This window comes from Aphis gossypii, chromosome 3, assembly GCF_020184175.1.
Source record: "Aphis gossypii isolate Hap1 chromosome 3, ASM2018417v2, whole genome shotgun sequence".
In the NCBI taxonomy this organism is placed as follows: domain Eukaryota; kingdom Metazoa; phylum Arthropoda; class Insecta; order Hemiptera; family Aphididae; genus Aphis; species Aphis gossypii.
The window spans coordinates 8,844,868-8,950,769 of NC_065532.1; the positions used below are offsets into that span (position 1 = coordinate 8,844,868).

The 105,902-nt window shown below is 31.3% G+C and overlaps 6 protein-coding genes across 12 annotated transcripts; all 6 read left to right on the forward strand.

The window, feature by feature from the left end:
* Positions 1-4,676: 4,676 nt before the first annotated feature.
* LOC126551258 (solute carrier family 49 member 4-like) lies at positions 4,677-13,943 on the forward strand. Of its 3 annotated transcripts, none has more exons than XM_050204152.1 (13): positions 4,677-4,789; positions 6,419-6,523; positions 7,598-7,751; positions 7,891-7,978; positions 9,552-9,664; positions 9,781-9,915; positions 9,994-10,150; positions 10,221-10,329; positions 10,397-10,574; positions 10,663-10,857; positions 11,092-12,236; positions 12,354-12,537; positions 13,732-13,943. In XM_050204152.1, the coding sequence occupies exons 1-11, from the start codon at positions 4,736-4,738 to the stop codon at positions 11,235-11,237; spliced, it is 1,434 nt and encodes a 477-aa protein (XP_050060109.1). In that variant the 5' UTR covers positions 4,677-4,735; the 3' UTR covers positions 11,238-12,236; positions 12,354-12,537; positions 13,732-13,943. The 3 variants fall into 3 exon arrangements, with proteins under 3 accessions (XP_050060109.1, XP_050060107.1, XP_050060106.1); XM_050204150.1 differs by lacking the exon at positions 13,732-13,943 and adding an exon at positions 12,611-12,894; XM_050204149.1 differs by lacking the exon at positions 13,732-13,943 and having other exon boundaries at positions 12,354-12,894.
* A 2,712-nt stretch (positions 13,944-16,655) lies between these two features.
* On the forward strand, positions 16,656-23,445 carry LOC114123124 (uncharacterized). 2 transcript variants are annotated; one of them, XM_050204154.1, is made up of 4 exons: positions 16,656-16,838; positions 16,911-17,015; positions 22,450-22,548; positions 23,221-23,445. In XM_050204154.1, the coding sequence occupies exons 1-4, from the start codon at positions 16,808-16,810 to the stop codon at positions 23,355-23,357; spliced, it is 372 nt and encodes a 123-aa protein (XP_050060111.1). In that variant the 5' UTR covers positions 16,656-16,807; the 3' UTR covers positions 23,358-23,445. The 2 variants fall into 2 exon arrangements, with proteins under 2 accessions (XP_050060111.1, XP_050060110.1); XM_050204153.1 differs by lacking the exons at positions 16,656-16,838; positions 16,911-17,015 and adding an exon at positions 21,072-21,332.
* A 7,814-nt stretch (positions 23,446-31,259) lies between these two features.
* On the forward strand, positions 31,260-36,220 carry LOC126550930 (uncharacterized). Of its 3 annotated transcripts, none has more exons than XM_050203519.1 (8): positions 31,260-31,527; positions 31,727-31,775; positions 31,842-31,942; positions 32,426-32,503; positions 33,423-33,564; positions 34,651-34,823; positions 35,421-35,753; positions 36,059-36,220. In XM_050203519.1, the coding sequence occupies exons 1-8, from the start codon at positions 31,444-31,446 to the stop codon at positions 36,134-36,136; spliced, it is 1,038 nt and encodes a 345-aa protein (XP_050059476.1). In that variant the 5' UTR covers positions 31,260-31,443; the 3' UTR covers positions 36,137-36,220. The 3 variants fall into 3 exon arrangements, with proteins under 3 accessions (XP_050059476.1, XP_050059475.1, XP_050059477.1); XM_050203518.1 differs by having other exon boundaries at positions 31,279-31,527; positions 33,423-33,558; positions 34,645-34,823; positions 36,059-36,212; XM_050203520.1 differs by having other exon boundaries at positions 31,435-31,527; positions 31,711-31,775; positions 33,423-33,558; positions 34,645-34,823; positions 36,059-36,210.
* A 9,996-nt stretch (positions 36,221-46,216) lies between these two features.
* LOC126551167 (protein gooseberry-like) lies at positions 46,217-60,542 on the forward strand. Of its 2 annotated transcripts, none has more exons than XM_050203954.1 (7): positions 46,217-46,516; positions 46,869-47,182; positions 49,373-49,484; positions 53,772-53,943; positions 55,603-55,853; positions 57,432-57,705; positions 59,802-60,542. In XM_050203954.1, exons 1-7 carry the CDS (start codon positions 46,462-46,464, stop codon positions 59,935-59,937), a joined length of 1,314 nt encoding a protein of 437 aa, XP_050059911.1. In that variant the 5' UTR covers positions 46,217-46,461; the 3' UTR covers positions 59,938-60,542. The 2 variants fall into 2 exon arrangements, with proteins under 2 accessions (XP_050059911.1, XP_050059912.1); XM_050203955.1 differs by having other exon boundaries at positions 49,376-49,484.
* A 30,821-nt stretch (positions 60,543-91,363) lies between these two features.
* Positions 91,364-92,164, forward strand: LOC126550977 (uncharacterized). Its single transcript, XM_050203732.1, has one exon. It carries the CDS (start codon positions 91,364-91,366, stop codon positions 92,162-92,164), a length of 801 nt encoding a protein of 266 aa, XP_050059689.1.
* A 2,393-nt stretch (positions 92,165-94,557) lies between these two features.
* LOC126550978 (uncharacterized) lies at positions 94,558-95,217 on the forward strand. Its single transcript, XM_050203733.1, has one exon. It carries the CDS (start codon positions 94,558-94,560, stop codon positions 95,215-95,217), a length of 660 nt encoding a protein of 219 aa, XP_050059690.1.
* Positions 95,218-105,902: the final 10,685 nt, after the last annotated feature.

Below are 105,902 nucleotides of genomic sequence, written 5' to 3' on the forward strand. Positions count from 1 at the left end.
TCGAGGTCCGTATCCGGACCGCGGTCCGCCAGTTGGTGACCCCTGAAATACATGTTTCTCCAAAAAGGTTTGGAAAATATTGCCGAGAGTATAATATAGTATAGTATATTCAATGTTTCAATATTTATAAGTAAAAGTGTGTGTATAAAAATATATTTATTTATGATACTTATATATTCAATTACGTCATATTCAACAATAAACTTAATTCATACATTTTATAAACATGTCTATCGTATCTCTCGTATTTCCGTAAATTCCCAAAATTGAACATTTAAAAACACCGTAGGGCATTGACCATAGCAGCCTTATTGCGTCATTATTTGTACATTCAATTTGTCAACTATAACAAACGATATTATTACGCGATAAAAGCTGACGAATTTATATTATTCTGTTATTCGATCGATATCTTGATCGAAGGTCGTATTTCAAAATATGTTGTTGTTCTTGGTGAAGTTATGCTGTGTAATCTTGGTTTTGATTTCAAAATATGTCGTATTTAATATATTTTACTATAGGTACTAGGTAGAAACAATATTGTAAGTAAAACGATTTCACGATTAAAAATATTGATATTATGGTATTTTATTCTTTTACACAAAAAATATGATGTATTATTATTATTATTATTTATAATTTTATACTTATACAGTGTGATGAGTTTGTCTTTTTGAGTACCTACAGTTTTTATTTCTTGCATCTTACATTACCTTTTTACTTTGGTACGTATAATATTTTAATACTTCGGATAATATGATTTTTTTTACAGTTAAATTTTCTAAACGATAATCAAAAATAAAGGATTTTCATAATCTTCAGGATGTATATTTTATGGTTTTATCGTAGATATCACTCACGAGTACGCGACGACAAATTAGATAAGAATATTATAACACAACTGTTCGCAGTAATATCTCGATAGGCAACACAAATTACTCTCGACACCGTGTTCTGCGGTGGTTATTTTCTGTTTCAAATTGAACCTACTATGAACATAATACATAATTAGGGCTTGGATTTTAAAGCACATGCTTCTTTTTTATATATGAGATAGAGATATAATTTTTATACATAAATTCGTTTCACGTCATTCTGATTCCAAATAAACCAATTTTTTTTTTGCTTTTTTTCAATTACTCTAGTTGTGGATTTTTTATATGTTTATTATTATGCTATTGAAATAAAAATAAATAAATAAATAATTAACAATAAATGGAAAACCCAGAATGCGAATATTAAATATTAATATTGGATTGTTTATTAAATGTTTTAAACGTATAGCATGCAGTACTTCGGTCAGTATGCTTATTACCTAACCTCTGGTATGAAGTATGCACCGATCATTTCAGTGGATTCGTTTTCTAATTTCTATGTATAAAAGTATTCTGCCGGATAAAATATTTTGTCCGAGTCAGTTTTAAATTTTAATACTGCGAATCAAGGGAAATACAATAAAATGGTAAATAATTCTTTTTTTAAATTTAAATTAATTTTTCAAAATTGTTTATTATTTTTATAACTAGTCCATGTTGATTTTTGGTCTGGCTTTTTTTTTTGTTTTTTTTTTTTAATAGATATTATACTTCTTTAATCTTTTTTGCATTTGTAAAACAATAGTGTGATTTTTTGTTACTTATTATGTTTTAAAATCCAAGCCCTATGTATAATATAATATTAGATATGATAATAAGTTATAATAAACTGATAGTATCTCTATGTATTTCGCGTGGAGGGAGAAAAACTATTTTAGTCATATCTCCTCTCTCAAATAAATCCTAAATATTTTGAAAAAAAAAAATACTGAAATTGAATAAAACTCAACCGCCTATAAACACATTTTTTTTGTTCATGTAGTTATAGCTATTTAGACGAGAAGTGATGTAATTATTATTTATACTATATACATAAAACAATAAATAAGACCATTTCTCGGATCGAAATGTATTCACAGCACTTCTTCACATAATTCGAAAACGCCAGTGGCGGATTTTTAAAAAATTTCTGGGGGGTGTCCTGTGTTATATTATATTGTGTTTATGTATGTATACTAGGGATAAAATTCTGTGTATGCATTATAATATTGTATATAATATGTATATATCAGTATCTGGGGGGGGGGGATCCAGACCACTGGAAAACGTAAGTGATCGAGAACATCGTTTAGGTAGTACAACTATGATATTAGAAAGTACCGATATATGTTGTCGGTTACCGGGTTACTGGAGGTAATGACCAGTGTGTGTGAGTGTGTCGAGAGCTCGTTTCGCTTCCAACGTCGTTGGACACCTGTTGGCCGCGATAGCGGTTTATACCGAGAACGTGCGACCGGTCGCGCGTACGTCGTGTGCACTGCTCTATAATTCAATAATATTCGATATTACGTTATCCCGTGCATGTATATGAACTATGAGTGTGTGGAATCGATAAATTGCGGTTTGTAAAATGCGGTCTCGAATTATTCGGTTTTTTTCGATGTTTCTCTCGGTTGTAACCGCTACGGCACGTCGATTTTCTGTACATGGTTCCTTATTGTATATTATAATGTTATATTCAATATCAGTATATATTACGCTATTCAAGTATTATAATATTGTGTGTCGATACTCAGTGTTTTTTACAGAGTGTTACACCAGTCATATGACATGCTCGTTCTTATAGTTTTGTATTCTGTACTGATAAAAATCGTTTATTAGATTTCTGATTTTTAGATTTTTTTTTTGAATTTTATACTTACTCGTGATTTTTATTACACTCTCGTGCCTTATATACGGTGATATTGAATTGAGTCTGTATAGATAAAATCTTATAACTACAGTACTACCTACCGGTGGCAACCTTGAACTTTGCACATCATATTATAGCAGGGGTGACCAGCGAGAAGATAGACTCGTGAGCAGCTACCAAATGTATTAATAAATAGGGAAGAGCCAAAAAAAAGGTCATATTATTATACAATACATAAATTCATATTAATATAATGTTTTGTGAAAATTTTTAATGTTACTATAAGATGCGAGCAACAAAGGTCTATGTGGCGAGCCTCAAGTTTCGATTTAATAAAATGTGGCAAGGCGAAGTTCAACGGTGGACATTTGCAAAAACTCATTGTTTATTAAAACATTATTATTAAAAACAATGAAAGCGAACACACACGTTTTTGGAGATTAAACAGCCAACCTCTGGTGTCCCTTGGGTAACGCTAATAAGCTGAAGGGGCTAAACTCGAATAACCTAACAATACTGGTAGGACTCAACTCCGATAACCCAAAAATATTTGCGGGACTCGATCCAATACTCGGGATTGAATTCAACGTCAGTCCTGGCTGCGGTATACGTCACGTCTTGTGAATGGAAACGTGCCGTTCATTGATCAAAACTATATACAAGGGCTGACGTTATGTGTTATATAGTTTTGAATGTTTTGATCAATGAACGGCACGTTTCCATTCACAAGACGTGACGTTATCGTATACCGCAGCTCCAGTGCCCTCTGCCCTACACAGTATTCGTGTGTGCACTGCGATATGTCATTACAAAACATTATTTATATTGTAACGTTATATTATAATATTATTGCGATGTATATATTATTACGTTCGACGAACGAGCCCGTTCGAAACGACCGTCGTCCATACGTGTGCGGTGGTCGTCCGGCTCGTTTTCCGCCCTCCGGTCAGCCGGGTTTGCGGGTCAGGTTCGTAATCGATTTTTTTTCTTCTCTAGTCGTCATCGTCCGTCACGGTGTAATTACATTATAATAATATTGTATTATCGTTTTATTTTTCATTTTATTTTTTTATGGTTTTTATCCACGACGTCCGGTAAATACGTGTGTAATTCACGTGTGAAACGTACGCGACTGCGGCTAGACCGTAATATAATAATAATAATAATAATAGACAGTCACTCAATATACGATGTACAAACTCGTTATTGATTATTGTGCCCAATATGCACGCGTAACGATATCATAATAATATTTTTTATCGTACTATATCGTTATTGTACATCATCATTCACAAGTGCGTATTATTATTATAATATAGTTGCAGACGCGTGTCAGACTCTAACACTATAATACTGTATACACTAAACAAAAAGGTATAGCAAAATAATGGTATACGTATAATATATCATAATACATAATAGCAATTCGAGATAGATAATCAGTGCTAGAATGCATTTTAAACAAGTGGTTTTGTTTAAAACGCTTTATACTTTGAAACGTTTAAAGCGTCTTATCAATATTTGAAAAAAAATTATGTCGTAATTTTTTCTATGAAATATACATTTTGTTAGAAAATCTCGGTATACACATCCATGCTGTCGTATTATACCGAAAAGTATAATATAAATGTAAAGTAAAATATACTTTTAAAACAGAAAAAAAAGCAATGTATTTATTATTTAAAAATGCCGTCTTTCAGTTCGACTATATCAACGACTCGTACCTAATATACATAGAAAAAATTCAGATAACTCTTATTAATCAATAATTGAATTGTTGAGATTTTTAAAACTCTTCCTGAATTAGTATTCTAAATCGTAGATCAACCAAAAATTGAAATACTTAAACATTATATTTTATAGATAATATTTTGTATTATTTTCTAAATACGCGATTATAGCAACGAGCGTAGTAACAAAGTGTTTCATATTATATTTATGTTTTCAACTGTCTATTCTAGAATTGCAATTATTTCAGAAGAAAAAATTCCACTTAAGAGGAATTATGGTCCAAGCGTTGTATTGGATGAGTGATTTCGATCAGCAGTTTATGATTCCGGTGTGTATATAATATATATATATATATCTACTATAGATCCGTTCGATAAAACAACACAACATTTTACAATAATATGCGATTCGTTGAGTAAATGAAATGCAATAGCTAACATTAATGAAAAATAAACATCTTAAACGCGTTTTGTGTATTGTGAAATTAATATTTCAGGAGAAAATCAATTTATCAAGTATTCGAATTAATTAAAGTATTAAACTGAATTAACTAAACGATGTTTTAATATTTAATTGAAATTTAGTATAAGCTGTAAATACATTTAAATTATAATTTATACATAATTATTTTTAAAATCTTTGTTAAGACCAGTTCCGGATCTAGGGAAGGTGGGATCAAGTGTGTATTCTCGTCACAGGCGCTGTTGGTATAAAAAATCTCGCTGGTTATCCCCAAAAAAAAAATTTCCGATTTTGCCAAATGCCAATACCGTTTTCAGCCTGTTACAAATTAAATAATTCTAAAGTTTAGGAACGTTTACGTAAAAATTTAATAATATAATATTTTTAGTAACCATAATGTATGTATAGACTATAGATACACACTATACAGTAAAATAATAATAACAAGACAAAACATATTATGAAAAATACCAACAATATAACAATACATGTATTTCGAGAAAATATTTTACTCCTATGAAATATTAAATTTAATTATTACCTAAGTGTTATGATAAAATATTATATTTTTTGACTTATTTTGTCGATACATACAATTTTGTCGAATTAAAACACAATAAAACTTAAATTTATAGAATGCATATAATTTAAGAAAATACTAAGTTAATTGTGTAGTATAATAAGAGTATAAAAAATTTGAATATACTATTATATATACCGTACAGTATATTGCATAAACAAGAACTCATAATGAAAATAACTTATATCCACTCCCTCATTTACTAAAATAGTAAAATGTATGATTTGAATGTAAATATGCTTTTGCACAATAAATCTGAGACAAATATTTGATTTCAAGTTTTCTAAAAAAAATGCTGTTGAAAGATGTTTATGCCATAATGGTAATAATTCTAAATTTTACTATGAATGGATGACTACCTCGGAATTTTAGGAACATACACGCCATGTCTTACCTAACCAAAATTATCGACATAAGAATAGTAACTAACTAATTAAACTTACTATAGTTACTTTTAATTATACCTTATCGTTGTCAATACAAAAAATATAAACAAATGTTAAACTTCGATTTTGTACTTAAGTACTACCTAGTATAGTGCCTCGCATCAACAATAAAAAAAATCAATTTAAAATTCAAGTGAGTATTTACACCTTAAGTCTTATTACTTTACCCTTCACACTTCCTTTTAAAATAAACACAGAATTTGATGGTTAATAGTTGGAAAATAGAATAGTTTTTGGTGGTATGGGTGATAATACTCAAAAAAAAAAGTTTTCTTAAGAATGTAAAATTTTTTAAAAAAGCTGCCGATCATGAGTCATGACACAATAGTGTAAGTCGGCGCTTTGTGTAGGTAATTTATGGGCACAGTAATCTTATTTTATGAATTATTGGTTTTTATATTTAATTTTAATTTAATTTTTTATTCATATACATTTTTATTATGTCTAATTTTGATTTTTTTTTCAATAGATAGATGAAGAAGATACAGAGGATGACGACTTCTATGAAAATAGAACGATGTCAAAGTATAGATTTCGAGTCCGATTTATGATGATAATAACAATAATAGTTCAAGTATGAAAACATACGATATAATAAATCGCGCGAAGTCCATAACACGCAGTGATACCGAATTAGCGAATTATCAAATACTATATAATATATATATATTAATTAATATATAAACGATAGGCACATCATTTATAGATTATTATACTGCTTGTTTGCTTATTCGTCAGTGGTGCATTTAAGAATTATTGTTATAGGGAGAAGATGAGTAATTGAATGGTATACATTCAAAAAACATTCTTTGAAATTAAATAAATAAAAATTAATACCATCTTACTATCCTACTATATATGATATCCAATAATACAATAATAAATGTTATAGTACAGTGGTACAGGGGTGGGCACGAATGCCATGGATTTGCCATCCTTGTTATAGTAGGTACAACAATAAATATTTATTTATATTAAAATGATTATTAATTAGAACATCTAACATCAAAATCCTTAATAAACAAATCAATTTGTCTTTATTGTTAGTGGCCATTTCATCAATATTTATGTCTATTGTCCGATAACTGATAAAAAACTAGTCCTTTAAGACTATAAGAACAATAAAAATAATAATTATGTATTAGGTAATAATAAAACATTATAAATTATAATACTGGATAACAAAATTAGAAATTAATATAAGAAAAATTTCATTCATTGAATTTCTGAAGTACGGGTTTAATGTGTTTAACCGTTTTTATGTAGAAAAGCTCCGTTTCTAAGTTGCTGTAGACACAGGTAAAGTTACTAATTTGTTAAACTAAAAAAAAAAAAACGGATGTTTGGAAAAATATCTTGATTGCAGTTTTGTAAGATTTCTGATCAATTTTTTGATAGATTTTCACAGTTTGTAGCGTATTTTAGTTAACCCAAAACATTATTGTGCTCGTCGGTAATAAGACAATATATACACTGCTTAATTTTTAATCTGCTTTGTAGTACAGTTATACAGCTATGTGTTGCTGTGACTCGCATATAGAACTTCGTGATTGAATAAGAATCGCCGCACCTTTATTTAATCATAATATTATACATAAATTCTCTAATAACAGCAAAAACTCGTACGGCTTATTTATCTCAATTTTAGGTACTCTCTCAAAGCATTTGGGGACCTATAATCGAGGAATCAACATATGCATTTCCGAATTGGACAAGCAAATCACTTAATTACTTGTTCGTGTGGAACTGTATAACACCGACTATCTTGACAATAGAAGCCTGTAGGTTAATGAATAAATATGGTACGAAAACGAGTAATATAATAATATTAGTATATTATAAGAGATTATTATCGTCCATCTGGACGATTGTTATTATTATCATGAATAACTACAATATCAACGCAAACAATCTTTTTTATATAATATATTATCATTGCAGGATTGGGATTGAGCTGGTCGGTTTCATGTGTTTTATACATGCTGGGCACGGGAATACGATGCATGCCAGCCGTGGCCTCGAATACGCTGTAAGTGTGTTTCCTGTATTATTTATACTAAAATTTGTTACCGTTTGGGAACGAAAAAATAATATTATAGTGTCTCACGCACGGTCGTGAAATCTTGAGTATATATAGTATTATATATGATTACATAAAATTGCTTTGGCACAGACGCACAGTACACGATATAATATATAATATCTATCGAATAATTGTGCAAGTCTGGGCAAGTCAAATATTTTTTTTAACTAGTCTAGCTAAGTTTAAAACAGAAAAAGAAGTAAGTTAAATTGAAAGTTAAGAGTTGCATCATTTATTTTTCTCGTGCAAAAGTTACTACATAGTTAAATAAAATAAGAGAATAGCTTATAACTTTTAGATACGTTTTATTTCTAAGCTGAATGCTTACAATATAATATAGCGAATTGGCAAACCATAATGAGTAGTGAATATTACAAAATTTACACATTAGTTTTTAAAATAAATAAAAAAAAATTAACTACATAACTCTATATCTCATTATTCGTTAATAGTAATATTTTAAATATAACACATTATAATTTACCAAAACGGAGCATACGTTTCTCAATTCTACGCGCTGCAGCTTATTCTTTATGATTCAAATAATTTCTGTTACACATATTTCGGCAAAAACTAAAATAAGGTAATAGGTATTTTAATATATTAGCTAATACCATTGATAATAATTTACAAAAACTACTCTTTATAATGTATAAAGGATATGTATAAGGGTTACCGACCCGCGGTATGTGTCGACGAGCAGTGAGGGTAGAATGTGTAGATTTTTGAAAGTACGGGTAGACGTGTTGATCTTCGAAGAGTCTTGATAATAAATACATAAGCTGCGATGTCCGAATTGCATGCCACGTTATTGAGGGATTTGTCCAAATTACATGTCCTACATAATTTTATTGATAATGAAATAATTTAACTTAGTTTTCCATTTCCAGAACGAGCTTTTGTTACATTACACTCATTACAGTAAAATATTGGAGAAGACGACACCGTTAATACCAAATATTAAATAGAAAGATTTTAGTTTAGTATAATAAATTGAATCTATTGTACATTAATTGTACATGGTTTATTTTAAATAAATAATTATATAATAATAATATAAAATTTGGTGGAGTTTTTTAAATAATAATATTAAATATATTGGTTAGGTTATGCCGCGTAATTCGGATACAGACTTTTCACTGTTGTGTATTCCTATTCGAGTCGCATACCACTTACACTTCTGCATAGGTCACTGTTGTAAGCACGACGCGTGCCAGAAAACCATCGGTCTGCAGTCAGCTCCGTCTGTTATTTCTTACATTCGATCATAATCGTTACATCACCGTATAAAACCGATTAAAATGTTATTTTATTTTAGGTATGCTAATATTACACCAAAATTAAACAGTAAATTTGCTTATAATATCATTTTTGGACATAACATCATTATAGTTCGTATAGGATCTTACGCGTGCTATAAGTATAAATACACCTCTTTGTAACGTGAATAGCTAAAATCATTACAACCATTCATCACACTATACACACTTAATACAATATCATATTTATGTTACTATAGGTGTTTGCACTTGTCGGCGTTTTTATTTAGCCTAGGATCTTTAATAATGATGCCTCTCATCATAACAATGTCGTTGTTTTGGTTCCCTGAGAACGAGAGGAGATTTACTATCGGTAAGTGATGACACGAATGATCGTTGCGCCCGATCTTTCGAAAAACACATACTATTTAAATCTACATAGACTGAAATATTATACGGTGTTATTGACTAGTCCATTTTCGTTTAAAGGATTAGTTTACGGCTTCAAAATGGCGAGTTCTGCGCTCGCTTACTTTATCTACCCCAACGTGGTATCGATGCCCACAGACATACCAGAGAATGCCCCTCTAATAAGGCATCGTATTATGATAATTTTATATGCATGTAAGGATAACTTAGTTTTACGTCCACACAAAACCCGAGTGTGCAATGACATTGACGCTTTACGATGTGTATTTACAGGTTGTATTGTCAACATTATGACGATTTTATTGTGCTTAGTGTACCACCTGATTCCAAAAAATGATGGTAATAGTTCGACTTTAATCAACGAATCTAAATCGTCAACGGAGTTGTACGAAAATGTGAATTATTTTTCTTCGATTAAAGCGATCTGCGAGTATGTTAATCGTCTCCCGGTGTATTAATATGCGGAGAATCGTTATTTTAATGTATTCTCTGTTTTCTAGAAACCGCAACGCTTTGTACCTAGTGTTGGCATATGCTCTATCAAACACGATGTCGGGTCATTGGGTCCAGTCGATACCGTCGATGTTTCATAAAATAGGACACCAACCCGTAATCTGTTGTTGATTAATATTAATATTTATTTCTTTTGTATGACTAATGATTTTTTTTTCTCTAGATATCCGCCAACCATTGCTATATTTTCATAACCGTAATTGCATTTATTCTGAACTCGGTGTTCTGTAGTTATTTTAAGGACCACAAAAAGAATATCATGCTGGGGTGCTTTTCAATATCAACGTTATCATTTTTTTGGTTAATGATGGTGGTTGGGCTTACAACCTGGCTCTCTCTCAGTATGAACATAGTAGTAGTTACATAAGGATTACCACGATAACGATCGTAATATTATTAATAGTGAATTATTTTTACTTGCGTTTTCAGCTGTTTTGAAATATAGCTGTTGTGTGATAGTGGTAGCGATTTCATTTAACTGGAGTTGCCAGAGTATGTTCTTCAATATGAGCTCCGAATTCGAGTACCCATTGGCCCAACCTTTATTCGCTGGATTCATGACGGTCATAAGCAATTTGTTCCAAAACATAGTTTATTTAGTGTTATATTTTTTTCCTAGTTTCGGTAATAATTATTGATTTTTTCAAACAGTACACTGGAAAAACACTATACATATGATTTTGACCGACCGCGTTTGCGTCGCATTAAAATGTTAATGTATACTTACATGCATTATAATTTTACGTTGGTCATGGAAATATCATTTAGACTATGTATATTTTACTCGTTTTTTCAGTGTTCTTATTACTGTAGAAAATCGTATTGTTTTATTTTGTATAATCTGCTTTTATTTTTCAGACGAATACGGGCTGCACATTAGCGCGTGTGGTTGTGCCACTCTAAGTCTATTCTTCCTTTGTCTTGTGTCGAATATTGACACTAAGAAAAACAATCGGTGTCAGAATTCTAACATAGTTAATAGATATACAGTTAGCTATGACTGATTATTTTTATTAGTGTCAATATCCGACAGCAGACAAAGGAATATTAGTCTTAAAGTAAACGGAGAAAAATATCGCTAAATAAACAGTCTTCTGACAAATTATTTACGACCGCCACGTGTCCCACAAAGAAAGGTTTGGGATATGGGTACATGAATTTGATGCTCATCTTGAAGAACAAATGCTAACAAACTCAGGTAAATGAGAACGCTACCACTACCGGGTATTTCAAAACAGAAGTTAAACATCATCATAAACCAAAATAAGAAAAACTTTGATATGCAAAGGCACTCCAGCATGATTCTCTTTTTGTGGACGGGGCGCGAATCAGGAAACCCAGGACGCCATAGGTCGATTTGGGTATGCTATGTTCTCTTTGGCCCATTTCAAATTTATGGCGTCCTGGGTTTCCTAATACGCGCACAGTTCTGGTCCACAAAGTAACTACACACCAAGTTCACGATAAATGCTATTATGGTCATGAAAAAGTTGTACTGGGTGGCGGATTTTTTGGCGGACTAGTTTATAAAAAATCGACGGTAACCGAGACGCCCATGACCCGACTTCGAGTTTGTTAGAGAAAATGCCAACACGAGGTACAAGATGTAATCGAAGAAAAAAAATCAGCAATTTTGTTTGACTCCATGGACGATTTAGATTCGTTGCGTGATGTCGAATTATGACATTGATTTTTCGAGAACAGAAAGTACATCAAAATCGTCATTCAACTGTTCATATTATAATCGTTAAGCACACATTAAACTAAGTATCCTTACATGCATATAACATATTCATGAAGAGGTTCCTCATTAGAGGGGCTTTCTCAGGTATGGCCGTGGGCTGCGACAACACGTAGAGGCCGGTTATTTAAGTGATCGCAGTTACTCGTATTTTGAAGCCACTAACCGGTAGTCAAAATCCTTTCGTTTTTGTGAAATCACAACGCCGATATAGTTATTATTAAAGATGTCAATAATACGGAGCGGAATACATCGTCGTCAAGTACAGTAAAATTATGTTATAATATTATTATATTTTTTTATATAATATTAAGTTTCCGTATTTTATTAAATGCTCTCTCATAAATCATAATATGAGTTTTTTGTATTAATAATGCAGGTAACACATTTATATCGTACTCGAGATCGCGGTTGACATGCAACTTATGGCCGTGCCAAATGTGTAAAAACTGCAAAAACATAACAGGCTCAATTTCAATACTGCGATGATAATATATTATTATGTTACTCTATGATGCATTGCGAAAATGCCTAAAATGGAGTTAAATAAGCCACACTTTATGGTCTGTAGATAATCTATTATATATTTATTATTTTACACAGTTAATACGGGCAATAATGTTTATGATTTTCTAGTCCAATTTGTCAATCATTTATTAGGTTTATAATGCTGTACCTGAGAGGCAGAAGAATCCAACTCCATTATTGTAACTTTTCAGGAGAGCCAAAAACCGTTTTTCAACTATTTTTATTTTACTTAAATGGCTGGTGTAAATTAAATTTAATGATTATACCTATTAGGTTTGTTTTAAATTATAGGCTATATTATTCTCAATAAGATAAATATTTTTTCTTTAATTTATAACTTACCTATAATTGTTTATTTTGATGATTTAAATTAAATATTTTGGACTTAGACCGCCTCGATTTCTATGTTTATTTTGATTATTTTAAAAATATTTTATTGATAATAAATTTATTATAACATTAAGTGTTGTAAATTGTAATATAAGTAAAAATTATAATATTATATTTAATAATTTAATTTTTTTATGAATTATGGTAATAGTAAAGTTACACTGTATTCCAGTTAAATCTAAAAATCTTTTATTGCCAATTGCAAGACTTACATGTTTACTCCTTCTGTTCATAGTATTTAGTATATTTATATACTTTTTATAATATTATATTCTAAACCTGTGTGTTTATGTTGTGCTTGACATCATAACACTCAAATTAATTAATATGCTGATTTACTAACAAGTAACAACTTTGGTTATCTTTATAAAAAAATAAAACTATGAATAATGTATTAGTATAATAATAATAATAACGTTATCAATAAGGTCTAAGTCACAGAAAATTCTAGCAAGACGAACCAAGTCCAAAAAAACCGTCTTATCAATTGGGGCCAAGTCCTTATAAATATTTTCCAAAATTATCTAAGTCCGAATTGTATGGACTTATGAATCATAATTCATAAATCAAAGTTTGTATAAGGACTTGGTTCGTTTTGTTTTCTCCCGATAGGTCGGTAAATATTAGTAATTCAACTAAAATAAAGAGAGGTAAAACAACGTACATCAAAGTTTCACATAAGAAAAAACAATCTCAATTTTGATATAAATGGTTTTAGATCCTTCTACTTCTAAGGTACAGAATTCAAATTTCAATAGGTAATATATTAGACATTTAACTGTTGCAGATAGATGTTATATGTTCGATACTCAGCGCCTTTTATATTTTTTTTGGAATAGGAGAAATGATTGCTAAACGAAAATTGAATAAGTATGATTTAACTGCTTTGCATTGCAAAAATCATGACTAAACGTTTGAAAAAAAGATTGTAAAATCAATTGTCAAGTTATTTATCAATTATTGGCGTATTGAAGTTAATCGTATTTTACTTGGTAAAAGGTTTTACAACTGGGAGAAAATGATCCTATCAAACAACTGGCTTCACTATGGCACATAGAACATAAAAAAAAACTATCACTGGAAATTATAATTAAGTAAAGTAAACCAAAAACTGTATTTTTTTATTTATTATTGTTATTACAAGTTTCACCTATTTTTCCTATTGTACAAGTTTTACCTAATGTACATACCTATTATTATTATGAGCATGATTTTATGTATAAAATACAATAAAAATTAAAGACTGAAGTTAGGTTAACATTAAAAAAAGGGGGATTACATTTTCTAAAAATCAAGTTAAAATTCATTCTAAAAGAATACAATTTAATATTTTGCCATGTCGTACTTTTATTTTATATTATGTTTTTACCGATCAGATAATTTTACTCGTATGACACGGTTCTCACCTATAATACGGTTTGTCAAATGAAATTATTATTATTGACACACGTAGACACTTCATACTTGCCCCGCACAGCATAGATATAATATCATTTAGATATATTTATTTAATATTTTAATAATAAATAAATATTTAAGAAAATATTTCGATCATTATTAAATGTCGAAATCTCATTGACAATACATTTAAAATATTTAATTTTGATTAAATAACCACTATGTGTACCGCCCGCTCAACAGTACGGGCTACTCGAGGACCACTCGGTGACGTCTGAGAGCGAAATGAATGAATTGAATAATAATAATAGTTTTTGCGGGGCGTGGGTAGGCAATTCAATAGCCGAAGTCTTATAATAATTAATAGGGTAGGCAATATAATGTGCACTACGACAACGAGACAGGAAATGATGAACAAGGGAAATAGGATGTGACAGTTTATTTATGAGGGGGGATCTCTGTGGTCGAATCGATCTAGTGCAACGACCACAGAGTTTACATGACGAGTCAAACATCACAGGGTTTATCTATAAAAAATGTAGATTTTGAAAAAAGTTTGTATAACAGGGGATCGTGTAAATATACAAACTAAAATATTATTAAGTATATCATGGTATTAGCTACATGGCCATATTCATTCATCAATATTTAACAGTGTATAGTCATTAAATTTAGTTTTTTTTTTCATGATTTGCTAATTTTTTTTGTGTTAATCAAAGTTCTTTATTTTATGGGATAATATTTGAAACAAAAAAAATTATCTTCGAATCACCTAACATAGTAAGAGGATCGTACCTTAGATTAGGGAAATATCTCGTTTTCAAGTTACAACAAGCCGTATATTGCGCCGCTCAAACGACACAACATACAATTGTGTTGTTTGAATTGCTGCGTACTGTTGTAGGCGGGGTGGTTAACTTAACATGTTATCAGTTATTATATTTGACGAAGATATAAAGTTTATATTTTGTACTTTGTACAAAAACGTTTCTTAAAATAATTCTATCTTAAACACCGTAATAAAATAAACGGCACTTAAGGAATCCACGTTTTTTGGTATAATATTAAACATGTTAAAAAAATGGGTATTTTTGATGATTTAAAAACTATATGAATCATATAAAGTGCGTACTGCCGGTGGATTATCACAGTCCAAGAATATTCCATAATTGCGTCTGAAGGATGGCGTGTGGACAAATTATGAGCTATTTTGTTTTTAATTGTATACTGATAATAAAATAAATATTTAACTTAATCGAATTATTTAAATCACAATAGGACAAAAAAAGTTGAACGAGCAAAAACCGTTCAACAAATTATGTTATGTTTATAAACATCTGCAAAATTACTTTTTTTGTAGCTATATATTATGACATTTGAAAAATGTTAGAAGTAGCTTTAGAATGACATCAATCGGGCGGGCAAGCACACTCAGAACTTCGTCATTATAATATTATTTTACATTATAATATTGTATCGGACAGTGTTTCCAGTTAAAAATTTGACGAGTTCTGATTTAATTCTTAAAAGTCTCAATTTTTAGGATTAAAATATTAAGATTATTTTTCTTTTAAGGTCGGACCTCAAAATTAATTGAATATATTTTGTAATTATTAAATATTTATATTATGTTATTATATTTAATATAATATTGCATTTCAAGAAAACATTTTTATAATACAATAAATCTTAGTGTTTTCAGTTGAAATTTAACTAGTTCAAGTTCAAGTATATTGTGTTTATATCACATAATCATTATATACACCACAATAAAGACAATTTAAGATATGTATATTGTTTATATTGCACTGAATATTGTTTTTAAATAAACTTAATACAACAATACCGTTTGATATTAACAAACGTAACGTTTAAAAAACTTATAAATGTACAGCTCTAAACATATAGATACTCAGTCTCTAGATAGGTACAATTTACCTTGATTATCAGTCAAGCATAATAATGTATAAAGATAATAAGGAATCATATATTATACTATAGATACAATGTCTAATAGCCAATATTTTGTATACTGATATAATCATTAGTTGACATTATTCCATCTTAAAACCTATACTTCTTATCGATAAATACTAGCATTATATTCGCATTAAAAATATGCTCTCATGTTTTAAACCTGAAATTATAAAAAAAAACTGTTGACACTGATACTTGATATTATTATAATCATATTATTGTTTCAGTGATAAGTGATAATAAATCGTAATAATAAACAGCAACACTCAACAGTTAACACTCGTCGGTAAGCGATAGAATTGTTGACAACAATCCGATTTATATCGAACTATAGAAGAAGCAATACGCATTCAGTTACGGTTTAACGATCGGAATGTTTGGTTTGTCGAGCATTTGATATTTTAATTTTTTCATAACTTAACGATAATGTTTAATTGGTTATGGGCAAGTATTCAAATTTCAAAGCCACCATGTAAAGAAAAATCTAAAAATTGAATTCAATTCAAAAACGACGTTTATGATCCGTCGTTACAAGGAGAAATGTGTAGTAATTCTTCAAATTTCCATGAACGTATAAAAATTTCATTAAATAAAATATATTTTAAATTTAAACGAAATAAAGTTTATCAAAAAATGTTTATAGAATCCTATGTGGACAACGACCGACCCACTGTTTCAAGCTCTATTAATGTTGTTCATCCATTTCATCCTGTACTAGCTAACAACACAAGCTTCATATCTGAGCCTAGTAAGTATCATAGTGAAGACTTATAATTTGTAGTATGACTTATGTTTATGTATATTACAATATATTAACTTTAAAATTTATACAGTTTCAAATTTGATACTATAGATAAAAAACGTTCGTACTTAAATATTCAATGAAGATAGTAGAATAGCACTATTTATTTTATACTGCAATTGTAATTTTTTTTTAGGTACCTTACAACTTACAATATATTTTATAATAAGTTAAAATAACGGTATTGAATTAAATATAATAATTATTTAATAATTTGATTTATAATTTGTATTGTACTATTGTAGTGATTTCGACTATGCCCTGACCAAGAATAAAAAAGTACTTTTTATGCAAAGGAAATAGAGGAAATAATTTTCTCAAATAGGTAACTTTTTTTGTCTTCCCTCAAATAAAAAAACAAAAAGTTCTTATGAAGACGAGTTACAAACATATTTGAATAGTCTATCTAACGATATCAGTATGTTGCTGTATTACTCAGCTGTTATGAAAGTTTTTTTTTGAATACAATGCACCATTGCCCCCAAGTAATCACGTTACTATCGGAATGACAGTTAAACGTTACAACTTTTGTGACGAACTATTTGAAAAACTTGTCTTTCTAAAATAAAATAAAATACCATTAGATATAATGTAGCATTAATTAATTGAAAATATGATAGTCAAATTGTTTGTAATTTGAATAATATTTTTAATTTAAATTAAATGAGAAATCAACATCAATTATTTATTATTTTAACTTTAAAGATAAATACGTATTAATATTAATAATGTTTAATACGTATGTACTTATGGGTGTTGTGAACCAAATAAATACATCAAAAAAAATATATATAAACATACTGTTATTGACAATTATTTTTAAGTTATTATTGTGTAGGTACTATAGCTGTATGTAAGTAATCTTATGAAGTTTTCTTGATTTCAATATTAAATATAAAAATATAAATATTATTAAATATTTCACTCTATTACTTACACATTGTAAAGTAAAATAATCTCTCTATCAATTATTGGTGATGTCTTACGTCGATATATAGTGGAGTATTTGTTACACACCAATTGAGTTGAATTCGTATTTTAATTATTATTATTATCTAATTGTTATTTTGGAATTTTCTAGTATTTTAATATTGTGTTTCTTTTAAAGTCTCCGTTAGTATGATAATTTTTATCTACATATAAAATACACATTTATGATAATTATGAATGATGTGTTATTATTTATCAGAAAAATTCGACATAGTTAATCATGTAAATTTATTTACTGTAAATTTATCAGCTACCTACTTCCTATCTATTTATAACTTATGTAAAGTACGTAACATAATAAAGCAAATTTAACGTTTTTAACCAATTCACAGAACTGTTATTTTTTTGAGGCGGATTAATGAATTTTTTTATTGCTATAATAAGGAACCAGTAAAAAAATTTCTTAAGAATCTAAGCCATTACCAAGTTGAAAGTTCAATTAAAGTTAAGTTGTAAATTTTTATATTTTCTACGTTTAATATATAATATATTGTTTCTAAATAATACAGATATCGAGATATGTTCGCGAAAATAATTATTTTCATCATCTCAAGTCAAAATTATAATGGTAATGTGGCAGGAAAACATTTTTTACAAACCATATAACACAAAAATTTGACAGTAAATAAATATTTGCATAGTATAACATTATAATGGAAATTATTTCTTTCAATCGATGACTAACGACAGCAATAAACAAATTCTATACTAATATTTATAAAGTATAATAATTTCCAAATTACGCACATAAATAGTTGTATTTTGATTTAAAATCATATAATTTACAGGTACCTATAGGATTTTTTTTAAGTTCAATTGATTAAAAAAAGAATTTATGCGTCATATAATATAATTTATGATGTTAAGTAAAAAAATACATTCAGATATGAACGATGGATTTTCACACAGTTATAATTTTGTTAGATTAAAAAAAAATTCCATGCGTCATAATATTATTATGTAACTATATTTTGATACTATACAAAAAATAACTATAATGTATTAATAATATATTTGAAAATTCCAAACGAAAAACATAGTTTTATCAAATATCATATAGCAATGTACTTAAATATTTATATTTAAATTATGATTTCAAATCATACATTTTTAACTGGATGTAACACTAAACATTTAGTGGACAATATTTTCATATTACAATAAGAGGTACTTACCTAAGAAACATACGATAAGATGTGTCTTCAATAACTATCACTAAAATCACTCTAGAAAACGTATATTTGTGAAATTGTATTTTTTTTTTTTGTATGTTTTCGAGTTTTACGCTTATGTGTTTTAACTTTTCTGTTAATAGAAATCAAAAATCATTTTTCACGAATTTATAATGTTGGAAAAATGTTCTAAGTTGATAAATGTCGGAGTAATAACATTCTCAAACTTAGATATTAATATTGTTGTTCGTTTTTAACCGTTGAGGAACATATAAGTATAATTAAAAAAAAAAAACAATTTTTCATATCATACCTATAATTATTAATTACTGCGAAATATATTCGAAATAATAAGGCTAATATACAATATAATATTTCATTTTGGTCATCCATTTCACATTATAGACACTTACCAATCATTTTAGTTTTAAATTTCCGAACTATTTGACCTGATGTTATATTTAAGTGTTTAAAATCTTTATTATTACTATTTTATGCAATAACTGTTATAAATTTAAACATTTTAATATAATTAAAAATACCATTGTTATTTGTCTGTGATAAATATTCTAATTTAAATCTGTTATGCATAGTGCAGACTTACACAATAAGCTCTTCGTCAATAATTTTACCATAGTTATTTTAAGCTTTAATGTTATAATAAATTATTTTTCTATCGTCAAATTTATGAATGTACATATTATCTGCGTTTTCTTATTGTTTTTTTTTACAATATATAGGTATTTTAATTTTCAAGCTAGATATGGGAATTTTTTATTAGTAATACTTCACATTATTCTCGTAACGATAACTTGTTGAAAAACAATAGGTACAAAAATACCAACGCGTGTAAACATAAATAATATTTCACGATTTTAAGTTTGATAATAAGTCGATTTACTCTAATATTAAATCTAATCACATAAAGTTAGTTCTGCTGAATGTAAATGGAAATAGAGGTAATCGTATACGTATCATACGATTAATCTCTGAAGAATACATTATTGTATTATATATTCATATAATAAATATGAAATATTCAAAAGCAATAAACTAAGTATATTTATAATACATTATATTATTGAGTATGTTTGAATGACCACTGTCCATTGTCCACATTAGACTTTTGGAGTGCGTATCGTATGTCTGTGAATAATAAAATCCGTGCATTCGAAAAAAATTCACAGGATAAATCGGCAAGTTATAATTTCATCAAAGCAATACAACGGGTAGACACTTGATATTCATAAATGTGATTCGGATATAAATAACAACGTTATTTATTAACTGTATATAAGTGTACTAAAATACCCTCGAAAAAGTCTTTTGGAAAATGCATTTTACGTGACGTGCGTATAATAATTAATATTACCTATGTTTTTAATAACCCTCGTATTTTCTTTTTTTTTTTTAATAATTTAATAAATTATAATTGTAAATATGTAATTTCATATAATAATACATATAAAATTAAATTATTATCTAATAAAAATTGCTGAACATTTGCAGTTCTTCATAATTATAATAAATTAAAAACAATCACAAATGTAATAAAAATTGTGTAATAATAAAAATATGTATAACAATTTTATATAAATATAATAGGTATAGCTAAAAGATAAAATACGGCAAAATAAATATTAAATTGTAAACTTAAAAAAAAACGGAAGTGGGGGAGGGGTGATGTCCGCCATTCAGCAAAACGATCTTCCGCTTTGCGACTTCCGCCATCAACGACATAAATAACTGTATATTATTATTACCTTTTATCGGAATTCTCGAACAATGATATAACTGTCGTTATAATTATATTATCGTGTCATTTCCATTAACGTCACAGTTCGCAGACGGGACCAATGACGACGAGCTGCAGACCGGGGTGTGTAGATAAATAACTGTCGTCGATCGGAGGTCCGTTCATTTCACACCATGAAGTCCGACGGGTTGGTTCTTCGCGCTTTTTTCGCGTTCGCTTTTCTCTCCGCCGTCCGCCGTGCGACCGGGTCGTCCGACGACACGTGGTCTTTCGCGTCCAACGGCACCGGCAGAGCCATGCAACCGGACAGACGGTGTATTTTACACTCGGACGATATATACAGAGGTAACATTACGGCAGTGTATATTATTAGGGCGATTTAATTAATTTTTTTTTAACTACTACGAGTAAACAGTGTATAATTATTAAGTTTAATGCGATACTTTGCTTGTTTGTAATTCGTGACGATTAAAAACTAACTCGTTTATTTGTCTTGAGAATCGGGTAAAATATTTCTGTTGTTTTTTTAAGATCGATGGCTAAGTAGGAAAATAGCAAATTTAAAAATACATATAGTTCAAAATCACATATTATTATGAATGATTTACAAAATAATAAATAGCAAAAATAGAGGAGGACAGCCAATAATGATGGAATACTATATGAATACTATATATTATTATACTTACCGAATAATAATTAATTATTTATTATTCATATAGGTATACTTTTGATTAGCTAATTTTTAAGAAAATAACCGACAATCTTTTATTAATTAGAGATTTGAAATTAATGTTTTCGGCCGTTTGTCTCTTTATCGAACACTTAAATTCACTACTTGCATTTAAAGGTTTAACAATGCACAATATTCATCATTATTAAAAAATGTATAATTTTAATACATATACTTATATAGTATGTTACAGTTAAAGTGTTGAATTCCGTTATTTTATGAATTAACTAGGTATATAGGTTTATGAATTCCCAAACAAAGGCGAAAAATAGAATATCGTACGGGCGACCAAAATCAATGAACAGTGAACATATTTTGTACAATATGACATATTATATTGACGAAGTGATGCCATATAATGTATAGAACAGCTAGGTAGTTAAAGTATAAATTACATACATTACCTACACGTTTGGTTACTTCATAAATTACCTAGGTATTTCACAAACTATTTCATTCAACGCTTTAATTGTAACACGTCAAATAACATTCTGAGTAATATTTTCGTATATATTTTTTTAGTATAAAAAAATTTGTATACGAAAAAAAAATAGAAACATTTTTTTTTGTGGCTTATCTGGAAAATAAGCTTTTAATAAATTACGATCGATATTATTGTTATTAATATTATCATTTATTATTATTCTAAGGCTCACGGCACAGTGAGGCGTGTGCCTCGTGTAGTTACAAAGACTTACATACCGATAATATTTAATAATATGTTTTCAGTGAGTTACTGCGCGAACAGAAAGTGTCCGAACTGGAAGTGTCTTGACGATTCGGCAATAATACATGGAACGTGTTGCGGATGTCCCAACATTTTTGGAGGTAAATAAAAAATATGATAACGTTTAAAATTCAGGGAAAAATTAACGTCGTGTCCTTAAGTCTTACATTCAAAGTTTTGTATTCTTTCCGATATAATATTATAAATAAAAAACCGACCACCTCACATAAAATCGGATCTCAGGTTTGAAACAATATCGTTTGTCCAGTTTTCAACAAGCCGTATACTGTGCTGTTCAAACGACACAAGATACAACCGCGTTGTTTGAATTGCGGCGTAATGTTGTGTGCCGGGCGGTTAACTATATTTTTTCGATTATTATATAAAATTAAGGGTGATGAAAATATGATGTTTATATTTTGTACAAAAACGTAACTTAAAATAATTTTATCGTTAACACCGTAATAAATAAAAAGGACACTTAAGAAATCTATATTTTTTGGTATAATATTAAAAGACGTATTGAAAAATCGGTATTTTTGATGATTTAAAAACCAGACAAATCATAAAGTGTGTATAGTGTATCTCGGTATCTCGGTATAGAGTCAATTCGCGTAATATTCCAACTCTTATATAAGTTATAACTTATAACATTATTGATTATGAGTAGGTACGAGTCTAAAGTTGTCTATGTAATATAGTTATATACGTAAGCATGAAATATAGTGACGATGATCTGTTTGATAATATTATTATGTATTTTCTATTTTTAGATGATGTACCTGTGCTCTGTTCAAAGGATTTAAAATGCCCACGTTTAATGAAGGACCTGTGCACCGATTTCAATTATATGATTTTATGTTGTTGTTCCACTAATAATAATTATTATAATATCTACAGCAGTAGCTAATTTATGTTTTGTTCCGTCAAATCGAATTGTGTACCAAAATGTAATGAATTCACTGACATTAATAATAAATTATAAAAATATCGTCAAACTTATTGTACAGAACATTATTAAAACCCGGGGTATTTGTTAGTAAACATATTAATTAATGAATGTGTTTACTTCACGATGGACAAAATACTTCGTTGGTTCTGCCGTGATGCGTAACATATAGGTAATGACTTCATAATAGTCAACATATTTTAATGATTTACAATATTACATACTATTATAACTTATTAAAGGTTTAGGTAACTTAAAATACATTTACTGCCGATCAGATTGATAAACGAAAAAACAAATGTCGAATATAATAAATAGGTGATAATATTTTTCTCTGGCGTGGTAGGTACTAGTAACCATAAGTGATTCGTTGAATATTAATTATATCTTATTACTTCTGGGTTTTTTTACTGATTTAGTTTTAATTACATATCGTTTAATAATGCATTAAAAAATACTTTTTTATTTGTATCAATATAAATGCTTATCACATACGTTATTTCCCAATTGTGTAATGACGAATGACTAAAACTAAAATAGTTACCTATACCCGTGTGATTGATTAACTATTTTATTTTGTTATCTAGACAAAGACAATAATGTGTTTTTACTAAATATTTTATAGTGCATTTTATACTATACACCGTGAATCAAACAAACGGAATGTTTTCCTATGACTGACTTGACTTTAATATATTAAATATGAACTGTTAAGGTTCACTTTTTAAAGTCACTCGTCACCGATAAAGTATTTTCATGGGAAAATTTTGATTTCTTTACCATATAGCTGCTATTTTTTTTTTTCTATATATAATTTAATCTTGTTGTATTACATTAAAATCAAAAATTACAGTATGTCACCGACATAATACAACTTATAAAATACTTTAAATATTATAATATCGTAAAAGATTTAAATTGCAATAATATTGCCTATACCCAACCCTTTAAAATGCGATGATGTGACGACCTTTTCACAAGAAATATTTTTATAATGCGAGTCAAAATTCAACGCCTATACATTTATCTAATAATTATAACACATTAATCTTAATTTATTACTACTTACTATATAAGTCAGTTTTTAAATATTAAAATTACGGTGATGTCTTGTTGTATTAAAATGTAATATGCTATAACAGATATTCTGTTTGTGGATCACATCACCCTCGGTGGCCGTCAACTGATTATTTACTATCGAAAATAAAATAATAATAAATCGTCGGTCTAACTCCAAAAATGCCATTTCGGGACTATTTTATTTTCTTATAGATAATAATTTTATGTTTAAAATCATTATTACTCCAATCGGTTACTTGTTTTTGCATGCAATCAGCTGTTAAAGTTCTGAAGGAATTAGTCTAAATCCAGTCTCCTGCAGGTATTAAAAATCTCAACTTCTTTTTAAAATATTCTATTTATTTAAGTTATAAAAAAAAATATGTATATATAATCATGAATAATATACACATAAATATTTTAGGTTTTAATAAAGTTTTTTAAATTAATGAAACGTTTTTTCATCTCTACTGAAAAGTTATCATTTTGGATTTAGAACGATTGCGAGTTATAAGCCGTCGAAAATATATAGTACATGCGTTGCATAACGCAATAATGAAAACAAAATAAGATAGAATCTGAATTGAATTAACAAGAATTTAAGCATGCACCACATTATGTCTATTATGATATACATAAGTAGTTTTCTACCGGGCTGACATGGGCCCAGCTTAGGGGTGACATGACACGAAAAATCAACGAGAAAACGAAAAAAAATTTTAAAATAAATATATTTTTGCGAAAAAAAAACATTATTATATTCATATTAATATCAACGTTTTAAACGTTTTTTTCCGTGTACTGTATTTTTTTTTTATTATTTAATACTAGAATAATTTTTAAAATTTGAATATTAAGCTAAGACTGTAATATGACTTTGATGTTAGGGTGACGCAGTGTTTGGTTCTAGTGGTTATTAAAGGTGACACGAATCAAAAAAGGTCGATAACTATACTGGCATACATCATCGCGTGAACCGGAAAAAATAAGGATTGCCGAGATCGTCAGTGGATCCGTATTCCAATATATCGGTGTATAATATATTATTTTAAAAGTGACTGTAGTACAGTTATATCGAGCACAATAATAACACTACGTACGTCATCGGTACGGTCATTTTCATATCGCTGTCACTATTGTCGTCACTGCTGTTATTCGGTTGTGCTCGGGTCTTGCAGTAAAATATAAGTCGACAATACGGCATTATAGCTTTACGAATCGGTGGCGTCACACTACACAAAATATATATCATTATATATTTGGACAATGTCGCCTACATAATATGTCATTGCATAATATATTATATCAGACGGTGTTTATCCCACGATAATCGGACGGAAATGACGACGAGAAGTCTGCAGCCGGAGTGCTCGCAATAAGTATAATAACTACGGATTAACGCATATAGGATATTGTAATATCGTTATTGCGGTGTATTACAATTATTATTATAATAGCGTACAATAATTAATAATATTATAAACGTGCCAGTGGCGTAGCCAGCGGGTAGTAGGTCCGGGCCTACCCACTTTTCTCCAAAACTGAATGTTTTATGTCATGTTTTTCGTCTGATAAAAATATTCATTGATAATCCTTATTACATCAAAATATTCGGGCCTACCCTAGAAAAAGTGTCTAGTTACGCCACTGAGACACGCCGAGTACGCGATTCTGTGATGTGCTCGTCGCGCTTGGCGCGTGCGCACGACGTCGCTGCGATCGACGATTCAAAACGCGTACCTAGCTCGTGCGGCTTTTGTGTGCGGCTGACAGTGTAGCTGGTAATATTATAATGTATATGATATTATGCATGCTACGACGTGATCCAATCGCATAACAATAACACGACTGCTGTAATGTATAGTACAATACGCCAATATAGTGCTTGTTTGTGTTTTTGAAGAAGAGAATTAATGTTTTTTTTCTATATCGTAGTTATTTCGAGTTGTACACGCATTGCTCGGGGTAGATACGATTAATCGGGGAGGGGCTGAATAATCGGGAGTCTCGATAAGTCGACCGGTACATTGACAGTCGTCGGGTTGTGTGATGAACAAGGTGTTTTCCGTTTTTATTTTATTGAACACGACAAAATATGTGTTGATTACAAATTAATCGTCTTCGACCGTGCAGGTCAAAGCTTTGTTACTGCGTATTTAATAATAGTTTGTGGTATATCACCAAGCTAACTATATATACTCTCGTACGGAAATTTCGTCCTTTTTTTTCTCGTGTCCTTAAACGTGCAGTATACAATATATATATAATATATATAGGTAATTCGACAATGTACGGTTGTTCGAAATCTAATTATTGTTTTGTTTTTTTTTTCAAATATTGTCTCGTAATCGAACGACTGCAAAGAGTGCGTATAATATTTATTTCGAAATTTCTGTAAATTATTTTAATATTGTAATATTACATATTATTATAGTACTGCTGCACGCGCAGTGCACACAATACGATAATGCCGTGCGTAGTCGTATACTGTGACACTGTTTTATTTGTGTCGTCGCTCGTCTATAATATATTATCGTATTACATTATTAGATAGGTATTGTAGAGGCGGCGGCAAAGACGACGATAATTAGCATAAACACAAACGGGCGAAAAGACCGCGCCGCCGACGCGAGACGCGAGCGACCTTCGTTGATTTACACTACAAAGGCTGACGACGCCGCCGCCGTCCTACTTACACAAACGGCAGTGTATAATATAATATTGTGTGTTTGTCGCGTGTACTCTCGCGCGCGGTGTTTGAAAAACAAAAAATAACGACAGGTCGGAGGAAACCGTATAATGTTATACGGCTCGTGCCGTGCTCATGTGTGTGTGTTATATTGTTATAATGACAATGGTAATTTCAAGTTCGGAAAGTTTGACGTTGCCGCCGCCGCCGCGGTATCCTACCCATCGTCATCGTATTAATATAATGTAATATAATATGAGGCACGCGCGTTAATGTTGTGTGTTGGTGTGTAATAGGTATACGGCGATATACCATAGTATACTGTGGTTATGGTACCCGCTGACGATAGGTATACCTGCGATGTTATAAATGTTATAAACACATATTATTATGATATACGTCATACGACGATGTGATGAAACTTCGACTTTCCGCAAAACAAACTCTATATAGCTCGACTGTTAAAATTCTCTTTAAAATAGCCATTATTGATTTTGAAAACGTATTTGAATTCCTTATTCTCTTTTCTAGGTCTGGTATGAAATGGATTTTATTATGTTTTTTTTTTAATAACACTAAATTAAGGTGAATTACAAAAAAAATTTTTACATGAATATAATTCATTTGTTACTATAGTAATTAAACAACAAAAAAAAAATCAAAAATCCATTTCCTACAAAACCTTGAAAAAAGATTAAGGTATTTAAAATTTAAATCTGACTTTTTTTACCGGGTAAATTTTTCTTTCGCTTTTTGCAATTTTCATGCGCGTATGTACGTTACTGATTTCCAAGAATCTTAGCCGTAGCCTATCTTTAATTACATTAAGCGTTAGGGGAATTCACCCACACTAATGATCAGTCACAACACACACAGTTACACTTAGCTCACGAAGGATATCGAATATTGCCTAAATACGACTCCTTAAAAATGGTGACATTTTGGACGGCGCACGAGTAATTCAAATAATTTTAATATCCACTAAGTTATTGTGATGACGACTAATAAAGAAATCACACAGTTTTTTTTCGTTTTCTGAACATAAAATATGTTTTTAGAATAAGTGTTGAAAAATATTTATGATTAAAACAAATGTTCTCACTCAAGTGCGTTGAAATTGCCTAAATCATACCCCTTTAGCTGGTGTATAGTATTAAGACCCTATTCAAGGGCATCGGAGATGAAGAATTTTTTTAATACAAAATTGAAAGCTTGCCACACCATAACAACACTTGTAAAATAGCCAGATTTTAAATCATTAGTTTTATATAGATTATGAAGACTTTTAAATGTGGCATTGGACTCTGATTTAAAATACGTTTTGAACTAATGTAGGTATATTTTTAAAACTTGTAACAAACGTTTGAATAATAAAAAACGGGACACGGCGTGCGCATTGGACACCACACCAGTTGCAGCATGACGGAGTTGGTGTTGTACTAGCGACTAGTAGGAAGTTCCCAAATTAGGCCGGACCATTTAGACATTTTAGTGACAAACACGCTAGTATGTCCTACCTAACCGTAATAATACAATCGCCGTCGAGATAAAAATAGTAACTAGGTAGCTAAAATCTTTTCTTAAATTTATTCATTATACGGTGGTCGATTATTTTGTGTTGAAAACACACCGCAACGGCGTCGGCTCGGATTCTGTTAAGCTCGAACGTTTACGGGTATATACCACCGGTCACCACCGCCGCAGCGAGTATACCCATAATGAACGTTCGTTTATTACAATAATATTATAATATTTCCTTTATACACTCGTCCCCGGACAAAACATATTTTATGAATAAGTATAAATACGGACTTGGGTATACAAATGTCGTTAATTTGACATTACCCGCCGCGGCGCGCGCGCAATCGAATGTAATTACACGTACTACCTATATAATAATATACGTATGTATATTGTATATGTGTAGTACGTACGGCGACGTCGACGTTTTTGAAAAGCGCCAACATTTCTTGAATATTTCCTCTTCACAAATGACCTGCGTGCCACTGTGCCGCGTGAGTAATAATAAGTATAGATACAATGAGTATACCTACGTGAGTAATATATAATATTATATAGGTACCAAGACTGCGGGACATTAAATATTACAATACACGTAATATATACACGATGAGTTGGTATATTATGTAGGTTTACATATTATATAGTATATAGCAGTAATATTATGCATTTTGTCGTGTTAATTTTTGTTTTTTATCTCGTCGTGTTGGCTTTTTCGCTTTAACTCGTGTTTTATAGCGAGATTTAATGTATCGATCACACGCGCGGCGTGTATCAGCGTGATGACGGGTGTGATTTTTATTTGATATAAAATAATTAAGTTTGAAATTCCAAAGAAAACTCAAAATACTATTTGTGTGTAAGTGTAAACGTCGGTCTAATTAAAAGTAGTCTCATTTTGTTTTTCCGTATTCTCTGCTATTCTCGTAAATGAATAATATTGGGGAAAACATCATCGAGTCTAAACATTACATAATATTTTCGCACGAATATTTTAAATTTCAATATTGTTTAGAGTGATATTAATGTTATTGTTCAATATTGTTGTTATAGATCGAATAATATTATAATGTTTGACGGGACAATAACAATGACGATACGTTTCCGAGTATGTGTGGTAGTCTACTGCACGGGGCAGTGTGGTGATTTTTAATTTTTAATATTATTATGACTTGTACCGTGGACGATCGATAATATTGTATTATTTATCATTTTGCAAGGTGATCGAAGTCGTAAGTGTTTTAAGGCGTATGATGTAGGCAAATTTTCTCGACCCGAACGTGGTCACACAATATTATTATAGGAACCACTTATGGTGATTTGGGGAAAAACTTTGGGACGCGTGTTCGAATGATTTATATTCATTAACAGGTTTACAGAAATTAATTTCAATGTTTATTTTTATTTTTCATAAACAGTTTTTTGAGTATTTTAAAATATTATAGTTTTAGTAAATAATAAATATATAATATTACAAGTATCCGTGCTCATTTATTAATAAATAAAACTTGATTTTTGAGGTGTTAATTATTTCATATAGTTGAGAAGTTTATAGCCCTCCAGTCAGTCAATGGTCACTAATTCCTACCGCGTTAACCTAACGACTTTTTGATTAACGGAAGAATATTTCACACATAATATTATAAATTGTATTATTATTTTACCGCCCTATCCGCAGAATTATCAGCATACATCGTGTGCGTTTTACGTACCAAATCCGCGGTCGTTGGCTAAGACGCGCCAACACGATTTGCATCGTACTTTTGAAAAAATGTCCTCCAAACGCGTATTATATTATTATCGTATGGGCGTGTCACGACTGTCGTCATCGCACGAATTCTAATGCGTTGTCTCTTGTCTAGTTGTCTGCAGTAATCGCGGACCCCGTCGTCCTTTCGTATTACTTTTCCCGTACTTTACATATTACAATATATTGTCTGACCGTGCAGACGTATACGGTGGGCGTCCGATGAATCCATCACGATTAAAACGTATTAATAAAACGTACTTAAAGTCTTTTGGCCCTAACCAGTATTTCAGTGTGGGTGTGCTCTTTGCGACTTCGAGTACACCAAGGATAGGTCGTTTGTACGACTGTAAAAGTACCTGACCATGACCGTAGTTAGTTTTTAGCGCACTTTGGTTTTTGCGTTGCCAGTGTAAGGCGAACTGCAAGCTCTACGATTTAATAGTTTATTATGTTTATACATCATTTGGAAATCTATATTTAAATATATAACATTTGTTGGATTTCGGAGTACCTACACTTTTATGGATCAATAAACTGCTATAGGTACCAACCAAAATATATTAAATTATAAATAGATAAAAATACAATCAGTCTCATAAAAAAGATTTTCTTTTTAAGCATTTTTATCCTTAAAAATTAGCTTTCAAGTTTTGACGAATTAGATTACATATTTGATAACTTTTTAGTACAAAATTTCCCTAATACCAATTTAATAACAACTATGTTGTTATCGAATAATATTTGAGGTTATAAAATGTTATAAAATTCATGTTTGTCGGGGAACGACCTCCCTCATTTCTCAATATCCATCGTTGAGTGTGACGCGTCGCTATAGAAGGCAATAGAATTTTCTCTCAAAAACAGCCATCTAACGACTGTTGAGTTATAGTATCTGATTTTATACAATCTGTGGCAATGATTCAATACTACTTATTAGAGTTTTTAGTTTTTTACTACTGACATCTAACTTTCAATATTGAATACAGTTAATAATTAATATTGAAGTCTGAAATAGTAGTATTAAAAATATGCACATTTTTAAGGTTTATGCTATATTAATATCGTTTACAGTATGCCGTGCAAATTATTTGACCAAAGATATTTATTTACACGTATGTTTTAGTGCTATATAATATATTAAAAAAGTTCTTATGTACCTATTAGACAAAATAGTTGTAATAATATTATGCTTCTTAAATTAATACAATTAACTGCAGTTAACTACTGTACATTTTATGTTTTAGTAAGAATCTTAAAATAATACTTAAATAAACAATACTATTTTCTTATCTTAGAAACTGGCATTTTTAGGACTATGGAAATTATCCGGTAAATTGGTTTGATGAAGTTTTAATACTTTGTAAGTTTTTTTGTAATTCGCTAATAAACTATTATAAACAAAATGTACTATTAAATATAATCATAGATGTAACCTTAATAAATGACGGGGATTGTCCGGTTATGGTATCCGTCAAGATGATACAATGCTGTGAACAACTTTTTACGAGTAACGACATGCATTGCAATGTAATAAAATAATTGATTTCTTATAACGTAAACCGGTCAAGTAAAAGTTAAATCGTTAAATTATATTAAATCTAGTTGAAACAAATCATATTAATATTTACAAATAAGGTACATTTAATTAAATAACCAATAGTCTCACCTTGTTGCATATCCACCCATCTATATTAAATACAATTCCTCTCAAGTACGTCATGTAAAAGAGACACAGGATGTGTAATTGCACTTATTTTCAAACTATTCAATAATATCGTAAAAATGCAGAATATATTAATTTTAAGTATTTTAAGATATTAGGTAAAAATAAATATTCATATTATTATATTTCAAAATAATATTTTTTATTTTACTTTTTAAAATTATTTTTTAGAAAGGGTTTTACGTTTTTTTTTATCATTGACTAGTACATAATAAATGTGTTTATTTACTTTTATGACTTTCGTGGTAATGTACAATATTGTTTTAATATTATATTAAAATTAACAGCATTTACATTTTTATGGATCGCAAAAACAGTTGGAAAGAGCCAGAAATGCTAACTTTACACTTATATATCCTAATATTGTAAGTAAACCATATATTTTATGATTTTCAATAAATTTAGAATTAACAATAAAATGTGTGATAGCAATCCTAAAAATTCTTAATCTGTAATCTTAATTTTTTATACTATTCGTTATAGATTTAAATTTAAATACCTATTATTTAAGAAAACGGTCACTTTTAGATAAAATCTTAACATTTTTCGTTAAATTGAACTTGACTCAAAGCAAAAAGTTCCAAGATTATATAAGATTGGTCTCTGATTCCGTCATTCCGATATCGACATTAATTCTAATACAGTGATATAAAATTTAAAATATAATTATAATAATTATATAATGCTATATTAAATTTTTTAGTGGAGATTGATTTACCGGACAACGGTCAAGAAATTGTTAAAACACGTGTACTTTTATTCTGATTCTTTTTTTTTTTTAGCAGTTTCTGCTGTTTTTATATTTTCATTCGAAAGTTTGTCCTTTTAAAGTACATCTATGTAAAACGTTTATCCACCATATTTTTCTATACTGTACATTTCATCAACAGAATATTAAAAGAATATTATTGAGTTTATAATTATATAGATATAATAGTAGATATTTTTAATCGTATTCATAAACAATATTTTATGTTTTGTAGTTGATTTTTCTTGATAGTGTCTATGTCTAGTTGTTTACATTATTTAAAAAATATGCTTTATATGTATTTTTTTGATTTATTTTTATTAAAGCTTGCAAATTATAGTCTATAATAATCTTTAACAGTTGGATGTTAAAACAATAAACTAGGTAGTTTTACAAAACATTTTTAATTTTATTCGTATGTTATTATTTGTCAGATAATTTAGAAAAAACGCGGTCCAAATATAAATAATTTAATTTTAGTTAATTTCCACTATCATTTAATTATTCACAAAAAAATATTATGTTATTTTCTTCAGTACCCGTATAATCGCAAAGGTAAATGTAAAGTAGCCATGACCATAACCAAAAATCAAAGTATAATATCGAAATACAAGCTAATTATACCATTCGACACGACTAAAACATTAGAAGATATTACGGCGTTACGATCAAGTGAGTGTTCAGAATGTATGCATTTTATATTTTACATTTTATTATCCGAATTAATTAAGTATATTTAAATATATTTTCAGTTAAGAGAAATAAGTTTGATGTTAATTATCTAATTTATAATTATGATTTTATGTATACAACATTATATTTTTAATATTAAAAATAATAATACCAAGAAAGTTACTCTTAATTAGTATATTAGATGTCGTCATATTGAGTGTACTCAGTGGCATATTCAATGGATGCACTTATAGCTTAAGGGGTTTCGTGGAGAGCTCAAGTTAAGCATTCTATGAAATTTCAGAAAAATTAAATACCTGTTTTCAGTGTTCTTTGGCCGTTTAAAAAAAAAGACTAAAATACTACATAACCATATGGCATCAGCATAGAAAGTTTATGAATAATCTTAGTTTTAGATTTTACGACGAATTATCAACCTCCTAAAACAAAATTCCGGTTTCAACATTGAGTTTACCTCGTCATTAGAATAAGTCATAGTAATAAATGTTTTGAATTGGAATTGAATGATAAATAATCATTAAAAACGAAAAATTATTCTGAACGGAGTCGGTCTGCTCCTCTTTATTTATATCAGATAATTTGTTGTATATTTATATTGCTATTTATAATTTTATAATAATAATACGATAGATTAAACAAATTATTTCCCAAAACAAAGAAATTGTATATTATATTATAAAGTATTTATTATAATATTATTCTATATTAAATTATCAGCTATTTCTTGTTATGAATTTATAAGTAAATAATTCAAAAACAGAAAACCCCTTCAAAGTTGAAGATATAAAAATATTATTAGTCTCGTTTGATCTAAATGTCTCCACGAAAATGAAAAATAAATTTCAAACACACCATTATTACATTAAAACCAATGCATCTATCGTTCCACTCAGAATCTAAGACTATGAAACTTTAACTATTTGCTATTAAGTATTAGCTGTTTTTTTTTTTAAATAAATCGACTATACTCAGTATAATGATAATCTACTTACTACTTAGCACTGCCGTACCTTATACATTATTTAACATATTATTATGTATATAACAAAATTTAAATATTTATAGGTGTAGGTATGTTAAAATTGTGCGAATCCCAAGATGAAGATCCATTAGATTTATGCGCGCCAGTAGATTGTCACATGAAATATCAAGGTTTCAGGAGTTTGTTCGACACTATTAAACGGCAATGCGTATCTATTCCAATATGCGATGGAAAACCAAACAATGGAAATTCATCAAACATAGTAATTGCATAAAATATTATTACTTTTCTCATGGTTATCATGTAAAATAATTTTAAGCACTATTTGATAATTTCTAGAGACTTTCTTCTAAACTAAACTTTTGTACTTATATTAATTAACATTAAAAATAATTATACCCTAAAATAGAATATTTAATAATGTATTATTCTTTTTACAATTGTACTAAGTATTACATGCAATGTTGTGCTTATGACCACTATACCGCAACTAGGTACTGGAGATGAAATAGATCAAGTTAGGGCCACAAAGTCATGTTCGGACCAATCTGTTTGATTTTAAATAAAATATATTATTAATATTTTATTTATTGGCATATTTTCAACTAATCCAACTAATAGAATAAATACCTAGTTTTGACACTGAATACAATATACGTTCAGCTTGTTAATAATATAATTTATCAGAATATATTAAATATATTATGATAAATTACAAAATTTTATTTCATATAATTCTAAAGACTAAGCTTTTGAGGCATTATATATAAAGACCAATCAAGAGTAATAATACATCATGCATTCAAAATATTTATAAAATAAATAATTTATAGTTATTTTGATTTTGGTTTTATTAAAGGTATATGATCCTTATAGCAATAAATGCACAGCTTTAACCGATCAGATATCAAAATCTGACATTGATTGTATACTTAATGAAACAGAAGACAAAAAAATAAAAAAAATAAAAACGAATAATCGGTATCAATCAAATATTCGATGTCACCATGGAAAGATGGACGAGATTAAAAGATCATGTATCTGTGACGATGGTTGGACCAGTATACAGAATTGGAATTTTCCTATTATTTCCACAGTGCCTATTCATATGTGCACTGTTCGAAATATTAAGAGTAAAACTTTTATTGGAAAAATTCTATTTAAGATAAAAAATCTTAAACCTAAAAATATCGTATCCTTTAAACAACCCTTAGTATTAATTAATTTATCCTTAAAATATCAATTTCTATTATTATAGCTAACAATAGTATCAAACAAAATATTTTTTTTTTCAAATAACAAATTTAATAATCTATACATTTTAATGAGTTATTCAAAGACCTTAAAATATATTTAAGTAAAACTTTCTGACTCACGTCTATAACTTTAGATAAAAATATCTCTGAAACTTAAATAAGTAACGTTACACCCAATTAATATTTATTTTAGAAATTATTATTAATTTTTTTTTAAATATTCCTTAATTTTTTTTTTTAGTATCGGGCAATACTCTTATCGATAATATGGTTTTTAATTATTCAAATAATAATAACCTGTTTCGTCTTGAAGTTATAACCATATTATTATATTTAGTTTAAAGAATTTCCTATATAAAACATAATATTCATAAAGCTATTTATAGTTCAAAATTAAAAAATTATATAATATTAATAAACAATCAAACTGTAAATTTAAATGCATATGATTTTTTTCTATTTTGTAGAAAAAAATTAAAATTAAAATCTGTTTGACATCATTGTTATAATTACAGTTACAACGAAAAATGATGTTGCATAATATACTTAAATATTTGGAATTTTGTGCATTATACTGTTTATATTTTCTACTCTTATTCTAATTTCTAATAAGTATATTTAACTTATTAATTATAAAAGTTTTGTAACAATCTGGTGATCTCGATTAGTTGATTACCGTCGGATTCTTTTTCTATGAATGTCGATTGTTGGGCACACTAATAATTTTAATTATTTCAAAGACTATTCTTATTTTCAATAACACTGCATCAGAAAATATGTAGGTACTACAAACTAAAAACAAACGAGTTTTCATGTACCTATTAGAAATTATAATTGATTGAAAAAAAAACATACACAATACTATGCTAAAATAATATAATATTTTGTCATTCAATTAAACAAATAAACAATTACTCTATAATATATAATATCTTATAAATATAATGACATTCAAACGCGCTTTGGCAAACATGCGACACCGCGGATATTCACTTCGCATTTTACGACAGAATAAAATACGAATTTTTCCTGTTCGTTTGTGGCATGTCCGTTCGAAATAATTCGATTGTTACGCATAACGGTTATGTAATTGTATAGCACACATCGTTAGGATTTACACAGTAAAAGGGCAATAAAATACGTTTACATGTAATCGTTAATATTAGAATAAGATTTAGATCGATTCCTATCGTGCATAATATTACAGTGATTTAGATTATAAGTAATAAGTATACAACATACGCGTTGCCCGTAATAGTTAAGGTGGTGTGATGTAACCAATAATAAGTAGGTATAATAATAACCCTCTTCTAAGTGTCGGAAAAATATCGACCAAAGTGTCCCTTTGGTGTTGCTCCATCGGATCGAATAATTGATCGTTGTCGGAGGCGGCGTTCTTTGAAGGAAAAACAAAAACGTAGAGCGTCTCAAAGGGTTCATTCAAATCACCACCCCTATCGTCTCGAGGCGTGTTTAATGTGAAAACAAAACGTGTGTTTAAGACTACAAATGACACGGTGATTGTCGGTCTCGGTGAGATTACGCCGAAAAACGTACCGAATATAATGCGTAGGTACGAGTAGGAATATAAACACACGAATCGAGCGGAGTTCGAGGTTTTGTATATAAACTTAATATAATAATTATTGCGTTTGACGAAACTAACTTTTTAATGTTTAGTTACAGATATTAATGCGTCGTAGCTGCAGGTTTCGTCGTGTGACTTTTGAATTTTCTTCTTCCGAAATCGTGATAACTGTGTTTTGAATACGATCACGTACTGCGACGTATAATTAATACCGAAGGTGTAGGTACTACAATAGTATAATAATTATAGTGCTCGAATTTGTATAAAATTGCAAATTTTTTTTACTGTTGACTTACAATAACTCTGATTTAATATGTCGACATTTTGTAGTGCATAGATTCTATAAAATATAGGTTATTATTTTTGTTTGCATATTTTTTTGTATGCTATTGGGTAATGATTAATAGGTATTCGATTTACCTATACAAATTTCTAAATACTTGCATAAAAGTTACATGTTATATTAAACAATTATAAATACATATCGGGTTGTAATATACTGAGTAAATATTTTACAAATTTCGTGTTCATAAAATATATTAAAATATGTCCGTAGGTACTCTACAATATTTTTTGACGTATACAAATCCGGAACCTATATTGATAACTGAGTAATAAGTATAACTGTTTACGGAGAGGCACGAGCTAAGCTGACAATAACCTGACCCACAAACGAATTTGGTACGTTTTTGGAACCTATATAATATCATTTTGTATATACAATATAAAATACAATAAATACGACGAATTATTTAAATGCCAATAAAGCGCCTACGAATATTCGTATCGTGAACAATTTGTTTTATATATAGGGCAGGTCCATAAAATGTTGTTTATAGTATATTGTTTCTGCATATTAACGTTTTCTTAAAAATAAAAGATTTCATTTTCGCTGTAGGTTAAGTCGTTCGGGCACTATATACGCAGTGCACCTCATCATATTATTGTACGCTGTCGGACTGCAGTGACACATATATTTGATGGTGTGTATAGGTACATATTATTGCAGTTATAATATATTGTCCTAAAGTACTATATGTATATGCATTATAACTATATTGCAGTTATAATATATTGTCCTAAAGTACTATATGTATATGCATACATTATAGCGCTTGTGATGACCTTGCTGCGTGAATGCAATTATCGGTAATGACGAGTGTTTAAGTTATCACCAAAGTGTGCTTGAATATATTATAATGACATTGGTTCAAAACGAAGAAAACCCGCGTATTTATAGGCGGGCATAAATCATGTATTTTATCGATTTCAATATACGCGTATGTGTGTATGTGTGTGTAATGTAATATCGGTGGACGATGTGTGCAAATACGACGTATGAAAACGTAATAAATACGCTACACGGGTACTACAAACACTCTCTCACATACACACGAACGCACGTTAATACAGAGTGTTTCATAAAATAAACAGTAATCGACATAGTTTGTTCTTTTGATTTAGTGAAACTATTCTGAATTTCTAATTTTCAGAAATCGTTTGAAAATAATAATTGAGCGCCTTATGATATTTTCAAATACACAAAACGTGGCGTTGCAAATAATAAATATATTTTAAATTGTACCTATTTATAAGACAAACGATCTGCAATAATAAAATTAAGTGTTATAATGAGGCAATAAGCATAATACTATATGTAAATAGTATATTAATATGTTATATGACTTAGATACACATAAATAAAGCAGCCACTAACGATGACATTTTATAAAAATATTTGACAATATAATAGGACTAACTATAGTTTAGGATAATATTCAGAGTTAAAAAAGATTTAAGTCTATATGTACACAATGTTCTCTTCATCCTGTTAATAGGATTACTAGGAATATTGTGTCAATAGCATTGTTATAGATAATATTTTGTATTGTTTTCTAAATACGCGGTTTAGCAACGAGCGTGGCAACAAAATGTATCATATTTTATTTATGTTTTCAATAATTGTATCAAGAATTCTGAATACTAGCTTTAAGTCCAATAATTATAGTAAAAACTAAAATTCCACGTCTTAGTGAGAAATAATGATTTAGGCTTATGGAATCAGTGATTTTGACCAGCAATTTATCATTTAGGTGTATATATATTATATATACATCTACTATAAATCCGTCCGATAAAACAACACAACATTTTACATTATGCGATTCGTTGAATAAATAAAATGTAATATTATTATTATACTTATACTATAATAACTTGAGAAAAAAATCCCACGAATTGATTTAAATAGTTGTAGGTGAACAATAAAATTAAATGATTTAACTATGTAGTTTGTACCATACACACATTATAGATAGTAGTTACTATAAAATATCATAATCAAATCTATTCATAAGGATTCCCATGAGCAATAATTTATAACTGACGGAAAAAGGAATGGTTTTTTTCTAATTTTGCGGAATAATACATTATTAAAGAAATAAAAGATAAATAAACATGCTTAGAAAATTAATTTTTATAAAGTATACGTTAATAATAATAATTATTATAAATTATCGTTTTCAAAACTAAAACATACATACCTATAAATTATTTATAAATAAATAATTATAATTAAAATTTATTTATTTATAAATTATTCAGTCCAAAGCTCAGATTTCGAGGGACGAGGTCACAGTTTACAGGGAACATGCTTATATTACACACACACCGCAACCATACGTATATTATATTATATAATATCTATTTTAATATTATGTACACGTCATGTATAGGTTTTCATATTATATATTATATTCAGTGAAGTTTTTGATTATTTGCAAAGTAGCTGTTATTGTGAGGACACCTGTCACCAATGCGCGATCGAACAATCCATGTATATATATATATACGACCACACGAACTTCTCACACAAAGTACAATCATATTGTACTTATGGAGGCGTTACTGTATATAATATTATGCCCTCGCACTCCAGCAGGACGAGAGGGTCTCTGGAGAGCGTCCACGTCGAACGTGTTTACATATCATATATAATACTTGAAAACGGAAAAAAAGTGATGAAGTGCTCCCGGGGGTACGATTCGAACACGTTCTTTTTGTTATTTTATATAATGCTGTGTTTTTTTTTCTTTTTTTGAGCAGCGTTTATGTACAATAATATGTGTGTGTGTGTATCATTTATTATTGTACCGCAACAGCAGACCGACCGACGACCGCGGCGCCGGTCAATGGAGCTCGTGACCACTAGGTTTTTTTCTTCTTTTTTTTTTTTTTTTGCTTATCGACGAGAGTACATCGTAATAATAATAATAATAATAGTAATCTGTCGTTTTCATTATTGCAAGACTGCAGGAATGATCGATACAATAATTGTATTCACGCGCCCTAATGTATAAAATACATAAAATCCTTGTATTTTACAACGATGTGAGTACAATGTACATTATTATATTTTATGTTTAATGCTGTTGGATGTGATCAATGATCGTATAAAACCGTAAATCATATTACAATATTATATCTTTTTGCGCACGTCTCCGTCTCGACATATTATTGAAAAAAAACCGCTTAACACCATGAAATATTTTGTGACAGTATTAATTCGCATAGGTAGGTACAAGTTTATGATAGGTATGTATGACTGTCGAAAAAACGGAGCTACTATTCTCGAGTTCGGCGTAAAAAATTGATTTAGCTATCGAATGAATGTTACATTTAACGCATCTAAAGTATGTATCTATATGTTAAGTACTTAATATTTGTAATATGCTTGCAATATTCAGAATATATTATAATACATACAAATACTTTTGAAACATTATAACAATTATGTAAATGAGTTGACGATTTTATGTAACTGTCACATAATCTATAATATATTATATTGCCAAGTGGCCAAGTATATGTAATATTTATATAGGTAAATATAACCTATAACTAGTATAAAAAATATATATTGTTTATAATTATTTATTTAGCGGAGTTTTGTTAGAATGACCTCAAATTTTCTGGGAAGGTCTGAGGGAAGTTTATGAACACGTCTTTGTTTTTAATTTTATGGAATTCCGAATGAAATTATTTTTAGTTACACATATTGGTACAATACAATTTGAATTGTGGTATTACGTGTCTTGTTTCGTTGCAAGTTGAATTGCTATTGCTATATAACGGGTTTAGATATCTTTTGCTGCCAATCTCGTTTTCTTTTATATTAGAATGAGCTAGGTAGTATTCAGCAGAACTGAATAATGTTTCCTTTTTCTCTTCCGTATTGTAAAAATTGTATGCAATTGCAATGTAGGTATAAATAGACGTGATTATGTTAGCAGCATATAAATAGTAATAGCTATAGCCCTATAGGTTTCAAATATCATATACCTATTATGATGTACTATTTAGTATACGAGAATAATAAATTGATCGCTGCAACCTTTGAACTTCTTACTTCCATAATTCCTTAAGCATATAATTTATATTTGAGGCTATAAGACATTTTTTTTTTAATACTATAGGTTAATTAGCAGTTACAGCAGTATAGATGCAATTTTATAGTACTTTTTTATCGATTACATTCTAATTGCAAACTGAAGTCTATATTTTAATTTTCAATAACCGGATACACTAGTAAAAAATACTTTTCTTCGTCCGATCATCAAAATCATAGTAATAATACTTTTCCTAAGCAATAAATTATTTTCAACCATGCTCTAAAATATTGAATATTATTTTTTATTTAATTATTTTTCATATTCATAGTGAAAATTAAAATCTTACTACATTATCACCTATAAAAATAATTTTTTGGTAACCTGCTATTAGTTATCAAAAAGTTTGTCTGTTTTTCCCTGGGTACAATGAAGTTCAAATTTAATGAATTCAGTGCCTGTAGATGGAGAGTTACACTCGACACCTACCTGTTGTGCTATAATAGTTACCTATATATCTGACGGGTTATTTTTTGTAATGCAGTGCATAATTATAAAAATGTATTTAAATAGTTTATGATTTTTATATTTTTTAAGCAACTAAATATCGTACTAGTAATAAGCACATAATCCACCCATTATATCGTATTCATGTATACCTATCTATATGAACAATCATGAAAATTATACAATGTATAATAAATGATTCGACAACAATTAGAAGCTAGTTATAATAAATCTATTTTTATGAATTACAATCACAATTATTATTTATGATAATTTGTTATTTTGTTTATATCATACCGTAAATATATTTACACAAATAAAGGTGTCTTGACAATAATAATTATTACAAATTCATGCAAGTCATTATTAGTTTATAATTTAATTAGATATTTTCATTGAGTGACTTTCAAATGTACGTTTTCATTTAGATGACTATAATTGAATAATTAATGTCTACGCAATGCCATAAATATAAATATTCATTAAAAATCAAAACAAATAAAATAATATTTATCTGCTTGTATACATAGTTATAGATATATTAGAAATATTATTATTATACAATATTAAATTACTTAACCAAAAAAAGAAATTTGTAGAACACTGCAGAATATAATTATATTACCTAGGCGTATCCTTAAATATAGTTATTTACACTTCTGCACATATAAATGTTTAATCTACTGAATTTAATTGATTATTGATTATAAACATGCTATAGTATTTTTAATAAATATTCACAATAATATACGGCAACTATACCTACCTATACCTATATATTATGCATTTACCTAAGTAAATATTTTGTGATGATCGTATTTCAATTATACACCTAATATCATACAAGATTTCAATAACTATTTTTCAAAACGCGTACCTACCTATAATAAATAGATTGTACCTACTTATAGATGTAATCAAAATTTTAGCATAGCCATTTCAGAAAAAAATCTGTTTATGGAAATTATTAATTTTATCTATTAAGTATAGGTACCAATGTATTTTAAACATAAAATAAAATAAATAAATTTATAATAGCTGGTATATACGCCCTGATCTAAATAATATATTACGTACCTATTATTCAAACTGACAGTCAGTGTTGAATCCTGACAACATCTCTGGGGGTGAGAGTCCACTTTGTTATTCACTGGTTAATGGTGTTACAGTCAGTAGATAGTTCCTATACTGGCAATGCGGTATAAAAATATAAAATTGATGTAAATAAACTATATTTTATTGAACACCACTATATAAGTGAGGTAATTGAACGAGTATTGTGAATTTGATAAATAGATAATATATTTTGTTGAAAGTTGTATTTTTCAGGGGATGCGAAAAAAATTTCAGGGCATTCGCCCCCCCCCCCTCTGAAGTATACTTGGATTCAACACTGTTGACAGCAGTGAACACTATTATAATATATGATATTATAACTATGTTGTATTATCTATCTAATAATAGTAGTATAATATATAATATAGAGCATATATAAATAGGTATTTTGATACATTTTTATATTCTATACATAATATATGTATAATATATATTATAGATATGTCTGAATTCGCATAAGGATATTATATTTTAGTAGGTGTATAATATTGTAAATTTTTAATCACTTCGTCATGGGTGTGGTTTAAAGATAATTAATAATTATATTTATCGCGATTCACGGTGATATTATATATATGCCATAATCATGCCCGCTAAATAAGTTAATATGTTATATAGGTAATTGTGTCCGGATCCGTTTAATACTCAAATATAATATGGTTAACCTTAACACAACCATATATATAAAATATTAAATAACACATATATAACAACACGTTTGGGATCTTCATACAGAAGCGAGTAGAGATGCTGGAACGAGTGTAACATAAGTTTTGGCGTTTTGTAAGTTACACAATATATTAATATAGGTATTATTATAATTGCTTGTCCTCTACAGTCTACATGGCTGCACTCCAGTATAAAAATATAATATATTATTGGTGTATCTTATTTAGTTGAACGAAAATAGACATACTGCGAGGGACGCGGCTATTAGGTTCATATTGAAGGATTCTTGAATCATTTGTAATTATAAATGTATAATATATAATTCGTTTTAAGTTACCTCAACGTTCAACTCGACAGACTATATAGCTATTTCGTTTTATGTCTCACAAGGCCACTACATGCCACCACTAATTACTCATTGCAAACGAACCGACACTATGGCGATCATTAATGTCAAACACCAATGCGGACCCTAATTTCACATTCTATAATTATTATGTCTAATTTTTATGTTCTTTCGTTTTTTTTCTCTATTTTTATTGTCACCATTGTGCAATCCTATTGCAGCGTTTCTGAATCTGTGGGCTGCAAGTTAATTTTTAGTAAGTTTTGAGAATTGTATTAATTGTATAAATCTTAAGATATTTATGATATTATTTATTTAGTAGGTATATAAACATAATAATTATTAGTTGTTTCTGCAGTCATCAGGATACAAGTACACACTTCGTATACGTCTCAATATTAAGAATACACATTTTGTAAAATTATAGGTATTTATTACAAACATATATATAAACTTTATTATATGAATAATTAATAAGTTTAGTAAATGCATAATAAACCGACTTTGATTTTTTAGAATTACTTTCTGTAAGTGTAAAATTAATAATCATGTTAAAAAAATCACGCTCAAGTGTTTAAACAGACCTAAGTAAACATGAGTTTTGCCACCCTTTACTATACTTACTAAATAATAAATCGAATATTTTTTTTTATCTATAATACAAAAATGTTAAATGCCGTCTTAGAAAAATGCCACCCTAGGCGTGGGCCCTAACCCCCTTTGCCAAGCCTATTTAACATTTTATTTTTTTAGTCAAACTCGATATCGTATAACCATCATCTCATTATTATATTGTCATTATCTTATCTCGACTACAGCTGTAGTCTATTAAAATACTATACCTACATAACAACACTGCAGATTGGAATATAAAAATATGCTTTAGGATAATAGGTAGAACGTTTATCAAGAGCGACGTAGGTACCTATACATTTATATAATGTTCGTTATAGCGATTATATAATAGGTATATTATGCTTGCGATAACTGACCATGACATATTATAATATCTGTACCGACATAGGTAATATGTATAGGTATAGAAACGTTTGATTTTTAGTTATTATAATAGGTATAAGAATTATACAATACACAAAAACTCATGTTAAATAGCACCCCCCTGTCAACGCTTGCTATTTGACATACAATATTCACCCCTGTAGCAAATCGTAGGTTAGGTTATTGTATTACGATATATATTATTATTTATATATTATATTATATTATAAATTCACATCCGCATAAAATTCAATCGGCAGCGTGACGATCGAACGATATTCTGTTTGTTTTCAGCCGATTGACATATAATATATTAATCAAATTCGTTTAATGCATTATATATATCGATCTCATTATCATTATAACGTAATATACCTAAGCGTATATTTATATATCACATAACGCGAGTCTTGTTCTGTATATACATATAGTTATATAAGATATTGTGTGCATGCATATATCGATATATAATATCTATTATAGACCCTTCCTTTTTTTTTTTTTAATTGTTTATATTCAACGGTGAAGAGACGAAACAATCGCCTGTTTGCATATTACAACAACAACAACAATAATAATAATAATAATAATAATAATAATAAAAATATAACAATTACGAGTACCTTAGGTAGTTTGCACACGGGCGCACGACGAGAGAACTGTGCGCACCGTACACGCCCATCGACGACGCCGTCGACCAATGACAGTCCGTCCGGTTTCCGCGTCACTCGTACCGTGCGGGGCGGGGTCGGCGTACGGGGCCGCCGACGCACCGGCCGAAGGAGCAGTGTCCGACTCACGGGCGGTAGTGTACGTTTTGCGGTCATCGTGCGAGTACCATTTCCGACGTGCTGTGGTGAATTTTTATCGACACGCATACACATCACACACACACACATTTTCAAACATTTTATATTCGATTTCGTTTAATTTTCCACTCGCGTTTATTATTATTCGTTATCGGTTTTCGCCCATATTCGTTCATCGTTCGTTCATTATTCATACGACGCTCAAGACCGGGAAAATCCACGATGTCCGTGTCCACGTTGAACATGACACCCTACTTCACCGGATACCCGTTTCAAGGTAAATAGAAAAACTACAATATTTTTTTACTAGTGCCACGCTCGTTAGGGACACGTCGAAATTATAATATTATATATTATCGTTGCTACGATTTTTACCCCTGTATGGCTGTATTATCTACTTAACTCGATTTAATCACGATCGCGACTATCATCTATGACGAACGTTTCGCTGATTATATAATTATAATATACTATACATAATTTATATTATTATATTATATTATATATGCGCGATAGTATCTGATTATATTCTACATAATATCCATTTTTATATCATAATAATATTACGCGTATGAGTCAATGTTATACGTATCTTAACGACATCGTTTTTTTTTTGGCGCGCGAAACAGGCCAGGGCCGCATGAACCAGCTCGGTGGCGTGTTCATCAACGGTCGGCCTCTTCCCAATCACATCAGGTTGAAGATCGTCGAAATGGCCGCGGCAGGTGTCCGCCCGTGCGTCATATCCAGGCAGCTCAGAGTGTCCCACGGTTGCGTGTCGAAAATCCTTAATCGGTACCAAGAGACCGGAAGCATACGTCCCGGCGTGATTGGCGGCAGCAAGCCTAGAGTGGCCACGCCGGACGTGGAGAGGCGCATCGAAGAGTACAAGAAGGCCAACCCGGCAATGTTCAGCTGGGAGATCCGTGACAAGCTCGTAAAGGTGCGTTTACATTTATATGACTATATAGTATATATATACACACGAAATTATCTATACAAGTATAGGTTTAAGTTCAGTATCCGTAAAACATGCGTATATAATATAGGTTTATACATATGAATAATATATGATATACCTATATTAAATTGAAATTTCATCGTAATTAAATAATAACCTGTACCGGCTGTACCTACCTATATATTAAGTACGTTATCATCCTCGTTCACGCTTAACATTCTTAACGTCTTTTAAGAATACGATTTTGAGAATAAGACGTATAATTTAAGATTTTACAAATTTTAAAATTGTTTCCACAAATGCATTTTTTCTTTTTAAATCTTTATTTAATAATATTATATGTTTGCTTCTCAGCAGAAGCACATATTTTAACTACAGCGATCTCACTATTGCATGTAGGGATTGTGATGGATATGATAGATATTTATACTAGATATTATTTTTCATTATTAAATTGGAGATGTTTATGGTTACAATTACATTTTTTTCTTGATATTTCGATAGGTTTTTGCTAAATTATTGTGTCTTTATAATGTGCGCTTCTGCTGGGACACTCAGCTTTTGTATTGCATTTTGAACAAAAATGAAACAAAACGTGATGACACAGATACTGTTTTTTAAGACATATATTATATTGATTGTGTGGATAGTTAACTACAGATTGCAATAAATTATTATGTGTATATTATTTTATTAACTGTATCAGAAGTTCTGATTCAGATCTTATATTTATTTTCATAGTATCGATATAACTATATATATTTACTAATATTTTTAATATTTACAATATTATTATAATATTAAATATACATGCGTGTCAAATAGGTATAATATAATATATGATATACACTAACGTTAAAGTCTCTAGAAATCGATTGCACTCACAATAATAACGCGTTATATAATAGGTGTTTATATAAATATAAATGATAATATAGAGTCTATTTACACGGGTTTGTGATCAATATTAATAAGTTAAGTTAACTGTAAGTAATATTTATGATAGGTACTTATATATCGATTTAAATTACATATATTTTAAACAATATACGACGATAGCGTTGAAAACTGTTATTATATCAGTTATTCAAATAATCATGCTTAAATATATTATGTTTTTATATGAACATATTATATATTATATTGTATTTTGTCAAGTTTTTCCAATAATTTATGTATTTATTGCATTTATACCATAAAAACCATTGATTTTATAAGTACCTACAGATTAAAACTGATAAGTACATTTTCCAACTTCTAAGATTGTTAGGTATGTATACTGTAAATTAAAAACTAAATCTAACCAATGAGAACTGCAAGTACCTATACAATTGTGAGAGGTGGTTATATCGACTAATATTTAAATTTATAAGGCCTGGCATAGGTATATATATATATATATATATGAATTGGATGGTTATATCTATAGGAAATATGATGTTGGGGTAGTAGAAACAGCTAGCTAGGGTGTATGTTTTGAATGTATTGTGCGTATACGTTTACGGAGAGAGATAAAGGAGAGTATTTCTATGGGTCATCGAGAGTTAATTAGTAATAATATTCTTATGGCATATTGATAGAATGCAACAATGATAATATAAAGTAGTTCAGAATAAAATATTTCTAATATTATTAAATAGATCTAAAAATATAGGTATATTTAAATTAAAAAAATATTGTACCTAAAAGTAGCAATGTGACATAATCACATAATTATATATCATTATCCAACCATCATTATCTCAATAGTCTTTATAGTTAGCATACATTTAACTTTTTAAGTATATATTCATAATTTGAATTTAAAAGTATTAAATTTAACTAACTTTCAATCTATAGTATTGTGTTGTTTTATACACCATATAAATGTAAAATATGTAGATTATAATAGTACATTACATTTATAAAATTATAATAGCATTTTATAATATAGGTACGTAGGTAGGTATAGGTATACAATTGTAATATAACACTTGTATACGTGATTAAATACAGTAGAATTCCATTATATATTATAAATATCTATAATAATATTATTATGCAACATTTACGTTCTCATATAAATTAATTATTAGTTTTTAATTTTATATCGTAGCGTTACTATTATATAATTGTAGATTAAAATAGTTTTTAGGCTAACTATAAATGTAAATATTTTTCTAATTATCCCAGCAGGACGGCATTTGTGACAAAAACTCGGCCCCGTCTATCAGTTCCATCAGCCGACTACTGCGTGGTGGTAGAAGGGACGAGCTGAAAAACCATTCAATCGATGGGATTTTGGGTAAGTCTTAAACTCTTAAACAATGTTCTATGCGCGCATTTGTTATTATATTATGTTGTCGTACAACTTATACCGGTACGGCGGTACCTCTGTATTTATGGCTATATTCTGTACATAAGATGATATATTATACACACCTACTTCGTCACAAATCACACGCCGCACAAAACACGAGTTCCGAGTAGGTTTACATATTTGCCTGTCTATACCTACCTGCGGACAAGACGAATGTGTAAATAACGGGGTTTAAAGGGAAAATGGGGAAAAAACTACCCAAACGTCTACCCTCGCCGATTGTTACGTCTTAACTCTATCGCCACCGCCGTGCGATGTGTGCGCGTTACATCGTTTAAGAGTATACGCTTTTGGCTACTTGGTGGCTACCGAAGAGCGAATACCGTTAGCCGAAAGGATATAAAAACCATTGTTGACTACGGACCACGAAAAAAAAAATAAGAAAAGGGGGCGAAGAAAGCGGTGAAAGAATAATGCATAATACTATTATACACCTAATATATATTATTATGAATAGCGAAGGCGTGTCCGCCGCCGCGCGTGAAGTGCGTGTGAGAATCGCACGGCGGCGACCACCAAGGGTTTTGCTACCACAGGGGTTTTGGTTAACACTTTTCTACAAAAAAAAATAAAAATAAAATTCACGGCCACACAATATTTATCACCTATACGCGGGGTGGTCGAACACGGGCGTTTACGACCTTATATTATAATACACCGGTCGCGGCTACTAGTCCGCTACTTTTACATTATTATATATTATGTAGATATAGGTACCGGTACGTCTTATATATACATATATATTATATTATATTTTGTGGATTCATTTTTTTTTAAATAGTTTTAACAAAATATTATCCTCGCAGTATATTATATCAACGCGTTATTCGAATTCGTCTAATACAACAATAATAATCATAATGCAACAACTGTTGCAGTTAGATATTATTATAATTATCTAATGAAAATCGAACGAGAACGACTCGAGTTTTTCGGTAAACGTGACGTTCATAATTTTTTTATATCTACGGACATCGGCAGCTTCAGAAGAACCCGTCTCCGCGGGGTGTCCCCTAATGTAAAAGGCTTGCCGACACGTAAAACCCGTTTAATTCGCCGTAATTTAAAAATGGATTTTTCTCCTTCAAGCAGGCTTGCTGGCCCGCACACCTTATTATTATTATTTTTTTTTCCACATAGGATTTAATGTCAACTCGCCAACACACTCGCGAGTTATTAGCCCAGTTTAATCGCTACCCACATCCGCCGCCGCCAAATAGGTATACACTATTATAATACCTATATCGGATTGTGATGCAGCCGCTGCAAAGATGATGGTAGTTGGTATTCGGTGTATATTAATATATTACATAGTATATACTCTATTATTTGTTGGTGATGAATGATGATAATATTATATTATTCAAATTCACTATACAGTATTGTTGTTTATTTCCCTCCGTCGCGATAAGCCCGTAAAAAAATGTAAAAATATACCGTCTCAGACAAAAGGCGTGTCTCGAGCGTTTTATTGAAAAAAAATAAATCGAAAAGCTTCGTCGTTATATATTCATTAATCTAATGTTATACTGTCTGGAAAAAGTACCCCGTGAGATTAAATTGTTGCACTCGTCGTAAATAAGTACCTACGTGCATCTGTGTATTTAAACATTCGCTTTTTTTCAATATTCTCATTGCGTTTACAATTCCCTATTGTTGTGATTTCTTATTTATATATATATATATTTAATGTATAGTCTATAAAGTACGTCATAACGCGTATAAATTGTTTTTTTATCTTTGCCCGCAATAAAAATTAAGTTCGATTCTATATAATATATTTCATTAGTTATATGACGTTTAGCGTATCCTATAACTAGTTTTACATAGTGGTCAAAAATAAAATGTAGATGAGTAATCAAAAAATACAAAATTATAATTATTTAAATGTTAAATTATCGGAATAATAGATCAACGTTTTGTGAATATCCCTTATTATAGCTATTGAACTTCGTATGATTAATCCATTAGAACTTTTCAAAATACCTATGAATGTTAACATTTAAATCGATCACGTTGTATACCAACCTAGAAAAATATAAACATATGTATCTGTGTGTAATACGCAGGCTGACTATTTTCAAACGTGTTTATAAAAAAAAAAAAAAATTAAATACGAATACCAAACCAGTAATTTTTGTATAATTCCGTCGAGTCGCGTTTAAAATATGTACCTATATATACAGTTACACCTATCGTAAGTATACCTATCAATGTTCAGTCGAGGCAATTTACGACTGCTTTTATATTAATATACGATTGCACTACAAGTACGCTTGCCAAATCTCGTGTACACATCAACAGCGTTTTAAAGGTATTAAAAATAACGATATAATCTCGCGAAATAATATTCTGCAATGGAAAATTATGAAAAATTATGAATTTCGATTTTCGTGTAATATGCATGTATAACTACGATAATATTAAGACTTATCCGAGTGCGGAATGGTGAAGGCAGATTTTTAGAGCGCTCAAGTCACCAGCTAGGAAGGTTTAGTCCTTTTATAACAAATCTTAATGTAGGTATGTGGTATGTCTAACATTAAAATAAACATAATAATATTATGTTTATTATTATATTATAATCGTTTATTATTTATTTATCTATTTACTTAATATCGTATTATAGCTAAGTACGTGTTTGCAAACGAGTCTGAAACAGGATAAATCAATTGAAACATGCGGTCCCGCGGGCCTATATTTTATACACATATACCTATATACTATAGTTGTTTTAATACGATTTGTACTCGGCAGTCGATTTGCGACGGCGGCGCGTGCGTGTATATATACTTACCTAATAATGATACCTAATAATAATATACACTGCGGCTTATCTGAGGAGCCTTGGCGGTGTATTGCCGACCAGACAATATTATATACACACATCACACGCGCATTTATACGATTTCGATGAGGATTTAGGGCCGCCCAACACTTGGCGGTATCATCTTTAATAATAGATTCGGTGGTTGAGATTTTTTCGATTTTTTCATTTTTATTTTTATTACCATTAGTATTTAGTATTACAATATCATTATAATATATATATATAGGTATAACATGGGACGCGGTATACTCGACATAGGTTATTATGTAAATCGTTCTCGTTGATAAGACGCGCGGCGGAACCGGACTCGGCTCGGGGTTGGGTAATTACTCGAAAACGGGTAAAAGAGAGGATACACACACACACACACACACACACCACACACACACACACACACACACAACACACACACGATATTATGCGCGTACCAACGGCGATCGACACACAACCGTATAGTTTTGCGCCCGGAGCGCGTTAGATGAGGTTAAATGATTTCCCGCGCGGCGACGAGCGCTCGCGACCGTTCCAAATGCAGGAATAAGGTATATCGGTAACAATATGATAATATTATTATAATAATAATTATAAATTATAATACACTGCTGGCGACGCGTGATTGAACGTACGGTATTTGTTAACACTGTCAAACAGCGAGACGTGAAATCAATCAACTCGCGGGCTTATTATCATTTGCATACAGCATACCTACAATATATTATATTATTATGTATTAGGTCCGGAGATTTCTCGTATAACCTTTACCTATAATACAAACAAACGAAATATTATGATAATATCACGTCCGTACGTTTTGTGTATAACATTATGTGTGTAGGATTTATGGCAATCGTTCATTATATTCGTATAATGGTCATATACACGTATAATAATACATAAATACTGAATGTACCTATAATATGTGTTATATATATGCCTACGCATGGTCCAACGATAAAAATAAAAATATGAGTATATAATATATTAGGTCTTGTCGGTGCCGCGTGGCTTATTCGTACATAATATTATACTCACTTTGCGTATAGTGCGTATAGCACTTATTGATAACGCATATCGTCGCGTAGTCGGTAGGCAATACTCACGGTTACATTAAGTATTATTTGGAAATTTCGAGGCGATAGGTACCTATCATTGTTATGGTCATCCACAATCTATGCATCTATGTATGAGACGACTACGATGAGTTGTATATTAGCATATTACAATAAAATTGTGTAGACTATTAAATGAAAGTGCAAAATTCTATTCTACACACGACTCATAATAACACAAACGTATTCTGATTTAATATTCTTTGCGCGTTAATATTATGATATGATGTGTGTACGGTAGTTTAAACAAGTGTTTTTCGGCTCTGTTTATAGGTCCGAGCAGCGCCGATGACTCTGACACGGAATCGGAACCGGGTTTTCACTTGAAACGCAAACAGCGTCGAAGCCGAACCACGTTCACGGGCGAGCAACTCGAAGACTTGGAGCGCGCATTCCATAAGTCCCAGTACCCGGACGTTTATACTAGAGAAGAGCTGGCCCAAAAGTAAGAATTTTTATTAACTTATATAGTATTATTATATCTATGTTAACTGATTCTATGACACGATAGTACCTATGCATTTCTCGATCAGGATAAGATTAAGTATTACAAAATAGTTAACTCCTGAACAAACTCCGATCATTCCAGTTCATAAATCAGCTTTTGTGTCCGACCGAGCTAACAATCACTGCTGATCAATTTAAGTATAATCACACACTATACACACTTCTACTTCAATATCTAAACAATATTTACTAGCATTTCATTTCTATAAAAATTTCATTCTTAACACATAATCAAATTATAACCTTTCTCGTCATCTCAAAACCAATTATCCATATTTATGATTTAACCTAACCTAACCTAACAACTTAACTCATGTAGGTATAATTTAAAAAATTAAAAAATGTAATAAAATTCTACAATTTCATATAGTTGAAGTAGTTTTGTTATTTCTTTTACAAATAAATATTTGATTATTGTATAATATGTTAAAATATAGATTGTAAAAATGTTGTCTATTTTAAAAGTAATATAAAAAAAAATCGACGTTTACCTATAAAAACATTATTTTTTGGGGAATTATTATGATTATTATTAATAAGCATTCAAAGCTTAGACGTGAAGAAAGAGGAGTGAACGTAACAGTGTCGGCGAGGGAACCCAGCGAATTCTTGGTGCCATCACTCCTCGTAATATGCACCGTATCACGTCTTATATAATACTGTATTATTATGGATGCACGGAGGAAAGGGACACGTAATAAAATAAACCGAATGAGGGGCGTACAGTGATTCGTCGAAACAGTACTCGGGAGGGTATATATTAGGCACATGTTATTTTTGGTACACGTTGCAGAGTGTATGCGTTGATAATAATTGCCGGCTGACTACGCGACGGCAACGCAGTGAAAGTGAATACCTTATTATAACCGACGACGCCGCCGCATCCGCCACCGCGACTATCTCACGATTGGCCCTCTGTATAATACGCGACCGACTACGGCGTAATGTCAAAAAAGGTCATTTTCGTGCGATGGAGGTCTTTCCGGGGTTTTTCGGCGTTCGTGAAAACTTTTAAGCCACAATTTCGCAGATAAGCAGGCCTTTCCTGCAAGTCGTGTTTTTCCGGTATCGAAAAACGTGTCGCTATGATTATGTTTTTTCCCGTTTTCTTTAATGATAATAATAATTATTATTACGCTTTTGTTGTTCGGACACATAATACACAGACGAGAGGAGGTCAGTAACGTGCGTGTCTAACGTAGACTGGGACTTTATTTTAAATCGTGTGAATTTTCGATTTAATCGTCTCCCCGAACATCCATAGTTTTAGCAATTATACATGGAATTTCCCGCAGCAATACGCGATGATAGACGATTGTATAATGTCGTATGATCTTACTATCGACAGTAGTGAAAAAATATATATTTGCTTTTGACAATTGTCATACTAAGTGAATTTAGTAGGTGAGACAATCCTAATAAAAACTATACTTTTTATAATAGTAAGATATATTTATAAGAAATAGGCAGGCGTTAACATTTTATGTGAAGGTGTCTATAATGTGATGTATTAAATTTTGGACTTTGGCGCAACTGACTATCCACCATTTATGTTTCGGTATTTCTAACCGCGGTTCTGTTTGTTTTTTGTCTCCAGAACCAAATTGACCGAGGCCAGAGTACAAGTATGGTTCAGTAATCGTCGGGCTCGTCTCCGGAAGCAGATGGGCACGCATCAACACATGAATGCTGCGGCTGCGGTAGCGTTCAACCCGGCAGCGGCAGTCGTGAGCCTTTCGGCCGGCTCGTTCCAGTCCGCATCCGGTGGCCAACACGGAGCTCACGGCCAATACAGCGGCCACGATCACCACTCGACAGCCGCCGCGTCAAATTTCAATTCTCCTCAAGGTAAGCACAATCAATGAAATTTTTTCCTCTGCGGTATTATACATAATATAAAATCGTTATTAAAAGGGCTCAAAGACGTTAATGTTGCGTTTGTGAGTTTTTTTTTAATTAGATCGATCATGCTAAATAAACAGATCAAATCACTTTTCAACCGATACACCGAACGTTTTTAATGCATACATTTAGTGATGACATTGATTCGAGATTTTAATCATTATAGTGGCGCTAGGTCAGCAATCACGATAACATTCATGACAGCAGACGATAATATATAATATCAATAATTATAATATATATTCCAACGGTCACATATATATCTTGTAAATAAATTTATTCGCGTGATGCCGTGATGATACTGTGTTGAAAATGCATTCAACACATCTTAACCTAACCTAACCTAACTATTATAATATATATTATACTAAATTTAAAGTAAATTCTCATTAATTTGAATTATGTATCATAAAACACGTGCAAATTCAAGAACGAAAGCAAATAAATAGGCGTACACAACGATTCATAGTTCGACATGATGTAGTGATACAAATTTAGTTCTTATTTAGAGCAACGATAAGTTCGACCCTTTTAATACGCTCATAGCACACACACACAAACACTTAGGTATATAATATAACGCGAGTATACCTATGTGTTCTATGTATAATATACGTACGGTAATATACTGCGCGGGCGCGAGCGGCCATCACGGAAATTACACGGTGTGCGACGATTAATACACACCACGGTAATGTTTTAATGGGCATAATATTATATATTTTATACTCTTTGAAGTTTAGCCGTAATTTCGACGTGTACCGCCGCCGCCGCAGTAATAATAACCGTGTTCGGGGCAGTGCGAGAGGTGAACTCGCGATCGTACACACACATATATATATGTATATTTGTACATATAGTACGACCGAACACGAATCGGGCCGGAAATTATACAAATCCGTCCGGGCACGTATACGCATTTATATAGTATAGGTAGGTATTATAATATATTATACGCAATACGCGTATGCGCACACACGCGGCGACGCTCATCGTGAGTGCGATTTTTATTTTCCATTTAATTCACCGTATACCTCTCTGTACGTACGAATATAAATCGCGTAGGTACCTACGTGTTTTTTCATTACGCACGAATACAACTTCAGTCCTATGTACAACACTGTTATAATACGTGTTATGCGCCACGTCTATGAATACCCGTCGGTTTTAAACGCTGACAATAAGTAATAATAGTAATAATATCGCGTATAAAACGATAAAATATAATATACAAAACGAGCGGCCATCATCGCGTCCATATTACATATTATATTATATTATAAAATATTTCGTATGTATTAGGGGTAGGGGGATGAGAAAAAGCGTTACACATAATGTGCGAATTTAGGGCGACGATTCCATTTTAACGCTCCCCTAGTCGTCACCTATAACTCGTTATGTGTATATAGATATACCTACCGCCGACGTCAGACTCCAATCCGGCCATTTGTGGCACGAAACTACCCCCTTCGTCGCATAGAGATTTCACCCCACTGATTTTTCCCGTCGTTTTTGTCTTTGCAGGGACTTCCCACGGCACGTGGCCCACCACCGGCGCTGCCACTGGATACTATCCTTCGACGACCTGCAACTATGGCAGTGGCGTGAACGGAGGCACTTCCGCCGACGCGATGTATCATCACCCGCACCACGCGCATCACCAGAACAACAACAACAATAACAACGGTGCCACGTCATATTCATCACAAAGTTCGGCTGTCGACCATCACTCGCTGGCATGGACAAAGCCCAACAAGGACGTGACGGCCGCTGCCACTTGGAGTTCCGACAATTACTCGTGAGTACCTACAACATTATCGTAATACTAATACACCACAATATAATATATGAGATTGAAAAAAGGAAAATCTTTTCTTTATTCACTGCACTTACCTGCAACACCATATTACTGTAGAGCAAAAATTTAGTATTTTGTGTTGTGGTGACTCGAAGACTTATAATGTATGACAAAAATGACTGTTATCGTGCTTGGTAGGAAATGTGTATTTTAAAAATGCTTATACAAAAATGAATATTTAAAAAGCTATTTAAATTACACAATATATAGGTACACTATTTTTTTCGTAATATTGATAACGCTGTATAATGTACAATTAAGATCGATTTGATACCTAAATTCTTATCAAATGGAAACATTATTAGGTAGGTACATTGATTTTATTGGTACTAAAAACTAATCGAAAAATCAACTTTACCTATAGGACATTCTGCTTCATTTTATTATGTATTTTTCAGCGACGCTCTCTTGTTATTATCACTTATCACTCTTCTATACTTTATTCCGTAGGTTAAGTTAAAATTATTACTAACAATTCAAGTAGTTATAATATAGATAATAATATAATATACACATTATATATATAAAAAAAATAATTAATACAAGTTTTCAAATGCAAAGAAATTTTAAAAACGGTAAATATTTTTATTTTCTCTCTCTCACTTATTAAAACATGTATTGAGTTGAGACTGGTCTCACTCGTCTCACCACCCATCGAACCATCACAATAGTGACGAATGACTATAATACTACATTATAATATAACAAGTAAAATATGTAATTCACAAAATATCTGATCAGACTTAAGCTGTGTTTTGACTTGTATAATGATTTAATATAATGAGGTATACGACGAGGGTCGGAAACAATTACCGTCTGTTACTACTGCGGCGTTATTACATTATTAAACTTAAATAAAACAATTTCTAATTAGATTACGTGTGATTTGTTTCGTTTTTTCCCCTTTTTACAACTCTTCTTAACCACCGCCATCACCGCCACTGTGCGTGAGTAATAGTCAGAAATTAATATACGGTTTGCCGGAGAAATTACGGACCGCCGCCGCGTATGAAATGGATTAAAGCCGATAAATCAAGCTAATGAAATTTTTTTCTTTCCCGCGTGTAGACGTGTACAGGTACGACGCGAGCGTATATCGTATACAAAATATAATATTTTTCCTCATTTCGATCGGTCAGTTGAAAAGCACTTGTCATTAGATTCCGTGTGTATTACCACCCATGCTGCAGCAGTCGGTATGTTGCAGCGGCAGTCTCGCGGGTAACCGGTGACTTTAACAAATCGACTATATTATATATTATATTATTATATATATATACGCGTATACTTATACGCCGAGCGTTGGAATAATAATAATGACCACCGAGTGTATATGTATGTATGTAATTCATTAGAACGAAAAAATAAAAATTATCTCTTCAGAAGCCCTCCGGTTCGCATTCATTACGCCGCCGCTCGGCAGTGATGTTGTCTATGAGGCATATACGTATACAATATACATAGGTACTTACCTGTGTGTAATATATAATATAATAATATATTATGCAGTGACGCGCGCTGATTTTTTCGGATTTTTTTTTTTACATCTGACGACGAATAATTATGTTTTGTGATGTTGACGGTATCTGATGGCGTTTGCCGATATCATAACATTCATAACGTATTATTTTATAATGCAGAAACGCGCCATTGATATAACGATCTTTGGCATTCGCGATAAAGTTTAGTTTTGGATTAGTACGAAAAATATAAATGTACATTTAGGGAGGGTCCATCATAATTATTCGTGGTAAGGCAGTGCAAGCAATAAACCCTAACCTAACCTATAAAATCTATACATAGGTTTCAAAAACATATGATTCTGCCATTAAATTGAGAATGTTAAAATACTGCTCACAGACATAATATAATAAATTGCCTCCGTTTGACGTACAACAAGGTAAATTTGTGCTCTACAGCTGAGTCCATGATTTTGTGTCGTTAAATTATCAAATTTTAAGATAAGGATATCACGTATAGCGATAAGGATATGCACTCCAAATTTCAGCTTTGTAATGTCGTGTTTTATTTCGCAGGTTCTTCGCCGGCGGCAACACCATATACGGGTCTGGTTCCAATCTGGCCCCGCATTCGGCCAGCGAAGCCAAATCTGGATATCCGTATTTCGGTCAGCTGTCCCAAATGGACGCCATGTGCGGCAGGGTGCACTGATCGCGTTAACTTCAGTGGTGACAGCGATTATGACATCTTCAGTATGGACACGTCCTCTTTCCCTTCCTCTAACCGCACGGCCATTGTAATATTATTGCTCTGTTTTCTCTCGACGCTCCCAGTCCACCGTGCCAATAAAAACGGCGCGAAAACGTGTTTTGATTTTATTATAATATTTATTATTATTATTATTCTTTATGTAATTTTGTATATTAAACTATTATTAGCAAATATTATCATTATTATATTTTTATTGTACACGAAACTAACTTCTAACGGTATATCGAAATTTAACCCGTGTGTACGCGTTGTATTATAATATAATTTTACATAATTTTTTTTTTTTTTTTTAAGGCGCACAATGATGCGATTCGTATTGTGCATATTATCATTTCGTAGCTATAAAGAGTAAAATATAATAATTAAAAAAAAAAAAACATTGTACTTACATTATTTTTGTATATTTTAAATATTGTATAAAAAAAAATTTCGAGTGTTGAATACACATATAATAATACATCATATACACATTATATACATATATATATAATATTATTATGTACATATTATACTAATAAAATCGTTGTCGATACGTGTTTATGATACATCACATGCGTTCTCGTTCCATTATTTCCATTATAGCGTAGTGTGCATTGTTGTTTGTCGTACACAATATTATTACGAAGACGACGACCGTAAGTGACCGTTCGCCGGCAACGCATTCTGTCGTCGACGGAACCTCCTCCTCGTTCGGCCGATGACGCGAGGTGTTTTACACCGCCGCCGTGTACTTAGGTGGACCGACCGTTTTTGAAAATGTTACGCGAACCAAAGATGCCCGATCGCGGCCAGGATTCAGTTGGTCTTATTGCGTCCCAAATTGTAAGTATGTTCCGATCGGGCCCGTACACGAATTGGTTCCCAAAATAACTACGGGTATTTACGTATAAATAAAACAGGTGCAAAAAAAAATATTATGTAATACGATTTTTTTAAACGTCATTACATAAATATCAACTTTTATTGCCATGAAAATTACCAATACGCGGTCATCTTGTAATAGCATATATTTAATTAATATTTGAAAACTATATGCATTTCTTGTGCGGAGCGAGTCAATGATTTATATATTTTAATGTCTTAATAGACACATTATAATATACCTATAAGTCAAACTTGGTCTGGTCAATAAACGGCATAAAAAAAAAAAATCATAATGTAACAGGTTGATTTTTATAAATTATACGTTTTATATTATAAACTCAGATTTAGACATTGGTTTTGTTCGCAGTCAAGCTGCGGTTTATCGGTTTTCTTGTCTTTGATAAATCATAAAGTACCATTTGCACCGAATATTGTTAGGTTGTGTTTAACATATTCTATTTTCATTGAAGCGCAATCGTATATTATGTTTATTTAGTTTTAAACCAACCCCTGAAAATAACAGTTTCTATACTTAAATTTCATATGGACCGCAACAAGGATATTGAAAAGGAAAAAAAGTCACTCTGAGCCATAGTCGACCAATACCTATTCAAATAGTAAGTATAGTATTATAACGTTCAACACGTATTAAAATACCATATTTACTATTTAATAATAATAAGGTATATCCTTATCCGTTATTAAGTCTTATCGGTAGCTGATTTGAAATCACTTTTTCAATTATGCGGACGGTGTTCGTATATGCTGTGGTTTCTCGTGGCAGGCGAGATTATCGTAGGTGTACTGTAGGGTAAGGTCGGAAATGCACTCAAAACAAAAAATAATAATAATAAAAATAGTGTTAGAATTTAACTCGTTCCGATCATTATATTTATACACAACACCTATTTATTAACAATATACTTACATAGATAAAAAAAAAAAAATAACAATTTGTATTTTTTTAAATATTATCTAAAGCTTATAGGTTTTATTAGAACTGTTGTGATAGCATTATATAGCTAAATGGTTTTTATTTAAAAATAATATTATTAATACGAGATTTTAAAATCAATTAATAAATAGCGATGACTCAAATAACACACACACACACAAAATAGAATTATAAAATTATAATAATACAAAATTATGTAGATTTGTGACTGCGGATTACGCGTATATTGTACTTACAACGATAAATTTCCACCGACAATGCACCAGAGTGTGGCGTGGACCGCACTCGACGACGATATTATGATGTGATGAATGATATTTGGTTTAATCGCCCGTGAAATGCACACACTTCAAAAGTGAGCAACAGTTATAATTTATTATTCGTATTTTGTAAGCGGAACATCACACAACCTGCGTATTCAAACTCAGGTGGATTTACAGGTGTTATCTTACTATGTTAATTTTTTCGATATCGAGTAGATCGCACCAGACCTAATAAGAACATATAGTCCGTAAAACATACTTGGGTCGAGTGGATCGATTACGTGTAACGTTTCTGGCGATTTTAAATCTAACCTTTGACCTTTCGATCGCTTTTGAGTTTTGAACTAACCACTTTGTATATAATTAATAATGTGTTCAATATTTCCTAGAGATTTATGAAAGTCCAAAAATTAGTTATAGGATAAATTATAAAAAGTTATGGGTATACATTAATTTAATTAATTGTAATTTATTATTCAATAACGAAAAATATTATTATTTAAGCGTTAGTATCAATTGTCACTCTTGAATAAATCTCCGATATAACAACCGGTATTGTCGGCATAGTGAATGAAATGAACAGAATAATTATTATTTTTATAAATAATTATAAAAATAATTGTGAAGGCTATATATTATAATATTATAATATTTTAAATCTAAATAGTGTAACTATATACAATAGTATATATTTATAAAAGTTCATTGCAAACATATTAAAATATATATAAAAAAAAATAATAATATTAAATAAAATATAAATATTATTTAGTAATAATAATAATAATAGATATATATTTATATATATTTTATACCTATATTATATAATAATAAGTATTATAGAAAATTACACGTGTATACAGCTACAAAAATAAGTAATTACTTAATTATAATATTTGCAACAATGCAACCCTCCTATTAGCTATGGTTGTGTTGAAGGGTTTTTTTAGTGTTTATAATTACATTAATTAATGTAGCTTATTATTAAAGTATTTATGTAATTTATGTATAAAATACTTACAAGATATATTTGTAACGATAGAATAATATTCTATCAAATATTATTTAATCTATGTTATAGTTAAGCCTGTTGAAAAAACATTCCGAAACTATTACTCAAAAAAATACATCAAATGGTACCACTGAAGTTATATGCATAGACTTTAAGTACTATTTTGAACAATACGCACAAGCAATGGAGTTCGGCAATATTAATAACAGGTATACGCACTTATAGACTATAAATTAATAGAGACTCCATATTATTAATATAAGTTTTATGAAAAATTTCCATTTTTTTAATCAGATTTCGTATAGCCGCTTACTATAGTCGCTCCTACGTTTAAAATATGATCACGAAGGGATGAAAAATTTTAGTCAAAAATACATACGATTCGGAATGATATGATGGTGCTCGCCGTCCCATCGCCATCGCGTAGCCTGTTGTTCATTTATACCCTGCTTATACCTGCAATGCCCACCAAGCGCGAAATCGTGTCTACGACGACGGCAGCGGCGGAAAACTGGCCACAGGATAGTACTTTTTTTAAAATTTTTTTTTTTTTTTTTGGTTCCATAGAGTTGATGTTTCCGTCAGTGCACATGTGCCGCGTCGAGCACGTACGCGACATCAGTTTCATCGCTCCGTAATTTTCGGAAACGGGTTGACACGCGTATCTCTCCTCACGTCGCGTTATTTATAATTGAATACAATATTTTACTGTTCGTATTGTCTTAAAAAAAAACAGTATCGCGGTGCCCCAACACATATGACGTGTGTGTTTGACTGGGCATACGATATTGTTCCGTCGTCTGTGTATTATATTAAACAGTATACCCGTCGACGATTTTTATTGTTTCCAAAACGTAATCGATTCCGGCCGTAACGACTGTTTTTTTTTTTTTTGTGTGTGTGTTAAAGTCAGCCCACCCCGTGCACACGCCGAACAACGGTCAACCCGATCGCGGGTACACGGCGATAGTGTTGGTATTATTATTATTATTATTGTTATTAGTCGTTTTATACTTATTAGTCGTTATGTACAACGAAAAATATGTAGGTATATTATATAGGTATTATTATAATAACGACACGCAGTGTATACATTACGAGCATATAGGTTGCAGTGTTGTTGCCGAACGTTCAGACGTCAACGTTGATGAATTTATGGGCTTATGGAAAAAAAGGGAGAAAATAATATATATAATAAGCCTTCGAAGTGATGTAAGTAGCCTTTGTTGTGCGTGCGCGCGCGATGTTAATGCGGTCGGCGTGTTAAACAAAAAAAAAAAACCACATGCCGCTTTGTAAAATTATTTGTACTAAAAAACGTATTTTTTCTTTCTTGTTTTTTTTTTCCTTTTTTGTTCGCTCACAATGGTCGTCCGCCATATGTGTCACCCGGACACCCACAACGGCCGCGGTTTACTGCGGGATTTACGAAGGAAAAAAAAGAATAAGATTCTATATACATATGTATACATATATATGCGTGTATGAGAAAAAAACTTAAAAAATTCCTGTGCAACAGGTCGCGGGAAGCCTGCAGTGCCAATATAATATTTTGAGTCAGAAAAATATAAAAATGTTCATCGGACGGTATATATATTCTTTCATCCCCAGCCACCAACCCTATATCAAGACCGATGCTATTTCGATCTCGACGACGCGATTTGTATGATTATTATCAGTTCCGCTAGAAGTCCATTATGTGTGCATAAATAGTGCATTTGGTTGTTATAGTAAATATAAGGATCCTCTTCAGGAATTTCAAACACCCCCCTCAGAAAAAAAAATCAATTGTATGTAAATTCTCGTGTAAAACCAAGTAAGCGTAATCGGGTTGTGGGACATTACTTTACTTTGAACAATATGGTATATTATACATATAGGTATTGACCAACTAAAACTCAATTGATGCGATGACGAATGTACAGTTTAATGAATAAATTCATACATTTTCAATTATAGATAATAATGTAATCTTCAATAAATTATAAGCTATTTAATCGTCGGTTAATCATAGAGTTTTTTTTTTCTCGACGCTTAATATGATATTATATAGCTGACTCTCCACCAATGCGTGTTATTATATAGTATAATACGTATACGTCGTTTTCACTCAACGCAAAAATAATTTTTTAGTTGTACAGTGTTAATGAATTATGGATAAGATATTATTTTTTAATGTATTAAATCCTCCGTTAATCGGTTTTCATATTGTATACTATTTAATTATACCATCGATTACCTTTAGGCTTTAAGGCTATAGTTAAATTGTTCTTTTATAACAGACGTATAGTTGTTTTCCAACTAAAAATAAGAGGTAAGCCGTTAAAATGTGATTTTGGAGAACAAAATAAGAAAAAAATCCCTTTGCACCAGTGAATTCCGTTCGAAACCCGATCATCCAAAGTATGTATATATTATAATCATTTATTTTGGACGGTGTTTGGCAAGGTGATTTGTACACATCGATCCACTCATCGATCTAGGTCCACTTACGTGTCGTATATACTCGTTTTTGAATGATGCTACGCCGCTGCAACACACATTTATAACAATGTTATGCATAGAGTTTCGGTTGTCTCAAATTAGTGTTTGGATATTGAAAATTATAATACAAGTATAGATACAAATGGCCAGAAGGCGAGCGGACCGTATACCCAATATTATAGACTTGCAGCAGTGAACATAATAAGTGTACAACTGTTACACGTCAGACATAAAACTGGTAGGCGTACGTAGGTACATAGGCGTAAATGGCGTTTCAAATTTGAGGGGGAGTGAACTCGAGTTTAGTTAAGTATATTATTTACTATACCTAATATAAAACTAACGAGGAGTTATTTATTTTAGCGAAAACTATTTTGTTTCGTCACGAAATCTATTTTGCTTTCCTCACTGCGCTTGGGTTTAGATCATTTTAACTTTTGAGTACACGTTTTTTTTTTCAGGAGGAAAATGTCAACAAGATGAAATTGCCTATATGGTAAGAGGATCTTACAATGTCATAAAGCCGAAAAAAATATACTTAGGTACCAACTAATTTAATATTTTATAATTTATAATAAATAGGTAATGATATATACAAAAAATAATATGCATCAAACGGACCTAATAATCAAGTTGATAATTGGCGTTAAAATTAACTTCATGCATGTAAATAATTGTTAATATACTATAGAATTTTGAAAATGTCTATAAATTTGAACATAGTAATGGATACAAAATTTATGTTTTCAGAAATATCTCGTTGAAAGTTTCCAACAGTATTAACAGAAATCTCTTTTACTAATATCGCGGTGGCATACTATAGGTGTGTTTAAAACGGACTTGCATAAAAATCGTCGAAATAGGTATGCTTTTATTTTTTTTTATTTCCTTAATAAATAGTAAATATCTACCTAAACGGAATGTGAGTGGTAGTCGTCCGCCCACACACATACGAGTCTTATTCATTTGGTTTATATCATTGATACGATCGATATAATAACGCTTCGCGTAGATCCGTCCTATTATACCTGCAGGTAATACCACGGCGAAATTAAAACGGCGGTCTGATGACATATAATAGGTCGAAAGACTTCAATATTTTTTCGAAAATCCTAAAAAGATTATTTTATTACACGATCGCGGGGCAGTGGCATCATGGGAAACGCGCTTAGCTCGGAGTGGCTGGAGGACGACGGAGATGACGATTACGACGACGACGACAACGACGGCGGCGAAACGCGTTGCACGATGAAAAGGCGGCGATTTTCGATGATTACAGGGGAAAACAATATCGCAGACAAACGTACACGCCGCAGCCGTCGTGTAGTATATTATAGGTAGTGTTCACGACGACATCGTGTTATTATCGTTATTAAAATACAGAGGAGCGTACATGACGACCTATAATGTATAATATACGCACGCGTGCACATTGCATATATATATATATTGTACAGGGTTTGGGGTGTCATCGCGTAATCGTCAGCGTCTGTGTAGTACTATAATATTATATTTTTCGGTGGCTCGTGAATATGACGTACGCATACCTCCCCCTCATACAACTTGGATTTTTCACGTTTATTACGTCACATAATCTTTATTTGTATTGAAAATATTTATTATAATTATAACTTTACTGTTTGTTTGAATTTATATGAATTTATTTTCATAGGGATACGCAAGTCTTAAAGTGAATTATGAGCGTTTTCAAATATTTAATATTTTTCATACTCATTAATCGATCTAATAGCGAAACTAAAAGCACACTAATACACTATTGAAACCGTAGGTAAACGAAATTTTATACTATGCCGTACGTATGTGTAACACGGAGACAACACAATAACGGGTGCGACGTCTTCTTAAAACAGCCTAAAGCGACGGTAAAACCGAGATAAGTCGATAACGAATAGAGCTATACATAAGTAATAACAGGGATTACGATTTTCGTGATAAATAGTTATATATTAGTATTTCATCATATAGCCTTATACAACTGCAGGTTTAGTTAATGACTATATGTTCAACATTGTGTATGACCTAGCTATTTTGTGTACAATTTTTCTTTACACATTAGAAAATTACCGGCTTTAGCTTATGTTTCAAAATCGTATGTAGTGGTAACAGAATTTGGAGAATTATTGAATTCTCGATTTTATATTGATAACGATGATCTATTAAAACCAATAATAGACTACTTTGAAGACAATTGGAGTGGACGACTTGTTGTCGACAGCAACATTTCTCTTGAAACTTTGAAATTGTTATGATTTAGCGAAAAAGGATTGCCGAGAACAAGTAATATCATTGAAGAATGGTATACAGAGGTTTCAGTACATTATTATGTATGAAAAATAAAGTACACTTTTTTTTATAAATATAATTTTATTTTATGTATTGTAGGTTCACATCATTCTACGTTTTGGAAAATAATAAACGGCTTAAAGAATGAACTAAATACTTATGAGTTGAGATATGAATAATTACTTACTAGACATTCTAAAAATAAGAAAAAACTATATAAAGACACTGTAAAGAATTAGAAGATATGGTAAATTTATTTAATACAATTAACTTTTCACATATAGTTTTAATTTATGAGTGTAAATATTATGCATTTATATTTGATTTGTACATCAAATTCTTTATAGTTATTATTATTGTATTATAATTTTTAAACTTTTTAAAAGTTATAACTATATTATTTTAATTCAAATCTTTAAACTACACTTAATATATTTTTGTAACCGCAGGTTTAGTATTTTAAGTTAAAATGAATTATGTAAGTATAGTGACAAACATTTTGAGTGGTCTATTAATTCTATATTATATTTCAACCATATTATTCACAAATTATTTCAGGGTCTGGTCCTAAACACGCTTGTAATCACGCTTTTAGTGTACGTGTTTTTCCCGAGATTTCACTGGAATAGCCGTCGAGCTTTGAGTCGGTGCCGTCGGTATAGAGTCACATCAAAGCATCTAATTGTAACTGTTTGATGTTTCCCACGTCTGCTACACTGTGAGTATTTATTGTTAAAAAAATTAAATAAATAATAAAAATATAAATTTAGGATACGGTTGTTAATAAGATATATTTTTATTATTATTACTATGAGGTGGAAAAACAATGTAAAATTGTGCTCGTCGTAATGCGACGGACAGATGGATAATATGGAAAACAATATTTACTAACATTCAATGTATGTATATTATAGACATTATAATATATTAATTATATCTAAAGTACCTATGTAATGAAATAAAATCAGTTATCGGTCTTATATTAATCGTGTTTACAAATAGGTATATAGTTCTATGGAATTGGAATTTCGTTAAACGGTCGGCGTGCGAAGACAATTAATATACTTATGACGAGAATAAATGGTCACTTGGAACTTTTTTTAAGTAGATTCGATTCAAAAAACCAAAAAAAAAACCTTGGTGGCACCACTAAACAGAATTCACAGAGAGTTCGTATATCTACTTCTACACACACACACCACACACCATTTTTGAATCTAGATACACATATATATATAACATATTATGCTTACCAACACATGGATCTCATATACATGTATATTAATAATTCCGAACGATAATATACACGTATTATAATATTATACATTATTGTGACGCGCGGCTTGTGTTGATTACAGTCCGCCTTAACCGGTCGCCGCCGCCGAGCAGTAACTTGTAATAATAATAACTGTGCCGCGCCGCGATGAAAGCGATCCACGCCCACGCGGTAACTGGCCGCGCCGAATCGCGCCCGGTAAATTCATTAATTCCACACGCCGGCCGCAAACGTTCGGTCTGTGCGATTTTTTTTTTTTTTTTATCGTTGTTGTTAATATCGCGCTGCGAAGAGCGGCAAGCGTTCGCGACCCACCACCACCACCCTACGAGAACTGTCCGTTACTAAACCCTCGTCGAACTACCTTTTTTTTTTCGAAGCAAAAAATAAATCTTAAACGTATGCGAATAATATATTCGAAAATAGCGCCAAAAACTGTACGCGAAAGATTCAAAACGGCCTGATTAAATATTATTATATATGCGAGTTCCGGGGGTGGACGCGAATATCAGCTAAACGTAAATTTAACCTTCTCCTATAATGATGACCGTTTTTTTTTTATTTTGTCTTTAGTCGTCCGGTTGGCAGATAGTTGTATAAACAATATACTTATTGTCGATGAATAATTAATATTGGCGTTAAATAATCAAGTGACAAAAGCGGTATAAATTCATTGGTCATAAATTTAATTTTACGACTTATAATTTATTAATTTAATAGTTAAACGCGTAACAACGCAATAATGCATAACGTCGAACAAATTAATACACACGATTATTTCAAAGAGTTAACTTTTAAGACAAATGACACTTAGTATAGCTTAACTCTTGTGAAGCAATTACTTTTAGATTTCAAAAACTTTATTAGAACATTTAGAACTTATTTAGTTGGATATTTTTTGATTGAAGTCAAAAGCATTAAACCTTTTAATAAACCTTCATTTGGTTAAAAACTCTAAATTTAAAATCAGCATTCGCAAGCCATTATCGAAATAATAAAAAATTTATATGTATATGTCAATAGCTTACTCTGTTATTTTTGACTCTATATTTCATCAATAGTTTTATATATAATGATTCTGTGTAGAATTATTCGAGCCGCGATTATATAATATAAATAATATGATGTCACATTATTAAACCTCTTTTAATTTTTATTTATTTATGGTTACAGGTACCAATATTATGTTTAGCATAAAAGGGATGTTCTACGCTAGGTATTCCAATCGGCTGCACTCGAGAGGGCGGAGTCGATGAGAGAAATCGAGAGAGACAATAAAAAGTTGTATAATTAACAATGATAATAACTTAGGTAACGAATAGCTGGTGTTCTACACCAAGACGTGCGCTGTAGTTATAACATAAAATTTATTTGTCGTATGTATACTGTCGATGCTATTTTTAATTTTATTTCATTGGAAATAGAAATTATTAGAATTTGTGTTTAATAATATGCAATAAATAAATTTGTCGTAAAAAAAAACAATAAGACGTCAAGATATTGTCGCGCGATAGAAGCACGAGGAGCGTTCAAGGATACGAATAACTCTGATTTTAATTCATATACTAATTCGCAAAACTAGAATAAAACCACTGTAACTGTCTATTCAAATTGAGAATGTCTCATGTTAAAATATGGCAGTCTTATATTTTGATTTCTATGATTAATATAGGATAAATTAATAATGTAATTCCACCGTTATAGTCTTATAGGTACAAAAATGATTTTTATGTTTTGAAAATTAATAAGAAAATTGTAATACTTATTACCAGCACTTTATTTGTGTCAGCGAAGTAAAAAATTACGTTTTATGATAGGTAAAACGTTTTCGCGTTATATTGAACTCGTTTTCAACTATAGGCACCTAACCGAATACAGGAACATTTCAAAATGTGTACGTTTTTTAATTTGAGTGGTCTTATTTTATAGGTGTTCGATTATATTACAAGATATTTTACCGAAGATACAATATGATACCGAAAAGTTGTTACCTATTTATATTATAAATCGACTATATGACACATATTATAATGTGTACCTTCAGATCTTGTATGAAAGTTTACATGTCACATTATATACGAGTTTGATCAACGTAATATTCCACGCTGCAATTCGCACAAGGATAATATAGTGTCTCGAACGTCGTCGTGGTGCATGGGAAATGTCTGTAATATTATTATTACAACGCTGACAGACTCGTGTACAACAAATTTATTATAGTAGGTATAATTATAATATTATTGTTAGGTAGGATTATTTTTTTTAGGTTTTTAATGTGTATATCAAGGAATTTAAAAACCCCGTATTAGAACACATAGATGTATACTAGATAATATATGTATAGGTGCGAAAGTCGACTCATGTATACACACACACGCACACACACACACACAGACACAATAAATTAAAACTGCGGGATTTACGCATTTAAAATGTAATTGTTGAGTATATATATTATTTATGTACAAAGCAATTATAATATTATCTTAGTCGAGCAACAACGACTGGTTTCACGTGCCGAAACCCAAAATTACATTCAATGCGGTTTTTTTTTTTTTTTTGCAAAGAGGTTGGAATATAGCTATTATTCGGAGTAGAATGTTCGGCAGTGGGTGGTATTTAATATTTTTACCAAGGGCTTGTGTACGGACATTGTATCTGCATTGACGTAATAGTATATATTATATTATACTTATGCACTATATGTAGATACAAAAATATAATATAGCCACTGGCCTAATTACAGAGGTCAGATGAACGAGATTTCTATAGCCTTCGCGATATCGTCATTATAATATACATATTTATAATAAAGCATAATGCCACAGTCTAATAAAAAGTGTTAAAATGTATATAAAAAAAAAAAAATAAGAACCACATTTCCTCCGATCGACGTATTAACAATAATGTTTTCATTTCTTAGTATGCGTGAGCTATTGAATATCATAAAATGTGATATGATGAAACGCATTTGTAAGAGATTAATCCGAGAAAAAAATTTAAGAGATTAGGAAAATATAATAAACTAATACCTCTTAAAACCTAAATTGCCTCTGTACAATTTTTTGCTAGATCATTATGAATCGCTAGAAATGTTTGGGAATAATTGGCGCTTTGACGATGGTATTTAAAAAATTATAATTTTAATACTCGAGTAACTAAAAAAAAAAAAAATAGCTAAAAACATTCTACTTGATGCAGGGTGCATACGTTGATATTGAATTGTTTCATTTTTCAAGTTAATTTTTTTAAAACTTTTAAAAGAAATATTCATTGAGATGTTAATATGTAATCTTTATAAGTTACTGGTACCCATACATATAATGTATAATATTATATTAAATAACATCGATGGTAATTATTAATTATAATTTTATTGAGCATAAACTAACCAGTCATTCTGAAATGACAATGATGTTATTTAATAACAAATAACTACACATATAACAAATAGTATTATAAAATTATTATCGTCGTAAATATATTTCTCTCTCCACTCATTTCACCACTCTTCCATTCCTCTGATATTATGTTTCAGGTTGCATAGGTAGGTAGGTATATCAATCGTGATTTGCATTCTCGTTGCATAATTCCATTGTCAGATTTGTTTATTATTAATTATACAACAAAATTAATTATATATACGAATTTATTATCGTTTGCATATTTACTTGTTTTGCAATATTTTCTTCGAATCCTTCGAGTCATTACGCTGTGTACTTTTTAAATACAGGTAGGTATTGTGTAAATATTATTTTGTAAATATTTTTTTCATCGTTTTCGGTTTTTTTACTGACCCACTATTTGTTTAAAATTATTCGTTTGCTATCGATCGAAAGCCAACCGAATTAAAACGTTAACATACGTCCTATGAGACTAAAATTATTGAATATTAAAATTAATTTTTCTCCTTTCACTATATTATAATACATAATGGGGGTAAACATTCAATATTTGGAGAACGAAATACGTGATATATTAATAGTCATGCGAAACAATAAGTATGTTGTTGCATCATATTTTGGTGCCTAAATCAATGCATACAAACGTACTATAACTGCGTTATTTAAATCGTAATCATATTTTAATAAGTGTTTTTGCTTTTTCTGTTTTATACCAAGATATTAATATAAACGTATATACGTACATACATACATATATATATATATATATACCTATATATATATTTAATATTTTTTTTACGTACATTCTCAATTCCTATATGTCAACTCAATTCTATATTCATACGTTTTCTAATTTATCACATAACTATAAAAGCTGTAACGGACGTTACAATACACAAATAATCGCCTTCTCGCATCGAATGCGCTATATTTATTTTAATATCTATACCTTCGGGTTGAAAGCCTTCAGTATAAAGTATTATAATATGAGCACCTAAAATATAATGTATACGTCGACTCCCTGTCCCACAGGTGTCATGTGATCTCTCACCTAACCCTAAAACACGCGCGCCAAGCATCCCACTGGGATTTGCCGGTGCAGTATATATATGTATAGCACACGAGTGTAATATCCATTCGTTCGCGTTTCTCGATCAGTGTACCGTGTAACGTACCTATGTGTCCATTTGGGATTTAGCTAATGTCCTGCGTGCAGGACGCCCATTCACAACTGCAGTAGTGTATTATATCGTATTATATATATTTTACGGTATAATGCCTTAACCGTCAGAGTAGGTATAAATAATAATACGTATACAACGGTCGTCTCGTATAGTTTTTATTCTTGGCGAGCGCACTGTTGTTATATTATTATTATATTATAATAATATACGGTTTATATTATATATATATATATGTGCAGTCGTCATTTCCTTTCCACATTATCTCGTTATAATAATATGCTGACCTTTCCAATTTTCTACGCGTGCTCTGTATCATTCACGTCCACTCCGATCGATTATAATAATAATATCATTTAGATTTACTTCGCAAAACGTTTGTATTCCTAAAATACAATATAGTGCACAATAACACGACTTACGCATAACAACAACGTCTCTTTTAGTGATGATGATATTGGGTACACGCCACATCACCGATACACATTTTCATTGCACATGGAATATTATTGTACAAACACTCTGCAAATTCAGACAAGATATAAAGGCCATATATCAAATTTCGTTGAGTTGTTAAATAATTAAAATATATAGGTTTAATTTTTTACACATTTTGTCATAATTTCATAAATATTTAATATGTTCCAATTCGCTTCTACTTTTTAGTTTTTACTGTCTACTATCTAAATTCTAAATATACCTAATGCATTAGTGCGTGTATTTCAGGAATTCTACTACACATAATACATTGTATCAGTTTGTAGACACACATCAATATTAATTATAAAATTAATATAATAATTCTAACTAAGCTAAATTATTGATAATAATCATCTGTTTATGATTTTTTAAGTATTTATTTACAATTTCATTATTTTTATTTTACATATATATTTCTATACAATTTCATGACTTTATAAAATACTCGTAATGTGAGTTTGATATATTTTACGATTACTTACCTGGTAATATCAAATATGTCATTTTACATTTATTTTATTTAAATTTTATACAGAAATATTACGTGGCATATAAATATTAAATTGTATTCGAAAAATCGACTTCCATAAACGACTGTTATACTATTATAGTCGATTTATTATTATGTCAACAATATTATTTTGTACAATATGGTGGGTACCGTGAAAACACATATTTGGATATTGCAATTCAGTATTGTTATTATTATTTTTTCTTCAAATCGATTCAAACCATATTATTATATTATATAATATAGTATTACGTAAAATACGACCTTTTTTTTGTTACAGTTTTGAAGAACTCAGCTGACCATTTCCTACCGATATTATAAAGCCATAATGTATGGCGTCAGACAACTATGTAGGCTACAATAACTGCTGTTGTGTCAATGCAGGTCATACTGTGAGACATCTTTCTGTATTTTTCTTTCTTGTACAAGTATGTGGTGGTCATTTAAACTCGGTAAGCAAACGTTTATCGTTTTCACTTCTTTCAATATTATTATAGTGCATCGTTGAAAATAACTAAATTAATTTTTGTCAAAATATCGGTTATTGTGATACATATCGTATATTATAATTCGAAATTATTACATTTTAAACATATACGTAATATGTATAAATAACTTTTAAATTTAATATTTCTTTACAATATTTTAAAATGTTGAACAATCAAATTATAAATATTATAAATTATATGTATTTAATTTATTGTAATATAAATACAATAAACAACCATTAAATTTCACATAATAAACAGTATGGACCTCAATCACAGAATAAATAAATTACCTCAATCAAGCAGTATATTAAAAAAAAAAAACCATGTGTATAATGTAAAACATGAAAAAACTAACTGATGGGATATTTCATAGGAAGATTTGGCAAGGATTAATTATAATTTAGGATAATTGTATAGGATTTTGGCAGTTTCACTTTAAAAATATATTACTTAAAAATTATTAGATACTGCAATCGTTTTACCACTGAGTTCATAACTAATAAATTATTGTCAGTGTATACTTAAAAACAACAATAAAGATCAACACATATTTTAGTTTGTATCAGGTAAAATCCCGGTCTAAAACAAATGGTTTATTATATTTATATTAATATAATTAATCTGACAAGTACGCCGTTATTAATATTGATTATAGTTGAACGTTTATAGTATAAGTTTTAAATTATAACACATGATTTTTTTTTAAATCTAAAGCTCTTAAAATAGTCACATAATCAGCCCAATTTATGTACAATATTATGGTATAATATTTCGACTATATACAGACGAGATTATAATAAAACTATACTATACTAACAGTTGTACAACACGACTACTCATGTATAGTGCGTATGATGGAGTCTGCGAAGTCTTTGCGGTGGGCAATGATATTAACGCTCAAGAATATAGCTGGTAGGTGGGTACGCGATTTTATATTTTATCTCTCTCTCTCTACCGACACGACGAATCGCGACGGCCGTTGAGGCGTGCAAGCTAAGAAAAAAGTCGTCGAGTTAATATTGTCGTAAATTACACACTCGCGTATAACGGCGGCGGCGCGGGTTACCTGTTCAACAGGTGCGCGACGTGCTCGCACCACACGTCCGTCCGTCCGTATATAGTCCCTCTCGGGTCGAGTAAAGTAATATCGCGCTTGCGTGTGTTACAGGTCGGAGAAAACAATAATATTATTATTATTATTATATACGAAAATAAATAAATAACCGACGGAATGAATCGGCGGCCCTTAGGTACGTATATAATATACGTCGTGTATAATGTACGTGTGTCGGGTACGCGTCGTTTGGTCGTGTCTTTCGCGGGAGGATTCGTGCTCAGACGTCCGACACGGCTATAATATAATACGGCCGACAGCGCGCGTTCTCCGGTCGGCTGTCAAAAGACCAAAACCGTGTATAATAAACCATTGTGTTTATATTATGGCGAGAGCGCGCGTGTGCGTACTGTGCGCGTGGCCGACAGCGTCGGACTCGATTTTTCCGTTTAAGCGATGTACCCGGCGGTTAAACTTTTTAAGCTTGTGATAGAAAAAAAATAAATAATCGTACAGACGATTTCTCTCCGGCAACCCTAACCACCCATCACCCCTATGCCCCGTCTTTATCTACACCGTCGATGTATCGCACTATGTATTTCGCCGCCGCCGGAAATGGCAAAATCGATTCTTTGCAAAACCGAAAACTTTCTAATATTCATCGTTTGGACGTTATATAACACAATAATACTAATAATAGTTTTTGCAGTTATTTAGGTACTTTTAAACATCCCATTATGATGTTTTGCGAGTACGAAAATCACGCATTTTTCATTTTCAACCATGTCATTCATTCAGATCTCATAGATAGGCACGTAGAATCTACAGAGAATGTAATATTTAATTTATATCACTAACGATTTATAAACTTAAATGAAATAAACACTATATATGATTTAATTACCGCTACCATAAACGTCAATTCTACCAAGTATTCATATGTGTTATTGCCGTGTTTAATAAAAACAAAAATAAACGCAATTGAAAAAACATCAGTCCGATGACCTATATTTATTCCAGTTATATTTTATGTAAAAATTACTCTATTGGCAAAAATATTATTATAGGTATGTAAATAACTTGTATTAAATATAATATGTAAAATAAGGACAAACTATGAAAAAACAGTCTCGTGGTTTTTTATTATAACTATAAATCATCATATTCGAAAAAAAACGCACAGATCCTGTACAACATCCTTATATAATTTCTCTGCCCCGTGATTACAAATCTATACTAGTTCTATGATTTAAATGTTTTATTTATATATCTTTTTAAGTATTTGATTAATAATAATGTCCATAAATCGGCCAATATTTATACAGGCGATAGATATTACATATTATAAGTAAGCATTTGCTTAAAATTTAATAAAAGTATTGCATATTTTAATTGCAGTAAACATGAAAAACGCATGTTTGACATGCTTTATTTTATATTTGAATGCAAAATTAATGTAAAAAACTAGATTTCACGTTGTAATAGCTCCAATAGTTTTTATTTAAAATCAGTAATTTTGTGACGACAAAAAATCATAAAAACGTATTGAGAATATACGCTTGAACGTATTTAAAGGTAAATTTAATAAAAGTTTCTACAGCTTATACGCGTATAATGTAACTTTGTAAAATGTATTTTAAATATAATGTAAGTTGATTGTCAATATGCGATCGATTTCGTTCTGTTAAATCTTTATAATCTTTCCAAACTTTTTACCGTCAGTTAGTCCAACGCCGTCGCACTATGTGCATGACGTACAAGTAGCGTTGGCTCGTCATCGAAGCACAGGTCGAACACTTGTCGGAGTGACACAACTCATGTATAACACTATTGTATGGACTTATATATATATATATATATATGACAATAAATAATATGATATATTGTCGTCGGTCGATTGGATATGTCGCGATTTTGATGTGCGTTCGACGTCGCTTCGCGTGTCGTCCGGGAGTCGGATTCGCAGGGGGAACGATACGGCTTCGACATAATACGATATTATTTTTGCAATAATGGAATCGCGTCGATGTCGCGTGTGGGACATACGCGCGGGTGGGCCGGGGAGATGCAGAGGCCTACCGTTGCGACGTGTCAAATAATATTATAATAATAATAATACGCACCGAACGTTGTCTCGCGCCTTGACGGGGGCCGTACAATATATTATGATATGCGCGTCTTTGCGCAGAAGGTTTTCGTTTTCTTTTCCTCTCCGCGTACGTTGTATATAATTAACTCTATTATACAACATCCATACCCGTGTACGGTATAATAATACGTATAATAATATAATACGTCGTCCGCTTCACTGCGGCAAACCGTTTGCGGGAGGACACGACGGTCGTTGTCGACGTGTCCGCGGCGCTGTCGAACGGTGTGACGTGTCTCGCGTCGCCGCGGGCCATCTTGACGTCTCGCCCGTTTTCAATATATAATATCGTACACATTATTATTATTATTATTATTATTATATATACACCTACGTTCGACACGATCATAATATGACGTATATAATATGTTTGCGTGCACCACCGCCCTATAAATACAATACCGGTCGTGTGTACGCGTTATAATAATATAAAATCGCGCAAAATCTAACAATAATAATAATAATAATAATATAGCATTTATGATATTATGTGTTATGTATTATAATATGTGCGCGCGAGTACGAGATTTGGAAACAGATAAAATGAAAATAATAATACTCGAATGGCGCGCCGTCCCGCTGTCAGGGGCTCCGGTATTGTACATTTAGGATAGTATATATACTATACAGCTAGTATACTATTGTATTAGTTTAAAGTTACGGATAGATCGATCGCATATAGGTCTGCATACGACATATACTATCACATAATATTATCGGTGTATAATGTGTATACTTGCAGGGTGATTCTTATACCCAAGACCCAACGAGTAAATACGAATTCTCAAGGGATGTTAATGAGAGGATGTATACACGTACGTTTATCCAACCTTGCACCCGTAGAAAATTGAGTTTTCCGGGTGAACCGGTGAAAATTCCGGAAACGGCTTTGAAAATCCATGCTAATCACGTACAAAATATTGGCGTAGACAAATTTAGAAAATTTTAAATGGGTGAGTTCGGAGAAATGTGTGGGTACTCCTTGTTGGACACGCTGATGCATTTTTAAATACGCCGTTGCGTTAAAAATAATATACTATATTATTATTATATTATACTACGCCGCATATTGGTTAAGGGTTGTGCAATGTGTAAGTAATAATTGTAGGATTTAATGTAGTTGGTTTTTATTTTATTTCCGCTCGTCAGAAATACGCCAGACTTGTATACATATATAATCATACATATTATTTAATATATATATATGTGTATGTGAACCTGTACAGATCTTTATCCGAAATTTTCATCGACTCAACAACAGCCTTAACGATAAAAATATAAAATATATGGCATAGTTGTACACAGACGTGATGACGTGGTGCAGGGATGCAACAGAACTTCGTATTTTTTTAATGCTTTACTTAGCATTTGAATACTTGTTTGACTGTTTGTAAGCTGCTACAAAATATCACCTTTTTTAAAAGTCATTATGCTAATTGCGGTAATTTATTTTATATATAATATAATATACATAAAATCTTCGACTTAATCAGGTTCAAGGAATGGAAGACCAAAAATATAATTTAAAATTTTCTAAATCACGCTTGGCAGAAATGAAAATTATTTTTCTTGTTGAGTAATATTTTTTCGTTTATCAAGACTAATTTGGCTCTGCATGTTTTTTTTTTTTTTTTGATCAATTCCATGTTAAATAACTACTTGTTTTTGAATTATATTTAAATTCAAATTTAAAATTGCTTAGTACAATTAATTGTTTGCCGTTTTAGATACAGCGCGTAATAAAAAGAATTAACATTTATTTTAGTTAGTATAATATTTTTTAGTATATTGCATTAAAACTTAAAAATACATTTGTATCCGACTACATAACATATTAGGTAATTCAACGATATACGCTTACCATAATACCTCCTATGTATGTTATCGTATATCGGTATGTACATAGTTTCTATATATATAATAAATTTCTACAGTTTTGTGTCTTATCAATTTTTTCACAGATTGTATAGTGTTAATTTTTTTTTGCCGTAGTTTACATGTTATGGACTTTTAGAAAAAGTGTAATTTTGTCGCTGTTCCCACTTGTTCTATAGTACCTGTACGATTCAAAGTTACCTAGTATGACCACGAGTATTGGTCATTAAATTATAAAATATATGCATTGAATCAAATATATTCTATTCCATACTTTTATATCACAGGTCGTAACTCGTAAGGTTTATAATATAATAATACACTTATAGCGAAGTACATTTCTGTGAAATGAGAAGAAGGACGCAGAAAGCGCGACGTGCTCTATTCGCACTTTTCATGACTTTTTTATGTCTATCCATCCAATAATAAAATACTGTATAAAGACTATAAACTATACATCGAGGGCGGACCAACCCATTTGTATAAGCATTGTTTGATGTCATTATTCGCATATCATTATAATATCAGTATATTAATTAATCTATATACCTACTTGTATTATAGTACTAAATAAAAACATGCAAAAGTGGTTTTTACAAAAAAAAAAAAAAATGTCTGTATATTATCTTCTTCTTCTTCGATAGTTCGATGTCGAACGATTTCTGTATATTATACTTTAATAGATATATAATGCCGTTAAACTCTACACTAGTTTTTCCGGTGAGGCCTGTGCCTTTTACACATGATATTTATTTGAAAGCGTCTAAAATCGAATAAATAAACAAATGGTTACCAATGATATAATATTATATCGGTGTGTGGCCGAAAAAAAAAACGAAACCGTCGTAAATCTGCACGCGCGCGCCAAAACTCGTTTTACCGAATAATAATATATTTTTATATTTTTCTCGACGAAAAGTCAGCTGCAGGAAATCACGTGCACGTCACAATATGTATGTTTATTGTTATTGTACCGACGATGAACCGTTTTTCGAGGCTCTGCAGCTCATTTTAATAATATACGCTGCACACATATTATAGTGTCATAGAATCACGTGCAATATATTACGTATTGGATAGGTACGTACGACGGACCCTTCGACGGCGAGTGCGATATATGCGACCGCGCTGAGACACCCGACCGCAATAAACACGTAATTTTACGATATCCGTAATATTATATATTTTGTCGTCTTGTTAATAAACCGTTCCGAAACGCAATTGCGCGATCGTAAAATTCGTAGTCGTTGTTTTTTTTCGCTTTTCGACATAAACAAAGTCAAAGCAGCGGCGGCGGCGGCGGCGGTGACTTATAATATTGTGCTCGAACTGCAGCAGCGCCAACACACCTCCGACTCGAGAGAGAGGTTTCTTTTTTACTTTTCGGTTTTTACGACCAGTGTTCGCGCGATAGGTCCGGTCGTCTTGTACAAATTAATCCGACAAACGCGACGCGCGAGTCGCTCGCGTACACACATATTATATATAGTATGTACCCACATTATATTATTTCATTTACACATATATTATATGTGCGCGCCGAAGATATTTATATATTTTTATTTTCCATACCACAAGTCAAACACGGTCGAACTGCTCGTAACGTTCGCGATTTGTGGCCGTCATAAATTGCGACAGGCAACGACGACAATAATAATAATAATATTATAAGACGTGACGCGCGCCGCACCTGTTGCTGCAGTGACTTTCAAACGTAATAATAATAATAATAATATGTATATATAGGTAAGACTATATAATATATCGTGTGCGCAAATAAAATGATTCACCAATACATGCATGTTATGCTCACCCTCCTTTTTAAGTATCATTTAATAATAATGCGGTAATTATACGAATGTTTAAAGAGGAGTGTGTCCTGTAGTGGAGCAATTCTTTTTTTTTTCATAATTATAACGATATAATTCTTTTCAACGCGTAGACTTACCCAATTTGATTGTAAATTGATGCATTTTTTTTTTTGAAAACGATTTGTATATAAATCGAAATTCTGAGTTATCAAACAAAAATGCATTCATTTAGTAGTATCTACATTATAATATTGTATTCCTTAGTCCATAATAATCTGTTTACATTAAATATAATATGTAATATGCATTAGTTTAGTCTTTTGAATTTTAATCCGTCCTGGTGCGTAAACATTTTCAAAAAAATCATTCTTATTAAGAATTGACAATACAAATGTGGAACCCATTTGTTTGCATATACTAATCTGAGTGTTTACTTAAAAATGTGGATTTAAAGCAGGTATAGAATAATTATTAATTATTTATAAGTAGTAAGTACCCACAAATAAATCCTATAAATTGGAATTTGAATAAATGGATAACTAAATGGAAAATGCGGATTGAGCACGCTTGTTTAATCACTCTGTATACATATAGTAAAAAATAATATAAATACCATGTGCCAAGTATGTTTATCATGGTTCAGTGATAAGTTATTGTTCGACCGTTAGAAATAACGTTGAGAGGATTGTGGAAGCGATGATGATTATTATTGGCTATTGCCGTCTACGCTGCCAGTGATTATTACCGTAGTGAGATTTCGAAATGATGTATAAATGACATATTATTATTATAGGTACCTAACTCGTATTCGTTATCAGACAGTTTTGAGTTTGTCCATTTTCCAATTATTAATTAACTTTTGATTTTAAATTGCGTGACATAAAATTTCTTATAACAATATTAAAGTACTTAATATTTTGTATTTGTTGCTAATTCTTCCGTATACTCACGACATTCTGTCAGTACAGGTACACTTAAATTTTTAACTCCACAGTTTGTTTCACAAATTATTATTAATATTTTAGCATAAGTAAACCATGTGTTTTTCTAATCCTATCCTGTAGTCTATTGAGTATTGTTTTTCTTTTTTAATTTTATCTTTTATTTTTGCTTTGGCGTTTGTTGTGTTTTTGATTTCACTCGGTTAAGATTTTTTTGACACTGCAGTATTCGCCATTTGATTTTAATCTAGTCTTGAATATCATTTGTTATGCCTGTTTTACAGCCAGTGTCCAGTTGTTCTGTACAAGTTTTGTGTATTTGCTAAATATTTTTCACTATTTTTTTTTTAATTAACATACAGTTAAATTACGAATAAAAAAATAAAATAGTATTTTAGTATAGGTAGATACATTGATTATTCACGTGTATGTATCGTATTGTCACAAATGCAAAATTTATAGCTATGCGCACCTATATATTATACGTATGTGCATTAATACTGCGCTGTTTGTACAGACCCACGATGTCATTTAATTTTCACATTTTTAAATACTACTAAATATAATATTATTATGTGTTTGTTTCCTTGTATTAATATTAATTTTATATCGTCGTAAAAACGCAGTAACAAGGTTGGATTACTATGATTTTTATTATTTAATATTTATTGTGTCCATATATTAAATTATAAAAGTTGTTTAACGAAACTATATAATACACGTGTACTTTAACTATGCTGTTATATCTATGACCGTATCAACGTTGCGAGTTTTATGTATAACTGTTCATATTTTTCGAACCGTACAGCCATAATGTTTAGTTGTGATAAAAATTATATAAAAAGGCTATACAAATAAATAATAATAAATGTGTCTACCGTATAATTTTTATTTTTATTTGGGAAATATTCCTAAGAAATATTAAATTAATGGTGTCAATGGTTTTAAGTTAACGATTCAAGATTTTATAATTGATTACAATATTTCCCAATATGAGATACAAAACACAACAACAAATTATTTATAAGATATTAATAAAAAGGCATAAAAAACCAACTAGTCAACAAATTAAAATATAATATTTATTAAACTGGAAGTTAGCCACAACATTTAAATGAACTCTGAAAATCAGTTTATTACATCAGTATAGATGGAAAAACATAAATAACATGTACTTTTATAATAATTATATTTGATTTTAAAAAATCGACACACCATAATAAGTCAAAAAAAAACGAGATTTTCGTCAAATTAAAATTTTGAGCGAATCGATAAATCATTTATAATGATATTGTGTGCTTTTTTCAAAGGTCGAAATTCATGTGCGATTATAAACTTATCCGCAAGGCTAAACTTATCAGCTACCTTAATCCAAGTCATGAAAATTATATCTTTTTCTTTTACTAATATTGTTGTTGTTTAACTCGTTTAATTGTCCTACCATTCCTTAACAAATACATTTTGAAATTCCATTTTTGCACGCTCCTCATTCTATTGTTATTCTGTATTTTCTTCGTCTAATCCATCTACAAAAAATTCTTTCTCTGCTGTCGTCTTAAATACATCTTGCTAACGAAGGCAAATTCTATTTAATAATCTATAGTCTATTATATGTACACTTTTCTTCAGTTGTACAACTATTACGATTCTACTAGGTCTCTAATTAATATTATTATTAATTCTACTTAATGTATTATAATATATATTGTAAATATCAAAATACCTATATGTTACTATAAACGTATGTTTTTGAGTTTTGGTCTTTATTGTTATATAAAATAAAATAGCTACCTACATATATCGTGCATCAACGACTGAAGCTGCTTAAGTGCTTATACACGTGGTTGACTTTAAGACACGGCTCTCGTATTATTGTACGATAAACCCGCCACTAGGGATAAAGAATGGATAAAGTAAAAAAAAAAAAAAAGAAAACAATGACGAATAACGAATAAGAGAAGCGCGCAATCCAGACCGCCAAGACGGTATAATAATATTATTATGAGATTATTATTACATATATAGGTATTATTATTATTATTATAATGCAGCACGGCTCTCGGACTTCATAAATCACCGTTGAAAATTCCACCACGGCGCGTTTAATTGATATTGACCGTACATATTGTTATCGTAATACCCGAATGGTGGCGTAGTAGTGTTTATAAACGTGTACGGATTTTTATTTTTTTATTTATTTTTTAATAATATAAATTAAGCGTCATTTGTTGCGCGTCAAAACGGTCGTAAATCCTTCACTCGGCGGAAAAAGAACAGCCGAGACGCCCACGCGTACCGGCTAATTGGACAACCGTAGTCGATCAACCCCACGCCACTATACTATATACTACAACGGCCTGTACAAAAACAACTAAACAAGCCCTTCGCGCTATAAATCATTCCCCGAGATGACATTGTACGGCGTTAAACGCCTGCGAATTTGATTCGAATTACCAAAATGAAAACGTGTTGAACCGCGGTCGCGGTGATGGGAACAAAATATTATCATATTATGCTGCTGGCGGCAGCAGGTAGTTTCCAAAAAAAAAAACATCCAAACGCATAGCGTAATATTATTGTAATACGTCGTGTTTTATATGATTTGTCCGTGTATAGGAACGCGATGGTAGGTATATAATAACGAATAACATTTTTGTTTTCATTCATTTTTGTTCAAGAAGGTTGCAGGTACCCATTTCATTTAGATACACGCAAACATTAATTATACGATTAAGAAATATCTACACAATCGCAGGTATTTATAACAATTTGATTTTGAATTCGTTAATAGATTAGAGTTTATCAATCGTCTCTTTTCTGGATCGTTGTTAGAACCTATTATTAATATATTTTAATTAAAATAACTATGGTAAAATCCTATTTTAATTTTTTAAATAAGTGTTTAGTAATATAATAGTACCTATAAAAGAGTTATTCAAAAATCTATTTAGGAAAAAATCTCAGACGTGATTTAGTATTATTTTTGCCTAAATATTGGTTGAAAAAAAAGTTATTAATATATTAAATAAAAAAAAATTTAATAAATGTATATATTTTTTTATCAATGGTGTGAAAACTTACCTTATATTAATTATCTGTAACTATGTAGCATTAAATAACTTTTATAACACACTCGCGTTCAATTTAATAATATAAAATTGTATTTTATTGATTACAGAAGATATAGGATGGTTATATACTTCTGAATTCTCTTGTACAAACTCAAAGGTATTATAATCATCAGAGTATGCATTACAACATCAATATGCACAGAACCTTATGACATATAAATATTTGATGTTTATAAAGCACACGAACCTATATTATATAAAATACATCTCACTCGAAATCTCATCTTCCAAAGTGTCTACATGATGCTCGAACGACATCAAACATCATAATCAAGCTCACCCAAAGAAGAATTCGCTGTAGGACGGGAATAAAAAAATCATAAAAGTCTTTGAAATAGCCTGCGGACCAACTTCGTTTTGTATAAAATTACGTGTCAGATGTATCATGCTACCAACATTTTTTATAACTGTATTACTTATACACACCATCGTAGACCATAAAGAAGTAAGTGTTTGAACAATCTGTAAAGCCTAAAATCCTCTCTAAAAAAAAAGAAGAAGAAAAGAAAAAGAAATATACAAGGAATTTTCACGTATCCGGTCAAATATAATTTATCGTTAGTTTAGGACTCGAATATAATATTAGTGTATCATCTTTTAACCGTATTGAATTCAAAATAATATAGTCTACATCTACCTACTACTATTGTGAACGTATTATGCAACATGAGTGTTATACATATTTGTATTATACAATTGGGTTACACATTTGGGTTCCGAAATGGCTATTATCACACAATGCGATAAATTGAGTCTGTTACTGCAGGTAGCAGTTTTTAAGACCTTAAAAAAATATGCGTATAGTTTGTTCTTTTTATCGAATCACAGCGGGACGGTCCACAGTTTTTAACCGCATTATGGTCGCTTTAAGGGTTCTGGTTGTCTATTTACGGACGCGACGAGAACAGAGGGACACCGGAATTTATTTACGCAATATTCAACGTATACTATATTATATTGTACATTATGGCGACTCCGAGAGGACTCAATAAAAAAAATAAATAAATAAAAAATAGAAATAACGCACGTAACCGGTGCGTGTGCGTGTATACTGCAACTCACTCGGGGAATGGTTTAGTGTTTTTTTTTTTTTTGTTAATCCTCATCGTTGCGTATTCGTGTATTATTATATTGATAATATACTAATATTTGGTTGTTACGTCTTCGGGGGTTTCTTATACACTACCTATATTGTTGCGGATTGTAAAAAGCAATTTACGGGGTGTCGTGACACACAATAATAGAAGTCGACAAAAGCGGCGCGTGTGGCCGTATAAAAAAATACGTATACCGGAAGTATACGAGCATTATTATTGTATTATGTTATCGCGCCGTGAATTCCGTTTTTTTTTCACGTTACGCGAAAACGCATACTTCGACTGAGAATTCGTACATGGCGCGTTGTTTGAACCGTACACGGATCTCGAATCTTCTTTTCGACTCAGCAGAGTTAAACACGAAGTACTTGCGACATACATACTATATAACACTGCATAGTATAATAGACTTATGTATCGTCATAGCATTATAATACGCGTTCATATAACACATCATATAATATTATGTTTAAACGGAGTCAATACATAAATCGTCTTGCTCTCTCCCATCGGCAATCGATGTACATATAGTCTCCGATATTATGAGACGCGTTTGGTTTCACGCGAAATCGCGCTATGACATTATATTATTATATTGCGGCGCGCCGGAACACTTTCACCGCTGGTCCGAAAACACACCCCCTCACGTGTGAAATCAACCACCCCACACGTGTTTACGCATATATACTCATAATATATATAATAAGACATGTGGACGGAGAAAGTGTTCTGCAAATTTTCGTACACGGTAGCGGCCTACATAATATGCGACACTGATAAATTATTATTATTTGTATATATAACGTTAAAATTGGTTCAATACACACGCGGTGCTACCAGTCGTGTACGCAGCGTGCGTTCTTCTTCAAATTAAACTGTTGATATTAGACCTTTCAAAATTTCTCTGAAAATGTCTTTCGCAGCCATTATATTGTTATTATAATCCCCGTCGCATATGTGCATTATAATAATAATAATAATATACCCGTCATTATATTATATATATATTACGTTATGCGCGCGTTAGAAAGTGGCCGATCGTCTCCTGCTTTGTACGATAACGGTACGCACATTATAATATTATTATATTATATCAGCTCATATATATATATTATATATTATTATCGTTATATTATTACAAAAACGAGTGCGGTTATAAAGTGAAGTCGTGTAAAACCGTCTCGTGTACGCGCAATGTGATAATATGCAGTGCTATATACTAACCACCCCCTCACCGCAGCGTGGTATTTCGACCTACCTATATATTATATAATAAACCTATTTACGTACACTGCACACATAGCGAATGTGTGCTGCGAAAAATTATAAATTTGTTTTGACACCCTATTGGTGGTCAGATACCCGCTGAGTCGACCATCACCGTCTCAATTGAGACAATTATTATTACGGCATTGTAGGTATATACAGTAGGTAATCTATATATATATATATATGTATTTTATATTATTATATTATTTGCGTGAGCGTGTTTCACGTATGACCGGATAGCATTATTGGAATTGAATTTGATCGTCAGTGTCAAAAAACTGTCCGAGTGGGTCGCCGGACAACGACGATGACGGGCGTGTGTCACGTGCCTTTTTGTTGTCCAGTCCCGCCGACGAAATGGAAACGTTTCGATCGGGTCGTCGTCGTGTTTTGCTCGCGTTTCTTACGCACACGTCTCGTTCCACGACCATCATACTGTCAAAGCCCTTGCAGTAGGGCGTTACGATTTTTTGATGTTCGGACATCGGCGATATGATATGATAATTGGTTTTCCCGAGAAACGTCACACGAGGCAGGTATATAATATATTATACAACAATTGTCACAACAGCATGGTGTGATCAATATGACATATTAATGTGTACTGCTGCGGGTAATATAGACAGTGCTTGGTTTAGGGGGAAAGGATGACCCGAGTACCTCGAATAAATGTTCAGATATTTTTTTTAGTGTACTTCGATTTTTTTTTCGAATTAGAACACATCAGCGACGGTACTTTATATTTAGTATAATTGTTTGCATAGTATTTGAGTACATATTTTAAGTTTATAATAGACGAGTCGTAGACCACGGTCGTAGATTGATTTAACACCTTGTAACCACGTACGATACTATAAAATACTAGAATACTAAGAACGTTTGTCCTAGAATAAGTACTAGAAGAATAAAAAAAAAAAAAATAATATAATTGAAAAATATTATCATTTAGAGAATTTGTCAGTCAAATGAAGATTAATAAAATTTGTGTTTGTTTATTACAATATTAATTGTCTTGTTTATTTCGTTGAAGGCACCTATATTTACTGCATGAGGGTCAGCTTTGACATACTTTTCTGATCATAATAATTTGAGATTAATTTATATGTACGTTATGTCGTTATAAAAAAAAAATTATATATTTCATCTATTTACAATGTTATATCAAAAATAATAATCTATTAACTAGGTAGTTATAATATTCAGAACTACCAATGCTTTATCTTCAATTTATTTTTTAAAAAAAAATCCTAATATAGGCCGATTGAATGCAAAAAAAACTTTTAAAGTCCATAATCCTATATAGTGGGTTATGTTTTTTTTTGTTGGTTTAAGTTAAACCCTATTATGCACGAGGGTGTAATATTATAGGGTCTGTGGTCCCTTCATATGGTTACATATGATATTATAAAATAGGGACTAAAATTCTTTTTTGTGTCACAAGGAGTACCACTAACCTCTACTTGCTCTAATCTTTTTCAATTCAAGCTTTGTGGAAATGTACATGTTTAAATTATTGCATTCTCACGCATGTCAATTTACCAGAACTTGTAAACATTGATTTTGTGATGCAGCTATCGTATATATACATAGAGGCATGCAAAATATATTCCATTTTTATAAAGACTAGTTAAAAAATATATATTTTACAAACAAATTTTTGGAGGTTCGTCACACCAATACTTTGACAACAAAATTTCTGTAAAAAGTGCTGGTGTGACAAACTTCATTCCTGGACGATTTTATAATAATTGTGTTATTATAAATTAATATTTTTTAGATTGTATAGAATTTTATTTTTTGAGATAAATTCTACACGTAGAAAATGTACCTACATATATTATGTACGTGCACATTAAAAATTAAACTGTACTATAAAACATATGATTAGAGTTTCTTCAAAAAATAATTGTAATAATAAACGCTCAAACAACAAAATTTTAGAAATAAATATTTTGTTTAAGATTATTATGTGATGCTTATATAGAACGTATACATCTAATAGCAATTATTCATGTAATAATGGGTTATTGACTGTTTAATTAATAATTATAAGTGACTTTGCGCTAATAAACGACCGCATTTAACCGATCATGAAAACACATGTTTTAGTAATTTTATTACACATTAACATACTCTACAATCAATGCAAAACATAATATAATATTCTAGAAATATATACACTGAGCGCTTAACCCAAGGGGAAAATTATAATCTTTAGTATGCGATATGTGTAGGATGCTAATGCGATTTGATCATCCTCCCAGTACTGACCCACCTTTCGTTACGACTTACGTTTGTATATTTTATAATGTCGTGTTTTTATATCGGTTGAGAAAGAGGGTATAACATTCACGTGTCATAATAATTATTATAATTAAATATTTAAACCATCTTCTAAAGAGATTGTATTAATATATTATAACGTGAATATTGTTAAGTTATAGTGTTGTGGCGACGTGAACAATACACAACGAGCCGCCCAAATTATTTACGATGTCGACAGCGTACAATAGGAAAAACCCATGTTCTAGAATATTCCACGATGGTCTCGCTAGAGTATACTCGGGGATGTTCTAGAACAAAGCGGAGCCTATAAATACCAGCTGATCAGATGCTCAATTTTCATTCCGTCAGTGACTACGTATCGCGACTTACCGTGTTGTTCAGTTCGCAGTAATATTGTACGCGTAATTGGTATTTGTTTGTTATATTTCATTCTTGTACATACATATCACAGTAATATAGTGCTTAATATTTTATAAATTGTGAGTGATTATTTATTACCATAAACCACAAATTGGTGACCTCGACGTGATGGAAAACAATGAATCGTCAGTAGCAAGAGTCGCGGTGAAAATTCCCGAGTTCATTTCGTCGGATCCCGAACTTTGGTTCGCCATGGTCGAGGGAAGTTTTGCCAGCGCAGGTATCAAGATCGACAGTACGAAATTTGGGTATGTTGTCGGCGCATTACCACCCAAATATGCGGTTGAAGTGAAAGATATCATAATGGCACCACCATCGGAAAACAGGTACGTAAAAATTAAACAAGAATTGGTCAAACGTCTCAGCGCATCCCAAGAAGAAAAAACTCGCCAACTATTGGAACGGGTCGAAATGGGTGATAGAAAACCATCGCAATTTTTACGCCATCTTCAAAGCCTAGCTGACACCTCCATTCCTGAAACACTGTTAAAAACGCTGTGGATGGGCCGACTACCGAAAAGTATTCAGGTAGCGCTGGCGATCGTCAAGGACTGCAAACTCGAGGACCTCGCAGCACACGCAGATAATATTGCAGACGCGTCTGGTCCTATGCTACCTCAGATCGCGGAATCAACTGTGAGTAATACTCTGGAAGCTACGTTAAATCTTAAGCTTTCACAGCTAGCGCTAGGGATTAATCAGGAAATCACGGCGCTGAGAAAAGAAATCGCTGAGATCAACACCCGTCCTGCACGTGGGCGAAGCCCCGATCCTAGTGCCCATCGTTCAAGATCTCGATCACGAAGTCGTAATTCACACGGTGTCAATGGAATCTGTTGGTATCACTGGCGTTTTGGATCCAACTCCCAGAAATGTGTAAAGCCATGTACATATAAGTCGGAAAACTAGAAAGGCAATCACTGATGGCGGCCAGTGAGCCAATGCCATTTCCACGCCGCCTATTTCTAACCGATCGTGTCTCACGAATACAATTTCTTATTGACACTGGAGCCGATTTATGTGTATACCCACGCAGTGTGGTTCAAGGTCAACGAGATAAATCGGACTACTCCCTATCAGCAGCCAACGGGACGACCATTGCTACGTACGGAACTATTACACTTGCTCTTGATTTCGGACTTCGTCGAGTTTTCACTTGGAGATTTGTGGTCGCGGATGTATCCAAGCCTATCATTGGTGTGGATTTTTTAAACCATTATAATCTTTTGGTAGATATACGTAATCAACGTCTCTTGGACGGTCTCACGCAACTCACTGTACAGGGTCAAGCTGCGAAATGCGACATACAATCCATCAAAACAGTTGTCGGAACAACAAGGTACCATGACTTATTACAGGAGTATCCTGAGATAACCCGACCTGTTGGAGTAATCAAGGACATCAAACACAACACCAAACATTACATCCAGACGACACCAGGATCTCCCGTCGCGTGTAAACCAAGGCGTCTAGCCCCTGACAAACTCAAGGGAGCCAAAAAGGAGTTTGAGACTATGCTAAATTTGGGTATAGCTCGACCTTCTAAAAGCCCTTGGTCTTCACCACTCCACCTGGTTTCAAAGAACACTACGGACGCATGGCGACTCTGTGGAGATTATCGTGCACTTAATACTCGAACTATCCCAGACCGCTACCCAGTTCGTCACATCCAGGATTTCACACACTTCCTTCACGGAAAAAACATTTTCTCAACAATCGATCTGGTAAGAGCCTATAATCAAATTCCTGTAGCAGAGGAAGATATCAATAAAACGGCCATAATAACACCATTTGGACTTTTCGAGTTTCCTTTTATGTCTTTCGGACTCAGAAACGCAGCTCAGACGTTCCAACGTTTTATTGACGAAGTACTCCGTGGACTTGAGTTTTGTTTCAGTTATATCGATGATATACTGGTAGCTTCTACTTCTGAAGAAGAACATATCAAGCACTTACAGATCATTTTCAATCGGTTACGTGAATACTCTCTAGTAATCAACCCTTCCAAGTGCGTTTTCGGACAAAAAGAAGTCAAATTCCTAGGTTACCTTATTTCCACAGATGGCACACGTCCTTTACCTGACAGAATCGACGACATCTTGAAATACAAGAAACCGACATCAGCAAAAGGGTTACGACAGTTCCTGGGTATGATAAACTTCTATCGACGTTTTATACCCGGAGCTTCAGAAGCACAAGCACCATTGAACGTCTTACTGGTTCCCAATCTCAAAGGCAAAACTCCTATCAACTGGACACCTGAAGCTACTGCTGCTTTCGAAAATTGTAAAGAAAAACTTGCCTCAGCCACGTTACTTGCTCATCCTCGCGACAATGCACCATTGGCCATTGTAAGTGATGCTTCTGACACCGCAGTGGGCGCGACTCTCCAACAATTCGTCAACACGGGATGGCAGCCTCTCGCATTCTTTTCAAAAAAACTTTCAGTAACTGAATCTAAATACGGAGCCTACGATCGTGAACTCCTTGCTATCTATCTTGCTGTCAAACATTTTCGACACATGGTAGAAACTCGCAATTTTACCATTTTCACTGACCACAAACCCATCACTTTCGCCTTTCAGCAGAAACTTGAAAAGTGCTCACCACGCCAATTTCGTCACCTAGATTATATCTCACAGTTTACTACAGACATAAGATATGTGCCAGGTAAACAGAACATCGTGGCCGACGCTCTCTCTCGAGTGGAAGTTCTTTCGGATACACTGGATTATACTGCCCTGGCTAAATCTCAACAAGAAGACGACGAATTAAAAACGTATTTACGGAGTGACACTGGACTACAGCTTAAGCAAATTCAAATGCCCGGCATGGATGTTCCTGTGTTTTGCGACACCATGACACCAACCGCCCGACCTTTTATTACAAAATCTTTTCGACGTGCTGCTTTTAATACTGTCCATCGTCTTTCACATCCAGGCATAAAAGCCACTACCAAGTTGGTAACACAACGCACCACTTGGTTCATTCCCTCAACCATCACAAAGATTCGAACATGTACATTTAGACCTCATCATTATGCCATATTCAGAAGGATTCCGCTACTGCCTTACGTGTATCGATAGATTTACTCGATGGCCGGAAGTGATACCTTTGGAGAACCAAGAAGCAGAGACTGTCGCCCGAGCATTTTATACACATTGGATTTCAAGATTTGGTACACCTCTTATTATAACGACTGATCAAGGGAGACAATTCGAATCAAACCTTTTCAAGTATCTAGGATATTGACTGGTACAAATCACCTCAGGACTACGGCCTACCACCCTTCAGCAAACGGTATGGTAGAACGAAGCCATCGACAGCTTAAGGCCGCTATCAAATGTCACCAGAACAAACGGTGGACTGAAATACTCCCAACAGTCTTATTAGGCATACGAGCAGCTTGGCGCGAGGATCTGAAGTCCACATCCGCAGAACTTGTATTCGGAGAACCACTTCGTCTACCTGGTGAATTTCTCTCAACAAGATCAGATGACGCTAAGTTTGAGAACGCAGCAGAGTTCATCAAGGATCTTCGACACCAGATTCGCCAGATACAACCGGTAAATGGAACCTGCCACGGAGAAAAGAAAAATTTCATATTTAAGGACCTCGCCACCTCCAAACAAGTGTTTATTCGTCATGATGGACCGAAAAACTGTCTACAAATGCCGTACGACGGCCCATACCCAGTTGTAAGTCGCAATCGGAAAACCTTCTGCATTGACGTGAAAGGGAAAAAGATAACAGTGACTATTGATAGACTGAAACCAGCCTACATAATTGCTGATGACATACACGAGGAGGTTAGCTCCAGAAACATGAAACATGCCACACCCGAATCTATCGCAAATAAGGAACCAAAAACAGAAGAACCGACACCAGAAACAAAAGACAGGAAAACGCGTTCCGGTAGAAGAGTCCATTTCCCCGAACGTCTTCAAATAAGTTCCTGCTGACTCCATCACTGGTAGGGGGGTGATGTGGCGACGTGAACAATACACAACGAGCCGCCCAAATTATTTACGATGTCGACAGCGTACAATAGGAAAAACCCATGTTCTAGAATATTCCACGATGGTCTCGCTAGAGTATACTCGGGGATGTTCTAGAACAAAGCGGAGCCTATAAATACCAGCTGATCAGATGCTCAATTTTCATTCCGTCAGTGACTACGTATCGCGACTTACCGTGTTGTTCAGTTCGCAGTAATATTGTACGCGTAATTGGTATTTGTTTGTTATATTTCATTCTTGTACATACATATCACAGTAATATAGTGCTTAATATTTTATAAATTGTGAGTGATTATTTATTACCATAAACCACAGTGTAATCACTTAGAAATATCGGTTTAGAAATATACATAACTAGGTTTTTGTCAGTTACCGGATTAAAATATATCCGATAAACAATATAATTATACAGTTTAGAGAATGTTGAATAATATTATAAAACATAATAATAGTTTTTATCCGACACGAAACAAAATTGTAATGATTTAATTTGTTAGAGTATCTATTAATCCATAAGTAATATGTATATAGGAAGTATAATACTATAGTATTGTGTATATAATCTATGCATTATATATATATATATAGATATACACACACATACCTATAAATATTAGTACCTATATACATTATATTTTAGACTTAAACAATAATATATTTATTAGTAAAACAAATTATACAATCATAAACATTGTTCATATTAAACTAGTTGAAGTATGTTGACTGTTATAAAATATATGGTGTTTGACTTGAATAATAGGTATGCTTACATAAAAAGCGTTTTTATATACCCCCAAGGCCCAAAGGGAATTTCACTGACCGTTAAGTCCAGAGGACAGCTAAGGCTAAGGTGTCGAGACGTGAGCGCCGTAGTGATCACTGTGGTATAGTTCATCAATGATAAATCTGTCATTTTATATACGCACTGGCCAATAATTCGATAAAGTTCCTACGCATATTTTTGAAAAATTAAATCTTCTTTATCGCCTTGGAGTTGTGAAAAAAACACTCTAAAAACCTCTTTTCAGATGATTGTGATAGTTCTTTCTCCACTAATATTGGTTCAAAATGTATAAATGTCTTAGCTACTAAATCATTTTTGTGTTTCTTGAATAGGCGGTATGTTAAATATGAATTCAATGATACACCTATATATGTCTATCATTGTAACCGAAGAACAATAATTCTATACAGACTTATTACCAATATTTATGTTTTTTTCGATATAGCTATTAAAGTCATTTATTTTACTTTTACTATTATATAGTAGGTTGGTATATTTTTTCCCGAAAGTATTGCATTCATTATATTACTAGTTTTTAATTGATATAATATATATATATATAATCAAAATTTTTATTGCGTACAGAAAAATGTATAATAATATAAAATACATAAAAGTTTAATTTTCCAAGAGTAATGCTTTTAAATTATAATAAAATAATTAACATAATATTTATTTATCGTCTAAAAAAAGTAAATCTTTTCAAACTTAAAATGTCTATACAAAATAACATGAATAATCTTGTATTAAGTCATCAAGAATTTTGACCCTACAGCAAATATTTTTTTATCGACATTTACAGGAAAAAACCTGTTAAAATTGAAACAGTGTTATGCCTAACAAAAATTCTAAGACTTGAAAGATTTTTAATAATTTATCATTTAATAAAATTAATATAAATGGTTGAGTAAAAGTAATTATTTTACAAGTGAATATTGAATGTCATTAATATTTGAACTTAAAAAGCTCATAAAAAATTAATTTGGTTTTCTGGTATATATTTTTTATATATGAGTTAAAAAACCTATAGCTTGTATTAAATTCATAAATTTAAAGTAAAAAAAATTATTTAACGAAGTTCTAATCACATAATAATTTACTAATTTTTATAGTTTTTATTAATTTTGTCAAAATCATAACTTTAAATACTTTTAAAAACATATTGTGTCTAAAAATTTTCAATATTTAAAAAAATAATTTGAACATTCAGTGAGAATTTCAAGTACCTAAGATTTTTGGTTTTTGAGAGTTACATCAATAAACAAAATCAATTTCGTCCAAAATTTCATTTGTTAAATCATATCATTTTATCGAAAACGTATCGTGCACTCATTCACGACAGAAATATTGCAAAATCTAAAATATACGCTTTAGAATATCGTTTTAGTAAACGTTTAAGAGAAAGTCGTTATATAAATCCATTCCTAACATTTTATGCCTAAAAATGATAATTTTAAAATTGTAATAGTTTAATTAATAATATTATGAATAAATTATGATACATTTATTCCAAAATTAAAGTATCAATATAAACCTAAGAGGTGCAGTCCTATTGATTCATTGCTTTAAGTTTGGTCATATATTGAAGTAAGTTCAGTTCTATATACCATATGTTACAGTTACAATAAAATTGTCTGATGAATAAACGCATATTTGATTTGGTATACGTAAATAAGTTTTATAAGACGACAGAACACACGTGGGTTAAACATCCCCTGCTTAAGATATTTCCTATTATTCCCCGCCGATAAGTATGGTTAATGTGCTATTTTATAGAAAAACGTTAGAAAACATAACAATACACCACATATGGGTATAATATGTAGTATCGAAATAGAAAAAAAATTGTATATGGAATAATATAAAATATGTAAAGTTTATATAATATATAGTCAGACAGATAAATTGTATTTTTTCGAATGACAATATAATAATGCACTTGAACGCGTTACTATAAAATTATGTATTACATTTAGGTACACAAATTTATAGGGTACGATGTATCGGTAACGTGTCATGTACCTATTTAAAGAATATAAATTATATTATGTACCTCGTCGCATATATAACACGATATATCATCGTTGCACCGACGCGGCCGGTTAACCAATGAAATGTCGTCGGATTCGCGGCCGCCACCCTATTTATAATGTGCATATGCTCGTTAGCGGCAGCAGTATTATAACTAGATGTGTGAATTTTCTTGATGAAAATCAATAAAATCGTTACAAATCAAACAACGGACTCGCTGAAAGCGGACTCGCGAACGGAGGGGAAACGCATCGTCAACGTATAACATATATAATATAATATATATAATAATATATGTATAATACGTGCGGGCACGGTTCATTACGAATATTTAGGACGCGCGTATAATAAAAATAATAGTAATAATAATAGTGTATATTTACGTCATCAATCATTTACAAAAAAGGCGTTTCGAAAACGCGAAACCCCTCCTTAATTATTATTTTTCCACAACACCGAATTCGTGGATACTTGACTCCGTCTATACAAACGTCGTGTGTGTGCGTGTGCGTATCGTATATATATATAATATATCAGCACCGCGAACCAATTTATAAATATAATAAATAATATATATACTATTTAATGCGTTTATACGTTTGCGTGTGCGCGCACGTATATGTGTGTGTGTGTGTGCATGCGAACTCGTCTTTGTTTAGTCGAACAAATATTAATCATAGGATTGGTTACGGATCGTATATGTGCATAGTCCCCACAATAAATGGTCTCCGAGCCCGACAAAATGGCTCCCCCGTTGACCCCGATTTTTCGCTAAACAACACTATATACGATACTTAGAATATATAGTGATATGATGTATGTATGGATCGTCATCGTATGAATGTGTGTGTGTGTGTGTATCGTTTATAGGGATAAATGGGGTGTGCGCGTTTTTTTCCCCCCATTCATAATGCGGACAATGCGAACGTCTAGTATAATATGTATAAGGAAAAGGGTTAAATAAAATCGAATATACGGTCGACGCGTCGCACCATAAATAAATCACGAAGAAAATATCTCAATAATAGTGATTTTTAAACTGGTATAGTGGGTTTGACAATCGGTGTTCAATAATAATTTATATTATATATTATATTCGCGATTCGGTGACTATTATTTGACATTAGGTATATACCTAGTTATAAGTAACACGTCGTTCGCAAACCATTTACAGTGTATATACTCGAGTTTGTTATAAAAATATATACTATAATATCTGTATGGATGTGCACTCTGTAAACTTAAGTCGTAACTTAATAAGTTTGTATATAAGTACCTATACTTACAAATGACCCCAAATATATAGAATAAAGTTATAGTTTTATGAAGTTATAGCTTGGTAATAATTAGGTATGATTTATTAATAATTGCATGTAATTTCATATTTGCATCATAAATGTAATAATATTCTATACTTAGACTAAATTATACTGTGTGGTGTAACAGAAATTACTGATATAGGTATATATTTAAAATTATAAAAAAATATGTAAGTACCAAGTACCTGTATTTTAAAATATTTTGTTTAAATGAAACATTTATAGGTTTTACAATAAAAGAACAAAAAACAAAATTTAAAATAATAAATAATTGTTAAGTATAATTTAATTATAATTTACTGAAATTCGTGTATTATTTTGGATTTCAGAATTCGGTGGTGCATTTAATATTTGTATGTTTATGCCGAATAACGAAAAAATGCTTAGTTAATAAAATAAACAAACAGAGTAGTTTTCATAATATTATAATAGTATATAAAATCGATAAAAATTTCGTTTTAAGAAATATTTCGTAGCAACCTAGATTCGAATTATTCGACTATCAATATTAATAAAATTACATTATTATTATTAATAGTAATAATGACTAGCTTATTTTAGTAATATTTACAAAATTATTATTGTCATAAAAAACAATATATTATTACAATATTTTATAATATTATATGGGCCGTACGCTTACGTAGTATTATTTATTATTCGCTAATCGCTATAATAGGTATTTTGCAGTATATTCGCCGAGGTTTTCGATATATGCGACTATAATAATAATATGGCGTATAGTTATTACAATAATTGAGATTTCAAGCGCGCGCGTGTTACGTGTGCGTTTAAATCGTATTTCGATTCGGCGCGTTTATATATCGCGTGTCTAAAAAGCGGTTAGATAAAATGACACGCCGGACTGATATCCGCCGTGTAACGGTTGGGTAGCGCAAATCGACCATGTATACCGAAACACGCGGTACTTGCCTACATCGAATCCGTGTGAAATCCTTCGTACACGGACCCGCACCGTATATAAATGCCAACACTTGATAATTGACGATGTGTATTAAATTGCGGCTGTGGTTTTTATAATGATATATAATACGTATTACATTATAAAGTAAATATTATACAAATAATAGTTAATATTTCACGTCATAATTATTATGTGGGTATGTATACCTCTATAGGGACACTAAATCTAATGATAATGTTTTTTTTCATTCCTCAAAATCGTTTTCGTTTTGTTTACGTACGTCGAAATGTAGTTATATTGGTAACATCTATGCCCCAACTATGCTGAAATAGTATATTATAAAAATAGGCGTACATTCGGTTTTGCAATCGTTATTCACTCAACAGCAACTTAATTTTTATTCGCCTATGCATAAATGCGTATAACTACTCGTATAGATATACAATACACTCTTTTTTTTTTTTTATAATAATATGACTATATTATAGTATGTAAAAAAAATCACTTAATTCCGCTAAACGCTGCCAGGCACATGGACTAGAAAATAAAAATTTAAGTTTAGTAATGTTTCCAGAATTATATTATATAATGCGCATACCGTATCCCTACCCTTTACCTATAACCTACAGTATAATTATATACATATATATTAATATTATTAATTATTTATACAGTATTTTCATATTGAGACATAATTGTAACATAATTATTCAATTTAACTATTCGTGGTATAAGTAAAACTTGGTAAATTATACAAAACCTCCTTATTCCTTACTGTGTCGACTTGTTCAAATAATGCGAGCTTTTGCTGATACCGAGTACTGTACACACTTAAGTCCTTTTAGAGGCTTTTATATTATAAAATATATTACACTTACATCGTGAAATACATTATTATAACAGTACCTAATACATAATAATATAATGTACATATATAGGTATATACTATAAACACAATACACAATATAATAGTATAATACAACGCATATATTTATATATATTATATATATAATAATGTAAGTATAATAATAATACGAGTATATATATGTATGTACAGAGATTACCAATAATAGTCGTAATAATGGCTGCCGGGTGTTATCCCTTGAGCTGCAGCAGCAGGTCTCCCCCTCGTCAACGACACCGCCGCGCGACGTCGACCGTTCCCCGGCGGACGCGCGTACATCTGTCCCGGCGAACGCTGCGGCGGCAACGACGTCGATACGACCGGCACCGAAACGAATTTGGGCTTTTGGGGCCATTGTGCTGTGCTGGTGTGCGTTGTGCTGCTGCAGAAATACGATTTTCCCGTAACGGCCGCGGAGAGTCCGCGAGGGCAGGATCGCGGAGGGCTGCTGCGGTGGCGACGAGGACGAGGAGAAGGAATACAAATATATATAATAGCACAAAATGCCGGAAAAAGCGTTTTTGTTAGACTCGCCATTTATCGTACTCTCATCGTAGCGACAACCCGCAACGTCCCGTATATAGTATATAATAATATGATATACGTGTATAATACATCGTCGCCGCCAAGTGACTTTTTTACGATTCTAGTCAGCTGCTGATCGATGTGTGTTGCGGTGCAGAGCGCGTTATTATTATTATACACATTTCATATTATATAGAAAAGCTAAATAAAACGGCTGTATGAAATTCAGTGGCGCGAATGAGGAACATTATTACCGGCGGTTTCAGTCCCCTAGCTGATTATATCATGTTTGTATGAGTGTTACATTATATCATCATCGAATAATATTATCTATTTAACCTATTGCAAAAGAAAGTAATATAGGTATTCTGCGTACTTATGAGATCGATATAAGATTTCATCGGGCGAATATAGTACAATCACGCCGATCTTCTTGCGCTTCAAGCCGACTGTACGTACGGGTGACCTGAGTAATATAAAAAGTCGTCAGAATTATCATTCGTCTGTGTTTGGCCGTCATATCCACAGTTATTACCGAGTTAGACTTCTATAGAACAAAACGTTAATATTTGCACCGTTTACTAAACATGTAAGTATACAGACGTATAGCATAGTAACTATATTTATATGTATAGTATTAAACCAGTGATAACATCCAATCGCATACACCATCAACGATTTCCGTATTTACGCTCTTTAAAATATTTTAATTTGATTTAAAAGTCCGATCATTTCGCGTGTAAAATAATATTGATGACTTTTATAATCTCGTATAAAAGAATAAGTATATACTACAAGTGTGTATCTATATTATTTATTTAAATTATCGGTATTAATATTATTATTTTTTTTATTTTTTTTTTAAATCTATTGAAATTCTTGAAACAATGAAAGTTCATTTGATGTTCAAGAATATTTCATGATCATTTTTAGTACTGAATATAATATCATGTACTTATTTTCGCATACTCTCGGTAAATTATTTATAGGTAGTAGGTACCCTACAGCAGATTGCAATAGTGTTCAAATCCTAAGTGTGTAGTATATTTTAAACTTTTTCTACGTACAGCAATTTAAAGAAAACATATTATTTTCATAATATATGTGGATGATATATTATAGTGTAATGGTAAATCTTTACTCGTATATTGCAAAATCGTTTGAAAATAAAATCGTATTATTTTGTTCGTGGATACGCGATATTACATTATATAGTCCACAAGTAATATTATATTATATTACTATTATACACGATTCGTGAGTGGTTTTAAATTATTCATAGAGTACACATACCTACCGTTCGGACCCCGGAGCATTATGCATATTATAATAATATGTGAGTTTACTATATGGCTGTACGTAGTATGTTAGCGAGACGTATTTCGTATATAGCAGCAGTACACGAAGACGTTTGGAAAACAAATCTAGTTTTTTAATATTATTATTATTCATACATGTTTGTACTCGTTTAATGGTCACTGGAAATATTACCGTGACGACTAATTGGACGATATCATTTTTAGTTATAAATCGGTCGTGTCCGTTCGACATGCGTGGAGTATAATATTATATATTATAATATTAGGTATATTACCCTTACCCGAATAACCTAAAACGCAGTGCAGCAATAATACAATATATATAATAGTATATGTACGAACACAGCTCATTATTCACCATATAATATAATAATATAATAATGCATATTATACCTCTGCCTACGAGCATTTACGCCGTTACAGATAATATTATTGGAAAATGTTTGTTTAACCGAACGGGCCCCGTATGACCGGAAGCCAGTTCTAACCTCGCGCAACCACTAATATGGACCGAATGGATAATGTACCGTAAAATTGAACGCGCGCGCGCGATAACTCCTCTCCAGGACCACGATAGCGCAACCGGTCGGAGCCATTAAATCGCTGTTGATGAATGACTTTTGGAAGAAAAATATTATAAAAAAAATAAAAATAAATCTCGCATCATGTAATAATATATACACGCACGGTATATATCATTTATAATACGGCGAACACGCGCTCGTTGTTTTTACCTTTCAGCGTTATTTAACGACAAGTATCAATCAACTGACGCAGTGTGTTTGCGTTCTGTGTACATATACGTCCATAGCGTATATATTAATATATTATACTAATATATTACTATTATTATCACATGCGCGCTGGGAGAGATGCGAAACTCGGCGTCTCCGCGGTCGCTAAATTGATATTCTGGGTGTTGAAAGAGGCCCGGAAGGCGCGAGTCTTACAAACTGCCGATAAATCCTCGCGCATCGCAATCCGAATTATTATTATTATAATATACATATTTTTTAAAATTGCGTTTTTAGTTGTTCTATTTTAGTTGTATTAATATTTTCTTTGTGAACGTCCATAAAAATATATATAATATATGTATATTATATGTGGGTACGAACGAGATCTATCGTCCCCGCGGGCTGTTAAGATTTTTCACGAAGTGCTGAAGCTACATCACTGCGATTTTCGTCAGCATACATTTTTCATGCTAGTACTTATCAATATGCGCATACCTATTATTATTATTTATTATTAATGTGTGGATTTAAATGTAAATTTCATTTTTTTCTGAACGCTCAAAAAACGTTGCTTTTCAAACCACAAAATTCGTTTTTACAAAATAAATCAAAGAATTAAAAGACTTAACTTTTATTTTACACACGTTTTTTAATTGCATTTTTGAATTAAAACAAAATGTTGACGTTTTCATTATTCCCCGCTTTTAAAATTATATATGTTAAGTTATCTGGCAGTCTTCAGTTATCAGTGTGATCTGCTGAAATAGAACATTATCCAAATTACGTCTAGCAAATTGTTTATTGTGAAGACGGATTTAATGATAAAATAAACTTAAATATAATAAACAACAGCCTATGTATAAAATAGAAATCTCCAATATAAAATATGTGGTCACATCCGTAGGAGGGCAGCTCATAATATTATTAATGGTGTGTGATACATAGATGTGTATTTTATACTTATCACTGTGGAGAATGAGCGGTAGAAAAGGGGATCTAAATATCTAATTTCCAAAACAATAAAGATTGCGGAAGTACTAATATGTTTATATAATCAGTGTTTCTTAAATCTTAATGCATTGATGCAATGCCTAACTTTTTACTTACAAAACGTCAAAATGATTGCATATTTGAGTAAAAATTAATATGAGTTAAAAAATATTTCTAGATAATCGTATGACGGTTACATATATTATTATAAAATTTAAATAAAATATAGTTTAAACTTAATATTTTTTTCACTTAATTTTTCAGATACAAATTGGCCGTGCCTTACAATCATTTACAAGTCGCAGGTGGTTATTATTTTGTTTTATGTATAATATTATAATATGTTTGTATTTTGCGCGCTGTAGGGTACCTATACCGAAAATACCGAAGATAAAACGGAATGATAATTACAAACGACAGGGATAATGAAAAAAATCGTAGCTCCGAAGATTCAGCATCGTCGTCCGCCTGCTGCTGCTATACAGCAGTAGTGCACGTGTCCCGGTGCAGCGTATTTTGGCATTTCGGCGCGCGTATATAAATAATAAACACGTCAGCGTTCCGGGGCAGAAAAGTAATAAAAAAAAACCATCCCTACCTATATATATTTGTTAAATTTTATACATATCTTTACATATATACGTGTATTGCCGTCATATTAATATAATGCACATACATATATAATGTATAAAACTGTACACTACACCCCCGTCGCACGCTGCTGCACCAAGACGCGGCGCACAAAAAGCGTTTTCGGCGGTGATGCACATAAATGAATGTATGTATAAATAATAAGTATATAGGTGCAGATCGCGTGCAATGTGTCCATATCGAATTCGGACCTCCTACAACGGTGTGCGAGTGTGCGCCAAGTTAAACCCTTAACGTCCGTGACCGAGGGTACAGCTGCGGCGGCGGGCCCGAGACACGCGACCCCCCGACACCGCGCGCGCAAAATCCGCCGCCGTGGATACCGTGACGACGATATATTATATATTATTCATACACGCCTCGAGTCTTATTTTTCCATATTCTTTTTATATAAAATATAACATTATATGTGTATGGGTCTCGGTAGGTTTAATATATTATTT

Excerpts from the sequence above, each read along its gene's own strand:
- LOC114123124 (XM_050204153.1), top strand. The coding sequence starts at position 21,161 with ATGAAGTCCGACGGGTTGGTTCTTCGCGCTTTTTTCGCGTTCGCTTTT. Across the intron at positions 21,333-22,449 it reads CTCGGACGATATATACAGAG|TGAGTTACTGCGCGAACAGA; the intron begins GTAACATTACGG and ends ATATGTTTTCAG. Across the intron at positions 22,549-23,220 it reads ATGTCCCAACATTTTTGGAG|ATGATGTACCTGTGCTCTGT; the intron begins GTAAATAAAAAA and ends TTCTATTTTTAG.
- LOC126551258 (XM_050204152.1), top strand. The coding sequence starts at position 4,736 with ATGGTCCAAGCGTTGTATTGGATGAGTGATTTCGATCAGCAGTTTATG. Across the intron at positions 9,665-9,780 it reads CGAGAGGAGATTTACTATCG|GATTAGTTTACGGCTTCAAA; the intron begins GTAAGTGATGAC and ends TTTCGTTTAAAG. Across the intron at positions 10,151-10,220 it reads TCGATTAAAGCGATCTGCGA|AAACCGCAACGCTTTGTACC; the intron begins GTATGTTAATCG and ends TCTGTTTTCTAG.
- LOC126550930 (XM_050203519.1), top strand. The coding sequence starts at position 31,444 with ATGCACATTTTTAAGGTTTATGCTATATTAATATCGTTTACAGTATGC. Across the intron at positions 31,528-31,726 it reads CCAAAGATATTTATTTACAC|GACTATGGAAATTATCCGGT; the intron begins GTATGTTTTAGT and ends TGGCATTTTTAG. Across the intron at positions 33,565-34,650 it reads GGCGTTACGATCAAGTGAGT|GTATGTTAAAATTGTGCGAA; the intron begins GTTCAGAATGTA and ends TTATAGGTGTAG.
- LOC126550977 (XM_050203732.1), top strand. The coding sequence starts at position 91,364 with ATGGAAAACAATGAATCGTCAGTAGCAAGAGTCGCGGTGAAAATTCCC.
- LOC126550978 (XM_050203733.1), top strand. The coding sequence starts at position 94,558 with ATGGTAGAACGAAGCCATCGACAGCTTAAGGCCGCTATCAAATGTCAC.
- LOC126551167 (XM_050203954.1), top strand. The coding sequence starts at position 46,462 with ATGTCCGTGTCCACGTTGAACATGACACCCTACTTCACCGGATACCCG. Across the intron at positions 46,517-46,868 it reads CACCGGATACCCGTTTCAAG|GCCAGGGCCGCATGAACCAG; the intron begins GTAAATAGAAAA and ends CGCGCGAAACAG. Across the intron at positions 55,854-57,431 it reads AAATTTCAATTCTCCTCAAG|GGACTTCCCACGGCACGTGG; the intron begins GTAAGCACAATC and ends TTGTCTTTGCAG.